General features: G+C 41.6%; 7 protein-coding genes and 1 long non-coding RNA gene across 28 annotated transcripts; 5 read left to right on the top strand and 3 right to left on the bottom strand.

Annotated features, from left to right (window-relative positions):
- The first annotated feature begins 38,892 nt into the window (after nucleotides 1-38,892).
- On the top strand, nucleotides 38,893-45,306 carry LOC124215519 (uncharacterized). The gene is made up of 3 exons (XR_006882373.2): nucleotides 38,893-39,309; nucleotides 44,451-44,600; nucleotides 45,040-45,306. It is a non-coding gene; the product is annotated as an uncharacterized lncRNA (long non-coding RNA).
- A 5,764-nt stretch (nucleotides 45,307-51,070) lies between these two features.
- lolal (lola like) lies at nucleotides 51,071-56,501 on the top strand. Of its 5 annotated transcripts, XM_046619000.2 has the most exons (5): nucleotides 51,071-51,196; nucleotides 51,296-51,380; nucleotides 52,582-52,863; nucleotides 53,066-53,280; nucleotides 53,404-56,501. In XM_046619000.2, exons 3-4 carry the CDS (start codon nucleotides 52,675-52,677, stop codon nucleotides 53,258-53,260), a joined length of 384 nt encoding a protein of 127 aa, XP_046474956.1. In that variant the 5' UTR covers nucleotides 51,071-51,196; nucleotides 51,296-51,380; nucleotides 52,582-52,674; the 3' UTR covers nucleotides 53,261-53,280; nucleotides 53,404-56,501. The 5 variants fall into 5 exon arrangements, with proteins under 5 accessions (XP_046474956.1, XP_046474958.1, XP_046474955.1 ...); XM_046619002.1 differs by lacking the exon at nucleotides 51,071-51,196 and having other exon boundaries at nucleotides 51,216-51,380; nucleotides 54,238-56,501; XM_046618999.1 differs by lacking the exon at nucleotides 51,071-51,196 and having other exon boundaries at nucleotides 51,217-51,380.
- Nucleotides 56,314-71,931, bottom strand: LOC124215514 (apoptosis-resistant E3 ubiquitin protein ligase 1). Of its 16 annotated transcripts, none has more exons than XM_046618983.2 (16): nucleotides 71,192-71,931; nucleotides 70,342-70,559; nucleotides 62,559-62,715; nucleotides 62,262-62,467; nucleotides 61,742-61,941; nucleotides 61,347-61,584; nucleotides 61,048-61,217; nucleotides 60,755-60,935; nucleotides 60,424-60,635; nucleotides 60,055-60,321; nucleotides 59,818-59,893; nucleotides 59,437-59,726; nucleotides 59,229-59,354; nucleotides 58,951-59,139; nucleotides 58,534-58,796; nucleotides 56,314-58,419 (listed from the first exon to the last, which is right to left on the bottom strand). In XM_046618983.2, the coding sequence occupies exons 2-16, from the start codon at nucleotides 70,517-70,519 to the stop codon at nucleotides 58,317-58,319; spliced, it is 2,856 nt and encodes a 951-aa protein (XP_046474939.1). In that variant the 5' UTR covers nucleotides 70,520-70,559; nucleotides 71,192-71,931; the 3' UTR covers nucleotides 56,314-58,316. The 16 variants fall into 16 exon arrangements, with proteins under 16 accessions (XP_046474939.1, XP_046474940.1, XP_046474938.1 ...); XM_046618984.2 differs by having other exon boundaries at nucleotides 71,327-71,931; XM_046618982.2 differs by having other exon boundaries at nucleotides 71,505-71,931.
- LOC124215515 (leucine-rich repeat-containing protein 15) lies at nucleotides 63,003-64,771 on the top strand. Its single transcript, XM_046618997.2, has 3 exons — nucleotides 63,003-63,152; nucleotides 63,373-63,857; nucleotides 64,131-64,771. The coding sequence occupies exons 1-3, from the start codon at nucleotides 63,068-63,070 to the stop codon at nucleotides 64,464-64,466; spliced, it is 906 nt and encodes a 301-aa protein (XP_046474953.1). The 5' UTR covers nucleotides 63,003-63,067; the 3' UTR covers nucleotides 64,467-64,771.
- Nucleotides 71,932-72,066: 135 nt separating the features above from the next.
- On the bottom strand, nucleotides 72,067-74,776 carry Prx5 (Peroxiredoxin 5). The gene is made up of 4 exons (XM_046618998.2): nucleotides 74,512-74,776; nucleotides 74,294-74,428; nucleotides 73,360-73,491; nucleotides 72,067-72,886 (listed from the first exon to the last, which is right to left on the bottom strand). Exons 1-4 carry the CDS (start codon nucleotides 74,620-74,622, stop codon nucleotides 72,695-72,697), a joined length of 570 nt encoding a protein of 189 aa, XP_046474954.1. The 5' UTR covers nucleotides 74,623-74,776; the 3' UTR covers nucleotides 72,067-72,694.
- Nucleotides 74,777-82,238: 7,462 nt separating this feature from the next.
- Nucleotides 82,239-94,776, top strand: LOC124214243 (uncharacterized). Of its 2 annotated transcripts, none has more exons than XM_046616455.2 (4): nucleotides 82,239-82,366; nucleotides 92,640-93,438; nucleotides 93,562-93,864; nucleotides 94,027-94,776. In XM_046616455.2, exons 2-4 carry the CDS (start codon nucleotides 92,914-92,916, stop codon nucleotides 94,423-94,425), a joined length of 1,227 nt encoding a protein of 408 aa, XP_046472411.1. In that variant the 5' UTR covers nucleotides 82,239-82,366; nucleotides 92,640-92,913; the 3' UTR covers nucleotides 94,426-94,776. The 2 variants fall into 2 exon arrangements, with proteins under 2 accessions (XP_046472411.1, XP_046472412.1); XM_046616456.2 differs by having other exon boundaries at nucleotides 82,241-82,366; nucleotides 92,652-93,438.
- Nucleotides 84,278-91,264, bottom strand: LOC124214241 (uncharacterized). The gene is made up of 5 exons (XM_046616454.2): nucleotides 91,075-91,264; nucleotides 89,326-89,596; nucleotides 88,238-88,495; nucleotides 87,841-88,143; nucleotides 84,278-86,073 (listed from the first exon to the last, which is right to left on the bottom strand). The coding sequence occupies exons 1-5, from the start codon at nucleotides 91,113-91,115 to the stop codon at nucleotides 85,678-85,680; spliced, it is 1,269 nt and encodes a 422-aa protein (XP_046472410.1). The 5' UTR covers nucleotides 91,116-91,264; the 3' UTR covers nucleotides 84,278-85,677.
- Nucleotides 94,777-125,586: 30,810 nt separating the features above from the next.
- On the top strand, nucleotides 125,587-128,555 carry LOC124214240 (forkhead box protein fkh-2). The gene has a single exon (XM_046616452.1). The coding sequence runs from the start codon at nucleotides 126,090-126,092 to the stop codon at nucleotides 127,416-127,418; it is 1,329 nt and encodes a 442-aa protein (XP_046472408.1). The 5' UTR covers nucleotides 125,587-126,089; the 3' UTR covers nucleotides 127,419-128,555.
- Nucleotides 128,556-137,481: the final 8,926 nt, after the last annotated feature.

The following is a 137,481-nucleotide window of genomic DNA, read 5'->3' as shown; positions in this document are numbered from 1 at the left end:
CGAGGTACGTGCTCCGGGCCGTTGAATGGAAGCCGGGGCATCGAGCTTGCGAACGTTCGAGCTTCAGCCACCGGCGACTTGAGGTCTGATTCCTGAAAGCGTAAACCTCTACTTCCTTTCGATGCAGCAGCTCGCGCAGTATCTCGGAACGACAAAGACACCGACGCGACTTCCGGATACCGCCTTCGCCCGATGCTATACGTGCGTCCGTGGATCGGACGATCTTTATATAGAACGGATCGCGTGACATCATTCAGTGAAAATGCGGTTGATCTCGATCACATTGTACGTATACGTATATTGTTGAGGAGGAAAATGCTTTCGATCACACTCTCTGTTAATTTCTGGTCAGTTAGCCTCTTGGACAAACAATTACGCAGGCGACAATCAGACACTTTGAAAAACTGAATTGGTTATTGACCACAAATACGTGAAATATAACTAATCAACAACTGACAAACGAATAGAGTATAAATTCACTCGAGTAAAAACACGACAGTAGATATATGCTAACGGCAAATTTTGTCTATACCGCGCATTCGGTTTACTCGTCATCAGAATTTAATAATATCTGCACACGAAGTTTACCATTTTTTAAAAAAGTTACCTGGTTCCTCGAAAGGTTCGAGTTGATCGCAGGTTCGGTTTCAAATGTTGGAATATTCAATTTTTAGAAAAAGAACCTTGCTGTACTGTTACAAAGAATATAATACGGGCTCATTACGGCCACTCACCCCTTCGATCCATAGAATTCTGAGCAGCCGTGTCTATACTAATAGTGTCGATCAATAGTTATACTTGGATTTGTCATCTAAATCTCTCGCCCTGTTCAGCAGTAACGATTATAGCGGACGAACCGCATCCACAAACACCCTGCGGTTTCAACCGCGTTGCAGATAATAGAATATTTCTGCGTACTGTCGCATGCACACCTATGTGTAAATCTAATTATGGACCGAAAAGCGGACAAGGATCTACCTTCTTACCGTCTGAAATATGTATACGATAGGATTAAAGTAGGCCCAACACAAATGTAGCGAGATTAAGCGATATGGGGGGGAACGAGAGGAAGGGGCGGGGAGGGGGGAGGGGGCGATGAAGAAAAGAAAACGCAATGAGCGGTCTATTATTTAATGGTTTTAGTGAAACGTTAGCGGCGTTATACAATTGGCCTAGATCCTGAGTCACGGAGCGTCACGGATCGTGAGCTCAACCAGGCAAGCCAGCAGGCAGACAGTCGCCGCAATTGCTTGTGCAGGCGACGCGCAAGGAGCGAGCAAGCCTTGCAGCTTTGCAGGGCTCCTTATTCTTCATATGGTACGTATAATACCCTAGCAGTGGTGCGAGTCGATGCAGCAATGCTTCGTTCATCTATTCAACATGTAAAAAAGTGAATCTCGAGTCCACGTGTAACGGTATAGAGCCTGAAGTTTAATCCCTTCAGTCGCAGCCCGATGCTCAGCGTCTCACCTCAAAAATTTCCAAGTCCTAGCCTTATCGCAATTTATTTACAACTTCAAATGATCTCTGTTAGTTCGTATAACCCGAAAAACTCCCGAGTAACAAGTTTAGGCCAGAATCATAGAATTTTGATGGTGTTCTCGCTTTTACATCCGTCATCTTGTATTTAGAAATTATCAAACTTTGACTTCAGATTCCGGATCAGTGACCCCAAAAACCCGCGAGTAACAAAATATTGACTTGTAAGACGTGTAACTGAAAAGGTTAAAATTTACCGCTGATGGATTCGAGGGTGAAAATTCTTTGTCTGCATCCGGTGATTCACGGCACGTTTGCATGCAGATAAGATCCACAACGGAGGGACGGAACGGCGAAACCGGGCCGAATCACGCCCGGCAAGGCAATTCTAAAAACGAAAGTCTCAATGTTACGAAACCTAAAGGTGTGGGAAAACTAACGTCAGAAAACTGTTTGTGCCGCTTGTCGTCTATTCTCTTTTTGTTTTTACGTATCTAATAGGTAGGTAAGTACTTCCTCAGCTTCTGCATCGTCTCTTTCGTTCACATTTATCGCCCAAGTCAAAATCACCCGGCGCATTACGTGGACTTGATGTCACGAGCTAGTCAGGACATCGGAAACAAGACCATAAAACCGGTATCATTGTGCAATCGTAACCTATCACAACCACTAAAATTATAAATTCAAGGAATCTTAACGAAGATCAGTGAATTCTCGGTACATGTTACCGTTCTGTGGATCATGATCTGAAGATAGCTGATGACAGTGATGGTGGCTGCATACTATTTATACAGTCACGCAGTTGACACACTGCTTCAAAGCACCATTTTGCTGTTGAATTGTAGTACGGTACCATAGTCTTCCTTACGGGCCGGCTCCGAGATTCGCTTCCAGCCCATGTCCTACATCCTATGTTCCTGTTCTGAAGAGGCAAGAACGCCTTTACGGTGCAGAAAGTCAGCGACAGAGAAGGGGCACGCGGAGGTGCGAGCTATCCTGCGCTGCAGCCTGCAGACTCCTCTGGCAAATCCTTCGCGGCGAAAAAGGGGGGAGGGGGCGCGTCGTATCGGCGAACGGAAGTCACGAGGACGCTTGGCCGTCGCCGGCGTCACGTGGTGGGGGAAGAGACGCCGGATCCCGCCGAAGAGAACGAAAGTGAATCTCGCGCGGCTGACGTAACGCAAGCGCGTTACGTTTCGCGACTCGAGTCGAGTCGAGTCCTACTGACACGCATCGAGGAAAAGAGAAAGAGAGAACAGCAGGGCTGGCATAACCGACCGCTTGTAACAACTCTTTACACTGTCCGAAGCATGCGCGTTTCTGTCTCGCACTCGGCGAACGGATTCCCCGCATGTTTAAACTCATCTTGTTATTGTTTCTCGACCTCCTGAACTCGGAAGCTTGCATTGCTGCTTCTGCTGTGTTACGATCCTCTCTCTGTTTCGCAGATATGTGGCAACAACATTCCGCCAGACTGCTTAGACCAGGAATCGGAAGTTCATCTTGTTTGGGTCAATTAATGCACATGGCAGGATCAAATTGTTACGCACATTGCAGGAAATATCCTGTAATGGTTATAGAACGGATTTTGCACTGGAATGGTTTCGTGAAAAAATATAAGAAACAGAAAAATATTTAATTCGGAACTTTGGATACTATGCGCCAAAACGAGATTTATCTCACAGGTAATATTATACAACTAGCTGAATCATTCCCTAGGACACGGTTTGGAGTGGCATTTTGTTTGTTTTTTTTTTTTAATTAAAAATCTTTTTTCTTTTACGCGATGCAAGCTGATTTCTTTTTAGAAGGAGAATGATTTTCACGATTGTCTCAAAACAAAACGAAACGAACTTCGTCGGGTACACATTTTTTCCTGAGTTTGCACTTTTTACATACAGTTAGTATTCTAGTTAGGATTGGTTTGGATATTTAATATCTGCATATTTTGTACAGAATGTCAATCTCGCGTTTCGTTAAAAATCGTCAACATAGGTGGATGAAAATTATTCGGTCAAATCCTTCCAGAAATCTGCATTAACATGTTTTTCTGTTATTCGAGAAATCTGTACGAAGGTTTGCGAATATTGACACATTAGCATGTACAACTCACGTGTCTCGATCCCAATACAGATACCATACTTGTCCGGAAAAGAAAATTCGCTCCTGTGGTGAATCGTTCAGATGTTTTGATTTCGGTGTCTGGAATGCGGTTTAATCTTCCATCCTTGGAGCGGTGGGTGCGCAGCGATTTCGGGCAGGGACGAAGAGTCCAAAGAAAGTTGGATTAGTACTGGTTATTTATAAATCAACACATCCGTCGGCATGCCGCAGGTATAGGTGTGAGGCTTGCATAGACACGTATGTATAACAGCTCGGCATTGAGTCGGCATTGAGCTAGAGGGAGACGCAGTTGGGGACGTCGTCGTATTATACTGACCACGCTGACACACTTACCTAAACTTCCCACGTTACGCAATATCTACTCTGGCTGAAAACATTCGACGATCGCATTTTATTTGCACTTAGTAGCCCGGTGACACACTTAGCTTCGGACCCGACTCGACTCAACAACCAGCTTTAAAGACTCCGCCTGCAGCGAAAGTGTCCGCCGCGCTCTCTTACGTATTCGACATGCCTACCTTATACCTCAATCTCCTGTTTCTCTTCTCTGTATTATGAATAAGCAAAGTATCGATCAACAAAACAAGTCGATTCATGCATCCAACCGTTCTATTATCCGAATGTCCCGCAGCGTCAGCAACGGCAAGCTCGTTATACTAGTTTCATCGGAATCGGATCATCTTGCAACTAATTTTGCTCGTAACGAGTTTCCGACATTTCTGTCACCCTATTTTCCTTCGATTTATATTCACCTTCCACGAAACGTCAACTGGGCTAAATCTTTGATACTTGTGAGAGACAGACCCTTCGGTAGGTACTTATTATACGATCAACCCATACGACGGTCAAGCATACTGTCAATACGCGTTGGAGGAGCGGCGAGAAAAAAAACGGTAAATAAAATACGAAACATGAAAATGACGGGTCCCATTCTTTCTTTGGCGTAAAAATCATTTTCCGACATGTTTGGGACGATAGTTGTGTTTCTCCAGAGGCACGGGACGCGCCGCGACTCGGTTCGGTAAGCGTACAAGTGTGTCAACGCGTCGCTAATATTATTCGTTACGTCCGTTCTTCGGTGGCAAAGTTTCACTTTCGTTTTCTCGTACCTACCTACCTGCCTACATGTGCATATACATGGCTAGCCGTGTATACACGACGCTATTTTATTTGCGTCCCCGTTCTCTAGAAAGACTGCGGCTGGGCCGCGTGATCGCGGTAGGTAGGTAGGTAGATAGGTAGGTAGGTAGGTAGGTAGGTACTTGCTTACCTCTACGCGCACGCTAGTCCAAATAGTAACGCGTGCAGCTCAGCTCAGCGCAGCTCAGCAAATCTCAAACGCAGCGACGCAGACGTGGCCCCGGCTGGTTCGGTCAGCGCGGCAAGCGACCGCGACCGACCTTAGCGAAGGTTAAAAAACGAAAGTCCCTCATCGAAACTCATCCAAAGTTTATTCTGGCCACGCGTACATACATGCAAAGGTATACGCCGGCGCTGCCGCAGCGAGCAAGTTTCACCCGGCGCAGCCACTCTTATTCCTACGTGTCAACGTTTTGCATTCTCCCCCTGGCGCTGTCACGCCTTATATTTACCTACTTTATCGCGGTCTACCTTCGCCGATCATCAATAGCATCGCCGCGCTTTCGGCTTACTGTTAGCTGTAATTTTATTGATGAGACGGGAGGCAAGAAGGCAAAGCAGTAAAATTATTAAATTAGTATTATTAGAATTAGTAGAATTACAGGAGTGTTCCTATTCATCGAGATTATCTGAATAGACGAGCATTTTTCACTTGTCAACCAATTATCATTGCATTAGAGTATTATTCGACTGAAAAAATGTCGCGCAAAAAATAGCAAAAGAAATGTAGTAAACGCTCTTATCGGTATAATGAATTATTATACGATTTACGAACACAATTCATCTCCGTATAACGTCAACCTGAATTCTAGAGAGCATTTTCGTAAAATGTGATTAGCTCGTATCACTCGTATGAGATATTAAATTCAAAAAGTCGATGAATCAGTTACTTTTAAATCTTAATCGAACACCCTTAATTCGTCACTTTCGCATTATCGTATCATCAAATCCGACTTAATCACTCTATATGCTTAACAGTTCAGCAAAATGTACGCATAAGTATCGGTAGATATCTGTGCGTATAATTAGCCAATTCCCTCCCGATGACGCGAAGCAATGTCGCGGCTGTAAAGTGACGCGAAACGACGCTGCATACGACGTCATTGAGCGTTGCAAAAAAAAGGGGGACAAAACGATAAAAAAGCAGTCTGACAAATATAAAAGGACGAAAGAAAGAGAAGAGAGAAAAACCACTCTGCACAAAAGCAAAAGTGTGACGGATCGTGCATGGCGCAACCTCTCATGCGCTGAAAACTCGACAATTCACAACGTCAGCTGTTATTATACAATGCGGCCAATAGACTGTGATATACGGTGCCCAAATCGTGTTTTTTTATCGCCTATGAAGGCAATTAAGTGAATTCGTAACGTAAGATTCATTTGTATTTGAATATATTAAGGTCAAAGTTTTCTGTAGTGTAGGAAAAAACATATAAAACTAGGAAAGCAGAAATTTCACGAAAAGAAACTGATCGAAACGAATTGGCCAAAACTAAGAAAGTGTACAACCTGTAATGCTTTAAGAAGTTGGAAAATTTATTCCGCAAAAATATTTTAATGTATTTTAATGTTTTAGATATTTTCTGCAGACGAGGATAAATTAAAGGAAGAAAACTGTTACACTAACGGAATAACTGTAACTGTGAGATGGCAGATGCTCGTTAGTGAAAAAAAATTACCCAAACAACAAAAAAATTGTTCGCAAATGATGTTAGAGGTGGAACTACCGAACAGTGATTCCGTTCTAAAGCCGATAGAAAGTCTCAATCCGGCCTTTGTGGCATACGGACCATTCGTGATTACGAATATGCGTAGAGGTATGAATCAGCGATATTGGAACGATGAAATTCTTATATTTCTTTTGCTTGTTTCTGCGATATTTGCGGTAAAAATCTCTCCGACAACGTCTAGAAGTATTACCGCATAGGTAAGTGTTTGACATGTTTATTTTACAGTACAAAAAATTTGCTGATCGTGAAATTGTGGTGAGTACAATACTGAAATGGTGGATGAAGCGCAAATGAGAGTCTTGATACTTTCGATTTTCTCGGACAATGATTGGATATAGTATGTTCAAGACTTTGGAAAAAATATGCCCAAGATTTATTTAGGTAGTTGCGAATTTTCACAATGATGATCTACTCTACTCGCGATTGCAGGTATCAGACGCACAGATATTTGCAATTCAATTATAATTTTTTGATCTCGTCTCTATTTCCGGTTTCTTCCCATAATTTTTTGTAAACTTTAAATATACTTATAAGTCATGATTATTTACAAAATTATGTATAGGATTATTATTAACAAAATTGTGTATAGGAGAAACGCAATAATACTGTACTTGAACATGGTAACAAAATATCGCGTATAAACTTCCACAGGTTTTAATCCCCACTTTCTTTGTGTCAGGTAAATGAATTAAATCAATCCTCAGCGGAATTGACACGTGCTTCTGATTTGTTCCGAAAGGGTAGAAAGTAGAAGTGAATAATTCATGGGTAAACTGCAGCAATTTGGTAAATATTTTGGATTTTTGTCGACCATTTAGAATGTATGATTAATTCGAAATTGTAAAACGTCAGAAAGTTATCCCTGAATAAATTTGAATGAAAACGCGAAAAGAACATATTACATTTCCGGCGTAAGCCTATTGCAATACCGGAACACGGTTGAAACCTAAAAGTTGTTTGTTGTAATCGCGCGTGGGGTCCAAACATCGTTCGAACCAGTTCCACAACTGTGGCTAAACAAATGTAGGATTTAAACCCATAAAGAGCGTAACGTGGAGTAGGAAGGACCGAGTTGGTTTTCAGTCGAAGCTTGCGCTCGAGCTGAGGGCACCGCGGAGGGCCGTGGAGGGCCGTGGAGGGCCGCCGGTCGAGGCCCCGCGTCGTTAGAAGCAGAATCAGCAGCGTGTGGCGGGCGACGAGCTGAAAAAGTGAAACTCGGAGCTGCGCGTGTAACCTAGAAATGAGAGAGTGGTGCTCAACTGGGCGCCAACGATGCGGTTGGCGCAGCGCTGGAGTTGGTCTTGCTTTAGGGGACACGTTTGTAACCGGCGGGGGGGATGTAACATTCCTAACCTTTGACTCGTCATTTTTGTTTTTTGTTCTTATACCTTCTCCCACTGTTGATTTTCCCGGTATCCGTCAATTTCTCGAGTATTGAGATACCGGAAGTACGTTACTTGTTATACCGTGGTTGTCGTCTTGTATTAGAACCGCTAAAAAATACCGAAGATAAATCGGCGGAGTAGAACTTAGTTAGAGCTCTAGAGAGTTGGGATGTCCTCGTTAATTTTGTATACAGCTCATTTCTTATTTCCATTCCATTGATCCGTTTTAAACTATCAGTTTAGCCAGGTTCCGCAAGGCATTATCTTAACATAAAAATAACTAGAGGATTTGTGTGTTTGGTTAACCTCAAGTTAAACAAATATCTCACATTTTTGCAAAGACTGAATACTTTCGTTTAATGAAGTCATTTAGTCTTAACGATATCAAACCAATGAGAAAGCTTTTGTACGTAAGTTAACGAGCGTTGAATAAGAAACAGTGGAATTGTGGTTCAGAACAATGTGCAGAAATTTAAATTCAGTGTGGCTACCGAGAAAATACGATTGCAGAGAGCGTATAAACTATGATTATTTTTCTAAACTTTGTCCGTTAATTAACTATTCTGTATATATGGGTGGAAATCCATAGTGTAAATGCCAATACGGCAGAAAACTGAACGTGCGTCGTCAAACAAACTTTTAAGGGGTGTCTTATGACCCGTTTCTCGACCTCGAAAAGACATCTTCAACGTCCGTTTGGGCATTCGCTGTTAAAAGTATAAGCGAGCGTGTCTAAGTACATGAATATTCACGTTTGAAAATCGAAATTTAACTGGTCGCAAAAAAAACTTTGGCGATCTTTTGGTCAAGTCTCTCCGAACATTACCCATGCCACTGATCTGTTGCTCGTAATAGGTAAAATCAATTTTTCGTGCAGTTCTTAGTACTTTTGGGTAGATTCAACTTATCGGAAGAGTGTACGGGGCACCTGTTTTTCAAGTCACACGTTACAGTTATGCAGTCATGTTGTAGATACGCAGATTACGTGAAGTTGAAGCCGGAGTCAGTGGGCAGGTAGGATAAATACAACCGCGTTGAACCTTTGACTGGTCGAATAGTCGACAAACACTCACGATCAGACAAGATAGGATTGCGCTTTTATCGTAGACTTTAGACCGGCAATAAGTTTGCGAGTTGCGAACGTCTGAGAGCCATTCATTGTATTTTCACATGGGACGCGGAGTGGTCATTTGAAGCAGCATTCAAAACCGCGCTACTAGTTGGACACATAAATTAGGTGCTCCGATTAAAAATTTTTTCTGAATTTGATTCGTGCAAAAAAAAAAAATTACGTTAAAAAATTTTTCGTGATGGAACGTGAACGGACAATCCGGCCTAATTTTCATTTTGAAGCTGCGAACCCATTGTGAGCTGCATGATTTCTTATTTATAAACGCCCTGTTGTTGCGAGAGTATATTAATCGTAATAAATTGATAACGCTGGACTACAAATTATCGTATAATTGCGGTAGAAATATGACAATTACTCTAAGAAGTGCGATGAAAGGTTATAACAGCACATCCAATGAAATGAAACCGGAAGTGATGGAGAACATTCTGTCAAATGTAAATAGAAAAATTCAGGTATGTATAAAAAAAATTCACGAACCTATACACGCAGCGTAAAAAATCGTCCTAGCAACAGATTCAAGTGACGTAAGCCGGGCTACGTGTATCCATGTATACATCTAGCTAGTCGTAGGGAAGCTAGCGATTCGGTGTAGTCGCGAAACGAATCTGTGTATGCTCAGTTATCGCAAGATTCTCACGAGTGACAGCGGTAATGAAATTGTGTAATATTATCGAATAAAATGATTTTACTACTCGTATATTTACAATGCGCCTCGTCCAGCTACGCGCAAGTCGCAGCCCCGCGAAGCGGGCAAATTTGAAAGTTGAGAACCGATCTGCGCTCGGTTCGGCCCGGCTCGGTTCGGCTCGCCATAGTTCGTGCGGGCTCGGATAAGCCCGGGTAAATTCGAGTTAAGACGTAAAGGCACTTATTCTTACAAGTGAAAGTAGCGAGCGTCTAGCCCGCACATGCACACATACATACCGGCATGTAAAGCATGCATACACACGCACGCGGCATCGAACGTGTGTAGATCTGGGAACGTTAGTACATGGGTATTACGACCGGCACCGGTAGGTAACAAACGCTAACCAATGCTAAGCAACGCTAACAAATAGGACCGGCGACTGCAGCGCCAAGCATCAAGGCCGGCCGCTTGTCGAACTAACGGAGGCGCATTCTCCCTGATCTATGAATGTAGCTAGATGCGAATATACTGTGAGGAACTAGCTAGCTGCGCTATCTCTGGGTATTATACGATTACGAACAGATGCATAGCCAGCTATGTCCCTTCATGTGTATAGCACCGACATTTGAGACTGTATTCAGTACATTGCTGCGCTCTAGCTTCCCCTCTCATGCCGTGTCCGCCGTGACGAACCGGACGAACTGCTATGTGCAGATCTACAGTACTTGCGCCCATATTCACTTTTTGATAGTTAGACATAAAAGCGAGGAATTCAGTGATGCAGTTTGGCAAAGACGTATAACCGTAGGACGGAACTAAAGACGCTTGGCTTTATTGGATAAGGTGAAGCATCCCGCTGACCGCTTCATTCCGGTTTGCTAAAAATCTATTCTGCAGTTATCCTAAGAAATAATATTTTCAATAACCTCCCTACATTTTAGCAGGTTTTATCCGGGTATTAAACACGTGCCAAAGTATCTCGAGTACAATACCAGCACACGATCCTAAATGTGCCTGAATAGTTTCACTGTATATTATATTCAATAGGTATGTAAGGTGGAACTTAGACATCGGTGTATATTCACTGTGCGTATCCATGTGTGCACAGTGTGTTTAACATGGGCTCTGCCCAAGAGGAAGGCCTTGGATCTCCATCTTGCCCGAGTCTTCGAGGCTGTTTGGCCGAGGGCCCGTATAGATAGGTATTGGTCATCTAGCGGCTAGCGGTTCGAGATATTTTTACAGCAAGACGCTTCGTAGAAGAATCTCGTTGCATGGCTACTTGTTTACTTTTACCCTCTCTCTCTAGCTTCACCGCCGCAAAATAACCTTGCCGGACAGATATCGCAGGTAGCTTCTAGTCCTCCGCTGCACTCCGGACTTGAACAGCGCTCCACCGCGTTGCAACCACAGTCCACACTTGATTTTTTCGATTGAAGTATGGATAACAAAAATTCTTCGAGTCATCAAAATGTACCTGATACATTATATTAGAGTCACTGCCCTGCAGGTTGATTCAGGTTCGTCACAAGAAACGGACGACTCTGCCTGGAAGCTCTATATTTTAGACCCTTTAGGAGTCAAGAAATTCACAATTCGAGAGTTTCATACATTACAAGAATATATTTTATTTCCGAATAAAAAATCGCTAGTTCTTAGTCAACATGTTGCAAAAATAAACTTCTTCACACTCTCTATTGACAAACTTTCATTGACGCTTAATTATAGGCTTTTACCGCGAATCATCGATGATCGTGTACATACATACTTATAAATGGTATTATAATAGATCTACATTTACAGATTCGTTTACAATAATATAATCCTTTGAGGTTTTTCTGACACTTATGAGGAAAATGATAATAATCAAAGAAAAAAAAAGTAAACCATGCGGATTGAGCTGGTGAATTTTTACCTTCTCGGGGACACATTGATCCTGCCAGATCCTGGAGGTTGAAGATGACCCGGCTCAGCCTCCCACGCATGAGGGAACTGGTAAGCCCATGCCGGGCTACACCGTAATATACCTACGCTCATAAAAAAATAACCGTACGTTAAGTCGACATGTTGCGACATACGTAGCGGTCCGCCTGGTCCACCGTGATACACCGGCGAGGTGGAAGAATATGGATACGTAGCGTAATCTGTACACTCTCTCGTCCTCGGGATCTGTATGCTGTACCCACACGCATGTGCACGACACGTATAGGTCAATGATCATCTGCATATCTTCTGCTCACTCACCTCAGCCTCGGGATGATGCAGTTGCTGCAGCCGGCTCGGAAACGGCATCGACTCTCGACGTCGCGGCAGGGCGGGTTCGAAAAAATCTCAGGTTTTCAACTCTGCAAAATCTACAGATATTTCAACATTCGTTCAACAATGTGGGGCGATTTCCTCCAATATGAAAACTTGTCAGATTTTAACATTTATCGGGATACCAGAGTGCTGGTATATTACGGTTCCTCGGTGAATCGATGCCGCCCGGAAATATAAACTAAATTGCTTTAAATTTAGGAAAACTTACTCCCGAAACCTCGCGGTAGAAGACCCACAGCTAAATAAGACTGCATAAGTGTAACAACGTGTCTCCCTAAATGAATGGATGTCCAACAGAGCTTCTTGTCAGTGTTAAGATCTACCCGCTTTTGAGCCGGTCGAACGCAGCCCTACAGTAACGTTCGACCTTTCTTGGATGGAAAATATCTAGGAAGCTGGAAGGCTTCGTGTTTGATTAATCTAGCGGGCACGCAAATGGCTGAATACGTAGATTTTCAGTTGTGCCATCCTGCTTCATAGTTTCATAAATTCGAGTGTTTAAATATCCATAGACCAAAGTTTGGCAGCCAGCTTCAAATGTAGCCAATTGAACATCCAAATCCTTACGTTTGATTGATTTGGAGTGTATTTGAAGAAGCTGCAAGTGAGCTACTCTTTAGTTTTTATGAGATACTTCTGAATTTACATTTTACCAATTCCGGCGTGTAACCTACCACCCACCTTAATTCTGTAGCACAATAAAATGCCGTCAAATGTAAGGAGGGAAAAATTTTCACTTTTCAACTAACTGTAAATCTGCCATGGATATGGCCTGGTATGTCACCTTCTTGTGCGGTGATTGGATCGCATGATGTTGTCGGTCTGCCAACTTACTTTGCCCGCCAACTAGCAGACCCGGGCCTTCTCTTCGTAAGACAATTAAGCAGCCTTTACTATCAGTTATCATCAGTGCATATTCCCCTAATCCTATTATGCCGTTTCCTATCACCTGAAACTCGTGTAGCCGTGAGAAATAAGTGTGAGGGGGTTGACAGTGGAAAATTTTAAACAGAATAAAATCTGCAACTGCTGTTTCAATTGCCACTCGAATTGTAAATTTCTCCAACGAGCTTGCCAAGGTTTTAATCGATAGTAGAATCAATCTAAGATTGTCTGCCTGAGTGCATATTGGCAAAGAGCCAAAATATTCAAGTTCGCCTCGCCTTATCGAGTCACAGTCTTATAGACGTCTACATGACGTCACGGTGTATAAGGGGCGTTCGTCTTACGTCTCCCATCATTGAACTGTCGAAGATAAGAATTGCAAATAATTATTGTTTCAACGCATATCACGGTTCTTATCATGAAATTTCCGAAAATAAGTTGTAAACGTCAAACCACATTTAGCTCGGTATCGAAACGATGGGGATTTAAAAAAACTTTTAACTCGATCTTGGATGCATGTAACACGTGCCTAATATGGTCGTTTGCAGCGCTGTTTTGAAATCTGTATCATACAAAGCACCGTGCACCGCTACGCATGCGCACTTTGTCGTGTAGAGTGCAATGCGCTACTGCGCACGCGCACTCAAAAGCACTATATACCGCTACACATGCGCACTCGAAGCGAACCGAGTGAGGCTAGGTCTGATACACAGTTGACGCTGCAGGTCATTTCAGACACATCGTATGGGTATCAAAACTCGTTTTCGACGCATTTATGATAAAGAAAATATTGTGTGCAAATATTGCGTCATTCCCTGGTTCTCCTTACTCGTTGCATAAAGTACTATTAAGTTGCATTCGACATGTTTATAACAAATCAAATATTATTCTTTTTCAACTAGTGATCCAGGTCGTCCCATGAACTCAAGTTGAGAGTGCTCAGTTGGTCTACCAGCGATTTAACGGACTTGTTCTTGAGGAATGTGAAAAAATTTTGTCGTCAGAGCCCCGGCGGAGGATGCGGTTCGATCACACGTCGACCTCGGACGAGCCCCGAGATAGGCATATTCAGCATAGGCATGAAGTTTATTGCAGGGAGTTACACTTGTCGGCGTCACGGTCGCTAACTCACCCGCGAGTTGCCAAATAGTGAAACTTTTGAAAGTTGCGTTTCTCCAAGCCGGGGGAGTCGAAATTAGGGAAAGATAATAAAATCCTTACCTCGGACCCCGCATAGCGTTGTAACGTAGCGCACGCATGGCAAAAAATTCTCCTCCGCTCTATAATGATATTATTCCACAACTATATCAACGCTGTATATTTATACATCTAGGTGGTACGTATGTACGTTTGTACTCGATTAATCAAAAACTGCCCAGTGTAAAATTGTCTGCCAATCGATTTCTCTAATTTTAACGCTTACGGCCCATCGAGAGGATAGAAGAGCAGATTGTCTAGAAAATTTCCTTTTTTTCTTCTCTCCACGCCGAATTCGGTCAATTCGATCATCTGTCTGGGCATAGATTACATGAATCATCACGCCGTCGTGTCAGATGAAAACACCGCAGCCGACTTCTTATCAGAAATCGATCATTCGACCATTCAACAACCACCCGCGCCCTGAGCCACTCAGATTTTACTGCGGCTTAAATCCCGAATTCGCGATAAGAAATCGTTTCGCCTATATTTTTCTCTCTTCATTGCCATCTTTCTTGTATAGAACTATTATTCCCTGCGGAAGTACCAAAGAATACCAATAAAGACTCTTCCGCTCCCAATCCAGGATAGCGGGATTTCTTTTTTTTTTCTCCACCCTTGCCTTCTCAATTCCCTTCTCGTCTATTATTTCAAGCCGAGCCGGAGGCTAAGGATGCGGCAAAATTGCGAAGCAATTAACGAGCGAGCGAGAGTGAAATATAATAGTAACTCGGACGGTTGATGGCTACGCAGCTGTTTCGCGAAGCCTTGACCTTGAGCGGGACGCTGGTCGCTTCGCGGCGAACGGGACGCCAGGCTTAAGCCAAACAAGCACTCTCGGGCACTCGGGCACTCGGGCAATTCGCGATACCTCCCCCCCTCCCCCCTCAACCCCTCCTCTTCCTTCTCCTCCTCCTCCTCCTCCTCTTCGGCACGAGTGCCGCGAGTCGATCCCCTTGCCTCCCGTTATTCTGCAGACATTCGCGTCACTGACCTACGCACTACTCTGACGCTGCCGTGCCTCTACAAACGACGACAAAAACCTAACGCAACCCAACGCAACGCAGCTATGACGGCGTCGACGCGGGCAACGCCCGCAATTTACATTCGTCCTTACGCTCCTGGCTATTACCGCGACACGTGCTCGTGCGTGCGCTTGCGATTTAAGCCTGAGAAACGGTTAAAGATTCACCGGGATAAGATGTAATATGCGTGCTGCAGGCATCGTTTACCTTTCTACTACATACTCGGAGAGTTCGGTTAGCTGCGCGCATTTGCGAAACAACGCGCAATTTGGCGCGCTGCAATTCGGCGTTCAACATGCGCCAGATTCACAACAAGGCATATTAATCGTACTTTTTGATAGTGCCGTTGCAACATGTAAACACAAATCACGGCGGTACATGTACGATTCGACAGAAACGATTTTGAATTTCTTTAATTTATAAAGCGTGAACGAGATTTCGTCTGACGATTGAATAATTCTGCGAGTTATTGCATAGGCAAAATTGTAGGTTGGATCGTTTCTGCGTGCAGTCTTTTTTATGGGCAATGAAGTTTCGCAAGTCTGACTGTGAAATTAATTGAATTAGTTATTTTAAACTGCTGATGGTAATAAAAAAATTCACTCAAGTTTTTCACCTGCAATTTTAATGATCGATAATAAAATGAAGTACCTAATCGTGGTAAAATGAACGCCATGGATCACGTAATCGGCCGGATTTGATAGTGAAATAAACTTTTCGAACGAATCGTTTTAACGATCGATTGAACGAAGAATAATTTTTCAAACGATCAAATTTTCCAGCGTAACGATACATGTTGTCGGAGCATCGTAGACTTGACTATAAACTGGAACGTGGTACGCAAACTTGGTAAGATTTCAAGAAACTCAGTCGCCCGGGTATAGCGAGCAAAGAACTATACCTATAAGAACGTTCGGTACGATTGCGCAAGACTTTTTTAGTGTCGTGGGATGTCGATATGTGGTGATAATTTCTCGCTGTCAAAGATAGACTGACAATGAGTAAATATATTAGAAAAACGAAAAGTAACGACACGTATAAATTGGGAACTCGTTACCACACGATGTTACGGCCATTATAGCTTAAACAAATGTAAAACACGTAAAAATAGACGTTGAAACAGTCGGATGCGTGTGTGTGTGTAAGTTTATCTTTAACCGAAGAGTCACGACTTTAAGGCAAACTTGAGATGCTTATCATCGTCACGACATAACTTGATGATTTAAGATTTTTATAACAATGAATATAATTCTAATATAACAATTGAATTCAAAGTTTAATATAATATTATCATATCGCAGCCTTCCTACTATTTCAAAAACAGGATCGTGAGAAACAGCTTAATTGTTACGACTAGAAATCTGAAACAGTTGATCCTAATACCGCGTAGAAAAAAATGGCCACCGCGAATAAAACGTTGTAACGCGACGTTGAGCTATAACTAGATATTTACCTAATCATGCAAGGGGATACGGTAGGTCAAAGTGAGGGCGACTACAGCGGACGAGCTTTGGACGTGGCAAAGAAATAGCAAAGAGTGGAAAGGGGAGGCGGAAAAGAGGAGAAAAAGGAAAGTAAAACCAGCGAAAAAGTTATGAGAGGGAGAGAGAGGGCGAGAGAGAGAGAGGAGAAAAGAAACATTGAAGGTAAATAAAACGAGACGATCTTTCAACCTCGCTTTGCCTCCGCCTTGCCAAGTTTAGACTCCCGGCGTTGGTGTTTATTTTTGCTCTTTTTTTCACGCGTAGCTCTCGCGAAACCTGGAGTCCCGGCACACGATCTTGAGTTGGCGTAGGTCAGGAGACGGCGCAAAAATAACCAATGTCAAACAATCTCGAAAAAATAGATTCGACCGCCGTTCGTGAAGCATGACGAGAGGCGGATTTTTACGTTCGACGCTAGCAAAATGATCGGATCTCATCGTGTTTAAATTAATGAGGCTATTCGCGTTGCCGAGAAATTTCAATTTCAAACCGTTCGATATATGTGAAAAAGCAACCGAAATGTTTGAATTGTAAACTTATACAAGAGGATCGAATGCAGAGAACGTGTCTGAAATTCCTTACACATTCCATATCGTTAACCATCGTTGCACTCGCGTATTCTGCAAAACATTTTGCAAACTTGCAACTCCCATGGCATTGGCATGTCTGTATTTTAGCCACCATTAGTATACCTTGTACCTATGGCACGTACACTCAAGTCTGCGAAGCAGATGCGCAAATTTTCTCATCGATGCGATTTGGTAAATGCAACGGTGCCCCGAATCAGCCCTGGGGAATAATCTAGGAGAGTGACGAGCTGATGACTGGTTAATCACGCTGAAAGCGATTGCGGCCAAGAGCTGCTGGGCTACAGGTTAAATGCGTGCGCCCACTACGTCCAGCATTAACAGATGTATCCTTAAGCCGATTCGTTTTGACGATAGTCTGTTGCTGGTAGTTGTCGATAAAATTAGTTGTCAGAAGAAACCGAGATCCTGCAATGACGTGTTACGGCAGGAATAATACACGTGGAGTACTACTCACGCCTGTAACATGAGCATGGATGAAAGATAGAAGAGCTTTGTAACTTGTACAACGAAGCAACCACTGGCTGGCTGGCTTGCTTGCTTGCTTGCTTGCTATATCTAATCTTTACTGCAAATGAGTTCCATCCTCGTGTCTTTTTCAGATAAATGAGTGTTTAAATTATATCGCCACGTGCGATAAAAAGAATTATATTTAATGAGCGAGGACTTAAGTGCTTGTGTTCATATAGTTCGAGAGTGAATTAGCTACAATGATGTTAAAACTCGAGTATGTGCCCATCACAAATCTGCATGTTTAACGTACATACGCAGGTATGGGAATGAGATCCATTCAATCTAGATAAAGCACGCGGATTTTTCAACAACACTTCATACTTCAGCCGGCGACATGTTTACTGGTTTTTAAAAAATGTGCTTGGGAATTATTAACGATCCATTCCTGAGATCGGCAAAACTAGTAAAAACGAAAAGGTGCCGCCTCCGACGCTATTTCAGGGATCGGGTATGCTGTTAATGGATATTTTCATACTACGGCCTTCGTAACCAATTATATTCACTTCCATAAATTTTTCACTACATAGTGTTTCTGAAAATGTTTGCATGGGAAAAGTGAAGTGCTGCGAGTACAATATATTCAAGGAATCGTCCCGAGTTACGTGGAAAACTGTTCAGAACCTTATCATTTATTGACAAAGTTCGACGCCGGGAAGAAAGGGTAGGCGAAGGATTGTGCAGATTGTGAAAGAGAAAAAAAAAAGCGAAAGAGAAGGAAAAGGAAAATGAATCGACGAGCGGTTCCCGATACCTGTGCGTCTCTCACCGCTCCTCTGTTTATCGTCTGAGTCAAGGTGTGCGCACATTCTTTATCAGGACCGGTATCGCCCATTATTATCGTCTGTATCGTATCTTCGCCTGCACACTCGTACAAATAACTCGCTTCCTCACCGTTTCAACGAGCTTGCGGTTATACACGAATCCAGGTATAATGCCACGCTTTGCGTAGGTGTACCTGTCCGGCATCGCATAGATTCAGCTATAAGCTTCCAGGCGTAGGTTCTCTCCAGGTACAACCATTACGCTCTCCCACGCCGTGGAGCTGAAGCGGCTGCAGATCATGAAAATTCACGGTAATGAACCCGGTAACCAATTATCAATTAGATGAACCAAAGTCCCACTATGCTGAATAATTTACGATCATTGAGCGTTGGCTGTTCAATGGCACGTGAATCATCATCGTCATTATCGTTATCTTAAACGTTATTGTTCTTTTTATTATCAAATTTACCGTCACTTGCAGCGTGGTTGTTATCAATAACATGAGGAAATTGAGAAGCCACTTGTTTTCCTTCTTCCTCACCGGGATCTACGCAGAGTGGCCGGAATCAGTGGTCTAGACCGATATATATATATATATCATAAAAAGAAAAATATATATATTTCGGTTTGAATTTCCTATATATTTGTATGATTGACTGCACGTTATAGTACAAATGGTGACGTTTTCAAACGATGACTAGTGTTGAACAATTCAAACTAAATAGAGCATGCGAATGTACGTCACACAGCAAAAGCAGTGAAAGAATCTAGATTGCTATTAAGTATTTTCCATGTCAACTGTCTTGCGTTTTTTTCAGTCGTATGCCTTCCTCGTTGAAACTTTAATTATATGAGTAGGATAAATATGAAAAAAGTAAGAGAATTATCTATGACGGATCGTAAATTAACGAGCGATGTTTAGGATGGTAAAAATGCGGATCCGTCTAGATATAATTAAGGACGATTGAAACCCTTGCGTGTACAACCAGATACACATATATGTGTAGAAAACTGTTACCGCAGGTAGAGTATATGAAACACGAGGTGATAGTGGCAACCTGGTGGCTCCTACTCACCGCACTCAGTCTCATCATGTCGTGCATACGTGTATTTGAAAGTCGAGAGCTTGACGACACCCGGGTATTACTACGCACGTGTATTTTATACGTGCGTGGGCGCGTATGTGGAACTCATCCCACCTTTATGTATTTTTATTCGCGGTTCACGACTGATAGCAGGATAAAAGACTCGATAAAAAAGCGGAAAGACAGAGAGGAGCGCAAGTCGGGGGGGGAAAGAGACAGAGAGAGAAAGTACTAAGGAAAAAACATGGAGCTGGTGTCCATATATGAGTTTATAAATAAGTTGCACTTTTTATCAGTTTTCTCGCTCGACCGCGGATTATCGCGTATTCTTCGAAGCATCATTGTCTCCGCCGAAGACAACGAAGAAAGAAATTACTCTCACTCTATTCCAGGAAAATTTTGCAGCAAATCGATATTTTTGAAAAGAAATAATTTCCCAAAAGTCCCGAGCTCTGTGCTTAACAGGAATCAGTGACGTATCCAATTAGAATCGAAATCCGAATGAGGCGATTCGTCGGTTCTTCGCAATACGTGCGTTATAGGTGCACGTCTTCGGTGTTATTTACGCGTACGTTGTACGTCGAGATGCATGGTGCGGTACAAGTTCGTGGTCGAACATGAAAGCAGAGCCCACCATGCCGCGGCGAGAGGAGTTAAATAGAAGAAGGACATCGTGGTCGGTTCGCTTCTCCCGGTCCCGAAGGGCGAGTTATCGTACAAACTGCAACTTTCGTTTGATCCTGCTAAAGGTTATACCTATGCAGGGAAGCAAAGAATATCGTCGGAAGGGAGTGTTGTACACGTCGGTAGAGAATATGGATACGTAGACGATGATGTTATACAGCAGAGATAAGATGTGAAAATATTTACGTTTACATATACCTTCGTCAACAATAATTTCTGTATATTTATATTCATCGGTACAAATTAAACGGCATATGCACGGCTCGTCGTATATTTATTGGCATGCGTATGTCAGGTAGTCAAATATTTTTGCTACCTGGACAAACAGACGTCTGTGCAAGCCTCGTGTGTGTATTTATAACTTCACCAATCTCGTCTCTGTATGCACTTATTATGTGCTGTACGCATGATGTCTTTTCCATGCTCCACGGTATAACGATCGGGAAGATCCTTTCCAATATGGGTATGTTTACAAAGTTTGCCATTTTTCTGTTTGCTATTTTCATTTTTACCCACTATGATAACATCGACGCGCGGTTAACTTAATTGTTCGTAACGCAAAAGCTTCGATTCGACTTCCACTTCGATATTGGGCCTTGACTTGTCTGATACGTATTTACGAAGAAAATTGATGCTAGCGATGCTTTTAACATCACCCACGACAGTTAACCGTATCTCCGGATTACACCCCATTATCGCTGTGCTTTTCAGTATCCGTTTATCGCAATGAAAGAACGACTTCTTTTTTTCAAGATTTGAAAGTTCCCCTTAACATTAATTACCGGGTATTCAATATTGTATCGGGCATCAGCGCGCCTTGAAATCGTAAAGACGAAGTCGGAAACAGTCATGATAATCACTTGGGGCAAGCATAGCTGGATCCGAGTTCTCCGGTACCGTGGCCTCTGGTACCTTAATATACTAGCGATGTTACTTGTAGGTGTTTGCCTGAAAACGTGATCGGACCAACTCGACGTACATAGCGTACGTACATACCTATATACCTACGTACGAAGATGAAAGAAGGTGAATGCACTCAGGAGCAAATAGGCGAGGGGAACGAGGAGGCTCGGGGGGGTGGGGGGGGGGAGAGGAGGGCAGGATGATACAAGAGAAAAGAGGTGGAAAAGAAGGTTTCGGGGAAGGGGGATGGCGGGGAACAGGGAGGGATTCAGGGAGGAGGGCGGTACCGTACAGGACCAGTCAAGGCAGAAGGTAGAGCCGGGCATCACCCGGGAATAAACCTGCGGCATCGAATTATTAGCATTAACTTAGGCCGAGCGAAGCTAAGAGAACGAAGAACGTCGAGTCACTCGATCCGTCGCATTGACGCGTTCCGTCCGAAACTCCCGGTCCGACTTTGTAAGGCCCAACCGCGCTCTCGATCTCGTCGACATGGAGGGGCCAGGAAACGACGTCTCTTGCCGTCGGACGTCGACCCTCGAGCGGGATTGAAAAAGTCCCTTTACCGATGCATCGCTGAAAAGTGACGATGAGAAACTCTGCGATTCCTCCACCTGAAAAATGTACCACTTGAAAAGTCCGTACTAGCTCGGCTTTGAAGCACTGCAATAGTTTGGGTTAATTTTTCCAATGTTGGCTCACTCCCGCGGTGTAGCTGGTAGTTGGTTGAATTGGAATTAGATGAGGTGAAGTATTGTCTATGCGGAAGTTGGAAACGGTATCTCATGTAGAGCGAATCAAATGAATTCCTACCTAGAGCTTTTATTGATTCGTCAGAAGAGTACGAACCACAACCATGTTCCATGTTCTTAAAGTGTATTATCAAAGTTTGAGAAATTTCGAGAACCGAGTGTCACGGACATTTTTTGTGACAGTTGAAATCCAATCGTAACAACAAGAGTCGGCCGCGACAATTACCGTGAGTGAAAAGTCATTTCGAACTAGATATCGTCGTTTTGTCCTTGATGCAGAGGAAGAGTAACGAGATGCGATATGAAAATCGCGATGATCGAAGGCGCACGTGTGGAAGTTGGACGTCTTCCGTAACGGTTCGCGTCCCTCGAGATGTGCAGAGCCCCTATAATCAGAGGCTGTAAAATTGAACCGATCTATCATGAGAGCGACGCGGAGCCCTGGGAATGGAGAAACCCGCGGGGTAACGATATCGGCGAGAAGCCCTGCGAGTCGCCGAAGTTTCCGGCGACCGCGGTCAGCCTCTCGGGGCACCCGGACGCCACGAAGGCTGGAGCTCTAGGATAAAACGGGAGGACGAAGGGCTCGCTGGCCGGGATTCGGGGTCCAGTGGGGAGACGCGGTTGCGGTTCCCGGGAGCCGCGGGCCGCAAGCGTCGCGCGGTCGTTGGCCCGGACGCGTCTCATCGTCAGCGCGGGTCCCAGCGGGCCACACCGGGCCTCACCTGCACCAAATTCCTAGCTGGCCAACTCGGGCCGTTGAACCCGCGCGTCCGACGACCACTGCACTGCACTCCTAGTGGAAGAAGGCATGGAAGTTTGGAGCATGGAACAGGAAGGCGAACGCCAGAACCGGAGGGCCTCCAACGCCGCATGCACGGGTATTAGTGCGCGCCGGTGAAAGAGTCAACAACAACTTGTTTAGATTGCCTTTTTCGTTTACGATTCTGGATACACACCACCAGCCTGCCTCCAAAGATGCGCCAGGAAACGTGACAGGCAGCTCCGTTCTACGGTCGCTAAAAATAAATTAATTTCTTTATACTTTTAAGTGGTGAATTCATTTTCGCACGGCAGATTCGTTTCGACTCTTTAATGGATACCATTGTCATCGGCTTCGCTAGAAATTTAATCACTGATCTTCGGTCTCAAGAAGAAACTAAATTGAAATGGCTCTTCAAGTTTGATGCGCCAGGCGAAACCTTGTTGTATACGAATTCGAAAATGCCTGAATCGCGTCGTGAATTCGACCGAATCTATCAACCTAGTCATGCTTCTTCGTCTCTCTTCAAAATGGTAGATAAATGTCCACGAAAAAATTCAATTTCGTTCTTAGCAGGTCAAGGTAGCCAGCAGCTATTACCGGGTAACCGATACACTTTCGGTGCACCGAGGAATGATCAGATCGCCACTCCAGTGTCTTTTGATGCTGGCAGAGACAAAGGGATAGTTACTGTGCCTGTGCCTGAGACCTGGATCAATTTTCCGAGAAGTTGGCGCCCAGGTTAACGTAACCAGGACACGAGTGGACACGATCTCTTTCTGCCGAACTCTGGGCAAGCCGATACCCTTTTCATTCCCGCGGACTCGTCCATTGCCACGGAGCTTCGCACGGTATCCGTTGAAAATAAATTAATCAATTGCGGAGTCTATAGCCTTCCCGGGCGGTGCGAAATGTCGAAGACTTCATACTTTTCCTTTCGCCTAGACTCCAAGCACTGTGAATGTGTAATTTGTGTAGCGTTATTACGAAGCCGGCGAGTGAATATCTGTAACAGCTTGGTACTGCGTCACAAAGCAGATGCTTCGTTGAACGGATCTTAAGGTTGCCCAGTTTAGCGCTGAAAAGAGAGGGAGATTTTCGAAGGTTCATCGTCCGGCAATTTTATTCCAAGAAATATCAGATAAACATCAGGATTCAAGATTGACGTGACTTCTTCTCAAGCCGAGTTTGCATACTGCTGTCTAGGAAGAATCCCGTTTCACCACTGCCCAGAGTTCTTCGAGAATCTTCTCTGTGCCTACGCGCTTATTCTGCTCGGTAGGTGGGATATAATTTAAACGACTCGGGGCGAATTCTTGCGAGTCTTGGCCTGACGAAAAAACAAATCTCGGACCGACGTACCTGAATATTTCTACTTTTTTTTATACCTATTAATTGCTCTATCACAAATAATCTTTCGCCTCATTACCTTATCAATGCCGCTCTCATTATCCGGCCAAATGAAGACCTAAGACTGAAACTTATAAGTTTTCGTGATACGAAAGAAGCGATAAGCCGTCAGCAAAGGCCTGAAATATCGCTGCTCCCCCAACGGCCCGGTTCCCCGGGAAAAACCGCATCCATATCTTGACTCGTGCCATGTTGGTGCATAGCTGACGCGGAAAGGGAAAGGAGGTTGATTTGCTCGCTGACAAACTCTTCCTACATCACCGTATCTTTTGTAGACCGAAACGGTGCTTTGAATACTTAAGCAGGCACTGAGAATACGCCGTACGTACGATGATTACACTAAAATGATGGATCCTTCAGGTATCGTTACTTTCGAATGGAAGCGCGCGTGGAATCTCATTATGTTTTGGACAATTCAGTTTGCGAAGAACCGTGTCTCTTATCAAACTCCAAAATGTCCAAATCTGTAGGCTCTGCATGCCCACGTGACATGTCGTCTAAGCAGTGTTTCTTGGTTCACGAGTACAAATAGTTGCGAATAGCGGCGATTCACTTCGGTGCAGTTCCTACAGCAAAGTGACGGCACGTACAAAACCGCGCCGCATACATAATCGGAGATAACCGTCTTTGGCGGCTCTGTAAGAATTTGAAAACCACTGCAGCAAACGACGGATGCTTCCCAAACAATACCTTATACCAGCCCGACTCACTTTCACTTCTCCCTACTTAGACGGAGCTGCTCGCGGAGCTGCAGAGAAGCCTGGCAAAGGAACAAAGCGAACAACACGCGTCTAGTCTACGCGTCTTTTGCGTCTTGCACGTTGTACATAATTATGATGAGCCCAATGTACCAAACCGAACTGAACCGAATTCAACGAGTATGCGAGAAGTGAAAATTATGCCAGAAATACAAACCCACTCAACGACACACTGCACAATCCGTATTCACGTCGTATATACTTGACGGTAATACTTAATGTTACGTAGTAATATACGCGCGCGCGCATCTGTCCACAGTAACTCGTGTGTGCATTTTTTTAATATCCATTATTCAGTACACGGGTACATTATAGCTATCTCGTACGAGCAACCATGCGACTTGGTACACGTTTTACTTGGTAGTACATTCGTACCTACACATGCCCGAGTCTCGAGTATCACATACGTGCTTCGCCAGAGGCGGGCGCATGGACCCGAAGTTGAATTACACACGTGTTCGTGGATCGGTGTAGTATCTTATTCAACTACCTACGTAGCGCGTCGTGCCCTGTTGAGTTGGAGTAAAGTGTGGTAGGAGAAGACGAGAGATAGAAGAAACAAAGAAACAAAGAAACAAAGAAACGTAGAAAGGAACAAAGGAACGTAGAGGAGGGAAGGAATGAAAAAAATAAGCTAAGCGGAAGAGCTGGTCCTTCGAACGACCTCGCCCGATCGCATGCCCGTGATCGTTGATTCACAATTCGGCCTGTGACCACGGGTAACGGTAACGGATTCTTACAGAGTAAGCATTCGAAGCACATAATGCAACCGTGCTCGCAATGCGTCGAAAGCTCGAAACGAGCGGGGATCAAAAGCTAGAATTGTTGATTGATAGAAGGAACGGAATATCGAATTTTCATGGACGTGAAAATATTATTCATAAAATTTAAAAATGTGAAAAAGCAAGTATAGAAAATTCCAAGTATAGAAAGATGAAATGCCGAATGACAAAATGTAGCAAGGTCAAAACATGGAACGGTAAAATCGAGAATCTGTATACGATTCTATATTATGGAGAGGAATTCTGACGATTCTACTTTCTATTCTTTTACTTCTCAATACTTTCAAGATATTTAAATTCTATAAATTAAGTTTTCGCATCATTAAAAATTCGATATTGTGGCCCTTAGATTTTTTGATCTTTCTATATTTTTACCCCCACCCTTCGTAACGAGGTTTAAGAAGATCATAAAGCTGACAGTAACTTTGTAATTATAGGTACATATACTCATACTACCGAGTGTATAATCATATCATACATCATACATCACACATCATACATAGTATTAAAGTTCGAAACCAAAGTTTGGATACTCGGATGTTCGGATGTTCAGAAAGTGACGTCACCCAAATTTTTTTTTCTCTTGACGTCATCGATCTATAGTAATCGTCGACGACGAAAATCAGCTAGTCGAATTCCTCAGTCTGGAAATAACCGCGTAGTAGAGTGGACGGATGAAAATCGCGCTCCGCAGATTTCGAGTACCGGGTTCTCTACCTCCTGGTTCCTGGTCCCGGTCCGCTTCCTCGTGTAACTCGAATTCCAGGACAAGCGCTCCGTGGTTCCTGCGCTCCAGGTCCGCTACCTGGTGAAACTCGACTTCCAGGACAAGCGCTTCGTAGTTTCTGTGTTCCAGGTCCGCTGCCTGGTGTTTAAAGCTAGTGTTTATTAAAATTTCAATTTTATTCACACCTCGTCATCATTTTTCGATATTCTGTTGATATTGCCGAATCAGTTGACTTGATTCTCGTGATTAAACAACAGGTGCCCTTTTCTATGGGAGGATTGCTTTTGTAATATTAGATTGAAGTTTTGTTTCAATCCTGTCTAAATCATACCGTAGCCACGGTATTAAATCATTAGTGGTTCCGAAGTATCGTAAAGTATGGAGTCGCCACGTTGACGCAGAGAGGAAAAGAGTAGCGGAATCCCGTAATGGTCAGACCGCGTCCGGCCTCCTGTACGATCCACAATATAACCGGGTAGCTGTTAACCTATTCATGGACACTTTATGCACGCGTAAACTAAAACCTACAAATTTCATTGGTAAACGATTTCGTAATACGGTTCCTTTTACTGAAATACTTACAGCAATATAATAAATAAATTCGACGATATGGTAATGCTACGAATCAAAGTAAAATCGTGCGACTTTCATGTCGATCACGCCAGGCGTGATCCATGCAGACTTCAACAACAGATGAAACAAGGTAGGTGCAATAATTGAAATCAAGAATTCACGCAAAATCGTTGTAATATTCAACTATAAACATGAATGCGTTTCAAGCAGTTCAATTACTTATTATTATTGAAGTAATTCATGATCGTAGTCGCACTGTAACTGTATGAAAGAAGTAGTCGCAGTATACCTTTGAACGCGTGAGATACATAAGTATTTCTGCATTATACTCGTTGAGGAATAACAAGAGCATAACAGGTAGCAATTTCAGTGATTCCAGTTTTACACTATATTAATTTTTTTTTTTTTTTCTACATCGGGATTCATTCGAAGATTTCTCCATTTCATGAAATCTATCCCCAAAAACGTAAATGCATGTTGAAGGATCCACAAGATTGTAATAATGTCTCAATACTACGCGCATTCGCAACCAGCAATAATACAAAAATCCATTCAATGGACAGTATGTTTCGACAATTTTGTGCACTAACGAGCAAAGAAGTGCTACGATATAGAAATCAATATCCAGAAAATTAACAAGTGGTGGATAACTATATGAATGTATTCTATATGAGGTAACAGCATTAACCTTTAGCGATGAATATTCATTGTCCATTACGATACGGGCGTTGGCAGGTGAGTGAACGGAGTCGTACCGGCAAGTAAAAATTTGAATGAAAAAATCTAAAGTAGACCAGCGTGAATGTGGTAACGCGGAAAACCGGAATTGCAAAATAGGAAAATGAAATTGTATTCGTCAATAAATGACGACCTCTGACCCAATTAACTTACCGTTCTTTATCGTTCTTATTCAACGAAATTCGTCAGATCTACGAGCAAACGAACAGAAGGATGCCTTTAGTATATTGCTTTCGTTTCTACCGATACGAAAAATACCCAAGACTTGATGATACAGGTGCTCATTTACTGAATATAGAACGGATTCTATTTAACGACTATCGAGTCGCGTGTAACGTATAAGATATAAATGCTCACAGAGATTAATCACCTCTCAATTTTTTGGTACATCATATATAAATTCTAGCAACGTTGATGTACATTTTCCGAATATCCGTATAGTTGTCTTATGTCGTAAAAGATGGTCATCCCTTTTTTTAAATTTATTACGGCGCCATTCGGACCGATGAGTTACGGTACGATGGTTTGTCGGCCTCCTATAGGCTCGATTGAAGTACAACTTCCCACAAATTTGGGGAATGAGTTATATCCCTTCCTCGGTCAACAGGTATAAATTTCTCTCCCGTATTGTGCGTAGCCTTTCTTTGTTACCCGTGTTTCAGTGGATATAACAGTTCCATTTACATCCTCACTTGCCAAGCGCCACATTAGAAAATGCCAATAGTGACTTTGACCAAAACGCTGAGCAAATATTTGTCGAATACACCCTATAATTTGATGCCAAAATACCACAACGTTTCGAGGAAACATTATAAAAAGATACAACATAATCGGGTCAGCTTGGCATCGAGTCACCACAAGAATGGTTCGTCTTTTTCACTGATGAATGGTGTACTGCTGAAACCAAGCTAATTACGGTATGAAAGAGTTTCTGAGATTGTGAGTTCCTATAACACACTACACGCGCGAAACAGAAAAGGAAATTCGGTTCGCCTGAATTTCAATTCAGCATGAAACAAATGAATATCAGAATCCAAGATGTGATGTAAGGATTGATCAGAAACAGGTTTCGAATGTATCATTGCTATGTAATACGACTTGCCTCAAATTTTTCACGCGACTGCATCATCTTCGCAAAAGCTTCTTCTTACTCCGTTACGTTCGCCTACCTATTTTATGCCGCAACTCGGTTGTACTGAAAAACATTCGAGTTCCACTTCATCGTCATTTAAACACAAGTTACACGCAATGTTTTACTTGGTTTCGTAGATCGGGAATGTTTTTCGTACAAACTTGTTAGTATCATTACAATATAGTAGGCACACGTAGGGCACAATGGTACATACGTATGTGCATTAGTTTTTGTCCCAGTTACTCTAACGGAATGGTGTCAATTACATAAGAGGCATAGCCGCGAATGAACGAACGGAAAGGCAACAGCATGGGAGAGACTTGTAGCTATTGGGTATAGTGTGCCTGTGATAGGTGCGACACGTTGATTGTGAGCCGTCGTGAATACGTGAGGCGCTGAACGCGCGGTACCTCCACCTATCAAATATACACACGCATATCTGCCGTACGTAGGTACATACAGGCATGTATAATGCGCATAAATAGCGAACGGTGGTATAGGCCTGTGACGTGTACGTATTTCATGTACGTGAAACCGCGAGTCGCAGAGAGAGAGAGACGGGCGAAGATGAAAAAAGTGAAAGTTTCAACGGGAGCGTTGGAGTCACTTATATTACACCGCGCTGCGTTCCATTTTAACGAATTTTAGTAAATTTTATCTCGCCGCGTAGACACAGCGGCCTGCTGTGTTTTCAAACAAATTCTACAGGTACGTCCTTTCTTGTGGTCTGACACACCCGAGATCACATGCGGGCGGATGACAAGAATTTCAAACACGAGAAAAATTGATTTGTTTGCTCCTCGATGTGCGGAATTATTTCAGTTACACAACGTACGAAGTACACGCATTCGATTTACAAAAAAGTCCAATGTACAGATTTACTTCGACTTGCGTGCAATCTTCTTCTTTCTTTCCACTTTCTCCGTCATCAGCATGCAGAACTCTAGAGATTTGGTTTGACGACCCAATCGATAGTGATTTACGATTTGCTGTGCGATTTTGCATGTAACCTATCAGAGTAAGAGGAGACGGAGATCCGCGGGTAGAAATGCAGATGGCTGGATGTGATCCGCGTCCACGGTTCTCGATCGGAACCGATCCTAGATATTTATCCCCTGCATGTCCTTTATTACTCATGTATATCTGTTCATTTATTCCCGCGCATTCTCATTCATTCGCCGTTTGTTTGATCTTAATAAGGTTCTACCGGCTTCGATAGACGTCCGTGCCTCCCGTGGTTCTAGTTGATCACAACGGCGATACGCCGTATATTACGACAATAAATTGAATCGCGCATTCGTGCCACAAATATCTTACGGAAGGCTATAAACTAAGATTGGTTATTATATAGACTAGCGGATTGATATACTAAATGGCCTCTTGTCAGGCTCTGCATAGTTATGCTCTATATATTCCTGAGCCGGCATGCATGTATTACGTCAACATTATTCAATAGAAACAATAGTCGTCAGGGTGAAATAATTCACTTATACATATCACCGGTCGATCGCCTATCGCCTCCTAGTCGATTATACTAAAAAATCGTTAATACGTACGTAATCCGATGAATTCTCTTTCTTCATTCAATCATATTCGTCATGTTTTTTTGTTTCAGGTTCGAAATTACACGGTTGTCGGGGAAAATCACAAAGCTAAGAGCAAGAAATCATAAACGATAGCAGCGGAAACTCAGACTCATTACTTCTACAAAGTGACAAATATTATTTATCATCCCTTCCCCTAATTTTTGACGAGTAGTACGTAGCAGTTGTATTAACGTTATCGATGCCCAATATTGACATTGTTATCGATACTATTATCTGTAAATACTACAGTATAGTAGTAGTAAACAACGTGTACAGGTACGGGTATCGTCCCGGCACTTTCGCTGTTAAAGTCGCAAATTCGGCGCGCGATGCACATATCGGACATCTTCGTCGTCAATGCCGAATGCATGTCTGTACGTTTATCTAATTTAAACTAAATTTACATCCATCCATAGCCAGTGGTTCATGCACGTTCCGGGGCTGGGTGAAATTGGTCTGGTAAACATGGAGCATCGTTTCACTCGCCAGGGCCACTTACGATGGTCCGCGTAGTTTCGATTCTTCCTTTCTATTTCAACGAGAAGTTTTCGTTCCTGTAAATTGGCAACTCTCCCGCGGTCCGCTGATACGCGAAGCGCGACTTGCCAAAAATCGTCTGCAGTAGTACGGGTCAGGCTGCGCTCATCCACGCAGAATACTTCGCGCGTCTTGCGAGGTGGGATTATAAACTGCACAGTGGCTGGATGGTGAAGCAATTTTTATCACACCGTTTTTACCGCTCCCCATTGTGCTGCGCAGAATTTACACTTTCATAGGTATGGGAATGCAAGCGCTACATCAAGCAGCAGATATCAAGCTCTGGGTGATATTAATATAATTGCCCATATATTTCACGAGAGACGAGATTCCGGGTAAGACGTATGTGTGTCACGGCGATAACGTTGAGATAATGAATCAACTGCAAGATAACTCAAGGAGGCCCTTAGCCCTGCATGCGCCCCGTGATACCGAAACTATGCCACGATAAAAATGTATGCGTAAACTCGGTTTTAACACCCAGCCTCGCTTCACTCGATACAACGCCGTCTGCAGCTTACAATCGCGATACGAGGAGGAATATTTTCAATGAACAGAAGCCCTTGAATGACAAGTTTTTAGCAAGGATATGCTAATTGAACTAGAATTGGAAATTTCTTATTTTACTAACGGGAGATCTTTTTGCTTATATATTTATTTTCGCTAGCTAATTGTAAGTTGAATAGAATATTTGCCATCTCAACAAACTCCTCGATATTTAGCTACAGCAACACTGCAAAATTTTTGCCATCTAGAAGAGAAACGAAAAAAATAACGCTGTCGCTGACAACTAACTTTCGTGAGAACTACATACAGGCAATTGCATAATTTGCTATGAAAATTAATATCTAACATTGTCTCTAGTTGTACTTCCGATTTCACGTGATACCCTAGGATAATCGTCAAATGTGATAATCGTTGAAGAATCGCTCACTGCACGGTTGGATAGAGAGAAAACTGCGAAGCTTTCCTCAGGAGGTACAATTTTATTCGTAAAATTTGTACTTGCAGTGACGGAAACTGTTGTAGCCATTAGATATCTACCAGAGATAAGGCGTTTCGATACCTTCACGATAAAGAAGGCACTCCATCCCTTTGACCAAGATTGTGAATCACTCGGTACACTACCAAGAACGGGTCCAAAACGCGTTTACTAATTTTTATGCCAGATGTACAAAAACTTGAGCTAAAATCAAAGAAACAAGATACTTGTCATTCTGTACATTTATTCATAGAGATTATCGATGAACCCTCAAATTCTCTAGGCGAATGTTCGCGATCCGAGAAGATAGCCGGAGGGATAAAAGGATCGAGCGAGAGGCGGATAACCTTGACCTTCAATTGCCGAGGAATTATGCGTAATACATTGCTGCAAGGCATACGGTGAACAAGATACTCCGGCCGATGCTTCCTGGAGACTGCACTGTTTCACAATCATCCTTGAAGCACAACCGTCCGCGACATTCGGAGCTAGGCACATACTGTGCAGGTCGTACCATGGCATCTTCGCAGGATCCTGCTGTTTTACAGTCGAAAACAACTAGCGATATCGTGATCACCGAACGCCTGTACAAGACATTTGGGATTTTTTTTTACGAATTCAGTGCCAGAAACTAGCGATGATAATTACAAGTTTCAGAACAGTTTCATCTATAAGTGTAAACGCAAACGGATTTTGAACACATTTAGGAAATAGTGGCATGGATTATTTCCAGCTAACTCCAATTATCGACTATATATGATTTTATTTGACCCAAATATCGCATTGTCGGAACAAAGACGAATGTTTAACTAAATTTTACGGCATAAAATTGCTCCACCATTGGTATTATGTTAGTTTGTACTACAACAGATTGGAATATTTCCAGGAGTTTTAAGTGCTGCCGAGTCGAAATATAGCGCCTACGTTTCACCGTACCAAGGTTCGTATAAACCTACTTCGAAGGAAACTCAACCTAGAAATCCTACCCTCTGACTCTTTAACTCCTAAAAATTTCAAAACAAACCCTACTTTAACGCTGTCAGTAAACGATAGAACCTATTTCGACGCTATTCGATCTACGGCTCCTATAATGGACCTGTAACTCTTCCTCTATAGATATATTACTACAGCGAGGTTCAAGTGTTCGCAATGAATAATCAAAGGGCTATTTGGACATGATTTGGATGAGTTTCAGTAACATTTGAACATCAAGTGTTGCATTTCAACAATATTTATTCAACGTTCTTAGGAATACAACAACCTATTAACGAGAGGAGCTCTAAATTAATATAAATGCAGAATTCAAGAATTTATTAATACTTTGAACTGGAATTAAATGATAGTTATAAACTATAAATTTAAAGTAATCAATTATCAAATATCTACAATAAATACAATTATTGCATCAGAATCGATCGACCTTTATCAGCGGGGTAGAGTTTTAAGCGTTGAAAGTGAGTGTCAAGCAAGCAGGTTTAATCGTACCTCCGTAGGGTTAAAGGAGGTTCCAAACAGACCACTCGTTTGAGCTTGAAATTGATAAATCGGTAAATGTCCAAAATTTTTGGCGTCAAAGTAAGGTCTGTTACTGCGTTGAAATACAACCTACTTCACTATTTCTAAAACCTACGTAGGGTTTAAAGTAGGCGCTAAATCTTGACTCGGGCTAGTCGGACGTAACGGTAGGTGCAGGTATATAACAAGTTATAGTTACTTGTCCACTTTTTCCCACCTTTTCCTTCAGACAGGATGCATCCGCGCGTAGCACGGCCGGCGTGGAGCCTGGATATCGAACCGCAAAGACGATTCATCAAGTAACAGCTAAACTATTACCGGGAGTGTAAGCGAGAGTACTCGAAGCCGTAGCTCGACGACCTAGATGCGCGATCGAGCTTGGCGCGATTAAGTCACTCGCCGCGCTCCAATCGACACTCTTTACTCTTACAACCGACTGCAGTCCCATACCTATATAGACCCGATGCCCGCTTCGTGCCCGCATAGCGTGTACGAGTATTAACAAAGTACTTGGGTTCCCTTCCGCTATACGTACATTAAATAACAAGATACTCGTTACAGATGGGAAGCCATAATTTATTCTTTCAAATCTCATGCTCTTTCCGCCGATCGGTTATTCCGATGCTAATTACTTCACACGTTTCTGTGCGGTTGTGATATCGGTATTACGTGCATAACCTGTTAGCACTTTCGCAAAATGACGGCGTTCCCTCTTCTTCTTGTTTTCACACAAAAATCACTTTTATATTTCTTTTCTCTCTCTCTCTCTCTCTCTCTCTCACTCGCTCTCTCTCTCTCTCTCTGAATGGAATCGTTCGATGCATTGTATGACGTATGATTTATGTGGAACATGCTGCTCTCTGTGTGTGTGTATGTTTTTTTGTACTTACGCCTCTTTGTCTGAGGCCAGTAGTGCGAATCTGGCTTAACCGTGGCGCTATAATTTGACTGTGCTAGTACAGTCTTAATCCTATTGCTTCGGTTCAGCGACCTCTTTCTTTATTTTATACATATCTACAGTCGCTAGGAGGTATCACCCCGCGATCAAATAAATATCCTTCCACCTATTTATCTGTCTATTTATCTATCTCTCTCCCTCCCTCTTTGCCTCATTGTCGACCACCGTTTTCATTTCTGTCAGTATAATCTTGCAACTAGGGCAAAAAAATTAGACTCAATCTATCAAATAGACGTACCAAAAATAGTCGTCTTTTTAAACATGTAACACCACATGTCGTACGTGTGTATACGTATGCAAATCACGTTACAGCAGTTTCACAATCGTCGTACATAACATAAGTTGTATACGTTATCATTATTCATACGTGGGGCATTTTAATCGCTGTTTATTATACATTTAGTTCTATAGTTTTGCTGGTCAGCGGAATTTTAATGTATGCACTGATAAAGTGGTGCCAAAATAGAAACTCGGGTGATGTTGCACTCGCTTCTTTTTATTTTGCACAGCTTAAAATAAACGTAAATAAAAAGGAGAAAAGAAGATGCACGCGATAAAGAGTAACGCTTGAGCAAATTTTGCATCTCATAACTTGCTTCGCGAACAACCCTGAATTGATGCGGAAAAAAAACACGAGTACGACAACGGTATACTGCACACAGCGTGAAAGATACATAGTTATAATCAGCTGATAATTTAGCAGACGATCCGTATTTGTTCGGGGGTTTATTTTCCTGCAGTAGGACTGATAATGGATGAGAAGTGACCCGAGTCGAAATTTAACGCCTAATTTAAACCTCACGCAGGGTTTAAAGATGGTAAAGTATGTTTTATTTCAATGCAATATTAGACCCTGCTTTGACGATAAAAATGTCCGAAAAAAGGTTAAGCCTGCTCGCTTCAAACCCTCCTTTGACGCTCAAAACCCTACCCCGATGATAAAGATCCATCGATTTTGATGTAATAATTGTATTTATTGTAGATATTTAATAATTGATTACTCTAAATCACACTTCTATGTTTATTGTTAATGATAAAAATTTATAGTTTATAACCATCATTTAATTGCAGTTCAATGTATTAATAAATATAGGAATTTTGTATTTATATTAACGTGGAGCTCCTCTCATTAGAAGGGTTTTTGTATTCCTAAGAAGGTTGAATAAATACCGTTTAAATGCAGCACCTAATTTTCCAATGTCATTGAAACTTATCAAAATCATGTCTTAATAGCCCTTGGATTATTCATTCCGAAAACTTGAGTGTCGCTGTAACAATATGTCTATAGAGGAGGAGTTACGGTTCCAATGGAGGAGCTGTAGATTGAGCAGCGTCAAAATAGAGTGTGGTAACTAATGGCACCGCTGCAGTATAAGTATAAGTACCTATACTGTGTTTCCTTGCTGTAATATTAGCAACTCTCCTGAATCAGTGAAAATTCACTGATTTCCAGTTATTAGTACCTATACCACTGAAAAAACCAGTGCATATCTAAAACTAAAAAAAATTCACATTTAGAGAGTACATTCAATCCAAATCCTTTTCAGATCGGTCGAAGTGTTAAGTAGAACCCGCTATTCGATCCGAAGAATGGTCCGGATTCTAAACCCTATTGTGGGGGTCTTACGAGTTCGCTCCGCAGATTACTGTGCAAAAGTGCGAAACGACCCGCACGCGCGCGACTTGCTGCACACTAATAATAGTGCAGCAGCGCTTGGCTCGCTCGGCTTATTATAATGTTGTATGTGTCCTTGGTGCTGCCAGCTGCAGAGTCACGGAAACTAGAGTCAAGGTCGCCTCTTCGATACCTCCGAATAGCCTCTTTGGCCTTTCTTGACCTTTCCATACCCACATCCTTCTGATACGAGAAGCGAGGCTCGAGGTGGAGGTACAGGACTGTGAGTACATCCGAAAGGCGACAAGGCGGGATAAACCGTATTGTCTTAACAAACTTAACAACGAGTGCGTTCCACAGATCGGAATATGCCGATCCACGTCGTGAACGAATCCTCAGAGTTCGTGTACATCAGAAGTCGAAACAGTTGCAAAAACAGCGTGCTAAGCAATTCGATTTCAATAATAGAAAACGGAATAAGAATAAGAAGAAGAATAAAAATCAATCTTGCAATAGCGAATCGTCGCATAACTGAGTATCGAGAAGTTTATTCAACACAATATCATTAACACGTGTTCGTATAACGCACATATGACAATCAGAGAGTAACACTGAACGGTATAAGCTTCAAACAATATACGCGAAGCAATAAACAACCGCCATGTAATGGAAATATCGTAACTGTGATATAATAACGCGATTAATCTGCGGCGTTGACCTCTCTGCTTGGGGTAGTCAACAAAATGTAAAGAAAAAACCGAAGGAATGGAATCGTTTACCGAGCATAGGTCAGCTAGAAGCTGGCCAATCGAGCCAAAGTGCAGACGGGGGTCAAACACGAGGCGTTTTGCCTCGCAATGATACCTCCGTTGCTTGTGTTTATCAATTTATTTTTGACCGCCCTTCTCGACAGTCACGGACAACCAACGTAATATTCCACAGTCGTATCGGTTTGACAATTTGTCCTCAAGTTATCGTCGATTATTCAAAGTTTCCCCCCCTTTATTTTTCTTGTCTCGCCGTGCAATATCAAATAATTTCGAGGCAAGACGTTCTTTGTACCTTAATATCATGAATAATTTACCGTCAAACTCGAAGCTCTGCATTCTATCTGACGGTTGGAAAATTTTCTTGCCAAGTCGCAATATCAACGCAAAATGACTTCGAAGTTTTTATACGTTTCAAATATTACTATCAGCTATACCTTGTATGCAGCGGTCTGAAAATTCTTGCAACATTTTTTTGGGTGGGGGTTAAAACTTGGAATGGCCGATATACCGAAATTTCAAACATGCGAAAAAAAAATAACGACAGATGAATTGTTTGAAATCTTGATTGATGGAAAACCAAGGTCGGCAAGTTGTATGTGATATGTAATATGGGTATATCGAGTATAACTAATTAACTCTGACTGTCAAGTTATCAATCATTTTCCTGCAATTTTTCCGTCACTGGGAATTATTGACGCTCTTCGCGCAGATATCAATTGAACTCTTTGGGAATAATCAATTCGAATCGAACGATTATAGATAATTCATCGTCGCGATAATAATTGCGGCAAGTTTCAATACATGAATTGTGCGGAGTTACAGAGTCCAAGAACGAATTTACGGACTCTCTTACCGAGACTTTATACCCATGAGTGTGTAAATGAGAATGTAGGCATGTGTCACATGTGAAACGGATTTTTCTTCACATTGGATCGAACATTTGAACCCTCATTATTGAAAACAGAAAAATAATCGAGCTTCGTATAATGTCTTTAATGTCTAACAAACTTTTTGGTTAACAATCTACAAACCGCGACTAATATAAATCGTATACGTGATCCAATTACAAACAAAAACTGCATCATTTTAACCATACTTACTGCAGTTTCCTAAATACAACGGATATTACCTATTATATTGAAGAATTAAATTATTGTCATTTTGTGAATTTTCGTCTAGTAACATTTAGTGTAGCGAATTAAGATTTTACTGCAATCATCAATCATACGATGATAAATGACTGAGACTCTCTTTGAGGGGTGACCCTTGTAACAAGCGTCGAAACCGGATAATTTTCAGTAATTACTTTTGGAAAAAGTACTGATGCAATATTAATAATTTTTTGATGTCGACTCATTTACATGTTAAGGAGAGTGTTAAAAAAAAATACGATTCGGTAAAGATATGTCTCTTCGGGCCTTTCGATGGTTTCGTGAGCGGTCAGTCGGTGTAAATGATATTGTAATGATCTGTGGTCTGACGCAAAAAAATGTGCTCATCGACTCTATTATATTAACTTTCATCCGACGGATCTTTTTTTCCTGTTTGGTGATGACAAAAAAATTCATAAAACTTTTTCTTCCCTTTCGGATCAAAAATACGCTATACTATTATTAATACCTATTGAACAAAGAATGAAAAAAAAAACTGTCCATCAAATGGAATGAATATTCCTTTGAATATTTTTACTACAGCTCAAGATATCGTGTACCTACACCGCGCGTTTTGAGAAAAACGTGTTTAAAGTTTGAGCACTAGTTTTTTGAGTAAAAAAATTTAATTATCCATCTTACCGTTAACTTTCAATTCCCGTCTCGCATTGTATATTTATCTTAACCGTTCATTCAGCAGTAAGTGTAAGGTGATTTGCTAGCACCAGAGGCACCAATCCTGGTGTTTTTCGACGTCTTAGATCTCAATGGCCATTTTCCAAATCAGCATAGTTTCGTGTGGCTACGGCATGAGTTTTGGCTGATCATTGGCAGCTTCGGATATAACGTATTGTACGATACATGCATAACGATGTACGTAGGTATAATCCCGGTATGATGCTCTGTTTTTCACTATAAATGATCATAACCACAGATTTGAGAATCGATTATACGGATCATCGTTGATGCTTTCTACGTCTTCAAGACTTTTGCGTGTACAGTCGTGGCTCGAAAAAATGATGCTGTTGTGTACTGACGCAATTTGGAGCAGTTCAACATAATACTCGTGCAATCCCCGAGACATCGTGTCCGCATTTGTTGTTCAGTGCTTCGGTCTCACGGGAAGTAACAGTCAGCACATTTTGTTAAATACACCGAAGGTGAAACACGGCTCGTTCGTTCATTCTCCATTATGGATATACGTACCGGTATACCTACGTCAAGACTCTTGCAAATAATTCCGCCTGTCCGTTGGCAACCGTATCAGCCTTCTCTTGTCGATGTTTGTCTTGGGACCCATGAAGCTGGTCTCCATGATTTGGCTCAGAATTTTCGAAAGAAAGAAACTACGTGGTCAATGAAACGTTATCACCACTGACGGAGAATTGGATATTTTAATAATTTATCAAAGTGTAAGTGCGAGGCTTCCAAATGCAGACTTCGTTTCCAGGAATAACCGATTGAGTCCTACATGCGCAAGTCTCCGTGTGTAAACAAGGTACATGTATAATACACAATGCCCGTAAATCATATTTAAAGTGACAAATACAAGAGGGTTATAATATCGCAAGGAGGGCCGACAGATAAGAGACCCGATGAACATATAAATTCACTATTCACGCGACTGACCTACTGTAAGGTTATCGTAACGGAGTTGTGGAGCAGTCAATTTATTGCTGTTTCATTAACATTATCGATTTAGGTATCCGCAAATTTATTATACACACATATAACAGTATCAAAATTTGCTCATTTAACGGGATTATATACCTAAATTTCTGCAACGAATGTCAAATCCGACGATTCATAACGAGAAATGTCATACGTGACGATAATTTTTACACGTTGAGAGGTAAGATCCTACGAGTTGCATAATATATTCCTATTCCGAAAGCCGCAACGTTATGCGAGAATATTCGAGTTTGTGAATCGAATAATTCAGAACTAGACCCTCATAATTTTTATAGGTACGGAAAATACACATTACGTTGTACAAACAAGTTTTGTATTAATATCCGCGTTCTGACTTTTGAACCCTGGTTACAAGTGTCCGATTTACGTAATACGGGTAATTCCGTTTGACACGAGAATGATTTCCATGGTACACCGATATACGTATGCGGACACTCACACTATGGCGAAAAAGCTGCGCACGCTGAAAGGCATAAAAAATAGCGTATCTAGGCAGTATCTGGCGGTGGGCAAACGATATAAATGATACCTGTATAAATATTGAACTCTTTTTACATGTAATCACACCATTTTTCATCGTTTTTTTCACGCTTCTTCTGGTTATTGTAATCTTGGGTTTTAAAAAAAATCTTGACGGCATGCACATGGCAGGAAATTTTGTACGCGTTTCAAAACGTAATCTATACGCTTACGAATTTTCAAATGTTTACACCAGTTCAAGCGTAATGACGAAACTTGGTTTCTGTCAGCCTAAGGGACAGCATGATTATGAGTAACTTCTTCTTAATTTACATTTTTCAAAAGGGTACGATATTGGATCTGAAATAGAAGTAGAGAAAAACAAATCCCCAGTACAAAAATCACCAATAATTAATTTGACAATGCCCTGCAATCTCCCCGTGTAATAGGTGTATAAATATTGTATAAAACATATATTGTATAACCCAACTATCTATAAAAAATGCACTAATAAATCAGCCGCAGAGGTTTAAAAAAGGTATTCAACTAAGGAAGAAAAAATTAGGAAAAACAAATGACTCCCTCCCTTCCTTCCGTTGGTATTTGTGATGACACAGAAATTCCAAAGAAATCCCCCCTCTCTCCAACCCCCCTTCTGCCTCTTTCCTTTATGCACGGGCGTCGCTCGGAAATTATCCTGAATCACGAGTCACGGTATAATAAGTAGGTTACCTATCGCGTATCCCATAATGACGAATAAGCAAGAATTTTCACAACACGTGTTGAAAGGGGTTTTGGAGGCTGGCTACCTTACTTCCACTCAACTTTTTCAATCAAAGCCTTTTGAATGGGCGCACCGATAACATAAGTCTGCAAAAAAAATTATTTTTTTTTTGTGCAGCATGGGATGTTTGTGGTGCATATTAAGTTTTCAAGTGTGCTGAATCCAAAAGTGACTTCCATTTCCTTCCGTCACGTACGGTATTCTTGTAAAATACAAGGCGTTTGCATGAAAAAAGCATAACAATAATGAAAAAACCACCATTTTACCACATTAAACTAATCAATATTTCTTATAAAATTAAACAAGTAATTTCTCTATGAAATGTGTTTAACATTCCGTGTCCATTCTTTTCGCCTATGAAACGTTTTCTTCTTCTCTTTGGTACACCTCCGAACAGGTTTCCGCTTTCCATTGTCGGTTTCCCTGTTTCTACTTATTCGCGAGTCTCACTCTAATACACATTAAATGGAAGCAAGAAAACACGTTTGCATAGGATTTTTAGAATCAAGAATATGATACCAGTTTTCGAATTAAACGGGAGCTTCACTCCAAATGAAACTACAATCACGAGTTGAAGAAGAAACCAGACGTGATGGAAATTTTTCAGTATTTCCCTCAGTTTCAGTGATTGAAAATCTATAAGAAACGGCATAAAAAAACCCGTGTAGTTTTTGGTTGCAAACCTGCGTTATAAAAATTCTCACGTTCAATAATTAATTCGTCGCCGAAAATGAATTTCTGATGTCTCAGAATGCGCAGGTCAGTTATATGATATCAGCGTGAGTAGAGCACCTGTCCGTCTGCTGGTATGAAGTTTAACTTGAAGATACGTACGAAGTCGACGCAATGGTGATTTCGACACGCGCCTTCTTCCACGATCCATTGTCATATCAGTCTCTTTCGTCGTACGTTCGTTCGCTCATTCATTTCCAGATATAGACAATCGCACGCCTTACGGGACTTATCGATGCGGTTTTTCCAGACATTGCGGCTATTTTTAAAGATGAAAATGTAAAGCGGAATCGAAGAGGATGGAGAAAGTATCCCGCCTACCATTAATTAATAAGAAACTTGTCCAACTATATCCATTTCTCACGATTCAATTTGCAATTTCCTCGAGGGAAAAAGTATTTCACAATTTAAGGCTATATTTGTAACTCAAGTGTATTCCAGACGCGTATTATAATTACATTCAACTCAAGTATAACTGTATTTTGTCGCAGGAATCGACTGATCGCGTCATGGAATAGTATAAAATAATAAACTATTCATCATCTTCCATTTCGTTATCGTTACAGATAAATTAGCGCTCCCCAATCTGAAATGTTCCCATACGCCAGCAGTTTGTTTAGACTAATGTCGAGGCCTAGATTTGACCTCGCTGGAGCTTCCAGGGTGCACGCGGTGTCAGAAAAATAAACCCTTGTTATTCGGTATAGAAGAAGCAAAATACGTTTGTTTCAACAGGTGAATCCTACAAACCTTGATGTTCGAAAGAGGAAAGGTAACATTATGATATGTGAGAGCTATATGCGTACCCATATAGACTCTCTTTCTATACTCACTTGGTTGTTTTGTCAACCTGCATTTTATACAGGCACGTATGTACGTATGTCGAATGAAATTAGCATCAGGTACGATCAATTCATGCAGCCAATGTGGAAAGCGAGAGTCACTCGCCGTCCTAATCCCTGTAATGCAAACTCCAGAAAAGCCTTAAAAAAAAAAGGTAATAATCTACATTCTACAATTTTTACTTCATTTTTAGAGCGTTATGCGAATCACGTTGTATCACGCATGATACACGAGGTAGCTTTTCACTTCCGGGTCTCTTGAGCATTTTCTTTTTTAGTCTTACGATTAGAATCTCTCGACTCGACAATTTGCGGGGAATGACCCGATATCGGTGTAATATTGCGTCATCCTATTCCGTCCAGCGTCAACGCGGACCGATCTAAGATCTTGACCAGCCATGGCTGTGTACGCATCTAAGTATAAGTACAATAATATCGGAACTGCGCAAATGCCATGTTTCGAGCTGTAAGCTTGCAAGAATATCATACAGATTAATCGATGAAATAATGATGTACATTTTTTCAATATCTCTTAATCTCATACAGTTTCAACCGAGTGTGAATCCTTGGAAAGTATTTTTGTTTTAATACGATGAAATATCTGTGGAGGAAAAATGAAGTCAAGAGTCAATCTGCGAATCTTTCGAAATTGAAAACTGGGAAGTGGCTAAATTGGTGTTCCCCGAATTGCCTATCTCTGGTTAGATTGTATTTTTCTCGCTTTTTTTCGACACACAAATAACCCGATATGCGATACGTTAGAGTCTGCATTGAAGTAGAAATTCGAACCGAGATATAATAATGAAATTAAGAACTCGACCTCAAATAAACATCGCCAACTTTTCGTATCGAAATTGATAAATATTCGTTTCATTAAATGATAGCCACAAGGCGAACTTCTGTGCAATTCGGCGCACCATCGTGACGCTGCATTGGGTAAATCAGAGTCCGGTTTGGTAGAAAAGCGTTCTATCGCAGCATTCCAGCGCATAACGAAGGTTCTAAATTACTGCATCACGATATGCGTCAATCACGGAGTTGGACCAGTGCCCCGTTAAGGATATATATTAACACGCGTACACATATATTTCTGTGCATAAGTAGGGGGCACAGGGGAGTAAAGGTTCGGCACGCGTGACCCTAAACTGTGATAACTCGGGCCGGGGTCGTAATCGATGATCAAGCACTTATCGTCTTACAGTCCATCAAATTTTTCCTGACTAGCATCGTCAGGCTCTTCGTTACGCGCGAGCGTTATAAAATGCCGGAAATCCATGCCACGAGCTGAATATATTACTACTCCATGAACTGATAATATTCGACTATTATATTTATCGAGCTTTTCGTTCGACCATACGTAATTCCGTTTAACGCGATCTGGTAATTGGTGAAATGTAGTTGCGGCTGTGCGATTTGACGCAACTATGCATGCTTCGAAATGCAACTCTACGTGTGCGAGAATTTATACAATTGTTGTAAACCCAGGCAATGTTTACTGAATCTGATTATCTTTGCACCTGACGCAACCTGGTGCTGCGAATCGTCACGTGAGGCTCGTCAAACTTCCATGTATCTCAGATTGACGCAATATTCAACAGTATTTCGCAGTGATGGTGAAAAAATCGTAATCGCGGGCTCATTGATAGGGACCCCACTGAAAGTTGTTGTCTTACCGTACTCACGCCCGTATAAGATAAATTTGTATATGTATAGCATGGAGTTGAATATGCACATCACACGTTCGGAATGAGGAGTAAAAATAAATTTTTTCCTCTCCTTTTCTTATTTCCTTATATTTCTTCTTGGAGGTTGAAATGTGATCCGCAACGCCACCACGTGAGCCAGCCGTCGAGTTTGACGTAGTATCTTTTAAACTTCCCCATTTGTTTCTACAATCCTCATACGATCCGGAATCTGGAAACAAACAATTCTCTTACAGATTTTCCGCCACGCGTTGATCATCCGATCCTATTTTATCGTCCGACAAATTTCTTACACATCCGCAAGTATAAATTTAAATATAACATTTCTTTTCCTGCTTTTTTCTATACCCCTCATCATCTAGCCTTATTTGCATGATATCTTATGTACCTCTAGTTTCTTGATTTTACTTTTTACTTTCCATTTCAGTCCAGACAGAATACACAATCGATGAATAACGGTAAGATGTGTCACGATTAAAACGGCTTCGTCAACTCAACAATAAGTTTACGATCAGTGGATATGACTCTTGGCTCTGCATATGACGTCTTCCGAGTTCTGACCGATAACCGGAAAGCAGTAATTATAAACAATGAATATACGCATTATTCGCTTCGCATGTTCGTCCTTCGAATCGATGCAGCTGTCGGGCAAAAGGGAGCAGATTGGAATTATACGCAGCGCGTTTTCCCAACCATTTCCCACATTACTTATACGTATATGCCCGTCTTGGTTGTTACCAATAATTGTTACGGCGATTCCTAGCATGGATATTCTATAAATAACCTTGGCGCAAGATATACGAATGTTAGCTCTTTCCATGCGTGTCTTTCGATCAGACGCTTATCTCGAACAGACATCGAGCGATACGCCGAACTGATAATTGCCGGAAGTTTCTAGCCACACGGTTTATCCCTGCTTCTTTCATTTTACGGTACATTATACTCCCCATGATCCGGTATGCGGTAGGTGCACCCAAGTTTCACAGTCAACAAGTAACAAACATTTTTCCTTACAGATTGTTTCAATAAAAATTGAGTCGAACTTCGGTGGCGAGTCGAGCGGTCTTTTAAGGATAAGCATAGATCTAATTAGCCTATTATTCATCGCTCCAGATCCGAGAATCGACAAAATGTGAAATAAAATTTATGAATGTCAAATGTTAGATGAACAGCGCTGATTGATCGAACATTTTTACTGGATTACCCCTTTTGCGAGTAGTAAAATTTATCTACATTACTTTTTTCATCGTCAAAGATTCGTTGTGAGATCATCTGTAATGATTTCTATAAACTTCTTTTTATAAAATGGTGTATTGGAATGGACAAAGTTCAAGTTTACGTATACATATAGTTATGTAAATTTGAGGGGAACTCAACATCGTCAACCTTGACAGTTGCAATCTAATTGATAATTCTTTAGCACTAACTTCGTGATAGTTATTTATTATTATTATTATTATTATTTTGTTTTCCAAATTCTGTTTCATCATTTGACATAACTTTGTTCCCGAACATTTCAACGTTTCAAATTACGTCCCAGGTTCATCCTGTGTTGTGGGTGCATGAATATCACTCGACATCATTGCATGCTCGTCTTCGAGCTCCTCTTCCATCCAGAGTTAGCGTATTTATAAATGACTAGAAAAATATTTCGTCTATGTATAATGCCTGTGCGAATAAGTGAATGTGAAATCGATCTAAAAGTACGTGTGCTAATGTTTAAATAATCATAAACGGTTATAAATAAGGAGGGGAATCAAGATTAAATCGAGCACATATGTATCACAGCGAACATATAATACGTCAATGGAGAACGTTATGTATCGCGTTATGTATACGCACCCCGGAGAATATGACGGTAGCTACCGAGTTATCAAAATATAACTTCTACCACCACAATCGCAACTAACCGTGGCACCGCTGACCTCGCGACCTGCGATAACGATACCGGTCAACGTATATTTGTGTGTGTATATTATACTCATAAACGGACGAAGACAAAGATTATCGAATTTACATCGAGTATTTTTAGGATGTCAGACCAGCAAGAGTTACAGAAGAATAAATAAATCACAAACGGACAAACAAGCCGAGCGCAATCGATACGTATAATATATAGTGTATACCTATATAAGATGCGGGTATACCGGGCATTCCAACCTGTCAGCATGCATCCATTAGGTACTGATCTCGCCGTCAGCGACTTGTTTTTTTAATTGGCACCATGTAGATCACCTTAGAAAGGTAAAGTGTGAAAAATTCTCGAATTCATCCCAACACCGCAGCTCCTTGATAAACGCGATAGTCTTTTACAGTCCACACTGCAGTTTGGCAAGTTTTTTTATTCTAAATATCTTTTCACACCTAAGCTGTAACGAGATTTGGAATTTATAAGTGCGGAAGACCAGGATGCAATCGATATTTTAAATTATCGAGTCAAAGGTTAACAATTGGCCGCAATTGTCGGAAAAATGTGCAAATTTTCTCGTCTTATTTTTTCAGACACTTCACCTCGTACGACATATTGTATTTATTCGGCGAGAAAATCTAAGGTGGCGATGGTAATATAGTATACATGAAGCAGGCTAAGTTGACACGGAATGTACTATGTGTGTTTTCAACGTGAAACGTTTGAACTCGGTTCAGAGCTTTCATATCTTGGAGCAGAGGTTCGGACTTTTATAATATCATTTCGTCGTGGATTGTTTTAATTTCGCTTTGTTGTTTATCTCGCAAATAATAACCGACGCAAGATCTGACGCGCCAAAACTTCTTTCAACAAACAAATATCTTCCCTCCCATTCTCCTTCGCCGATGTTTTATTTCAGCCTGAAAACGACAACCTCGGTATAATCGCATTTTTAACGAATTGACGACCATGGGATTCTGATTTTCCTTGTTTTCAAAATTAGACAACCATTCAAGCAGTTTGACGGTACGTACGTATGTACAATTATAGTACCGGAGGTCAGATCTCTGCGGCAGATCTATACAAAACAGGTACAACATGTGCAAAAAAATAAAACATGTACACTGCCACTTGTCATAACTCGGGTGATATTTGTTGCCGTGCAAATAGATATTGTTTGGATGAAAATTGCTTGATTCAAACGAGGTCATGCTACTAGCTGCGACGTGAAAATATTTTTAAAAAAAATTTCTCCATCCTGCTGCAGCTATTTTCTTTCTCGCCTTTTTTCTTACCTCGACCCCATACGTTTTCCTTCTCGTATAGGTACGTGCATATGTGCTACGTATGCAAATATCTTTATGCAAATTCAATCGCATAAATGTTTACACTCTGATAAAGTAAAGACTGTATGAATTTTGCGTTCGGGACATTGAGTCAGGCGATAATTACCGGCGAATACCAGCTGAAAAATTAAGAATCATCAATAAAAGTGTGAATAATATATTACGTTCAACATAAGTGCACAATGAGAAAAGAGTTTATTTACCGTTAACAAACGTATATTCGGATATGGTGGAATAAATTTTTTGTTATTATTATCAAATTTCAGTCGAGCTCAGTAATGATCTGTAAAATTTTTTTAACAATAAACAAATCGTATTTGACTCAATTAAAATTTATATCCCCATATCCAAATATACGTTCTTCAACAGTAAATGAACTCTGGTAGAAAAAAATATGGTACAGAAGCCAGTTGATTGTATGATTAAGGCAACGATGGGAAGTGCTAACGAGCAATAAACGTAGACATGTTTGACACTTTTATTTGGCGTTACACACAAAATAAACAATAAAATAAGCTGATGTTTCTTTTTTTTTTTTTTTGATTTTCTTTTTCGTCTCTTCGTTTCGCACCTCGTGAATCCTGCGTGAGAGTTCAACTCCGTGCCTGTCAGATTGTCGCCGACCAATGGCAGAGCTCGTCTTGGCGCCGGACCCCCCGGCACGTGACCCATTCATGACGTATCGTCACTGACCCCACGCTGGGAGGCGTGCTGTGGAATATTGTTGTGTAGCGAATATAACCGCGTGTTCAATAACAACCGCCTCTAACGACATAAGTAATATCTTTTCACCCCTCCGTGCCTTCGGATTCGAAACGTGACGTACGTTCGCGCTGGCCGTACAACATCTCGGTCTTCCCTATCTCTCGTACGCGTTACATACCTATATGTGTAATTGATGAATATGGTACAGTGTGTATGAAGTATTATTATTGTTTCGTCAATCGTTAATATACACATATTGCATGTTTTTCACTTTTATGGGTGATGTACACAATGAGACTCTTCGCTGCTTCGTGCGCGTCACACACCCTATATTCGCTGTGCACAGCCAGTGTGTTATCGATAATTTTTGTTCTATCGCGTGTGTGCAAACTGAAAAAAAATCATTTATTATGATTACCAGAAGATTCTTGTGTCGTAATGAGTATCGTTGGAACAGCGGTTTGAATATCGTGGAAATTACGCTAACGTGGTATATTGCAGCATTGAACCCGTCCGTTTAAATACCTACTACTAATTAAATTTTTCACTCAGCCAAACCCTTAACGTCGATTTATTATTGTGCCATCGTCAAATTATCACAATAGTTACAAGGGAATGTGTTCCCAGCGACTGTAATTCAACTGAATGGTACAATAGATTTTCTGGCTAATTAACTGCGAAGCTTATTGCAATTTCGTACCCAGAACTAAATTTCTCGATTGTAGTGAGAATTGAAAATAATAATTAATAAATGTGTGCTATCGACAATTAGAAATTTTCCTCGGTACACGTATAACAAATTTGTCAAAGATAGTATTTCTTGTACACCTTCAACGGACTATGTATGAAATATGTTCTGTATCCGTACATTTTCAGTTGAACGGTTAAGTCACGCATACGAATTCGAATATACTCAGGAACATATTATTTGTATATTATACGTACGTGAATTAAACCTTCTCATGTTCATAAAACTGCGTTAAGTGTACAAGTAATATGTACGTATTGTACATGCAGTATACGGTATTGGTATTGAATTTGAACACATAAATGTAATTATGGCGATTCAAATCTGATTTTTATTTCGATTGGAAACGGGGAATTTTTAGAGAAGTGAACCAAATTTGAAACTGTTATCGCACAGTTCCGGAAATAAAAGAAAACAATGCAATTCTCAAATGAAAAATGGAAAACATTGAAAATCGTGATGGGTTTCTCGGCGAAATATATAGTGAACCTTCATCTTCATACCGATGCTTCCAGGCTGTAGCAAAATGTCGAAAAACTCTCGCATCACACATCTAACCGATGTTCAAATTCTATTCTGAAACAATGATCGTTGCAAGAATACAAAGTCGTATAATCCACAGTCCATAATAACGAACTATTGGTATCCTCAAGAGGATGCCATAGCAGGCCATAGTCAGTCTTTACTGTCCGAGTAAAATGTCACTCTTTCTTGCTATTATCATTACCTATAAAGCACTAGTGTGAAAATGCCGCGTTCAGTGTAATTCTAAACGCAATAATAAACCCTATTCCCTCAATAAATGGTCATTCAATTGCAGTAGTACATTTTTTTTGCTATTCGTATTCGGCGTTGCATGCAGAATTGCGCTGACTACGGCATTTTGACAACACTTGTTCGTAGTCAAAATAAACGACATTTGACGCGGTCGGTAAGGACTGACTATAGCATCCTCTTAATAATGTAAACATGTGAAATATCCGTTTTATCAAAATCTGACAAACTAGAGGGCGCCACTCATCAACCATTGGATCATCGAATTCGAATAAAATTAAAGTGGCCCTCGCGCGGTAACCGAGTATAAGGTCGTTACACAACCAGCATTCGGGTAAGAAGGAACCACGTGAAAATCATTCGATATACAAATTTTGTTTCCCCCGGTTTAATCGGTCATGACATGCTAGAATGTTCTGTTATCTGCAACAATCTATATGCCACCAATGAAATTCCCAGCAACTAAACATATTTTATTCAGCACTAACGAAAGATCACGCAAGATATGAGTAATAAAATCTCCTACCGAATATATACTGGTGTTCATCAGTTTCATATTGAATGGATTTTATCGTACTTGAGCTCAAAATAGAATAAATACCGATGCAAAAACAGTCCTGTCCCACAGCCCAAGCCAACTTTTGACATCTTCGATTTATCGCATACATGCCAACTCACAGCCTATTTCGATAACTTAGTTATCTTTTGGAAATTTCTACAATATTGCCTGTGATTACTGTATTTATTGATCAAAAACTTGAGACTTACTGATACGTCAATGCTAATCTTTTTTCATTGCACTATTTAAAGTGTTATCCCTACCGAATTACAAAACTCTACAATTCTAAATTCTGGAATCAGGCAGATGCTCGCTGATACCAAGACACTTCAATCTGCTAAATAGAGCCTGAAATGACATCGGAACATCGTTAGAACAGCTAGGAAAATTATCGTCAGACTTTTTCGATTTTTGGCTGTGGTTTTCAATCATACATGGCGCTGACTTGAAATTATGGTCAAGCATTTTCTGTTACAAAAATCAATCAAACAGCGTCTGATGGAATTGAGAATAGCGTTTTTCAAAACTGGCCCAATTTTAACAAGACGTATACAAAACTGAGGCTATCTTTCCGTCTTTACGATTTTCAAAACTGAAAACTTTTCATCTCAGAATCGATTTGCAGAACTGTCAGGAATGTAAAAAAAACATCTAGAGCATCGTAAAACCAACAGTTGAGAAAATACGAGGAATTTGTACAAAAAACGCCCTCCGTGATTGAATTACATCAATTATTTGTTCTACTTCCATACGATAGAAAATATATTAGAAGAATCCAAATAATTGTCTCCATCCATCTCTACCGTACCACCAGCGCCCTCTGCTGCCGACTCCAGACTACAACTCCTGATTCAGTAAAAAACCAAATGATGATATAGTAATTTGAGCTATTTGCGTCGATAAAAAAGGAATGCAACACCGTTGTAATCGTTGGCTACTCGTGGCTATTCGTTTCTGAAAGGACTCTTTCTTACCGTCGAGTCAGCAGCCCAACGGAATAGCCCGATGATGGTCGGTGGTGACCGAAGACGACCGAATTTCACCATCGTGTAGTCACACAAAAAAAATTGGTACCATTGGTGAAAAGTTCTTGCCAATATAGATGTATACATCTATACCCATACTGTAGTATGTACGTATATGTATATATACATATATATATATATGTTATAATTAAATAATCGTTCCGCTGCTCGTTTTTAATCGCAACAATATTTTCGACTGTTCAAAGGTGAAACCCATAAAACAAAGTGTGATTAAACCCGGATCGACTTTTCCCGAGTTATTTCATCTTATTCCGAAGGCTCATTTTGACGGTATGAGAAAGAAACGCACGCATTAAAAATTCCAACGTAATGCGAATAATGGATCGCATCCATTACGGAATACCTTAAAATAACAAACCACCGTGGCAACGGGAATTCTGATAATACTTGTCAGTCTCAGTTTTATCAAACACTCTGATGCGTTAGCACTCTGTTATATCCAGTTCATAAACTTATCTCAGTTAACCTATAAATTACCCTATGTTTGGCAACTCTGCGCTCTCTTCCTTGTCTCCAAAACAAAATCATTTCTCTCCGTTCGCTTACTGCTTCAAGCTTCAACCGTATACACGTGTCAACTTAATTATACATTGTCCAAATTTTTCAACTATCATATGTTAATATTTTTTAATGTTATTATCACGTATTTCTGAATCATTATTCTTAGTTTCACCACAATTGTACATTTCTTAATCTACCTCCAGCAAAGAATTTTTAACAATCTGCTGTCATCATATCCTAACACAGAGCCATGTACTACCATAATCCTTGTAAAGTTGCTTATCACCAAAATTCAGGTCACACCACATATATTACTCGTCTCCAAGTGAAAATTTACACAGTTTATTATTTTCCTAGAACAAACCTTGTATGTTGTTTCTAATCGGTGGTTTGTTTTCTTCCAAGATTACATGTATATAACACATATATAATATAAATTGACATATTAACAACCTTCTCTCGATCATGAATTTCTTGTCGCTCGTTACATTTTGTTAATTAATCTCAATTGATCGTTGAACAATGTGAATAAAGTTTCTAGACTTTAAATAGAATTTATATGATGCAAAAGAAAACCTGGGTGACGAAAACTGAATGAAACTTAGGAAACCCAAAACATAGTGCAACCTTTTTTATAGCAGTTCACTTTTATGGATAAAATTATCAACAAGATCAAGTTCTTTTTACACAATCAATCTGGCGGATAAATCAACCAACCTTCGTCATCAACATAACAGAACAAGTTTTCTTTTCACAAATTGAGAAACATGCACTATTTTATGTGAAAGAATAGATTGTGTCGTTCAAAACTGAAAATATGTTAATGTATATATGATCTGAACAAAGTACAAAAGCATTTCTGTATATCCAGTGACCTAGCATCACAAATTAATATCTGTATAACTAATGACACCGATAAATGTATTGAAAATAATAAATTATTTGAGCAGGTGAAACTTTTTCATTCCAGAGTTGAAGCAGCGGAGTTGGCAGTGTTGCTGTTAGATCATTTTCACAGCTAAGCTACTGTTGCGTCAATATATTTGAACTCAAATATAAAAAAATGGCTGGAGAACAGCAACAGTTTTTCCTTAAATGGAACGACTTCCAATCTAACATGGTATCGTCATTCAAACACCTCAGGGATGAAAAAAGCTTCACGGACGTCACCCTTGCGTGTGAAGGTCAAACTTGCAAAGCGCATAAAATGGTCCTCTCGGCGTGCAGCCCTTACTTTAAATCATTGCTAGAGGTGAGTTTAATTAATATCTATTAGTATACTATGCAACAATAAGTTAGTTATTCTTAGTCATTTTTAAATATCATGCACTTGTCTTTGATAGATACATTTAATTGCAATTGCATTGTGACCATGTGTACTTCTCCTTTGCTGAATTATGACACTCGAGTCACCACTCAATTTCAATCAATAAAAGTTGAAATCTTTGGCGCAGGAAAACCCATCAAAGCATCCGATAATAATTCTTAAGGATGTAGCATACAGCCACCTTCAGGCTATCCTAGAGTTCATGTATGCAGGTGAAGTAAACGTATCGCAGGACCAATTGCCGGCGTTTCTGAAAACTGCTGACAGACTAAAAGTCAAAGGCTTAGCCGAAGCTCCTGGCGCCATCAAAAGAGAAGGTTAAATCTCCTCGAATTAGTCACAGTAAGTGCTTACTTGTTTTTTTGTTTTTTTGTGTTTTTGTCTCACTTATAACTCGTCACAGACCAATAGTCACCGCAGCTGAAAGATATTCAAATTGCACATGACTATTGAATTTTCTTCCAGGTGTTTTTCGGAAGCATGCGGACTGAAAAAATTGTAATGTTACAAAGTGATTCGTAAGCACATACACAAGCATTATTGAAGTGTGTCTGGTTCATGACTAGAATCAACTTTACTTGTATATTGAAGTTTATTCATATTTTTGTTTTCCTTATTTTTAATTGCATTTACCTAGACAATTAATTATGGAGTACAAGTGAAATCGATGAAAGTTGTTCCGCCCTGAACCAGTGTGCTGCAGACTACCAAACTGATTATTTTTTTAAAATCGGAGTGCTACAGAGATACAAAGAAAACACAAATAATACTTAAATAACAGAGAAAAAATATTAAAAGAGAATAACAAATCACGATAGTTTAATATATTGTTGTCTGCGGCTATTTTGCAGATTAATTGAAAGATTAATTTTTTTTCTAAGATTATCTCACCATGTGTCGAAATAATTTATTTTCTGCTCTTGTCATCTGCATTCTTACCGCCTCTTCAGCATAAATTAAATTCTTCTTGTTCAATGAATACTTTACTCACAAATTCCACTATGAACTACGAAATTCGATATAAAATTATCGAATCCAATTAGGTAATCTTCTTATACTAATCTTCTAATAACAAGTTCAATAAGATAACCGGTGGCGGTTACAATACCATTCCTTTTAAAAGTATCTTCGACCTTTTTTGCTGTTAGTATCAGAATTTATCATACCTCAATATGATAGCAATCCGCGAATATGGAATGAGATTACTATCAATAAATTTGCAAAAAAGCCGAACTGTGTATAACACTAAGCTTACCATGGGAAACAACATTACTTCTGATACTGGTCCACTTTTTGTAGCGGATTGTTCACAGTGTGTTCCGTCAACACGGAGGTGGAAAACAAGGGCAGTCAAACGTGGCTCTTGTGACCTTGAGTGATTCATCTCATGGCTTGGCTACACTATCGTTTTTACTAAATTCAATTGTAAAGGTGTGAAACACCTACGTCAAACAAACCATACATTGAAGTAAACGATGGTGAAGAATCTGCCTCATATTAACGCTGCTTTGTTCATAAACGAATTAATAATATACCTTGAGTATAACCCTTTAGTTTTAGACGAAATGGCAGGTGAATCTGTACCGCAATAGTTTGGCTGCCCCTGAATTGAACTAACAATAAGCGAAGAAAGTGGCAGTGTCACTACTCTTGCTAACCTTGGTAATCCACTCAACCAAATGCCGCCAGTATTCTTGTGGCGTTTTTCACACTATTACTGGTAGACACCAAACTTATTTATGATAATAATATATTGTAGAATGGTTATTTCCAAGAACTGAAAAAAGTTAACTGTAACGTACACTTTTTACGAGCATAAAAAGGGGCATGAAAAGTAATGCAAGGACAAAGAAATGGTAGGACAATTTCGAAAAGAGTAACCCTCGTTATTTTGACCAAGTAGAATTGATGAGTAGAATTACAAATTGTAGAATTTTCATGGCACTCCTGCAGTAAAAAGTCTATCGTATATTATTTACATCATCACCCCGGTCTTCGTAGAAAAGACAGTAAATAGAACAGCGCTTTCTTTCCATCAGTATATTCTTAATACACCAAGAATATTTGATTAAAATTGTCCTTCACCGTCAAGGAAGGGGATTCTACAGTTGTAGCCCATAAAGTTACCTTGTAAGGCTTGGTGGCCACTTTTACAAAATATTCCGTACAACTAAAGCAGTTCTACATTATCCAATTGCGGAATATTTTATTCACTTTTACTACTCTCGGAATCCACGTAGATCTACTGAAAATTAACTACAGTATTACTTCAAATTCTTACCGTTGTTTTTTTAGAAAAATTTTTTACCGCACACACAGTGCTAATCATTAATACGTTAGGCCTCAAGATATCAAAAATCTCGCAAACAATCTGAAAGTAACTCTGTTTTAAACTTCCTTCCATCAACGAACTTTTTTCTCCTAATTTCACAAAGACGTAAGGTCAATGTCGAATTGATATCGATCCTATATGTCACTTGATGAATTTTGAATTTGCATAGAAGTTTAATTTCGTCAGCCTTGGTTACTTTGGAGTTTAAACGAATTTTCATAGAAGATTTCGCTCTTGGAGTAAGTATCAATATAAAGGCTTTGGTAATAATTACAAGTGAATGAAAGATATACCACAGTTCGTTAAAAAGACAAAACGTAGGAAATTATAATTTTTTGATTGATAATTTTAATGTCAATAAGAATAATTTTCGTTAACGCTGTACATAAATGGAAGGTCAAAAGACCAGTCTCTCAGTTGCTAGAAATTACATTACGTTTTTAATCGGGGTTTGTACGCTTTTTGGAACCCTGAATACCTGAAAATTTCCTGAATTTTTCGGGTTTACTAGGTTTTTCCTGTGCGTACGAACCCTGTTAATCTACTGCTTCTCTGCCACATTATGTAAAGAAACTCCAACAAATAACATTTTCTAATCAATACTTATGAATTACATATCTATACAATTTAATTTTAGTTAATTGTAATGAAATTTGTTTAGTTCCTACTTCCTACAGATACTGGGCATTTGGTGGTTTAACGTTAATCCAACGAGCAAGCATACATAATAATAATAATAAACAAATAATTGTAGATTAATCACTAGTGATGGAAAAGCATTTTGTACAATAGATCATTTTTTTACAAAGTATATCATATTACAATGATTTTTCTCATCAATTTTATCTGAAATTTAAAATACAAAAATTTTTCTCAATTCCCCCCCCCCCCCCCGCCCTTCCCGGTGTTTTGTAATAATTTTCCATTGCTTTTCAGCTGTTAAACAATTACCATCCTGAAATCCAGAAGTTTAAAAAAACGACCAATTCAACAGTTGACTTGGGAGTGGGTTAGTTGTTAAGGTATTAGGATAAAATTCAACAATCAATTGACTTTTTTTATTACTCATCTGTAAGTTTACACTCGTGTATTTTGATCTGTTTTCTTACCGTAATAATCCCCTTTCCCTTATTATTATTATTATTATTGTAGCGTTACTTTTGCCGTCTTTGTGACTCGATGAGTACGATTATAATATGATGTTGATATAAAATAAATTGTGTAAATATAATATCACCGTTTCTATTTCAGTCCCCATATCTCTGATAATTGTCCCAACGAAAACGAAGATGCGTTTTCATACACTGCGGATAAACGTTTCATCAAAAGAATTTGATGATATTCGTTAAAAAGAAAGAAAATCTTTATTCATTATTATTAACATCACAATGCTGGTACATAATTGATTGAAAATAACGAGATGAAAGCAGTATTACGTGAACTGAATACACTTGCTTATCGTTAAAATTCAAAGATAAAAAAGATACGTATAAATATGTCAAATAATCCCGTAATTAATTATACTTAATTAAAAATACTGTTCTGGCAAACCACCACATACAGAATAGTAATAATAATAATAATACGATTACTTAATACGATTCTGGAAAGTCACAAAACCAGTCCATTGGGTTAAGAAAAATAGGTAAAGAATCAATGTTGAAAATAGAGGTGAGTGAGTGTATGATACTATTTATCAATTAAATACACACTACAACATACCTAGTAGGTATTGATTTATACCCTTGAGCTACGATTGTTCAGCCATTACTATCAAATACTATTCATATTATTATGTATATACATACCTATGTATACGTCTGTATATTATGTATAATAATTTGTTGAAAAAGTGAAAGTTTTGAATTTTCATATGGTGAACTTTGCTATAGTTGAGTAATTGAAATGGTACACACTAGCCAACAAATGACTAACGATGTCGCAATATTTTATAATTCTACACTGTATATTGTGTATATATATAATATTATATGCATATTTTTTAAACTCACTATTTTCATACTGTTTTGATTATTGAGCTATGAGCATGAAAATTATAACAAGTGATATGAACTCAAATAACAATATTAGGTCTTGTGCATTTCCGGGACACAATAAATTTACATCTATACATACTCGGTATGTGTTATTATACATCTTGCACTGTACATGGTACTTAATAGGACACGCGGAATTTTTCTCTGCCTTATATAATATCTATGTTTGGAGATGTGGACATCAGCGTCGTTTTGTCTCTAATACCGAGTCATCCAACTGTGCTTTATTTACTATACATCAGCAGGCGAAGTAGATTATCGAATTTGAGAATTAAACAATTTTCAAATGCTGAAAAGTGATGGTGATTGATGCCCAGCCGTCAGATTACCTACGTGAGTTTCCATTACTCAGAATATCGAAACGAATATCTTTCGGTTCACGGATGAAGGTATTAAATAGCGATCACTATTAATCTCAAATCTTATACCAACGTATAACAATGCCAGTTGACTCCAAAACAATGAATACGCCAGATGATTCTACCAGTAAAATGAAGTGATATACGTGTTTAAAACATCTGTTCTCAATATGCATATGATTCGCGTCCGAATGAAATACCCAAATGATTTGTTCATCAATTTTTTGTACCATCGCCCTACTCGTGTATAGCTTCTATATTCTAAAACTACGTATTATCCTTCGCGGAATGGATCACAGAGGCATTTTTTAATGATGGAATGTAGATTACTTATTAAAGCGAATACTTTGCTTTATCTATAGTCTACCTTCAGACAAACTGGACCATCATAGTTCGTCAAGAAGGTATAACAGAGGATAACAGGCTTGAACCTGTGCTGGACAATGGGAAACTTGCCTTTCGCTTATAGTTAGAATAGTGAAAAAAATGTGCGTCCCCTGTCTGCATTGAGTATTTATCTAATTTCTATCATCTACAGAGACGTGTCGCGAGGTACAAAATACGTATTTCGTTATCGACCTCTACCATTCGAACTAGAAATGGACTAGAAATTGTACGATTTTGCGCCCCCTATATCATACCAAACCCTTCGGTACCTTCGCTAATCGCTAAAAGCAGCGCCTTCTCAAAGTGATCGTAACACTCGTAGTCAGGTAGGCACAGCTGATTGAAACTGCAAAAAGTACAAGGCATATATGAACCCATAACGGAATTAATCACAACTCAAGTTCTTTGAATTTGTAATTTACGATTAAGGAAGATGATTTGTGAAAAGCCGGTGCCTTACCATGTATGCGCAGTAGGTAGATTGGCAAATGTCGGTGCTGCTGTGATCTGAAATCTTGGACTAAGCTGTTGAAATCCACCAGGCGGTAATTGAGAACATCCGGTAGTAAACTGCAAAAGCCTGGCCATTTCTTCGCGTGTGAAATTGCTCACCGCTGTCCAAAACCAATCGAGAACTCTCAAGAATTCTGGTGAGCCACCATTAGCTATATGATGTGCTCGTAAGTCTGCTATATTGTATTCACCAGTTCCACAAAGAAGAAGCTAAAAGTGTATGGATCAGCGTTAGCTGCGATTGTACTTTACTGTGTCGGAACACAAGAAGAATAAACATTCATAAATTATTCACAAAAAGTTTGATCATATACCCATTGCAAAAACTCAAGTGTTAGATTACTTACTACATTTTAGGGCTTACCTCGAGTTCGTTTTCGTCAAATATGCCGAGGAGATTGTCGGGAATGAGTTCATTAAGACCGCGAAGAAAGTGGTCAACTTCTTCACGTATAGAACTGGCCAAACGATGCTGCGCCAACGCGTCTAGGTATCGAAGTTTCGTTTCGTTTGTGACACGCGTCTTGCTTCCATTCGAGATCAGTTCGGCCACCTAGAAATAAAAATTATTGAAAATGATTATACTAGGCCTACTTATAAAATTCAGTGCTATGAAAATGTGGTAAGCTTGTTACAGGATACCTTCAATAATTGACCACTTTTGTCATATTCTTCTTCTACAAAATACAACTCCATCTCTTCAACATCATTCTCTAAGATGTACTTGACTTTGCTGAGATACAGGTCTGGATCATCCTGTTCGAAATACTGAAAACAATATGAAAATTGGTGAGAAACGACGCTGCTATACATTCCATTACTCATACCATGTTAGAAAAGTCATGATTACTTTATAGTGAACTCGAAGGCCGATTATTTGTGCTAAGAAGGATCGTGTGAACCTTGCCCTCACTAGTTGTCGGTAAGATCCCCCGAGTGCTGACTCATACAGACACTTTCCGACGACTCGACCCGCAAATTCAAAGTGTTTTAGCTTGAGATGGGGCGGCCTTTTATTGTTTGGATGTACGAGTGCTTGTTGCGATTCGCCGAATGACGAAAATAATCCATTTCCGCTATCAAACAACGCTGCGCAAATCAGCTCAAACCACTCTCGTCGAACTCCTCCCCAATCCACACCTATGTTGAGAAGTAAACAATACAGATATTGTTATCATAAAAAATGTATTATAAATCTCAGTATTGCGCAAACAAATGTTTAAACTTGCACCTTGTTCGCCCTGAAATGTGATTTCAAAATTTCTGCACCAGTCACTAACAGAAAATCCTTTAGTAGCTTTCATAGACTGTAAAAAATGAATATATTTTCATCAAAATTTATGAGACAAAACAAGCCGATTCAAAAAATTATCATTAAAGTGATTGAAGCTACACAATAATTACTCATTCAATGAAGCAGAATAAATGATAGTGTGATGTTTCTTCGAGTTACAAACTATGTACTTACAGACTCGAGTAGTTTATCTCGTTGCACTTTCATTGATAATTTTTCATGATAATGTTTCTGATGATGTTTACGAACTTCATGGTAAAAGAAATCTTGTTTGTCTTTAAACGTTTCACTGCCACCAATATTCTTTAGTAAAAATTGCGTAAACGTTGCAGCGATTACATTACGACAGCGAGATATCAATTCTACCGGTGGTTGACAACCATCGTCAATAGAGAAAGCGTCGTATCCCAAATACTGATTATTTGACGTTTCAAAATGAAACTGAAATTATTTTTTAAATACATTAATGAAAGAACGAACATATCTCATCAGCACATTCACACAATCTGCATATTATTCATGTAATTAACACATTAAAATTACCTTAGTCGACGGGCAAAGCCTGAAGGTAACGAGGCGCTTTGGAATAAATTTCAGGAGATACTCTTTAATGGTCAACTGTTTGGGAGAAACATAGCAGAAAACTTTTCTGGGCTTCGAGTAATGTTCTCCTTGCATCCCCATCAACTTTGCCTCATAGCAAATGTGTGGATTTTTTGAGGCGACATTTTTATGAACTAACGTTGCATCGCTGCCTGTTGGAAAAAAGTGACACATCGAGTTGATTTGTCTTCAAATGCCACTCCTCTACTATTTTCATACTTGTATAAGTTTGAAAAAATTTAATGTTTTATACTAGAAGCAACTCACGTACTGCTTAGAACTATAATGTCAAAGTCTCCGTTGTGGAGTTGTAGGCCAGCTAAGCTGACAGTGGCGTGATAACATCCTTCCTTAGGAAAACTAACACGCAAACAAATCCGCTGATTGGGACAATCGTACTCGAGTTGGACGTTGCAATCGACAACGGACCCCTCCTCAACTACACTACCAATCTAAATACACGAGGAATAAAAAATTATCAATTGAACATATTTTTCCTGATCAGATTGATGGTTACTTTTGGTATTTGATTAGCCACCATCGACAAACCAATATTTTACGTGCCTGACTAATTGCGACGTGATATCCAACCGTAGGATTATCTGTATTACTAAATATGCAAAGATTATCGTATTCGTCACGAGGTTCAATTGCCATTGAATGAGCCACGCCAGAAGTGCAGACAACTGTCGAGCTTTGACGAACAAAAACAGTTTTATTGGCGTCAGGTGGCCCTGAAAAAAGGTGAATGAAATTAGAAAATAGTTTCATCTTTTCTCGAGATACAACAAATGAAATTTGAATTGCAGCCAATTAGCAATGAATAGGTAGAAAGTTATGGCGAAACGTTTGTGATATTGTACCTGGAAGAAAATTTTTAACAAAGGGACTGCCGTGCACGTGACAAGAGCCGATAAGCACTGCTATACGATATTGGCCAGCATGTCGCACTGTGAATTTTACCACTGCAGCATTGGCAGCTTGCGGATCAGTTCCACCCAATTCTATCAGTGTTGCCACTCTTCGTGCACCCTCCGTAACCTCCACAATCAAATTATCTTTGTCGCATATTGGATATGGCTGTCCATTACGCTGATAAAACTGTAAAATATGAGTAGAAGGTGAGTCATTCTCAGGTAGTTTCCAAATACCCTAACTCACTTAGTAACGATTTCATTGTGAACAATTTAAATTATTTAGATAATTGAGCTTTCGCAGTAATAATTGTGAAATTCAACGAACGAACAATAAAACTCACTTTGACTGTGAACGTCATGGTCTCTCCGACGAGCTGTGGTTCCTCCCATTGAAAATGGACACGGCAATTGCTGGGGAGGAGGTATTTCCCAGTAACATATTGCAAGAGGGAATGTTTTGCTTCTGGAGCTAAAGCAGGCTGCGTCATAGCTGCTAATGTTACTAAGCCTGCGACTGAGACGGAAACCACCAGCATACCGCCTATTTTTGTAAAGTAAATAAACAGGGAAAATAGACGAAAATATGTTATAGATGGGGGAAACAAGTTTCTACATATGTAATGCAGCGAACGGTTAGTTCAAATGTTATTACTTCAGTTTACTCTATTGCTATTGCCATTGACAATTTTTAAGGAGTAGAGTGTTGGTTGACGATGGTGAATGTGTAAAACTAGATTCAATGGACAGTGAGATATCAACTTGATACAGAAATAACTTTAACGTGAGCGAATTTGCATTTTCTCAATTTTTCCTCTAACTGGTTTTCTTACATCATATGAGTTATAAATTTTTCTACAATACCCCAAGTCCAGGCATCTTGATGTTGACTATTTTTTACTACAGAACTCCAAAGATCTGCCTTCAAAACTGCCAAGTCTTCCTTAGAAGTTGGAAGTTCTTGACGAGCCTGAGTCCATTTCGATAGTTCTTTACCAAGCACGGCTTGTGCGGCATGATCTTCAACCCAGTATACGTCTTCCAAGGAAATAACTTCCATCTGAACTAATCTGTGACAGATATTGCGTACAGCATCATTGCACTGTATGCTAAAATCTTGAGTTACAGATTTCCAGTGCTGATAAAAGCACAAGTTCTTACTTCTGATAATGATTATGAAGTCCATGCTCTGTCAGCCACTGGTGCAAGACGAGACGTTGTTGCAAAAGACGCGCTGCACGCTGAAGACGCTCCCAATCATGGTGGGGTAGCTCCGGCAGTGCCTCAACTTCTGCGCAATTCGCGAGACTTGAGATACCTGTGAGAAATTTCAAGTCTTTATTATTACGACTTGTACTTGTTGAACAATATAAGTTTTATTCTCACTAAATGATAATACGGGCAGAAAATGAGCCTCCCCTTTTGAAATAAAAAAAACAAAGAGATTAGGGACTTATTACATATATGTGATTTAGTTGTGTTTCAACGCTGTCTACATAGTTGTAGTGGTATGGTATTTCAGGAATAGCTGTTATCTCAAACAGCAGAAGGATATCGTGTAGATTAAATTCTTTTCCTGTCTCGTAACTTCCTGTTGTGGAGCATATATACATACTTCCTCCTACCAAACAATTCGTCAAGTCTGCTTCAGTTGCCTGACATAATTCAAGATGCACGGTCTTCTGGGATTACTTGCTTTTGCGTGCTATATAATAATTGCAGCAACAGAGTGCTCAACATCCAAATATAGAGAAGGTGAGACCTACATCAAGATAATGTGCGATGAAAGTATTTTCAAGTATTTACAGTTCAGTGCTTATAATTAATAGTTGGATTCTAAATTTGTCTGAGCGTTTGAAGGCAAGAATCAATTGAGATAACATTGATGAGTAAAGTGCATGGTATTTCATATTGAAAGTTTCTGAAATATGTAAAAAAAATTATCATTAAAAATGTATTTTGCCTATTATTGCAGGGCCAAGAGATTGGTTAAGATGCAGTAATGCCAGTATCGAAGAGGTAAAATCTAAGCTGCAATGGAATCTGATGAAAATCGCAATTTCGGAATCTATGATATCTGAGATCCCTGATCGCTCTTTTGCCGTGAACTCAACGACTCTGGAGATGCTGAATTTTCACTCTTGTGGCATACATCGTATTGGAAATGAAGCCTTCCTGGGTTTAGGATCATTGAAAGAATTGAGCCTGTCCTACAACAAAATTACCCAATTAAGCGCTGCTTGGCTTAGCCATCTGACATCCCTGGAAAGACTAGATCTATCTTTTAACATGATAACGTACATCGATCCGCAGAGTTATCTCAATCTATGGAACCTTCAGAGACTGGACATCAATGATAATCAATTGAAACAGATACCGATGCTAAACTTTGAGCGTATGCAGCGGCTCAAGATAATACGTATTCAAGAAAATCCACTGACGTACTTGAACCGAGCTAAGGTAGACATTTCCATACTACATAACGTGAAAATTAGGCCAAATCAATACTAAATCCTTTCTAATTATAATAGATTCTTTTGCTGCATAGATAAAAATGATAAGTAAATCAGCATAGGTATGCCCCTTTTTCGAAGAAAAGCTAAAAGATTCTCTTTCCACCCATCCATCTCCTCAATTGAAAACACTCTTTTTACAATCAAAGACATTTTTCACAGCATATAATCGTGTGATGACTTATCTGCATTTCTACAGACCTGACGTACTTTGTTCTAGCTAACGCTTTGGCTGAACGATCATAAAGTCAATTACGCAACACGAGATGACGATTTTATATGGTTCGACAGTGTTCTACACAGTTGCTTGATCGATCTACCACAAACCGGAGAGCTGGATAGAAAAATGAACACTTGCGTTACGATGAACATGTTTGAACAGCTAACTTCTATTCTAGCGACTTCCCCTTCAATTCGTGATTCTACCCAAGTATGTTATGGACAAACGAGAAATCTGATAGATTGCTTCAAGAAGATAAACATTCGAACCAATGGTAACATATTGTTGAATTTACTCTCCACTATAAATGATGTGGCAAAAATAGGAACAGCTTAGGTAAAATGGATGATTTTTGAGGCATGTGAAGGACAAGATAGGATAACGAAAAGACATAAATGTTAAACTTATCACGTTGCATGCGTGAAATATTGTAATCTATGGACTGTACTTAATTATGTGCAGGTAAAATTAAGGTTATTACTTATAATGATGTGAATCATTACTAATGCAATAGTCGATTGTACATTATACATATTACTGACAAGAATATCCCTAGTTCATATAACGTTTATCCAGAAGCTTATAATACACCTTAAATTCATAAATCATAAATAATAAAATTGCGAAGAATATGCATATCACATTGTTGGTAATTGATTCATTTGAGTTCAGCCCGCTTATACTCACCGGATGTTGCACTACCACTTGGACGTAACGACATACCGATGGACGATATTTCTTGGTCGAAATAATCGTTGTTTAGTTTTTCAGTATCCTTGCTTTCCACGCTCTTGTCCGGCATGATAAGAACTAATTTTCAAATTTCTACTTGTTTACGAATCACCTATACCAGCATGCAAGTCCTGCATCTTTCATCGGAGGAAGAGAAAGTAGTGAAAGTAAAAATTTGTAGACCGAAGGAATTTTTCGTGGCAGAGAAATTTGTTTGTTTTTGAAATTTGAATCAAGCACAGCATAAAAATCGGATATCAGTAGAACCGAGATGAACTAACTGTAATGTAAGATATGTTTTAAAAGTAAGGGGTGAAAAAAATTTCGAAAATTATTGATCTCAGTTAGCAGAGTTTTTTTGTCTTCAAGTTGAAGTTTATACTCCGGATTTAAATGGCTTAACGTATATTTTGAACAATTAAGGGATTTATTTACGAGATGACTTTTAACTGAAAGCAACAAAAGCTCACCTCAATCAATAGTTTGGATCGATTCGTACTTGACTTGCATGACATACAATTGAATATAATTAATTCATTTGAATCATGAATTTATATTTCATTCAATTGAATATCCCGTACTGAGCTAGAGAAACATATTGGCTTTCGAATAAATTCCGTTATCTAAATTGACAACATTTTTCACGATCCCAATTAAATAAACTCGTTTGGATTTAAAAACACGCTTGAATTTATGGACGGATGCTCAAATAACTATATATTTTATTGGGCAGAACTTTTAGTCTGGTGAATGAAGAGCTGATTGTTTCTAAATAAATTCGATTAATACCTCGAATTAAACGAGAAAACAGCCGAACAGCATCGCTTATAACTAGTGCGATTTGTTTTAATCATCTGATCAGCGTGTGTGTGTCATTGAATTTGCCAACTATTTTGAGGAATTCAAAGGAAAGCGCGGCAAGTAGAAAATTCGAACACTATTTTACCAAATAATCATCTACGTCATAAATTTCTATTACTATAAAAGTAGTTGGGGTGACTCAGCAACGTTGTTTCAAATCAACGAATCCGACGCGGTTAACGTTTGAATCTGAACAAATATATAATTATAAAATATCTGAGAATTGAGTCAATGGAAAGTGTGAATTTGTGGTAACGTCATGTGACTCGGTCCAATCATTAGTCTATGGATTTCAAATATCGACTAGATAATCGATGTCGACCAGATATGGCTACCAAGCTAAAAATAATCGATGCATCGATTAATCGAGTCGAAGAAAATAATCGGACTCGACTCGATTGAATCGGTAAAAATTAATCAATTAATCGATTATTTCTTATTTTTTTGAGACGGTGAATTTGAAACCAAAATTTCGTAAATTTAAGTATGTAGTCTTAATAGCGGAAAATTTTTGTGATGATATATAGTTTCATTGGAAATATTTAATTTTGAAATTAAAGTGAAAATATTCATTTATCTTTCACTTGTCATATCAAATATAGGTACTTAGTAAGTAAGACAATGTTAATAATTGATACTTTAATCACATAAATTGAAGTTTTATTGCGTCGTTCATGGGAATGAGAAGCAAAAACCGATTGTGAGGAAAAATAATCTGTCGAGTCGGTCTACTGATTGAGTTTGAAAAATAATCGATTGTACTCGATTAATCGGGAAAAAATAATCGATTTAATCGAACAATCGAAAATTGATTATTTTTGGTTATTCTTACTGTAGAATTCTTTGACCGCGACGAATTCGTTTCCTCGACGGGAAACTGCAGGCAGATATGCCTTGCGTGGCGCAAGTGACGCATTATTATACGGATGGCACGTATGCACGCGTGATTATTATGCATACGATTGAAAATGCAAATTTGGTAAATCGCGTGTACGTATGCGCATATTCATGTGGTTTAAATCGACCTTCGGCGAATTTCCACCCCACATACCCACCCCTCCTTGACTCGCCAACCCTCGACCTCTTTTGCTTGCAAGTTTGAATTAACGATCTGACTCGACGTATATTCGTGTGGGATAAGTACGTGAGCGCGTGTATAATTATCCATACATATAGGTGTGCACCCTGTCCATGTAACACACCACACGTATATAAAATAAAGTTGCGTTATCAAGTCGTTATATCGGTTATATCGATCTAGTTTTTTCCCCGACAACAAAGTGTACGATGTATACAGCTATTTCTTTGCGTGTTGGTAATTTTCTCTTATCACGAATGAAAAACATCCTCCGCATCTTATGTACATTAAATCGACACGCGAAAGTCGTAAATTCAGATTTCCGGTTTATGATGCAGGGAAAAAGATATCAATCTCTCGATATAACCCTATTCAACTTCCTGCCAACGGTTTCTTTTTCAAATACCGTTCGCTTCGAATGAGTTCGAAATTGAAACGCGAGCGCGATGTATACACAATTACAAATAAAGTAGGTCATGCACAAATATCACATACAAAATTACGGAACGAAAAGTTCTGGGATATTGAAGAAGCAAAGGTTATTACTTCGCGTATATTACGTTGCGTATCGAAATCAAAACCATAAACGTTATAGACAATAATGTAAAACTGAATGTGAGAGAAATAAAAACTGAGCTCTCTTAAAACAATTTTGCTCTCGCGAGGCAGCGTCGGTAGTAAATAAAAATGTGATTGTTCTTTCGGCGCAAGTGGGAAGTTTTTTCTTTTTTTTTCCTGTGCCCTACCTACTCGTTTAATTTCTCTACCGACGACATAGAGAGAGGTGGGGGTTGATTGGACGAAACGGCAGGGATGAATTGAACCGGGGATGATCAGCAGGGCAGCATTTTAATTTCCTCTCCCGCTGTTTTACCAGCTACGGGAATGGAAATAACGATAAAAAAGACTTGCCGTTTAAATATAATAAAGATAGGTATACGGCTCAATTGTACAACCGGAAACTTTGCAGTTGTACCTAGTAGATCTCAAATAATGCTCAAGTTTCATTCAAAGTAAACTGAAGAACAGGGGGAAAAAAATATCGTTTAAAACTAGATGTAGAAACCGGATGTTGGATAATTTACAAATGTTTCGGGGTTTGTTTCGAAGAAATGATAAATCGAAAAGAACAAATATTTCACCGTATTAATACTTTCGATAACTTATGTACGTACACATTTGCGAAGTACAGCTTTGAATGAATAAATAAATAAATGCTTTTAAAAAGTTTTATTTACGACGAATGGAATATGGCATGGTAAGATATAAACCTCGTTGAGACATCGTCAAAAATTATTTGACCGCGTTTTCTTTTCGATAAGCGATGTTAACGGTTTGACAAAAATCTCATTAACACAGCGAAAATTATCAACTTCCGCACGATAATTAATGTCTAATTTGTAAGCTTTGAGGGGCATAATGTAATCTACGACGTGATTGCGGAGATTGAGATTGATTCTACTGTCGTATCAGGCGCGGAGAACTAATACAAAACGCGGGTAGCGCGAAGAGCAACGAGCGGACTGAAGAGCAGGAACACGACTATCGACTACCACCGACTAACGGCGACTGAGACTGAGACCGAGGGCCTGCAGGTGCTCAGGGTGCTCTGGATAGGCGAATAACACGCCGCCGTGCAATAACGCTATGGTAACGGCCCTCGAGGAGTACACTCGTCGAACACCGCGCAGTGACATTGCCGCATAACCACGCAGAACAGCACACCTTAGGCAGGCTGCCCAGCCGACCCGAGGCGACCCCGTCCGACCTCGGCCGACCTTTACACTCTGCCAAAGGCTGCCAAGGCGCAGGGACAACTTTTCGGCTATAATTATGCGGGTTGACCTCGCCGATTACATCCGATTAAACGCGAATTATGCGCACCCAATTTTGGTCTCCTCGTCGGCTGTTCGAAATGGAAATAAAATAGATGAAACGCTTGCGCGCTTGCAAGTGCAAATACCTATAGTCAGTCATTGTTTGTAATAGATGAAAATGCGTTTTGGAATGCCGGTCGAATATGAACGGGAATTTTCATCTTCCCAATATGCGCGGATATTTGTTTACGCTTGAACGCGGCCCGGATTAACGATTGTGAAGAAAGAATCGACGATGGACGTACAACTCGGTGCACAGAGAGGCGTTCTCAGATATAGATTGGAAATTGGATACTAGCCAAATTGGAGTACGGACAAGTTCGATGTACACAATAATACACATCTATACGTGCTATGATCGTATCGAATAATGAGTTGATTAGCTTTGCGATAATAGAAACCTCGAGAACCCCCGAACCGCTAATAAATCACCTGTAGATGAAGCCGTCACTAACCGAACGATATTGCATTATGACTTATGCAATATCTAATCACTATGATCGTTTAATTACTGTACCATTAAGAACCGCTTAGGACATGGGCCGCTGATAGGGCGGACCAGGCCGAGTCATGCATTATATAACGTGTAATAAGCCTCCCATATATGTGGATCGAATAGTTCGTATTTTTTGAGCGAAAAATTTTCCAAATGCTTCGAGTTCCGGGAAAGATCAATAATTATACACGGTTAGAAAAAAATATCCCAGCAGGTCCACTAAAATTTTTGGGTTGATTTAACCTTTTGTTAATGTATTAATAAGTGAAAAAAAAAGTAAAAAATACAAATGTAAATTTTTTTTTTTATATTTTGTCATATTCACTAACAGAAATGTAAGAAATAACACATATATAAAGTGGACTTGCTGGGACATTATGTTTGGTTAAATTTTTTTAACAGTGCGTCTGTTTGTAGTATAAGACGGTTGCTTCTGTGTGGCAAATTTCAACCACAGTTTTTCGAAATAACGGGAAATAAGTCTTGTCAATTATTATATGTAACCGCCTTCAATTCCCGAAATCCACGGGTTATACTCGGTAATCTTTGGAGTTGTCTCTGCGTTTATTTTGAATGAATCAACTTGTGTTTTTCCGACAATGGGCAGACCGTATAGGGATGGGTATTTTTGTTTTCGCTATTTAGATAGATCGGAGACTTTACGATCTGTATGGGTAGCGAAAACCATCTGTCCGTCTCTCGGAAAAACAAGCTGCTGGTATGAATAGATAATTTGTCATATCAAGAAGTGTAAGCTGCTATTTTTCACGCAATACAGATCAGAATGGCAAAATGAAAGCAGCGCGCGAGTCTTTATTTATCCTTTGAAGGCCGCTTATGTTTCGAACGCTTTGCAGTTTCGCCTAAAAAGAACGTTACAGCTAGTAAATCAAGACATAGAATTAAATCATACCTATTTCGTTATTTCTATAAAGGTTAATCGTGAGCTTTTGCGGTAAATGAAATCCTTTGTGAGTTGATTATTTGACGAACGATTGCTGCATTTTATCCTCGAATCATTTATCTAATGCTACATTTAATTGATTAGAAAATAAACTATAGACATCGTGAATAATCAGATTATTATCGATCAAAAATTAAATTATATCAAAAAAGACAAAAATCTGCACAGATTCATAATCTTGTTCGCGCACTCAGTCAAGTTACCTTTTTTTTTGAAGAGCGATCTGTACTGCTTGAGCCCAATGTCTGCCAGCCATTGATCCGCCTCAGTAATTTCGCCATTATTGCTAGTTCCCGCCGCCAGCAAGAGTAGCTTACCAAGAGAAAGAATCATCGACAATGCCAGGAATACTCCTGACAATACCGTCGACCAGCGAGCCATCTTCACACCCGATAGCCGCCAGTGTGTCCTAAAGTGTTTTCTGCATATGCGAAGAACACGAACTCAGTACAATGCAATGATCCTCACAAGCAAAAAATGTTTAAAATACTTTTACTTTCATGGGATCGATGTAAAAAATTTTAATAGATTGGCATAACGATCTTAACCAACTAATTTTTATGTGAAATAAGCAGCTAAGCTAAATCTATTTTAGAAAATTCGTAGAGCTAAAAATTACCAGAGATGAAGGGCAGAAAAGCAAAGTTTTCGCAAAGCAGAAGATGAGTATTGAAAATTCTTAGTTCGATGCCTTTTAGCTTTATTGTTGTCTGCAGTGTTTATTTACCAAAACATAAGCCATAATTTATAAAATTGACGTGCAAAATCCATGACTGGAAATAAAAAAAAATTTTACGATAACTTGATTTTTTCCTCTTTCATGTTGTTGATAATTTAGCCTTTTAAATTATTTATAATTATAATTTTTGCAGTTAAATTCAAATTTAGTTACAATGTTCAAATTGCTTTACTTACACAATTCTTTAGTTTGACACTTTATCAAATAAATTGTACATAAAATACCTTCTCAAGAATAAGAAACAAGGAAATAAGGCTCATATTATGAAAAATAAGTGAGGGTAAAATCAAATAAAATTCGAAAGTTCAGCATACCGACGATTGTTTATTGCTGTTCTCGGGATTTCTGTTATTCTTGTTAGTTTTAGCTACGGCAGGCTTAGGTTGGGTGATTTTGAGGTTATGACGATGACAGACAGGTAAGAGGCGTGCATGATAAAATATACATACATATCAGATAGAAACAACGTGCAGGTGAGATGAAATGTGACTGTTTGTGTTGATGGCGTTGTTGCTCAATGTTTATTGCGTAAACCAATATCAGTTTGACAGGTTAAGAAGTAGTGTTTGTAAACAAATCAATAAGCAATGATGCTCATACACAGAGGTATAGGACTGATTATATTACTTCGTACGGAGACAGACTGACCACATTTTATTTATCTGAAATGGTATTTATTATATTCGGGAAAACGCGGCATGCCGACATTCTTTGTACATCCTGATCTCGGCCCTCTCCCCAAGTCTACCTCACAATTATTACACGAATACACCGGGCTACGTAAAGTGATTTTTAATCATCACGATTGGTTACAGCATAGCGGTATAAGAATAGAGGGCTGAAGGGGGTTCGGCAAGTGTTCCCTAACTAGAAAGAAACAGAGAATGAAAGCTGTCTAACCTTCTCTCTTTACTGGCGCATGCGCAGTCGTCCGCTTTCCGCCAGCCTCTTGTCGAAGCATGCATGCTTTATTATTTTAAATTATTTCCGAAACATAATCTTCTAAACTTTTGTCTGCGAACTAGCTGTACAAACTAATCTGCTGCTGCCGCTCACCGAGTCAAATGTTTGTAATCGTCGTGCGCATACGCCAGCTTTCATCTTTCTACTCTTTCATTCGAATTCAGCGCGTGAATTTACGGTTAATTAAAAGTGGCTGATTCAGAAGGATTCAGAAAGTACGGTACACTTAGATAACGTAAAATATGTATTCATTTCACAAATTATAACAATATGAGAGAAAAAACCATGGCAAAATGGCATCTCAAATTACAGATATCATTACATTTATTGTATGCTTGTTATTAGTTTGCCAAATCACGTATTGTTTTTTACTGCAGTTTGATTTTTTACTATACATACATACTACACATAAAACTTATCGAGACTGGTGTTCTCTGTTAGGAATGACTAATTAAACTTGAAAATTTGCCAACTATCGAATATAACTCTCAAATGCTCCAACATCAGCATTGATAATATGCATCAATGAAAATTATGTGCAATAATCAATGGCTATAAAATAATTAGTCTCTTAAGATAACTGTACGAGGGTTCAAAACTAATTGTAAACTGGATAATTACTCAATGAGACTTGTATGGATATATTAATGAAAGGGAAAAACACTTCAGCACTGTGTCGCTTTCTATACCTAGAAGAATGCCATAGAAGTCGAGTAGGCGGGTGAGCTGAAAAAAAGTTGGGATCAAGGGATCCCCAATAGTGGTACTTGTGTTTTCTATTTTCATTCCAACAGAATAATATGTTGATCGATAGATAGCGCTGTAGATTTGAGGCCGCATTTTTAGCGACTTCTTTACGAGTGTAGTCGGTCTGCCAGAGAACAGGAGAGACCAGTGTTGTCTGGCTCGACATTGAGTTCCTTGACAACACCATCTTCAACTACCATAGAATAACGCTTGCTGCGTTTGCCTCCTAATACTGGGAGTTCTATGGAGAGCTCTAGGGCGTCGGTAAATGCTCCAGTTGGATCAGCCAGCATCCGCACCTGAAAATGACCGATTCTTTAATTGAAAGGAATTATTGATCGGTCTTATTTTGAATATTCCAACTTTAGGAGGCCTTGGTGGTTAAAAAATATTTGATTGCTGTGATTGCAGGTTGATGGAAATCTTAGTTATAGATAGGAGTTTAAGTTTTTACGATTATTAAGTGATGTGGAAAATTAATCAATCCCAGACGTTATAGAAAAACATAAGATAATCGTTCAATCAGAATGTGGACAAAGTTCAGTTTTGAACATTACAAGAAAAAAAAAACAGTCATGCAGGAATCTCAGGATATGAGGAACAAGTATTTGGTTTCAAGTGATTTTAGTTTGCCCTTCGGTTGTTAATCTAATCTCTTCGAAGGTGACCTTGTAGTGTTGCTTGTTATTGATCAGGTTGGTAAGATTCTATCATACAAGTACCGTGATTATTGTGCAACTGATTTCAACTGTTTACTTGTAAACTACTATACCTTGCCTGAAGCACCCTGTTCTTTACCCCAAGCAGCCATAACGAAAGGATCGTTAACACCGATGCAGAATACATCATGAAAACCCTTGGTTTTCAGCTCCGGAGCTTTTTGAATGTACCCTGGAAGATGAGTCTGAAACAAAAAGAGCCAAATCATTGTAAAATAAATAATGACAAATAAAAATTTCCTTTAGCAATCACAACAGAATACGGGAACCTGCTTTATAAAGCGAGTCAATTAACGAGATTGAATCATTTTTAAACAGATTATGGCTTTGAGTAATACAGTAATATGTTCTATTCACGAACTATGAGATATTAAAAATATCTCATTTACATTGACCTTTGAAACTTTGCGGATTTCTTTACCACGGGAAAAGTTATCTATGTATAGTCCAGAAGGTGCAGTTCAATTTTTAAAATCACAAGTATACTCATTAGAAAACCAAATTAGAAATAGTATGAAATATGAAGCAAAAATATGTAGTTTAAGCTAGCCCATATATACCGTGTTTTTGATTAAAAATTGGCCAGAAATCGAAAGATTTTTGTCCACAATACTTTTCATTTTATTCAGCTTACAAAGCTTAGTACAAACTGTTAGTACTTATCAAAAACACTCAAAACAACAAGCAATAATACGATTGATAAAGACGGAATACTGTTACGGACTTGGTGTTAAAGAAATCGGTTATCCAGTGCTTATGTACAATTCAAAGTACACACTCCTGCTGATGCAGAATTGATTTGTAGTATAGTTTGTAAGCATTCAATATAGTTAGGTATCATAAAAAATGTAAACATATGCGCATGTGTGATACGAACCAGAGTGGAAATGGAATCTAGCATGAGTAAATCACGAAACAGAAAACGTCTAACGCGTAATAAACAATGAAGACAGTAGAATTAAGCAATTATTGTTTCTTTCATATTACCTTCGAGCATCCCGGAGTAAAGGCGCCGGGAACGGCGAAGATGACGATTTTCTTCCCGGCGGCATACTCGGCCAAATTGATTTTGTTAGCCGGCGTGTCCTCAAAGAGGTCAACCGACGGAAGTTTGTTACCTACCTGTAAAGAGATTTATTAAAGTCAGTCAAGGGATGAGGGAGAAAAGATGTCGAGACTTGGGAGAGGGTTTGAACCGTACTCACAGCGATAACCATGTTTTTCAGGGAGACGTGAAACGGACGAGTGAATCCGGTTGCAGGCGAAACGCGAATGGCGTGTGCCAGGAACTTGGTGATGCTCACGAGCTGCGTCATGGAGGCGGTATTGTTGCCTGAGCGAGTGGTTGGATGATTTCGATTATCTCCGAGGTGACCACTGTCGTTTTACCGATAATATCTACTAGCAGAATCTGACTCTTTTTTACTAACGCCTTGTCCAAACCCCCTATTGCGCAATAATTAGACTTTATTACATAAACACGCGCAATGGTGAAAAATACTTTAGTAGTATTTCTGCCAACTTCATAATATCCCTGCAGCCAGAACCTAGGCGCTTCGTTTGAATTTTTGGACCTTATGCATTCGGCAAATATAATTCGGTATTGTGTTGTCAATAGTATTGGAAATCTGACAGCACGGCAAATTGTTTGTACATTTGAAAAGCAGTAGGTCGGTATTTTCAGTGTTACAGAAGTTCAAGGAAAGTAAATGGTCCTTCAAATTTTTGGCAAAATCTTTTAATTTTGGCCGATGAAAAAATAAACCGATTCTAATTCATCACCCGCAAATCGCAAAAAGTTATTAATTATTTCTCAAAAGTGCGTCGAGTCCGTATTGGCTGTAACATGGGCTGCATAATTTCTTATGTCGTACTCGGTGAATCGAGCTTTTAATTTCAGCTGCATGTACTTAACGATAGACGGTAATGCAGAATTCGTGTATCTTCATCCGAAGCGGAAGATTCATGTTGGCGGTGCTTGGTCGGTTCTGTCGGTACTGCAGAATGCATACTTACCCAATGTTCCTGTAAGTGTAGAAATCGTCATTCTTATTCATCAGTGGTACAGCTAGTTACAACCACTTATTATTAAACATTCCGATAGATGTCAGAAAAGTGATGCACCGAATGTTAAATACTGCTTCGTACAAAATTCAAATTCCTCAAGTGATAATGTTGTCACATTTTAATATATCTCATTCACGTTTCACCGATACTCCGTTAGAATCCATCAATCTGGTAATCGGGCACAAAATACGTATAACAAAATGATTGATCGATCAAAACAAATGTGAATTCTACAGGAGAAATATTTGTTTAATCTTTAAAACTTCTTATAAATTCAGATTTCACCCTCAGATTGAAACGTGGTGAATATTAATTTTTTTTTTTTTAATCTTTCAGTCTCGCTGATATGTTTTGGCTTGAGAGGTCATTTTTCAGATGGTAAATTCTATAATATACGCCTCTTCGTCTTTGTTTTGACGAATAAGTTCGAATTCGGTGAATCGATTGTTATTCATTATACTTACGTACAGGTGAAATGCAACCGAACACGTTTGGCTTGGATGACTTATTGACTGTACGTCACTGTAGATACCGCTCTGCTAGCAATGACCTTGCAGAGATAAGAATGTACCAAATTTAAACCTCCATTCGCACACGGTAGGCTATTTGTTGTTTATCTTGACGAGGTGGATTATATTAATTATAGCTGGAGTGTGATTGTCCAAGGTGGCAAATGAAAGTCGAAGTATAAACGTTATTCTAGGTATGCACAGGCACATCGTAAGTAGCACCAAACGCCGATAAGATGTACTAGCGCCGACGAATGCGCATTTAATATTAACACGCGGTTATGAAAGAAGACCGGAATATGGCGCAGCGACGCATCGAGCTCGCATCGGCGAGGCCAAGGGTTAGGAATGACCGTAGAATTGCTAAGGGGGTAGTGTGAAATTCCATCCGACACCAGTACCAGACGAGCCACAACCCATATCCGGGCTATTAAAAGCGGTCCCTCAGAACTCAGGGCATTATAATACAGGCTGTAGGTACTGGAGCTGCAATGGGAATCATATCTCTATTTACGAATTAAAATATCAGATTTCAAAATATTCCGCGTTGTATTTTATCAATATTGGCTCCTCCCACCAGTTTCTACTTCGTAGGAGGAACGCGTTTAAGTAGGAGCCTCTTGTCATCCGCCCAATTCGTTCAATCGGTTCGCGCGCTTTTGTTCGCTCTATGAAAGCGCCGCAAAGAAAGCTTTTTGAAATCGGGTTAATTCCTTTGCCTATTTCCTGCGCCACTATTCAAGGTCGTAAAAATTGACGCGCGAATTGTTAAGCCTTGCACCGTGGATTGAACGTACACACCGCATGCGTGATACACTATAAGTGAGATATCAGACTGGGACTATTGTCAATATTTCTTAATTAACTCGGTACGCGAGCACAGCAATAATTGGAAAAACAATAACAGAATTGTATTGTAATTTTTTGTATAAATATTGTGGTTAATAATTTTCCTCACCATAATTTATTCCGATCGTGCCTTATATCAGTTCCTCCTTCTTTTAATCAATCATAAGACGCCTACGTCCTTTTTTTTCTGCCAATCAGAATCAATATACAAAAGTTTTTTAACGGTGCTCGGGGTTACGGATTACGATTAAAGCTGCGGTTCGTGTAAACATTTTATAGATACACAGCTGGTTAGTTCGCGTACTGTACGACACGCGTGGTATCTTGTTGAGCAAAAATACACGTGCAGCGGCTTTTTAATTTAATTTGAAATAGTCGGAGCGAAGCAATTCCTAGCCGCAGTGTGCATCTAAAGATTTAGACATTGTATAAGAATTAACAAAGGCAGTCGCAGGAGGCACGAAGCTCAATCTACAGCGTGGAACATGCACCGGTACAACGTTGCGCGTACAATATTAATGCATGGATTTGTGAATGGCTTCAGCCGCGCCGGGCGTTCGAATTAAATCGTGTCCCCGCAGCATTCGTTGCAGATACGCGGCTTCCCTTGCATCTGTTTACGTAACCGGTTGTCACGGTGTACCGTACCTGTAATCCATAATCGCTCGGTTATGTGTTTCAGAGAAAATATCTAACTTGATTAGTACGTACTCACCTCCTCCTCCGCATATCAGAGAGCCCCGATCACCGCGCCATGTTGCGCTCATACGGTATCCGTCGAATTACCCCGTGTATAATATCAATATGCGTCACCTCCTTGTGACAGAAAATTCTAACGAGCTCATTCGTCCGTCTTGTTGTGCTTCTAAGCTTGATTACGTTACTCCGCCCTCCGGATTTTCGTTATTTCAAAATTGCGTTCACCCGTCATACTCCTTGTACGTATTTTTCTCTCCAGTTTGTGTCTGTATTCGAACATTTCGAATATTATACTTGTTGTGTTATTTTTTTTTCTCCGTTGGTGATGACACAGACCTCGCTTACCCCAGGGATTTAAGCACCGTGTTCGGTCCCGCAGGACGTTGACGAGGACCCGTCGTCCTGGCGGAGCTGTCAATTAAGAATTCAATTCGGCGCACCGAACTGCTGAATCGGCTTTTCCCGCATTACCGTTTCGCATGAAGTGGCATCGCTCGTCGTCTGGGCGCGTCGCACCGTTCCTGCCAAAATACCTCTGAGGACTTCGTAGAGGATATAAACTCTATGCGGTCACGGCATAGTATACGTACAAATTTAAAAATTATATATATGCAGGAAAATAAGTTTCGAACGGTTCCTCAAAACAAAAGCCAAATTAGCCGCAGTAGGTGAAGGCAAATAAGATAGTTATTTACAAAGTAACAAACATGTTACAGGTATACGTTGTACGCGGTATATATGTATACAGAATATATCAACAGTTGTAATTAATCGACTTCCCGCGTCGCGGCAAACACGAGGATTGTTTAGAGAGAAAAACAAAATCGTTCGAAAACGTGAGGCGCAGGTAGAGACAAAAAATTGCCGTGCTGTGTCTGCCTCAGGGCTGAAGTAATAGTCGCGGCTAAGTAAGCGGTAACACGATCGCCGAGCGAGCGTCAGGCAACAGCGTTTAATCTCTTAATTACGGAAACCCGCGACGGCGCGGCGTGCCGGTTACAGTATAGGATCGCGTGCGAGAACGACCCGTAACCCTAGCTCACCTGCATCTTAACCTAAGCCTCCCATCCGGCTTGTTCGTTAAACATAATATCATCGCTGTCCCGAAGCTGGATTATTTACTCTCATACAGTGCAGAGTGAATTCCTAAAGACCGCACGTTCCGCCGTATGCTGGAATGCAATGCGCAAGCGATACAATTCGAGAGCGGTTGTTTGCGGGATGACCAACCGTTATAAATTTCGAAGGTAATTCGCTGCGATCTACGAAACCTCAAAAATTTTATGCCGCATGCGCGTTCAATTTGAGCAGTCGACGGAACGTGTGGTCGTTAGAAGTTCACTCTGTGTAGGAGTATTGGAAATGTCCTCATGACGTAAGAGCCGGGTTGTTGGCGCCATTTTATCACATATTTATCATAAATTAATTAAAGATAATCAATAGTAAACCTGTTCTATTATCAACACGCGAAAAAAGACCGTCAACGGTCAGCTGTCAGCCTGGTTGCACTAGTTTGATTTTTTTCCACCAGGGTTGAGAGTCTGTAATTTCAATTTTCACATTTCCCACCATCCAAGCATTCTGATTGGTATGCAAAATTGCGTCAACCGATCAGAATGCGCAGATGGTGGGAAATGTGAAAAATGAAATTACAGAAACTCAACCCAAATGACACATTGCAAAGTGACAATTCCAATAGCATTAATGAAAATGCATTAGACCTCCGGTCGAACGGAACGTGTGATTAAAAAACTCGAAATAAAAAAAATTTATATTTTTAGATCATTTTCGTTGAACTACATTGGAACCAACAGAGCTGAAGTCTGAAATAGGTCGATGTTGTCGTGCAACCGATATTCAAAACTCACCTGTTCAATGGAAGTCGACTGTTAATGAATTTGCCTTTGCACGCGCAGTGCAACGACATCGTGCACCTTGGACTCCCTGCAGATGTTTCCATATATCGCGCACCTTCCCCGGGACTGCAAAGGATCGCGAATGCCAGATTCCGCGCCTCGTTACAGGGGTCGGTCTCAGGCTGCCTGCCGGCGTTCGCGGTAAAGAGGGCGCCTTGCCACCCTCCAAGGGCGCGGAGCCCGAGCTTCGCGTGTTTTTCACCGATTGAATCAATTAAAGAGTCGACCCAGCCAACGTCGCCCGCTCAGCGATGCCCCGGCAAAAATATACCTATGTGTATAGATATAGAATGTTACGCTTCAGCCATGCATGTACGTTTGTTATACGCGACACATTGTTACGTGAATCGTGTACACACCATGTATACATGGATTTATAGGTATATAATACATGGACACGAGAATTCAAGCTGTTTGGAAATAAACTTTTATATAGCGCGAGCGTGTTTAACGCCGTTTTCATGCGTGTTTTCCCTACACGAAATACCCGTTTCTGTGACGGCAGAGTGACTCTGCGAATGCGCATGCGCGTAGGAGTTAAAAATGGTCTTTTCCGTACTGCGCGAATGCGCTGTCGCGAACATGACATTACGCGACCCTAGCCTCAATTTCGTGTTTTGTGAAAAACTTGTAACATTATACTCTTGTTATGTAAAGAATCGCGTGCAAGAAGAATTCGTCTCCGGCTCAGTTACGACTCATATTGCAAACATAGACACCCGGCCCGAAAAGACTGAGTTTGCCTCCTTGTTACACAATATACCGTTGAATGTACACACTCATCATTGACAAGTTTTTCCCGCCCTTCCCTCTCACTTCTCTGCACGTAAGGTACACAACGCGTGACTAATTCATAACGTTATATTTATTTCACTTCAAATTGAATTTCACTTAGTTTCACTCGAGGGTTTTTGTCTTTCTGCCTCCTCGTTAGATGTGAACGCATGTTGAAATTGTAATACCTACAGTGGTAATGCTACAGCGGGCAGCCTCGATGGTCGAACGTTTTTCTAAACTGAAATTTACTACCGTTATACCGAGGTGTCTCGTTTTAGGAGCGTGCGGTAAAACTCGCGTTTTCAAAAAAGGGTTCTTCTATTTTGTATATACGTGTTCAGAAAAACGTTACGGGGCCCGTTTTTTGTTTCTCTGAAACAGTCGAGGGTGACAAAAACTGTGCTGAGAAAAAACAGTTAAGCAGGAAACCGTGAAAGGAAAACGGAACTCCAAGCCGATGTAGGAGGTATAATACAATATTTCGTGGAAACTGCAGCGGGTAAGCGTCGAAATGTCAAGTTACTTTGTCAAGTCGGTTTTTTACCCCGTTACTCGAAAATAAATACCCAACTCACCTCTATCCAATATAGCTGCAGGCTCTTATTTTTTTGAAACCTTGTAAAGTCGTAGGAAAAAATTGGAAAAAGAACTCCGTTACTTAAAAAGGTTACCTGACATGTTTTCAGTCGCTGCGTGATATTCGAACGTGACTCTCGAACCTTTACACAGCGCATGAAGCATTGTAATTTAGAAAGAAAAAAATTAAAAGGAGAATGCGTAGCCTCTCACAGATTTTCACGTTCATCGACGCGGCTCGTTGCCGAGTGTAGTTAATCTACAAAGTGCAGACTTATCATTACTCTCCTTCGAGTAATTGTGTAATCGCCATGTGGGTTTGTTATTTTTCATTTTACCACGTAGAATAGCTCACAGAATTATTCAGTTAATTTTTCGATCCTGTTCAAAGTCCAAACAGAGAGTCCTGATATCGGGTGACTCAAGAATGTATTTACTGTGATAAAGCACGGCACTGTTACGAGGTTTGCACGAGTGAGGCGGTGTTTCTCTAATAAATGAAATGCCGGTAGCGGTTACGACTGAGTAAATACGATAAATTTTTATGACGCAATCGATCAGTATCAGTCAAAGCAATTACCTCGAAACAAAATATGTCAAATCTCTCTCGTCTAATTGAACTCGGTGATAAAAAGCATCTCCTTTCGAGATAACGTCAGCACGTGGTGTAGGTATACATATAGTTGTAGTAGGTACAGATGTTATCAGAAACATCAATGATCCACTTTTGCATTAAAAGATATCTGTATTACTCGGGTAGCTAAAATTTGCTTTCATCCTGACGACATTCTATTATAAAAATGTTTTTTACTTGTACTGAAAGTTTAAATCGTGCTGGTAGAAAAAGCTCGGAAATGTTTCAGCACTCTTAAGCACTAAAAAACTTTCAATGTGACAAGCAATTTGTTGATTGACGATAATTCAATCCCATTTGCCAAACGAGTAAAAATTGTATCAATTTTGATCTCTTGGGGTAGATTGTACGCGTTCAAAGGCACCGTCAGCTGTAGAAAGTTGAGGGAGCCGATGGACGATAAATAGTAACATTTCACATCTTTCGTCGATTCCTATCGCTATTTCGACGCCGTACTATTGCGGTAAAACATGAGTCGTAGAAAAGAAAGATTCACCTACTACAGAATAATGACAACGCTACCTAAACTAGCCTAGAGTGTTCACGCGTTTGCAGGGTGTTGCAAAGGTGATAACACTATTTGTCATCATAATTCTGCGACTGTTATCACGCCTAAGTAGTGCCTAAGTGCTTTTATGTATTGAGCAAAAATACGGAAACAGAACTGAAGAGTAAATATTTTCCATTTACCGTTTTCTGCGCTGTAGGAAAGAAGCCTGTTCAAACAGAGAATTGGGGCACGGCCAGAATAGAATTCGTAACAAGATAAGAAATTCTTGGAAAAAAAAAAAATCATGAACGCCAACCCTATAAGCGCGAGATAAGAGGTTGTAATTCATTCCTATTTGTGTTTCATATTTCTGCGAATCTTTCATATTCCGGATTCAACTCCAGTAGAGCTCTGTCTGTGTCAGTCAAGAAGGAACAGGCTTGGACTACGGCAACGAATTGTCTCAACTCTAAGAAGCAAGTAAATCGTAACTGGTGCAGTGAAAGAAGTACAGTTCGGGTTTCGATCGACCATAAACTATAGGTAGGTATACAGTAAAAACAGAAATTGGTCGTCCGCGAAAATTTAGCTTAAACGCCCATTTCAGCATGGAAGTTTCGTGTAAAAATACTCTTATTCGATACCCCAATATACTGACTCATTGTCAGTGATTATTTGCCTATCGTAAAATCATGGGAAGATGACTTGATTCTCGATTGGCAAGACTGATTGTTAAACGTAAGTAGCTTTGACCTCGTATTTCCAACGTGGGAAAAACGGACGGCCGCAGATGGTGGATATACAAGAATACTCAATATTACCGGAACCCCACCGACCCTGGACGAACGCCTGGCGCATGTCTAAACCTATCGGCCATTTCTTCATCGTTTGTTACCGCAGCCTCGATTTCTTTGGGGGCGTAACGCGCCAGCGCCTAGAGCTGACTTCCAAGGGGTGCGTCGCGACGCCGACGTCGCTGTCGCTCCGAGAACGTTGTGCACAATGCGAGGAGATACGAAGGCTCATTTTTATATTTGCCCAAGGATAATTAAATGAGATTGGAATTTATTGCAGGATCCGAATTGAGTGACGTTCAATTCTATGATTAACGCGATTCAGCGGTCGCAGATACCTACCAATAAACGTGAAATCGTATGATGTGAGCGGTGACTGATTTTTTTTTTTTTTTCTACTCTAAACTTATTTGTTCGATTGCTTTGGCTAGCTAACTTAACTTGACAATCCGTCATCGTATAGAGACGGTTACCTATAAAGGTCACTAAGATTGAATGAATACTGTACCCAGTTTGTTCTGAAAGATTCGCACAATTTCAATCACGAAGTGGAATTTATAATGCGTGATAAAGAGTTTACGTTTTTAAGCGTGGATGTGCAAGAGAAAAAGATTCTCATGCCAAGTGTGTAAATTACAAGCTTTCAGGAATCGTGCAACAAGTGCATGTCTGCATACGTGTTGGTATTTTATAGAAGACAATTTTTGATAGTTTATATATCGTAGATAGTTCATTCTTATGTGTGTACTTGACAAGAATTATTACACATACCTGTTATTACATACGGTAAGATGGATATGGTTTACTGTTGGTGCCAATATAGCCGAAGCGTAAGATGTGGAACGGAGGAAAACTCGTGCCGGATGTTAAAACCGACTGTGGATAATAATAAAATTTTATAACTACCGCTGCGGTGAACCAAAATTCGTTTCACAAAATACCACAATGAAACTATCTCAAGGATGTTCCTATACTATACAGCTTCTGGAAATAAGGGATCAGCTTCCAGTTTAGCTTTTGCCCTACGGCTTAAGTTTCACCGTTCGACCGTCCTGTAAATTGTATAGGTATACCGACGTGCAAAGTTTTTATTTTTATTGCTTTATCCGATTTTGACAACATTGCCGTTGTGCTTTGTGCGTTGTTTCTGTGGTCCCGAAACTGCAGGTATTTCTTCTTGCTGCCGGTTTAGTAGGTGTGCTTTTTTTCTTTTTCCAGTCAGCCAAAGTGATTTCTAAATTTTCCTTTTCGTGGCCATAAAAAGTGCGAGTTTTGGTACTGTTGGGTAATTGGGAAAAAAAAAAAAAAAATGTATTCTAGCATCGATTCTTTGCCTGCGTGATGAAATTCTTGGTACGCGTGATAACGTTACGAAAAATCAGCAGCCTCAAATGGTGGGTCGTGAATGTCTGCGATGCTTAACAACGTGATACGGTATTTCAATAATTATGCTTCGACTTATACCGGTAATTAAATACGCGTATCCGTGTTGTTTGATACAACTCGCGCGCGCGTATAGCGCGTTCCTAAATACCTGTACTTACATTATCATTCGTGGATACAAAATGAAATGCAATAGAACAAACATATTTATCTCAAATTAATTAATTTCCGATCAGTGTATAATTAATTGTGTCAGAATGCTAGACCGTTTATTACGCGTTGAAGATGTTTTTATTTTCGTTATTTTCAAACGTACCATTTGTATTATTGAAAACAACCGATAGAGAAATTTTTTATTGAATGGATATCTGCCGTTTATTTTACGAATACATGTGTTCATCGATTTATTATTATATTTAATTTAATGTAAGAACAAAAAAATTTTCAATCAATATATAATCTTTAATTGAACTAGCAGATTATAACGGAAATCTGAAAATATACGATTTTATCGGCAGAACATAATAACCTAGAATCGTTACGGTGATAGATGATATTATGTACAATGCGAGTTACCCTAACGTCTAAGTAAATGATATTGAATCGTAATCTGAGCAAGCCAGAATCGATCTCAATGACTGGCGATTAGATACGATTGCCAATTTAACGCGTCATGAAATTGTACGAAACATTTATTTGGGTTTGAGTTTCCGAATTCTCGAAACTAATACGAGATAGCTTCAATTACATATTACAAAACGTACAGATTTAATCATGCTATATGTATTTCTTGTACCAAAAAAACCTCGCGTGCTTGAGACCCACAAGACAAATCAATGATTTAACGAGTTTCGGGCTAACTGATTACTGAAACAAGATCCAGTTCATTAGTAAAAAGCAATCGACGACCGTCACAGAGAATTGAACAAGTTCCTATATTCCGGTAACGAGAGTCTCTTGCTGTGTCAAGTTTCCAAACTTGATAACGCTTCAGAAAGCTTGCCATTCTATTATTTTTTTTTTGATTTTTTGAACTAATGGAAGTAAATAAATTTTTCCAGAAAATCAAACATAACCTGACTGAATCTGTATTTTCCCTGATAGAATATTTAATAAAAAGAAAAAAAAAAGAAAAAAACAGCCGAGGTTGTGGTAAGTGTTAGAAATGTAACGATGTCAAATAATAATCCTTTTCACATACGTTGGATCACTTGATGCGTTTCCGTTGTAGATGCTAACAACTCGTAACAGACGAGCTTGTCACAGCGGACATTATCATAAAAAGATCAGAGTCGGTAATAAGTAATTATTCTTAATTATGCGCTTGAAGAATTGCCTCATTACATTATGTACGATGTTACATAGCGATGACGGTGCATGTCCTGCACGATAAGGCAGCGTTTCTCCGGAATACGGTATTAAATAGATACCGATCAGTCACACTCGTATAGTGCCAATACTCAGTTTCCTGTTATTTTTCCTCCTTCAACCGATTATTCAATCTCCGAGTCACATTGAAACGAAAACCGTCATTTTTTCAACCGACACGTTTTTTCCGCACAAGAAAATGCGCATGGCTCGCTGAATTGCACTTTCACTGATTCACCTTTGACAAGCGAGTGTCTTGTATCACCCGTTGTGATTTCCCAAGACCATCGAAAAGGGCCGAATCTTGGGTTATTCAAGGTGTCCCCTACTGTCGAAAATCTGGAGCAGCCTCTTGAGGGATATTTTGAACTGTTCGTTAGCGTACATTTTGCGTTTTTCACTCACTATGTGAGGGTCAGTGAGTATATCGGTGCTGGTCGAACCCTCGGCGGTGATAATTGGCAGCAGGGTGAACGCGACCAAAACACTGTAGGCGCCACGCTCCTCCATTTCCTCCATCAGTTCTTCCTTCGTCGGCGGCTTCGTTTTTACTTTGAGTTTCTCAAGGTTTAAAACCAACTCGCGGTGATAATGCTGTATCAGCCTGTTGACATTGTGCAAACGAACCTCGTCTGTGGGCGTTGAGAATAGAAAATGTTGTAGATCGATCACTGGCGAGGCGAACACGGAGTTGGCAAAGTCCACCTGGAATTCGGAATGCTTTGATCAGTTTATAATCGTGGGGGATCAAGACTTGGAACAAAACATTACGGAAGCAACGAGGTTCCAGTACGTTGCGTGATAAAATATTAAAAGTAAATAATTCCGCAATCACTGTATTGATCTGTCGTGCGATAAATTATACGAATTTTATCAATTTCGACATTGAGAGGCAGTGGCTTCATAACTATATCAAGAAATTGTCATATTATTGGGCACTTGCAGCTTTATCTTGATACCGATTGATTTGAAGACGTTGTTGTACGAGGTATATATGTAATTCCCACGTAGGCGTTCGGTATGTGAAAAGTTTAAAGAATGTTAATAGTTTAAAAGGTCATTTGTTCGAAAGTAAAGTAAGAAAGAAAAATCAGAGTCTGATTCAGCGGTGAACGAGTTGCCTGAAAATTTTTACCGAGCTGAAATATTTGGCTCGAAATCGTTGACCAGAAATTATTTTTCAATCAACATTGTTATTACGTAGAGCAAGTGTTGACAAATTACAGCCACATGAAGACACATGACGTAAGCAGGTTAAAGCTCCGGTAATCAACTTCATTGATAAATAGTTGGCTGATGGATTGAACTCAGATTAAGACGCAAATACAAAATTTATTATCGAAACTGGGTTCAAGTAATGCGAGAGAATTTAGTTTGGGCAGTTTATCGAATATCTACGTATAATTAATCTATTTTTAATGAGTTGTTTTATCACTTGAAGTTTCTCGGTAATAAAAATCGTTGAGCTTTTCATTTATGCCGAAGGAGGAACCGATCACTCAGGATTGAGGAGATTATTGGAGTTGATTTAGTGAAAAAAAATGCCTTTCTGTATTAACGAAAAGTTTTATCATTATTTTCTTTTTATTTGCCCCCAGCTTATTTTTCTATCGATCATCGGTTTTTGCAACGGTACGATACGCACGTCGTAATATATGACCGGGTGTAAGCTGTATCATCGCAATCTCTATCAGTGATGGGAAGGTGTATCTTTGACAGATCTAAATTTAATCGGCGTAGATTTCCTAACAAAGCCGAATCAAGATTCCTCCTTTGCTTTTGTTGGAAAGGCTTGCAAAAATCTTAAAAATAATAAAGATAACTCCCATTTTTACTCCGTATCGAGCTGTTATAGACAGAATCTGGACCGTTTGAACCCAAACGCGAATATGTGATGCATACAATCACGTCAAGAGCTTACATGTAATTCAAATCTGTAACTACTATGAGGATAAACTGCAAAAGTGCTGAGGAATTGGGAACGCACCCCGTCAATATTTTTCTCGATAACTTGAGATCGCGCCTAACCAACCAAACGGCAAAACAACCAAATAGCCAAAACGCTATTCCAGTTTCTTCTCGCGATTGCTGGATAATTTAGGTTACGGTAAACAGGTTTCGACAGATTGCCAAGCATGATTCAAAATTGGAGTTACGTTTGAGGTACCGATAACAGAAGTGGAGTAATAAGTGTCGTTCTGATTTTCCCCTCTCGAAATCAACGTTTCGTTATCGAATCAATTTAGCGTGATAAATATAGCAGCAAACCTTCCAAAGATTCAATCGTTATTAATACGACAAAGTATCGCTATTGACTACACAACTTCAGAGAATAACGATGAGCGGGATAAATTTTTTTCTTTTTAAATCGAACTTGGAGTTGTCGCTCGTTTGCTTTTCACATTAATCGACGGACTCGGGATTGGTAAGAATAAGCTTCCTGCACTCAAAGAAGATGAAATTGAAACTTACAAGCAAAGCTTCCTCGACGCGACTGGTCTTACTATTGTACCGGAACATGAGGTTGTTGTACCAGCAGCCGCCGTGATTAAGAACATTGAACTTAGACCCCTCTCGCGAAATAGCAGCATTGACTCGGGGTAACAGAGTATCTCTCAGGGCTCGTATTCTGTCCGCATACTTGTCACCGAAATTCGACCAAGTCGCTACTTCGTCAGCAAGGTCGGATACCGTGCTGGACACCAAATCTTTGGTCATTGAATTACCTTCCTTGCACCATCTGTTATGATCGAATGGATTCATCGACGATTTGTCCTGTAAACCGAGAATTGAGTCGATAAGAGCATCGTTAGAATTCAATCGGTGGACTGACGACATTCGAACTAAATACTGCACGAAGACAATGTACCTTTTCGTAAAGCGCTACTGAGCCGGCGTGAAGAGCGGCCATCGACTGCATAACCAGCATGCAATGATTGAAGTCCAGTCCTCGTTGACGGTCCATTTTCCCCCTGACAAAGTCACTCTTCGTAAGATCGTCCATTACTATCAGAGCCCGTGGTGATTTCTCGGAGTAAAAGCACTGCGCGGTCAGTGCGAACAAGCCCAAAATTTTCGTGATGGCAGGCAGGGTAACCGAAAGTGCTGTTACCTCTTTGTCAACCTCCTTCGTATAAGCGTGACAAAAGTTTACTCAGCGTCACCGAGCTAGTTAGTTTTTACACACTTTATGCACACTAGGGTGGTCCTTGAAAAGGTCATTCTTGAATTTCGTTCAGCGTGCCTGCCAAATCGGCTCAACATCATTCAAAAATAATTCCTTAATTTTTTTAGATTTCTATCTCAACTCTAACCCGTGCCTCAAGAGGGTGGATTTCCCAATTCGACCCTTTCGGGGGCATATCAAATCCACCGAACAGATTTAGATGAAATTTAGTACAGGGGGATTTTTGGGTCGCTGATTACGAATCTGAACTCAAAATTTGAAAATTCAATGTGGCGGATCCAATATGGTGGACCCAAACTCCGAAAGTCACTTGATATTGCCATATCGGATCCACCAATGTGAATTTTGTACTTTCTAGTTTAGATTCATAATCAGCGACCTCGAAAACACCCGAGTACCGCGTTTTATCGAAATCAAATGACTTTATGGATTTCGCTTTACCGTATTGAATCCGCCACTTTGAATTTTCAAATTTCGAGTTCAGATTTGTAACCAGTGACCCAACAAACCCCCATCTACCAAATTTTTTCTAAATCCGTTGGGTAGATCTGATGTGCCCCTGAAAGGATTGAATGGAATCCACCCTCTTTGGGGTACGAGTTAGAGGCGTGATAAAAGTCAGAAAAAATGAGAGAGTTATTTTTGAATTACGTGAAGCCAATTGGGGGGGGGGGGGGGGTACGGTGATCAAAATTCAAAAATGACCCTTTAAAGGACCACCACAATGCACACAATGCATAGTAGTGAGCTTTATTTAACTTCGTCCAAACCTGGTGCAGTTCTGTGAATTCAGTCGGTTTCGGCAGCAGTTTGATGATCAAGGATCGGGTCTCCTGTGGCTTGAAGTCCAGGATGTTTCTGCTCCGTGGACGTCGCTTGAACTCGACGGAGACGCGGTACATGACGGTACTGTGGGCAGAGCTGGGAAGCCTCATCAACGTCACATCGTGTTTCATTACTCTGATTGTGGGGTCGCCCTCCCCGCTCTGCATACATAGCTGGAGGAAATCTTCGTCCAGCCATTCCGGGATGTCAGAGTGCCTGCGGGGAGAAAAACATTAGACATCAATGAGGGACAATCTTATGTACACTCCGTACTAGACTTGGAACTTGGAAACGGATACAATTTTTTTACCGTCAATTTGGATGACGCGTTCGAAGCACTGTCGCTTTACGTAACCGACTTCCTAAACTTTATTTCGGGAAGATGCAACTTTTTTTCGGTTACTTGGCTGTAAAGTACCTACACCGCTAACTACCTGAATTTGCACACCCCAATTCTCTTGGAAACCGTTTGTCGTGAGCATCTGCTTCTGTTTTCATACGCATAAATGTAGTTCTTATCGTGTATCATCTTTTACCGAAAGCTGAAGTAAGATTATTCAATGCTGATCGGTGATTTTTACAAGTGTAAATAACTGTATGTAGACCTTGAGCATCGGTTTCTCCCAGTTTTCCTGAAGCTATTATGCTTACTACAAGTAAAGTTTGAAAATTCTAGAAGATAATTCTTACACCTCACACAAATAAAGCAGATTCAATGGCTTTATCTTGAGAGTCGAGATTTACCTTGCCATGACAAAAATATTATAACCTACCCCGCACATTTGAAATTATTCTTCCCTAACCTAACTGTATATAAACGTAATTCTAGACAACATGGGTGCGATTTCCATCTTTGAATATTTTTGCATGACATGTGTTTTGCAATTTTTGATCATCGTGTAGACATGTGGTTTTTTTCTGAAGAATTCGTGTAAATAAAATTCCAACCCAAAATTGGCAAACAATTATGCTTTCGAGCTATTTTCTTTCGAGCACATCCGGGGAATCTGCCACCAAATTTCAAGACTGTCTCACTCCTCAAAAATCTGTACTAGGTGTTGAAAAATTAAATATTCAGTTGAACCAGTATTAAAATATTATTTTCACATATTAATTCTTCCTCTTTCATTTTATTCTCATTGCAAAATGTACAAGTCACATGATTTCCGGGCATGTTACGTATTATTACTATTTATGTCTGAGCAAATATTAATCGAAGAATAAATATAACCGTAGAGTTTTTCAGTTAACCGCAGAAATATCTTGAATATCTTACATACCTACAATCATAGCTCGCATCCAAACAGAGGGAACAAATTAACGCTCGGTACCTATACCTACTCACGGCTATTGTCGGTGGTGGTTTTGAAAAAACATGTAATTCTTCGAAAGTTATAAAATCTACTTTTTCACTCTAAAAAACTTTACATCCAGCTGAACTTGCAATTAAAATCGTACGGGCTGCTAAGCTTTGCAATATGATAGAAAAATTTCCAGAGATATAATTTATGTGCATATTTCAAAGTGGCAATCTCCTGCCGCAGCATCATCCTCGTGCTTGGAATCGCAGAATATACATTGCGTGGGATTAATTCCGTGGCTATTTGTGGACGGGTAATTTTTCACCACCCCTTGAGACTGCACATGAATAACATAGTGAACTGATTTACGTGTTTAAAAACGCGCGCACTCACTTAGATCCACCGTTGGCGTGTATTCGTAGCTCAACCTGCATGCTTTCTCCTTGAATGCGTTAATTCGTTTCGCGTTGGTCCCTGACGCCGACTCTCTTTAATTTTCACAGCCTCTCGCAGGGATTTTTTAAACGCCGCACCACTCCGCACCTCCGTGTTCTGATCACTGAAGCGACCGAGTAGTTCAGGGATCGACGATCTCTGCGCTATTAAGACTCGGCCATGTCCTGTCGCCCCTCGGGCCCAAATTCCATTTACGATAAGCCAAGGTATACCGGCGGTCAGTACATCGCCCGATTAGATAAAACCCTCTCTCTCGTTCCCGCGCTGGCGATCACCAATCGATTATCCCATTGTCAAAAGGGTTCCCATCACCGCGGCGAGTCATCATTAGTGAAGAATTTGGATGAGTTAGTTGAGCGATCAAGTTTCGCGGGAATTAGAAATTCATGCTAAGGAAACGATGCGGGCCGTTATGCTGAGCGGAGAGATGGTAATCCTTTGCCCGATGATGCCATCACGGTTTAACGTGATCGGTGATAATCGATCCAAGATAAGTTAAATCGACGACATATTTTCCGGTGCTTCAAAGCACGCTCGGCCTCTGCACGGTCAAAGAATAGCTATGTAGTAATAACAGCATTTCTCGTTGTGCGTAAAACGAGAAGTCTCGCTTTCTTCAATGTTTACGATCACGTAATGTCATCTTTCAAAACCCGCGCGCTTAGCAATATCTAGGATATTGGGTGTGCGCCGGCTTCCTCATTATCGTTAATTCAAATTGTCGACTTCGTTTTGGGGGCCCATTTTGACCCAAATCATAATATCGTTGCCACGATATTCTATAGTGGTTGAGCTTAACACATGATGACTGATAAGACGAGGAAAACAACAAAAAAGTATAACGCCAAACAAGTAAAACTACTCTGTACAGTGTGTAAAGTGTACAGTCAGAGTTACGAGGCTTCTTTAGGTGCACCGACAGAAAGATTAGATTTCAATAACGGCCAACTTCGCAGGTGCGATTATGTTCAGCTGTTACAAGATTTATCACCATCGAAGATTTCTTCTCGAGAACTACCTAGGGTCTTCGAACAATCGTCTCTTCGGCCTTTCAATTCATTATCCTACAAAACCTACTAGAGTTTATTGTAAAGAAAGAATAAAATACGAATTACAGATTTCATGTTGCGATTAAGATCGAAATTGACGAAAGTTCATTGAGCTGAGATATCGAATTGTTCAAGGATAGTAATAATACGCAGGGAAAGGTCGATCAATATCAGCGGTTTGCTAATATTTACCAGAGACTGAGATATGGGAAATTCCCGATATTGAACGAGCGTACTCCTTGTTGTTTCTCTCTTGAATAATTCGCTCAAGATACATGGCAAAGTCGTGAGAGGCTGTAGATAAGAAGCATAAGAAAGCTAGCTAAAACAATAATACTTTATTATTCTGGATATTATCGCGGTAAAGATGTGCAAGAAGTCTGTGTGTACACAACTATGGCACCGTAAACAGTGACTCCATTCTTGAGATTGTGTCATGCAGGCCTGCAATAGTTTTGTGTTCAGGTGTACCAGTGTGAGTTGATTCGCATGAACATCGTGAGTTTAAAACAGCGCCAGCGGCCTATATAAGCAAATCAGACTTGAGTGGAGCTTCATTGATTCAATTGGTCGGTCGTCGAGTCCCATGGATGACAGTTACTATTGTTTTACTTGTCAGTTGTAATCCCAGAGGGGTGACGCGTCTCGATCGAACTTTCGTTGTGGTGAAAAGTGTTGCCGAACCTTCCAAGTCGTTAAATACTTATAAGAGTGGTAACAGTGAACGATGATCCAAACGGAGCAGGACGAAGCTTTCTACGAAGAAGTGCTAAAGAACTACTTTGGGGATCCGACAACGAAAGTGCGGTCAGTGAAGCAAGAGCGAGCGACAGCGAAAGGTGAAAATTTCCTCAGCGACATGCTGCGCATCGGGGTTGAGCTCACGAGGAATTCATCAACTCAGGATGACGCCGGCTGCCGAATATGCGAGAGGCGAAGTTTCATCTCGAAGCATGAACCGGTGGGCGATTCCAGACTAGTGAAAATGGTCCAAGAACAGCAGCTCTTCACTGTCGAGCTCGGTATCCTCAAGAACGTCCTCCCACGGATCGAGACCGCACTCGGGATTCGACTTGGCCCAAAGCTGGTTTACGGAAGAGATGAGCCACCTAGGGTTATTATTATGGAGGATCTGACACCGGAGGGATTTCACGTTAAAGACAGACAGGAAGGACTATCGATGGCTCACGCTACTATGGCTATCAAGAATCTCGCCAGATTTCATGCTGGATCTGTAGCTCTGGCGGAGGAGGTACGTATCATTACGACACGTGACAAAAGTCACAGCGGTAAATTTCCGTCAATTAGTACCAAAATAGTTCGAAAGAGTCATGGAACCTGAAGAGGTCAGATAATTGTCTTTTGATCGTTCCAGAACCCCGCAGCAATCAGGCGTTTCAGGCAGGGAATTTTTGACTCAACAACACATCCAAACTTCTACACCCTGGCTATTAACAGTCTGATCCGTTTGCGCGAAAACGCGCAGACGTGGTTGGACGAGGACTGTATTTTAGCCGCGAAGAAGTTGAAGAATGTCATTGGATCGTTGAAGCAGAGGATTCAAGACGTTTACAAATACGATCCGGAGGAGTTCTGTGTTCTTAATCACGGCGACGCCTGGGTCAACAACATGCTCTTCGTTGAAGATAGATCGGGCAAACCGATTGAACAAGTTTTTGTACGCATACTTTTGGTAATACGGCAAAGATTAGCTAAAAAGGGTCTGACAATGGCACACTTCAAACTGCAGTATTTTGGGTTGTCATTCGAAACAGTTGCGCTGAGAACAAAAGTCATCCAAGTACCGTGAAAGGTCCTAATTTTGAAATTACGTTTCCAGGTCGATTACCAAATGGTTGGCTATTCCTCGCCAGCGATCGATCTCTTATACTTTCTCGGGATAAATCCGGCGCTCAAGATTCGCGGTCCGGGTGAAACGGAGCTTTTGGAAACTTACCTGGAGACGCTTACACTGAACATGAAGAGGTTAAGGTGCAGGACGGAATCGCCGACAATGGAGCATTTGAAGGAGGCCATGTATCGTCGACGAGTCTACGCTGTGGTGTCGGGACTCTTTCTTCTCCCACGGATGATGCTGGATAAAGAAGAGATTGAGAGTATGGATCAGCTCTTGAAGGACGGCACGTTTAGAACAAACGCGTATGCAAAGCCGAACACGATTCGAATGATGAAACGAATACTTCCGCTCATGAACGAAAGAGGATACCTCGATGCGTGAACTGCACTCTTACTTTCGATCTTCAATATTGTTACGTTGCGTTTTTTCGCTCGAAATGCGTCAGCCAAACCAAATCCATGGACCTGTCAATTGATTTATATGTAAGATTACGGAAATCTTTCCAAAAATTTAAAAAAATTTTACTAATATCAACGTACGAGAACGTTTAATCTTGAGTAAAAACTAATTTAAGTATTGTTATTTTTTCACTATCCTATTATGATTATTTTTTGTTTCTTAGGAAGAGAAAGAACTTTGTTGTAAATGAATCTATTGTTGTAAATGGTTTGGTCAATTGATTATTCTGAAATAAAGATTGGTCGTTTGGTCTGATATCTAGATCAAATAAATGGAACTAACAACCAACGTATAATAAGTTGTGCATGAAGGGAAAGCACACACAAGTTTGCTATATGAGTATTAGCAAAGCCATCTTATTGTTTTCATATTTCTGTACCTTGATGGGCGCGTAGCGATACAACCTCGTTAATGGATGATAAGGATCACAAGTGGTCCGATAAGAGTGGCTGACAGTTCTGGGCGTCATGGGTGCTTGTATAGTCCAAATTCCTCAATAGAGCGTGACTTTACTTGATGGTTGATACCCAATTGAAAACTTAGGTCAGTGCAGGCAGAGGGACTGGTACTCAGAGTAAAACTTCGAGAGTCCAAGTAGATAGCTTCAGTAGCTATTGTATAACGTTATAAACTACGATATTGCAAATCATCACAATATTCCTAGTTTCTGATAGAAGATTTCGGGGTGAATAAAATAATCTGCATCCCAGTGTCTTAGCAGTGCCTACACGGTGTTCTTAGCTAGATCTCTCCTTGGGAAGGCCTGATCCCAAAGTGACCGTAGAGAAACTGCAGAGCCAACGATAGGAACGATGATTTAGAACAGGGCAGTAAAGCAGTAAACCAGTGAAGCACCAAACCAGTAGGTCATTTTAAGGTGAGCTCGAGGGTTGCCTCAGTAACCTACATCATGAACGGAGAAATTGTTGTGGCAGGCTCTACCGATTGGTGGGGCAGATTTTTTCACCGAGAACGGATTACATTGTTCCTTCATTCTTCCCTCGCCCCTCTTCTTCTTCTGATTTCATCGTACTTTCCATAAGGTTCCTCTCTTGCCAATTCCTCTTCCTCTCTGTCTTCTTCTTTTTCATGAACGACGACAGGAGAAAGGTGATTTCTCCCGCTTTCATTTTCCAAGGATGTGATTTACAACTGAGAGAGTGAACTCTGACTCGCTTCTGCACCAGTCCTGCGGCTGCTACCGGTTCCACGACGTGTACAAGTCTGCATAGGGTGGCACAGTACATTGTTGAGAACAGTAGCAAACGTGCCTTGGTAAAGCGTGTAGAGTTGGAGGATTGAAGGCGAGGAGTACGCCTCTCAAAACAGTTGTAAATCAACCCCCGATCGTGGGATGGAAGTCATCGTCAATGGCCTTGATCAAGCTCGGTAGGAAAATTGGAATGGGTCTTCGGGTTCGGTTATACCGGTGAAAGTATCCTGCAGTGGGTTACTCGGTCACGGCGTGGTGAGCCGAAAATTCCGGTAGCCGTTTTCCTCTTCTTCATTAGTCACGACGTTTACCAGACGACAAAGCGGCTACGCTCAAGAAGATAATGCCTCACCGTCCCCTGCGCATTTTCTCTTCCTTATCCCTACCCTTTGCAGCATGGTACGAGAAACGCTGAGACTCCGAGACTCGGCGCCTCTTCTGCAGTCGATCGTAAACCGAAATGTTAGGAAAGAATCCGTGCAATCCCTAAATCTCGGAATTCATCTCGTTTATCCATAGCTCACAGTCACCGAGGATCGCAGGATCTTTGGACGAAGACAATTTTTCCAACTTAGATACGTCTGTCGTTTGTCTCCGCCTTGAAAAGCCTCGAGGGCGAAGACTTACCCCGGGCAGTTATTATTATTAATCAGCAGAGATCAGGCTTCGGTCGTTTCAGCCATAATATACCTAACCGGTGACAATGTGTGGAGAAATGTTATTCAACCAGGTGTCCTTAGAGGGGTGGCTAAGGGAGAACGAAAAGCCGGGGGTGGGGACGCCGCTGCGGAAAGGAGAGACGTTGACGGATTCGCCGAGGAAAATTGAATCGGACTGAAGAGTCGAGTGACAAATCGAGGATTAGTCTCTCTTGGTAAAAATCCGAGGCGGGGAGACGCGGAGTTTCAAGTCCAACCCCTGCGCACCTGTAGATCCTTTAGTCCTCGCTAAGGCGGGTTTATGAAAGGTGGAAATATGTCTTCTTTAATTGTCTCCTATGAACCCCGAATGAGCCACATTCAATCTTTTCATCCATGCAGTGCAGGCTTAAGCCAAGACATCCCTCTCTTCCATCAGGCGAGTGGCAGGAGAAGTGCACGTTCTCTCATCTTAAGAAAAATTCTTCACGTGAGAACAGTGAATTGTCGGAAGTCCGATTGTTTTCTGTTTTAAGGAAAGAAAAAATAAAGGAAAAAACATCGAGTGTTTGGAATCTGTAAGAAACATTATTTCGTAGACTAATTAAAATATACGAGAAATGTTATGCTGTTGAAATTGTTTTCATTTGTGGTCCCAACGTGCAAACGCATTGACAAAAATTGTATTCTAGTATTGCAGTACGCCTTCGATTAAGAATGTTTGATAATTCGAGATGTGAGAAAGCGTACAGCCTTACTTGTATGGTACGCTACTATCCATGCCTGCATTACCGATATATAGGGGTGTATTTACAGGGCAATAACTGGCAACATTTGTCGCCCCTTTGTGAGAAAGGTCGAGAGTGATCTGGCACCCTCAGTATTAATTGGATAACAATACACCCGTGGGACAAACTGACAAAGACAAAATAGAACAATGTTGGTACCCATCTACAGCTCAGCCGATGTGTTAGCGAATTATACCAGATTCAGAGGGAGACACATTTCACAATTTCAGTTATTCCTCTCTCGGTTCAGTATTACGGGATACGGAATAATAGTGCATGTACACCCCTCTCATACGACGTTCTTGCGAACAACCAAATTGTCTTTGAATTCTTGCCAAACGTTTGTCACGTGCGTTTAGAGCCAGCTTTAATCGTAACCATCTCGTTAACGTCATGCGGGCTAAGCTATAACTTACTCAGCAATAAGAGCGAAATATTTGTTCAGAAATGGTTTCGGATCTTTCCTCGCAGGTTAATGATCTTGCTCGATTAGATCGGCGTCTGTCGCGAGTGATTTAATTTGATGGTGTATTCCTGTCAGCTTTTCGTTTTATTTTATAGATTGTATGTATATTGCTCGAAAAAATACCGTCCCACCATTGATGAGTACCTTTGCGATTTTTAAACGTAAAAAACGTTACCAGATTGATGGATCAATAGATGTTCGACAATTGTAACTGCTTTTCCGCCAGCTTTCTACTTTTATTTTTACTCCAAGATTTACAATAATTTGATAAACCACTTAAAAAGTAATTTTAAGCAAAACAATCAATATCGTGGGCTCTTCTGCGGGTTTTGCAACTTGTCCATTAGAATTACACGGATTTAGAGGATATCAGGCTGCAGTTGCAAAATTGTTATTTCCATGGTCACCACCCGATTACCTACGGTATTGTATTATACGGTTTGTTTGCCATTTGTGGAAATAAAGTTTATAACATGATTCTGACCAAGTTGTGCTCCAGAGTTATTATCACACGCTACCTGACTGTGAAAATACGTCTACCTTGTATCCGTCCCTGGAATAAACATTGCGTGGAATGTTGTGTAAGAGGAGAATTTATGGCTCGGTACGAGAAATTTTGAACCTCCGATAAACTTTCTCCGCACTTTCGCCCCACGCGTCACCACGCAGGCTAAACCGGAGAACAAACGGAATTGGTAATAAAAATGTAGGATGTTTTGGCCCTTTGCGGCGGCCATCGATTCAACAGCGGAGGAGTTTTCGGTCGCTATTCTTCTGGCTCCAAGCTGGTCCGCACTAAATCATAATACTATGAATTTACGGGTCAATTATACAGACCCCGGTTTCACCGTCTCGGTTCCGCTGGTTCCACGTTGCAGGTCAATCGTAGAAGTTCGGTAAACCAAAACTTGCGGCCCCGAGAATGAAACCGCGGGCTTTTACCTCTCGGCCAAGGGTTGTTAAGCTGTAAAAATTTTCAGATACTGCCCGTAAAGTTTGTCAAGGTTTTCAAATAGGTAGGTACTGCAAATATCCAACAGCTCGGGTATACACATGCCATTGCAGGTTCGTTACCGGATCCTGCAATCGTTGGTTACTTCGTTTCTCGTGCATGTTTAATGTGGCTCTTTCATTACCTCTGCACTATCCAACGAAATTAGGGGGGAAGGTGGGGCTACATCTTGAGCGGTCTAAAATCATATTTTTTGCTAGGCTTTTTTTTTAAGACAATGAAAACACTTGGGGCACCCTTAAATATTCGACTCTTCTTTGCAGTGAAATAACACTGCACCGTGAAGCGTCAAAGACAGAACAGTGATCTTGGAGCCTGTTCGAAATTGAGAAAGTTTATCAGGGAAACAGTTTGAGTGTTTGCCAAATGGTGATCATCAATTGCTGACAGTTAGTAGACTCAGTTCCGAAAATCTTGACTACATCGCATGAGTTTTGAGTCTCGAAAGCCGAGGAATGACGGAAAACAGAATCACTCCGCAAAAGCCGAAACCGCACTAAAATTGCATAATGCGGCTCTACGCCAGATTGTTACCGGACCGACCCAACCACACGAAACATACACACTGCTACGTTTGCCTAATATAAAACACTTGCTGTCGTAAATAATACAAGATTTATGACACCGACCACGGCAGACGCAAGTAGACGTCGTTTTGGACCCCGAAGTTGGGTGTAGCTCGGGCTTTTACCCGTGTCCGCAGTTTATATCTTAGGTCGTTCGTTTTACCTTAATTTTTGCCAGGAACGCATTTTTCAGATCTCCTTTGGTTATTCATCTGCACATGTCTTGTCTTGGCGATTGTTTGAGACATTGGACCGCGTTTGCGGTGAGTCTGCCTTATACTTTACAAACATTCAATGGAAAAGTTGTACAAAATGATACGAATTTCGGACTGCTGCTAGGGATGATTCAAGCAGCTTTATTTTGAACTGCACGTTGTTTCTCTCACTCGTTTCTTTGCAGAGAGGTTGTGCAACTAGGGACAGGCTAGGTTTAGCAAACTAGGCCACAACTATGGCGCGTGTTCGACGTTGCATTCATCGTCGGTTGACACGACTCCGCGGGCGCCACGCGGTCTCCGGGGTCCGAGATGGATCTCCGGTCTCTACGGTCTCTACGGGGGGTCACTGCGGGGTCACCGAAAGACGACCCAGGGGTGAGCGGCTTCTCGCTCTGACAAACGCGTGAAAAACCTTATGGGAACTGCACAACCACTGCCCCACTACCAATCGCACCGAGAGGCTCGATTTCTGTAGGCCGATTCTCGGAACAATCCGAACATGAAAAACGGAAGAAATAATTTTTGCGAAGGTAATTCGAGTAGGTAGTTTGCTTGTATTTCAGGTCCATTCATCACCGCTGGACGAGAATTATATAATCTGCAGATGTTGAAAAAAGTAAAAAAATAAAAATGCGATTGTTGTACATACGTATAATGCTATGCTATGCCCGTACATGCATACGTGCATCGTGCATACGTGATACGGGAACACGCGCGAAAACGTGGCGCGAGGTCGACACAGCGGGAATTCAATTTGTCCACCTTCGATTCGCCGGCCCTTGTTTGTTTCGGAGGGAAGGTTATTTGCAGAATGCAAGGGTCCTGTAACGACGCTTCGGTGACGCCCCGACGTCGGCGTCTCGTTTCAACTCCGCGGACGACGACGTGGCTAACAACTCAACCTCGTTTCATCCCCACCCCTTCACTAGGGTGGTTCATTTTTTAACCTTTTTTTTTAAGGTAAATATTTTTCTACTTACTCCAGGTTTTCCGACAGTTTTTTAAAAAAACTTAGCTTAAAAAAACAAAGTTAACAAACGAGCCACCCTAACCTACACAATTGTAGCCTTCGCGGACTACGGCTAGACAGGCTTCCAACTATTTCTCTAATATTTTTTCCCAACTTCTTATCACACTATTATGAACTCACCCTACCACGGGAATGAAAACGGCGATCCTTACCAACATAAACAGGACGACGATGTGTGCGGCATTATACGTGCCTACCTACAAAGGATACTTCGTGACGTGTAATAAAGAGATATAGTCCGGGGTTTGGATAGGCTGCTGGCTGTGCAACGACTGCGGCCCACATGCATCGAGGATCTACAGCGCTAGTATTTACGCTGGTGATATCAAATTATCATCCACGTTTGTCGAGGGCGATCCCCTCTCGCTATTATAATAGGCCAAACACGGCTTCACGTCGAGAGGCCACGTGGCGACGCTCGGTATCACTTCTCACGAGGCACGTGGCTCTGCCAACCCCTAGATTTCCTCCGTTCTTCCTCCGGCACTCTTGCGGGATCCAGCGCAGTAGATCATGAATTTGTTACAGTTCGTCCCGGGAATCGGGGGTCGGGGGTCGGGGGCGCGCTGATCTGTGTTACGTGGGGATTCTACGAGGCTCCGTCGACACCCTCCACTCCCGTTCTCGGAGGCCGAATCATTTCGACATCACGCTCGAATCTCTGGATTTTCACTCGCCGTTCGTTATCCAGCCGGGACCATATCAAATATCGAATATCGGTGCGAAGTAACGTAGATACAAGCTTCCTCGGATGGTCGGATAAGTTTATAAGTAGTTCGTCAGGGATTTGTATTTCGGGAGGATGAAAACTTTTTTTCGATATTTTTTACCGATTAACACCCGCGTTCTGCTTTGCCAGCGAATATCTTATTATTCTCGTGTCCTTTGGAGCAAGGTGCGCCTGATCCGCGGGCAGGTAAAAGGCACAATGCGCTGAGGTTTACGGTACAGATCGTTAATTGATCAACGACAATGGTCCGATACGGAGGTTTTCAGGAAATCTCAATCGAGGCTGTATAACGCGTTCAGCATCCGCTTTATTTAAAAGCCCACGTAATGTAATAGGAGTGGGAAATGGGAAGGAACAACAATGAACGCCTTCGCTTCCAAACTCTGACTATACACGCACGTTCGAATACCTCGAGTATCCGACGAACGGCGAAATCGATCGAATCCCTGAATATCTAACAAGACTACACCCTACTGTTTGTCTCGTGAGTCGTGGTAATAAAGTCTTATAAGGTGCATGTACCAGTTATCGACCCTGTCCCAATTATTGACCTCTTTTGGCCTTGTCTGTTTGATCCTTAGCTCTAAAGTAACCAAAAAATAAATTCGTGGCGTCTAACCCTCTAGCGATTGGTTTTAGTCATCCAGAAATTCAGAATTCGTGCATTAAATTTATAATTGTGGAAAACAAAAGGGTCAATAATTGGGTCTAAACGTGTACACTTGCCTCGTTGCCTATCCAGAGAACTCCGCAATCGCAAGTGACCCTTGCACTCGTCACTGGATCTCCTTCGAAAAAGTCCGCTGTCCTGTAGTCTTCCTTCTCCAATTTGCACCGTTTTCGGGGTGTGACGTGTCGAACCGGCTGGCTGCACTGACCTCGATACATCCCGCCACGTAGGATCGTTCCGTGTCGTGAACAACCCAGCCGTTTGTCGGGACGCACGGATTTGTAATGTAACCAATCAGGGTGTGCAGCTGGTGGTCCTGCCATGGCTTCGCCGGGTTTATCCCGATAACGAGGAGTTTAATGACAGCGCGCGGTGTGCGCGTCTACGTCGTGGCCGACACGTGGACACCCGGCTGGCTGCACCCTTGTCCCTCCACCTTGTTAAACGGAATGACGTTTTTTGTCTTTCGCCCCACAATTATTCATTCCCTCCCCGGTTACCTTCCTCGATCTTTTTCGGACTGGCGTGCATCGTTTACGTCATGCAGCCGATCGCTTGTCACCTCGTCCTCATTCCTTGGGATATTCTTCAGGACATAGACCGCATAATTTTACGCACGAATACAACGGGAGCGAATCTTGGAGTTTTGTGCGTACTTATTGAAGAGCAATTTTTGCTGTTGTCTATTTTTCTTTCGATGGTGAACCAAAGTCGATTTTTTAGTTTTACGCTTTTCGGTGACGGTAGACCATGGAAACGCGTTGGAGCGCGGGTAATAGAATTTTAAAGGATCCCTGGCAACATTATTGTAATAAAGATCCGGTAAAGCTGCAGTAAAATAAGATTAAAGGACCGTGAAACGAGCTTTTTAACTCGCTCGGGCGCACCAGAGTTTACGAGAACAAACGAAGCACTGTGGACTTCTGGCTCTCCTCACAATGAGTACAGCCTGACCAAGACCGTAAGAAAGAACATCAAGCCCCTCACTGAATGCCAGAAATACGAAAACGAACAGACCCGAATGAATCAATCTGTTGGCAAAATCGTTTGTTACCGTTTGTACTATTTGCGATATTATTGGTCCTGAGAGAATCGATGAGTATACTTGGGTCGTATATATAATTTAGTTTGAGAGGTGAAAATAATAGGGTAGAATTCCCTGACATGGGGCCTTGACGGCTGTTACGCTCCTGAGGCCGGCTCCTTTACCTTTCTTAACTATTTCTCGTCTCTCATCGGATCCAGCATCAGGCTCATTTTGGAAGACGTTGCACACAACTTCCCGCCGACGTTTACGGCTCTTTTCGAATGACTTGTTTCCACGGTTTTACCCTCGTCCAAAAGCCATAATACAGGTCAACTTCCTTTTTTCTGATTCAATAAATTGTAAATCACCACTGTCGATAACTCGTACGGTTTTTCGTCATTTGACTTTTACTGGCTGTTCGTGCGAGACTCTGTGTTTACTATTTTCTACATTTCTGTATTTCTTTGTATCAAAAAACCCCGCGTGAGGATATTCGGTCGTAAAAATTTATCCGATACGTGGAAAGAAGCAACATGCTTCTCGTTTTAGAGAGCATACAATGGTATGGCACATCCAAAAACCCTACCTCAGGGAAAGAAACGTCCGATTTTTAAACCAAATAGCCTAGAGAATCGGTTTGATGAAATCGTTTCAGCGCAAGATCTAAGATTACGAATTTTTATACCTAGTCCAATCAATTGGTTTAACTTTTTTCTAGAGGAAAATCAGGTCTTTGATCAAATTCACACGGGTTATACCCAATCAAGACCACAGAATTATAAAAATAATTTCTTGCACGAAGCATAAGGCATTGAACTCTATTTTTTGCGGTTAGGGGGGAGGGGGGACGGTCTTGGAAGTTCTAAGATCATTCCTATTTTTAGGAGTTTTTTTTTTTTCTAAGAAAATGAACACACTTGGACTTATTTGAATTTAAAGGCTTTATTATTCATAGTTTCTAGAACATTTCGGAATTATTTCATTGAAGTTAACAACAAAATGACGGCATGGCACGTACAGGTAGCGAACGACTCCGAATTCGAAAGCTTTTGCTGTGGCGCTTCTCCTTACATCACTACCTAACTGGTAACAGAGAAAAAAATTTGTTCCAAGTGTTTTCATTGAAAAAAAAAAAAAAAAAACTCCTAAAAATAGATATGATCCTCGCCACTCTCCCGGATCCTCGCGCGTGACTCGTGAAAAATTGAAGGACCCCTTCTGCCCGCCCCCGCGGCATGGCTGCAGGTACTTCGGAAGCGCGCGTCGCTTTAACGCGGCTTTGGGTCCTGGAGCTCGGGGCCATTGTGCAGCGACTTTTGAGAACCTGCGGAACTTGGAGCGAGGCTCGCCTCACCTTGCCTTCTGTGGCTCAAAGCCGCGCGAAGCTCTGTCTGCACGTGTACGCCGGCACTCAAACTTCGCAGGTAATGGAATTCGGACGAAAACCTGCGGGGCCTTGCGTATTGCGTTGCGCTTACCTCACCCCCGGTGCTAATTTTGGTGCGTGCCACCTTTCCTCCGGCTACCTTTTTATTGAGAAGCTCTTCCGGTTACTTCGGTCGCCAAGTAGGGCGACCAAGATCTGCAGCTGGGCTTTTCGGCTCATCCTTATTTCCTGCATAATACATAACTATTTCATTAACGACCGTGCGATTCGTAGGCCGGAGAGATTTTGCTGATCTAATTAACAATATCGGAGATGAAATATTGGATGTTTTTCTCCAGGTTTTTGAGATTGGTGCCGATGGATCATTGGTATTATTTTCTTTCAATTTTTGCAATGCTTGCGGTCATTTACTAAAATTTCAATTCTCATTTCTTTGATCTTCAATTTTCGAAATATGCAGGACTGCGCAGTTAAGGACAAATTGTCAGTGGTGAATTAAGAAGTACGAAGTTTCAGGTTTATTTTTTCCGGATCGTGGAAACCACGGTCCCTTCTTTCTTGTTGAGAAGTATTTACGATGTGATTGATACACACTTGTTGTAATAAAAGTCTACCAAAGTATAAAAATCGTATAATGACGAGGGATTTCAAATCGCCCGTTACATAAGCCTTCACGACCGCTTGCCCCACATGGGATCATTAATTTTTTTTCTCCGAATTTCAGTCGCCACCCCTGTCTGATAGTCGCAATTAGTAAGAAAAAAAACACCAGACGGAAAAACTCAATCGGATAAACAGAGATAAAACGGGTCGAAACAAGAATGGAAAAATAAAAAACGAGAGTAAAATCGATTCCATTGTTAAAATAATTGCTGGATTTCCGAAGTGCAGTAACAGCGTTCTCCAAGTCTGCCTAAGCCGATGTACATGCAGCGTACACATAAGTATGTACCCACATACGTCGGAACGTATCTTTCACAACAATATAAAATACTGTAGGTACGGTAAAAACCCTTTAGTTACACGCGGGGCGCATACCGTCCTACAACTCTATCGGCACACCGTTATTTTCTATCAATATACAAAGAGTAAAAACACGTGCCTAGCACGCATACGTATACCTACGCGTCGAAGGTATAGAAATCGAAATCCACACCGGAGGATCAGGGACACCTTTGCACAAAGCGTAAAACATCCGTCGGCATTATACATGTATTGTACATACACAAGGTACGGGTCGAATTGGATTGTCAGAGGAAAAACACGAGTGTGAGGCAGCGCGCGCCTCCGCGCACCAGGGGTGGTTTTCGTTTTGGTATTTGGTTATTTGGACGAGGGTTTCACGTGGTGAGACATCTGTCGGACAACTTAACAACGACCTCCCCCCCCCCCCCCCCACACACACACTTTCCGAACCCGACTCGCCTTGTCGGCTCCTATGTAACTGCTTGTTCGCCGTTCGCAGGTTCGCGCGGAGAGAAGAGTGGAAAAGGAGAGCAAACTACTCGCAGCATCCCTGCGGACTTGGACTCTCCCCCGAGGCAACCGGAGAGACACCCCGCAGACCGACAACAAGCTACAACTTCTCTATTTAGCGCTTGTTAGCACCGACAATGTGCCGCAGCTGATCCCCTTAACGAGACGCGTTAGCGGACTTTATACGTACGCCTCGCTCTTTCTATGGACACCCCCGCCTTTGGGTGGAGGAGAGGAGAGGAGAGGAGAGGAGAGGGGAGACCCTGTTCGACGGATAAATAACAATCGGGTGTGTAAGAAACGTCAGGATTCATTCGACAACCCATTGAAATCTTGAGTCAATCGGTAGCGAGGGAGGGGATATGGCATGCACACTTACAAGGAAGGTATCCCAGGTCGATATCTCCGATTTGATTTCGTTTGTAATATGTCATAGTCGAGTGAAAACTGAACGATACCTTTATTTTTTATCTGCCCTTAAACACTTTAAGGGAGTGAAACCACTCTCCAAAGCAAGGTATGTCAAGGAGCGATTTGACAGTTTCACCCACAAGAACATAATATTTTTTAACCGATCCAACCGGAGAAGTTTTCTTATAACGAGAAATGAAAAATGTAATTTTCTCAAATGAAAAAAAAAAAATGTCAAATCACCCGTTGACATGCCTTGCTTGAAAAGGTGGTTTCACCCCCTTAAAGTGTTGAGTGGCGGATGAAAAGAAATACGTGTCGCTTAGTTTTTGGCCTATTATAACATATTGCAAAAGAAATGAAATCGGAGATATCGTCTTGGGATACCTTCCTTCTGAGTGCAGAGTAGATATATCCCTTCGAACGGAAACTCTGCTGGGAGTTGAGTGTCCCGTACAGTTTTCCGTACACGCAGTCTTTGATAAGTTACACACACTTGCCATTGAGTTTCGAACTGACAAATGACTGACAGATTGCTAAAAGGCGAAGAAAAAATAAATCATTGTATTTCCGGTTTTGATGTTTATACCCGCGTTCAGCTGATGTTTAATGATCGATATGACGCAACGTCGATACCCCGAGTACCCTGAGTTTCGTGCGTTTCGAAAAACGTTGGCCGGCCGGTGCTTTCTGGGTAATTCATGGGCGGAGAATTCGAATCAGAGGTTCAAGAAACTTCAAAGCTAACCTCAAAAGGCGAGAGTGACGGAACGGCATTGATAATATAATCATGTAATTTCGATCGTAGCACTCGGGTTAGGTTAATATACACAGTATACGTCCGCATATACATATAGGAGTAATGTAACTAAGGCGTATACTTATACTCAGGAATAATCCCTACTCGTTCAACTTTCATGGGTTGGAGTAGGTTCCGCGAAGTGCCGGCTGGGGCCGGAACCGATATATCTGCAGTCACCGAGTGTGTTTTACATTTTGTCGACGGTAAAGCAAATCCCCGAATCCCTAAATCCCCGGACGACGACACGAACCACCTTGTAGACCGTATTTACAAATAGGCGTTACTAGTGCGCAGGGGCTAGTCGCTAAGGCAGTAGAGAAATAAAAAGAAGAAGAAGAAGAAGAAGAAGAAGAAGGAAGGAAGGAAGGACATGGGGTGGGAAGCGATGCTGGCTGGCCCGCGTGCACCTAACTGGTAAGAAGAAGAGGGAGAAGACGAAGAACAAGAAGGAGGCCATAAGTTACCAAGGATATATTATATCGCGGCTCTCTAAGCTGGCACACATGCTGGTGCTTCGGCAAAACGTCTTCCGAGGAGCATCGCCTGGTTTATTCCACGCATTTCGAAGCGTTTTCCACCCCAGTCAGTTTCTTACACGATCACCTCACTCGCGACACGCGGGGTGGGTGTTGAGCTGCCTGTAACCGCTTGTAAATTGTCTGAAAACAAGTTGCCTAATATACTCGAAAATACACACGTAGAGACGCGTTCCGGAAAGCCAGCTCAAAGAGCGCGCAAGCTTGATTCCAAGATTAATTCGCCGGTTTATTAACGCCGCTGGTTGTCTGCGCAGCCATGCTGAATTTTGACGCTGAAATATGAGGATTTTTTTCATCTCTAAAACAACCTCGTAGCCCCGATATTCACTCGACTCGCACCGACCTATACACGCGAAAGCTTTACCGGCTTCTAAAGAATCTGGCTCAGCTTCGTTTAGATTGAATCTATAAGCAGACGTTATGAAAAATTTTGCCTAAATGTGAGCTGTCATTCAGGCTGTGGTTACCCAGTTTTCTGACGGATCTGTTGCTCGAGTCAAAGAAACTTGTAATTGTAGGCCTTTGTTAATGTAGAGGAAGCTTACGGCAGTTCGTTTGTGAAACACATGCGAGGAATTAAAGGCGCACGACACAATTTGGGGAAACGGAAAGAGCGATACTGTGAATGTACACTGTGCACATCTACACACCCACAGCGTGGATGATGACCGATCTCCTTTCACCCACAACAGCATGGATTGTCTCTAAATATACTGGCGCTATTTTCGTTGAAATACAAAATCATCCGTTGTGCCCGCACCTCTAATTAGTTTGTACAACACGAGGAAACGCGTCCGCCTCGTCGTCCAACTGTCAGATTCTTTCCGTAAACATTCCCATTTCCCATTCATAATTGACGCACCAGCTGTGACGTATATACACGTTGTACATCTTCGCGATGTGCGCTATTTCACCTTCATTATGACAGTTTCAATAATCACTGTGTATAAACTGCTGCACAGGCTGCTGCAGTATCTTGTTTAGCGCAAATTTCATCAACTTCACGACAAAAACTTTCTTCCTTCAGCAGTGTACATAAACCCTTGTGAATAAACCATTCGGCTCTCTGCCACGTTTTGTTCGTTTGATTACCTGTTTCCGGTCGACATTCTGAAACAAGAAACTTGTTCCGAAGAATACTCACGTGGCGTTTGTTCATGTTTTGTCGATGTGCCTGACGTGAGCCAGAGAGCACACGCACGCGTGTTCGCGATGAAATCAATACGCGTGTACGTAATGTCTGTGAGCAAAGATGGGATACCCAATTGAACGTCTCGTTCATGAACTGTTTGATAATTGAACAGAAAAATCGGTCGTTTCTCTGCGAAGTACACCTACAGCCTGACCGTTAATCTATTCGCCTGTTCCGGTTGAATCAAGTACCATTCTTTTGGGTCGACGATCCTTCTTTCTCATTGTCAGTTATACACGAAGGAAAGTTCTTTCTGCAATGCGACCATCTCATCGATCATCAAACGGGCTCCTTGTCACGCTCTACCGACTTCGGAAACCTGGGTGGATCTTATAATCCAGTCGCAGTCGATTTCTTCCTGCACTACGTCACGGTGTGTCCTATAATTTCCGCTTTGCATACCCCACGAGGCCCAGATCAGACGAGAGCAGCGACTGTTGACTATACCCGCCCTTGTGGAACCAGGGCCATCGTGTTTGAGGTTGGCTCAACAGCCGATCGAAGCTTCCGCAGGAGAAGAGTCCGGGTGTGGTTCGAGTGATCGACGGAACTCGCGTGGCGTGCGCCGAGTAACGAATTGCGGATGAAAAGTGGCAAGCGAGCGAGGGCCACCCGGGGAATTTATTGGCGCTGTAAAGACATCAGTATCTGCGGGAGTGCGGGCGAGGTCCTTCCGTCACGGTGACCGTCCCTCTTAACTCGCAATTCCGTAGATCCTCGGGTCAGCCGAGTCCAGGACTTCTGTCTCGAGGCACAAGGGGATGACGACGGGAGTCGGAGCCCCGTGGTGTCGTCGACCCGTTCGAGATCCTCGCAGAGCCAAGTGCAAGAAGCGAAAAGCAAGTCGCAGTCTTCGAACGCGTCCATGAGAACAACGGGGGAGAAGCGATTATGGGCTGCGAATGAGACTGTGTAGCCTCTCGCCTGCAGCTAGAAACGCGCGTGTAAAGAAACAGAAAGGAGAGAATGGGAGAGGAGAAAGAGAGGGCGCGTGTCCCGGACCGGCCCGAAGACGACGCTGGGTTCCGGACTCCGGGCACAGAATGTCCCAGCGTGAGGCGACCCCAGCTGCCAGCTGAGCTACGTCGTTTACCGGCGAATCTTTCTCGGTTCTTGATTAACGTCGCTTTAGTTACGGTTCTTATCCCGCGTCCTCTTCTCTCCCTGCACTTCTCTTGATTCACCTTTTTTCCCTGCGCGAGCTTCGTAGTCCTCACTTTCCAGGACCTACGGCACGCAACATCGAGAGAAACGCATTGCACACGCATTGCACATATGGCCGTACCGCGTCGTGGTGTATATTACTCTTTCTTTGTACTTCGTGGCTGTGTTTCGTTAAGTGTATAGTGAAATGATCCGTCTGTCTTTCCGTTCTCTGATATTATCTGGCTTTCTTTTCGTAGCAGCTCGATGCGCGCCTCTTTAATATACAGGAGGACAAAGAAAGTCTGAATTGGTGCGGAGCGCCCTTACAGAAGCGTAATGTTTGTCGTCAAGTTCGAAGATCCTGTATAATCGAAGACGCCAAAAGTCCGAAAATGCGATAAAAGTAGAGAGAGAGAGAGAGAGAGAGAGAGAAGTTGAAGTATAACTGTGCAAAGACGTCACCTGGTGGATTCGGAATGATCGGTGACTTTTGATCCAGTTGCGAAGCGGACGACACCGGAGCCGGCCAAAGAAGAAACGAGGGCGTGAATGGCGAGATGATTGGATAAAGAAGTAGCACGCCCTTGTCCATCTTCCCGCTTGTGTCCGTTTGTTCGCTTCCGCTGCCTCCTGTGGCCCGGGACACGAATGCACGATCAATGAGGGCCCACAATGGAATCGCGAGTCTTTCGACTTTTCAACTTAAAAGTCAATGATTCGCCGCTAACTCGAAGCTTTCGCCACCGAGTGTCAAAAGGCGGAGAGCTGAAAAATGACCGCGAGAGGAAAAACACCCCGCGGAGCGATCCGTATAATTCTCCGGAGGGATAAATTCCGATACAGTATGTCTTTGTGCGAAATCTGCAAAAGTATTACAAAAAAATCACAGTCTTCGTCCGCACGTAAATTTTCACGCATATAGATACACGCTGCACGTACCGGTGAAATCTATTTCTATTTTCTCGTTTATCGATTCATTCATGAACTATGAGTCTTCAATGAACTACCAGGTATACCACTGAATGGGACATGATTGTTCGAGCGGTTGTTGAAACTCTGCCAACTCTGTTTAGATACGTCAGCTACATCCGGATCATCGGATTGAATTCTTTGGCAGTTAAAAATCGCGACAGAGCTCTCGATATGGGTTGAAATTACCCTGATTTAGCCAAAAAGCGTAAACTTATGACGTGAAGACTGATCCGCAGAGAGATCTATGTCGAACGAACAGGATAGTCTATCAAGTGTACATCGTTTCTTCGAATCAGAGATAACGTATTTCGCAAATGAGCGATGAGCTCGCGGCGTTGATTCGGTAGCGTTTAATTGCCGGTCATATACGCGTCGAGCAATCACTCGACGTGACAGGTAATATGTACGTTGACGTCTCGTCGTCGGCACGGATTCGCATCGCGGAAAGCCCGACTCGCGTCTTGCGTATCGACGCCGAGCGACGGAGGCGTCGGCGTCAGCGTCAGCGTTGGCGTCGGTATCCGGATCAAAGCAGCCGCCAGGGTTTGGCGAACGCTTTTAAAACAAAGTGTAAACTAACTAGCTGTCCAAGTGGTTAGGGGCGCCCCACGCGGCCCATGCTCTACGCCCCATGTATACATACATATGTGTGTACACTATATGCGTGTGTATATACGTTTAGTTTATTTAACGCTCCTGTTACACTTGCCTGCCAAGCATCCACGGCTAGGGAATCGTAGGAAATACAAGGGCGGCGGGGGCGCCTCTCTCTTCTCACTTTCGTCTTTCGTATAACCTTATCCGTTGGCAGAGAAAGCGGGGCAGGGGGAGGGGGGGGGGGTGGGGTGGGAGAGGACAGGGCTGTCTCACGTCACGTGGATATACTGATTAGTCCGTTCGTAGAGTTTTCCGAGAAAATCTCGGTACGTCAAGTTCTGCGACAGATCAACACCTACTCTTCCATTCGTCTCACACTTTATCTTCCGTCAACCTCTTTCCTGGATTTTCCTCTCCTTCTTCGTCGGATCATAATCATAGCCTGAGTTTGGCTATGTCGTATTCACTTTTATGTTCTACTATCTCATCATTTTTGGGAACTTTCGTTTTTACAATTCATCGTCGGCTGTGGAAAATGATTCGTGGAATCGATCGTGATATATCGTCTCTCGATCAGATGATTCTACAAGATACGACAAAATGAATGTTTTGGATATCCTGAAATTTTATTGGTATATATTTCGAAGGTATGGTATGAGTATGCAGCCGCTTACCTGGATGATGAATCGTTTATTAAATCAAGACGAGTGATATCTGTATAATGAATTAGAAAAATAAGTTCAAAATAAGTTGGAAATAAAACATGACACGTTATATATGCTCAAAATCATCAAACCTGGGATTTAGTTGAAGAACCTGTTCCAGTGGTGCAAGAGATTCCCCAAATAGAAAAACAATCAACGCGGAGCAGTGGAAGGAAGTAGAAAAAGTGAAATATACAAAATAAAAGTTGTTGTGAGATCTTAGAATTCGCGGTCCATCGATCATCACCTCGAAGAATACAATTCTGAAAAATTCGGCAAACTAAGCAGAAATACGTCCATACGTTTATATGTACAACGACCCGAAGTGCAGAGTGATGCGTATTAGCCGCAACGTTATATTGCAGCGTGAGGTTGCCGATCGAAAAGGAAGAGAAAAAAGCGAGGGAGGGTTACGTCTCGCCAACGAGAAACGATAAACAAACATTTTGTGGGTTCGGCTCTTTGATGGTTAGGCGTTGATTAATCCCGGCGCTAGAAACGGGGTAAAAGATCCGTGTCGCTCTTTTCCATGGAGCAAGTCAGTCACTCGGCGGTTCGGCGATGCGGAGTTTTCCCTGATGGTAACGACTTGTTTGGTGTGCGACTGCGGCGCGTAGATATTGTAGCGATAAGTCGCGGAAAGGTGCGTCGTTGAAATACCGAGTTTGAAATTTTTTTTCAAAATTCAAAAAGTGCAAAGTTGCGAAAAAACTAAGTGCTGAAAGTGCGAAAATGAAAAAATTAAAAAAATTAGACCCACTGAAATTCCGAATGATCCAGGATTTTTAGTTCTGTAAATTTCTGAATTGGTGAAATTTCACCACTTGGATCATTTTTTGATTTAGTTATTGATATTTTTACGTTCGGAATCCTGGTCATTCTGATTTTTGATATTTCTGATTTTTTACACCGAATCATTCAGTAAACTACGCTATGTGCATATATTTTAATTTTCAGAATTTCACTTTATCGTAACGTTATTTTTCGGAATTTTGCTTTATCGGGAGTTTACTTTCCGGAACTTTGCTCCATCGTAACTTGAATTTTCTGAATTTTGCATTTCTGAACATTGTGCCGTCGGGCTTGTGACCATTCGAAACTTTGTTTTTCTCTAAGGTTTGATTTCTTTACTTCGTGTTTCGTCGTCAAATAATTCGGAATTAGGTGCTTTCGGAACTTCAACTTCGCCCCCGCGAGAGAGGAAGAGAGACGGCGTCTGATCCAGCCGAGAATCGACCTTAGAACTATCGGAGAAGCTTACGAGAACTCTTCCAGGGTGGAACACGATTCCGTGTAACGCGGCTTAGCCGATGACCGATTTCCGTCCTCCGTGGAATCCAGATTTTTTTGCTCAAGAACGCTCTCCTGGCCTCTCTCTCTCTCCGATCCTATCCTCTCGCTTTCCCTCTCTCGACTCCGACGGGACTCTCTGAACGCCTTGAGATCCGTGAAAAAATATACTTACTCCCGCGCATTTACCCGGAAAATTTATTTATTTAATCTTATCGCGTTAGGTTCTGTGGAGCCCGCACCGTTGAATAAACATCATAACACGGCCATCTTGTGCCAGCGTTCCTCTTCAATCCAAGATTAAATTACTTTACAATCATTTCGTTGCGTCTTCGTTCATGCCTGATCATCATCCGACTGTGGGAAAGATCATGGAATATAAAGCGAAGCGACTAAATATTTCCACAACCACTGCAGGATCAGATTTTCATACGCTGCGTTTCTCTGCGTCAGGGTTATGATTTCATTTGTTTATACTCGCTCTGTCAATTAATTTCTTGTTTTTATTTTTTTATTTCGCTGTTAACTAAAGATGTTAGGATAGCTCAGAATAGGGCAGTTTTGAAACAGATCAGCGGCAGCTTAACATTTGAAAATTTCTTCTTCCTTCAGTATGAAATGAATGTCATTAGTTAAGAATCTTTCATAATTATATACAGTTCATTTGTGATAAGATAACCCCCACTATCTACCATAAAAATCGTATTCGGTCAAATGTTTTCGTTACACATCGCCAGAATCGTCTTTTTTTGTATACTCTACGTGTTACAGTCTGAAGCAAATTGTGACAATTGCTTGCATCAGATCACACCCGATCACTCACTACCATCGTATATACATTCAAAATCTAGTTTTTCCCAGTTAATTTAGAGTGTAACCCTCGGAAGTATGTAACGTACCTTGTAATATACCAGAAATTTTAATGTGTGTACACTCTGCAGAGCGCACCCTTGCAACGAGAGTCGCTTACAGGATTTATTACCCAATCAAGATCTCGACTCCTTATATGTTTATACTCATTTATTCATGTATTTATTATCACTGGCTCAACTGCACCAATCTTATAAGTCCGTGTCTCGCCCAGGGAGCGCGGTGCACGGGGATCTTACAGGGCGTCACGTCATAAACGAGAATTAGATTGTTCCTAGCTGTTTTTCTTCCATCCGAAGTCTAGACGTCGTCCGTGTAAGACGATACAAGTGCAGCGGACGACCTCCTCCAACCACCAAGGATAATTATACAGTCTTCTGCTTAACGTCACGTCGATCTACGCGCCCCAAGTCCAGCCACAATGTACACATAAGGCCTCTTTGTTTCATGCGCCTACTACAGGGAGGAACGCTGTTTGTGCTTGTATACATATACTCACCAATTTCCCAGTTTAGCCCAACTCTTCGGGGAGTTCGTCGAAAGCATACATCGCCGTCACACCAGCTCTAGCCGCACGAACCCGAATAGAAATTTGGCGCCCACGTTACCTACCCTACCGAGGTTCGTACAGACCTACTTTGAAGGGAAGTGAACCTAGGAATTCTGCATTGACCCTCCGGCTCCTGAAAATTTCAGAACAAACCCTGTTTCAACGCTCTCGGTAGATGATTGAACCTATTTCGACGGCACTCGATCTACAACTCTTCTAATGGAACTGTAGCTCCTCCTCTATGTATAGATATATTAATACAGCGACGTTCAAGTGTTCGCAATGAATAAACAAAGGGCTATTTCGACATCATTTTGACAAGATTTTAACGAGCGACGCTTCAAGTTAATATAAATACAAAATTCCAAAATTCATCATTACATTGAACTGGAATTAGACAACAGTTATAAACCATGCATTTGTGTGACTGACCATAAACATAAAAATACGACTTAGAGTAATAAATTATTGAATATCTGGAATATAATTCTTAAATTAGAATCGTTAGACTTTTATTAGTGAGGTACGATTTTCAGCACTAAATGAGTGTATGAAGCAAGCAGGCTTAATCCTCCCTCTGGGGGGTTAAAGGAGGTTCCAAATCTAGCCCAAAGAGGCCGACACTTCGAATCTACGCTTTCGTCTAAAAATCGACACCAAGTTTTGCAGTGCGCTCTTATCGAGGGACTCGAAATGATTCCTGGTAAACACATACAGCAGTAGCTGGTAAATATTTCCCCAACTGCAATGAACGCAACTGTAACAGCAACGACGGCCGAGGTTCTGTAGCCGGAATTGTACTGCTGGGCGTTCGATTGGTTGAGTTTTTCAAGTTATATGAGGTGGTCAGAAATTTTAGTGTACCACCACCGTACCCTGCGGCCACACCGCGACCGCAAAGCTTTTAGCCACGACGCACATGCAGCCGCGTTACCGAATTTATGTGCAGGTTGTTCGGTTTTACCATGCTACCTGAAATTCCGTTTCCATTTTATGGTCAAAACTCGTAACCCTCAACCGTTCTTCTTCTTGGTTCCTCGGTAAATGCGAACTGCTTGCAGACCTCGGTGACAAGCCAAGGCAACAGATAAGGCAAAAAGGAGAAGAACGTCGTACCGACGAGAGTGGAGAACCGCCAGGGTGTACACGTAATCGGGCTCAGGTGGTTCACAACGATCCCGATGAACCCGGATCACGTACAGATGCGAAGTGAAACACGGTAACGAGTAACGACGTCGTGCAGATGCGTTGCTGTTGTATAACGAGGTCGTCGCGTTCCTGCCGCTGCTGCATCCAGACGAGCGAAATTGTTTCTTCGTTCCCAACCTCTGCCACTATAGTGACAGATTTCCACTGCAGACCCCGTGTCGAGGGTCGACGCTGTTCCACCGGCAATTCCTTACCTCGGCCAATGTTGCCAAATTCGTGAAACGCAAGAAGCGTCGTTTTTCGCATATCGGATGCGTAGGCACGTATAAACCGGAGGAAACTGACCCCGCAACTCTCGCGTTTCAGGAGTCCGTCACTACGCTGGTTCTTTGGGTGAAATCTGTGCGAGGTAGCTGCCAAGGGTCTCTTATAGGCTCGAATAATTGGCATTGGGTTACACCGATAAAAGGATACGAGCAGCAACACGATATCAGAGACATACGCCGCGGCCTCACGGGGGACTTCTTCGCGTCCTTTTTCCCGCCACGCAGGCCCCGATACCTCGTCTAGCGATCAGCCCCCTCCACCCCCGCAAGACCAGGTGGACGGAGACGTATCAATATTTATAGCAGCTCGTTAGGGACACACACAGACGGAAACGCCGTCCGGGACACGTGGTGCCATCTGCCCCCCACAACCGCGTCCCCAGCGAGCGATATAACCGCGATTTCCTAATCCAGCTTTCGACTTTTACGAGACTCGTTAGCCGCCCCTGATCTACTCACACTCTTCTTTGCTGGATGTGCGAGGGTAGGTACGTACACGTATGCCTTGTTGTAACTTTATAAGTGTCTCCCGCGATACTGTTACACGCAAATTAAATCTTCGGGGGCGGATATCGGCCTTACTTTTATTACCGAACCCCGATCGGTGATCCTCATAGGTATTCCGTTGCTCTCAATTCACCTGGGAAGGTCCGAAAGTTGGATATAAATCCATCTACAGTTCCGTTGACCGCTGATTTCTCCTCTAGCTCTCATCGTTCCGGGCTCAAAACCACAGATTATAACCGTGAGTAATGGAAACTCGAATTTCGGCCAATATGGCATCGGTCATAACATCGAATGCTGAATCATGAGTGTACAACGACGTGGAACCGCAGTACCGACTTAGTTTAGGACGATTTTTGTCAACTTGCAACCAATTTGCAGGAATTCACCGGAGTCTCTTCACGCAGCATCCTTTCAGCGAAATTGTCAGAGAACGGTTTCTCCGTGTACGCACGTCATTACGGCGAGCTAATCAGAGCCATCATCATCAGCTGCGACGGTGAAGGAGGTTGGCTAATCAAAGCAATGCCCTCGGTATCTACTCGGGACTATCAACCTTGATAGATTCTATTGAGGTATAAAGCTTTGGTTAAGTGCGTCTCGTTGACTGTTGACAAAGCGAATAACTACCGCATCAGGGATAGACAGCAACAGCAGCAGAAAAGCCTCCGCGTTGGACGGCTGGACGACATTTTGCGCGCACAAAAGACGCCCGCAGTCATGTATAACCACATCGCTATGAGGCTACACGAAATCAACTAGTCTGACGACTGGTTAATTCAATTCATCCGTCGGACCGGCAACTCTTACTTTATACAAGTTTATACACCCCGCTTTGACACGGTTTAATATAAGGCCCTTCACACGTTACGGTCATGTGAACGCGTTGCGCGTCGCGATTGCATCTAGCTCTGTAAGCTGCTACACGTTATGGCCGGATAGAACCTCTTCAGTGCTGCTGCCGCTGCTGCATGCCTACTTTTTACTTTACACCGTGAGTGGCGAATCCGTTTCCACGATACCTGCACGGAAATTTTCCACCTCTATGCGTAGAATAATATTTCCCTTATGGATTTGACAGAGGCCTTTATATATATATATATATATGTATATAACAGACTCTGCAGTGGAAACGGCGTTGCCCGGTTTTCCGCGAAATCTCGACATTCAAATGGACCGCAGGGAAACCTCTGCTTCCCACGCTACCTCGGTTATTCTACATATTCAATCCACAAACGTCGACTCAACGTGTTGCACGTCTATTCGACGAATTTTTTTTCTGGCGATTTGCCTCTTCCACGTGGACAATTTCTCGCCACGCGAGGCTTCGTTTTTGTATCACACGGAGGTGTGAGTATCAGGACTGTTCTTCTTGGCATTGTTTACCAATCATGCTGCAGAAATATACGAGTAGAAAAATTTGACGAAAAGTCAAGTCTACTGATTATATGCAGGTATACAAAGCGTTGAAGTAACGCAACCGAAGTGAGATAAAAGCGTGAAGTTTAATCTGTCGGCTTTCTGTCCAGTCCAAAGGAGGAGATCATCTCCGGTGCAGGTCTGAACGGGTTAGTGAAATGCCAGCACGAGATTCTTTGACGAAAAGTTGAAAAAACTCTCTAAGAGTGAAGTGCTGCTGGCTCGCAAGTGGCTGAATCGAGGGCGAGGAGACGGCAGGCTGCAGAGTAACGAAGGGTGAATTTCTACCGGGAACAAAATGTCAAAAATTTACCTACGTGAACCGTCAAAGCATAACTTCGGCCCTTGGCGAGCTCTCTACAGTTATTTCTAAACACCATGGAAGCCTCGACTCTGGTTCTTCATTCTTCTTCTCCAAATTCTAATGCGATTTGGTCAACTTAAAAAGTTAAGCACGGTAACCTGTCGACTAAAGCAGATAATCTGCGGAGATCTCGCGATCGCTAGGAGGCTGATTTATGCGCCTTCTAACCTACCGCAGCAACAAGAATTATAATAACGACAACAATCGTCACTCCGATATTTAATTCCAATTTCCTTTTGCGTGGAATGACAAACTTTTTCTTCTTCAAAGTCTAGGAAGTGTTAGAAAATTGACCCTAAATCGTTGACTTCGATTTCGTGAGAACCTTAACAGAAAGGTTTGTCAATTTTCAGCTGCTCTGGGTGTTGGACATGAAATTCAGTCGGAAATGGATTTAAATTTTGTGCAAATTCCTCCTCGCAGGGCGCGCGACGAACGGGTAATAACAATGTCTCAGAAAATGCCTTTGTTCACCGATTAGCCCGGGATAATCCGTTTCTCAGTTCCGGAGTTTCTTATAGCAGGCGACTTGGCTTGGACGGCAGGTAACGGTTTCACTCTTCGTTCACATTTAATCTGGATTTTGGATCCTCGGCATGCTTTTCTACCGCACTCTCAAAATATCATACTACACACTTACCGAAAGCCTGCCTGAAGTTCAACCTGCGAGCGATACCCCCGCAGTTCAAGGGGGCGATGGAAATTACCTGAAAAAGATTCGGGGAGGGAGGGTCAAAGTGCAGGGCGGTCAGTTGTTACTCACCCAAAGAGTTGCCCGTTAAACAAGGCGTTTCAGCCTTTGTGAGAATTAGAAAACCTTTACTCACTTTACCACCTCCCATTCCTCGTACACCCATAAACGTATACCCCCAGGGGCGACATTACCGACATTTGCGCCCGGGAAAAGAAGTCCTCGGGAAATGATTACCTTTAAATATAACGTCCGGGGCAATGTTCTCGGTAGATAATTACTGCATAAAATTTAAATGACAAATTTGAACGATTTATTTATTTTCAAATAATTTCTATAACTGCATATGCCGTTGATAAAATCTCACAGCTTTGAAAATTTAATTTTATCAAATTAAATTAAATCAAAATTTACGAAATTGACGATTAAGTGTGTGATTTTGACGGTTCGATAAAAATCTGGGTGAAAATATAAAATGCTACAGGGGGGATTTTAGCCGGGGAAATTCTTTCGCTAGCCGCAATTAATTATTCCGGACAAAATGATTCCTGACAATGAGTAATTTGATAATTTATCAATTTTCAAATATCGCGTTACGTAGAGAAAGAAATACTACGCAGTGCAATCCTACGAAGATAGTCGAGAAGTTGGCGATTTTCGAAGTCACCAACGATGATTTTTAAGTGTTCGTCGTAATCACTGTATTTCTTTCGTTTTCTCGATGGCTCTTTGCCGTAGTCAATGTACTCCAAGGTATTTTCAGTGAGTGATTCCTCTAACTTGATCAATAACGATGTCTGAAGTAATAATTACTGGAGATATTTAGACTACAGTAATTTTCTCCCGCGTAATTAAGTGCAGTAACCGAAAATTACTGGTTTCAACTGCAGTCACCTTGCCGATAATTATTATTGTGCCGTGCGACTATTGTTGAATTCCGCAACTACGACTAACTGCAATTAACCCGGATCGCAAAAAATTGTCTAGCTCATGCATCCAGGGAATCGTCAATCAATTCCAAGCCGATCGCGTGAACTGGAACAAGTCAGGGTGAACGTGGCACCACTACCAACACTTGGGGATATAATAGGGACACCTATCCAGTGCATGACAGTGTGGATCAAAAGTGAATCCCAGGGGTTCGACACGGGCCCTGCCAAGGGGCCCCCGCAACGGAATACCTACCCTGACAGGGTGCAGCGTGTTGTTGAGCAAATAACATCGTTTGTTGGTCCACCCTGGTCGACCAGCCTCCCCATTTCCGTACCAGTACCACGAGGGTGTCAAGACGTAGCTACACAATGGCGGCTGCACACCGTCGGGGAAAAGAAACTACCGGTAGAGTCGAAAATTTGGAGAAACCTGTAGAAGTCAGGCGGGAAAAACGGATCCCCTGTAAAGTAAAACGGGATTTAAAAAAATGTCGATAACGCTTGGAATCTATTTTCAGGCCAAGGACAAAAAAATTGCGTCGCCGAAACTAGTCTACCGTTATTTTTTCCTTAGCGGGCCCCATTTTGCCCGCCTCTCCCCTACCTGCATTCTGATGATACCGCAGGAAATTCATGGAAGAAAGGAACTCGCTCAAAGAAATTTACCAAACCAAAGACTTGTTATTGCGTACCGGAGTCCGAAGAAGAAACTGGAGACGGAGAAGAAGGGCCGAATGCAGATCAAGACGACGACGACGCCTTTTCCGTCAAAGAATATTGTACGAATGCCTGGGAGCACGTGCGTCTGTATTGTTTAAAACGAACACGGTTTTGTGCGTGCGTACGCGGACAGCGTTGCTTCCTCTGCGGGCTGAACAATGGGGTGCTCAGACGCTGAGCGGTGTGGCGAATCTGGCCCGCTCCGCCGATAATGACGTAATGAGCGCCCTGGGTCCGCGATTCGACACACCGAACCCCTACCAGATCTCCACCGGTCAGACATCTAGCGACGGATTGGAACGGGCGAACCGTTCGTTCAACTAAGGCCGAGGAAAGAAGTTTAGAAAACGAATAAAACAAATCATGATTATTAGGGATTTGTGTTGATTTTGGCGACCCTCTGATTTGAAGAATGTTATACAATGTTCTGTAATCGTGGAATTCATTTTTGAAATCAGATGACGGATAGAAATTCGTATTTTCTTGCAAAGACTATATTTTACAAGATTTTAGAGAGATTTATAGAAATTTGTCGAACATTGTGGTTTTAAAAGAAAAAGATTACGCGACTCTCGCAATGTTTCGGCAAAGTCAAGAAATGGTCATGAATTCTGAGAAATTATCACGAGCAGCGTTAAGTTTGTAATATTTGCATCACACTTTGATTCTCAAGTCTCATATGATGATAAATATCCGTACATCAGTACACCGATCTGTGAATAAAAATTTACAGATCGTGTGAATTATTCATCAACGTTTTCCCTCAATTCTGACCTCATTGTATTTGCTTTACGCGGTAAAAAAAAAAAAAAAAAATTCTTTACAAAGAAATTTTTTTGTTCAATCTTGCGCGGGGCTAGTTACCCTCGCTGCAGAGCCGACCGCTATAGCGTTACACGCGATGAGTATTTTCGGGGATGCGAGGAAAATCTATGGGTCTCCGCAGGGTGACGACGCTGCCGCGGTGGGGGGCCCGGGCGGGGGCAACCCGCATATAAAGATGTCAATCCGCGTTCGAAAGAGGATCTCTCTTTCCCTCTCTCGTGCCTTTTGGCTTTGCTCGTCTTTGCGGCACGGCCGACGGAAGGCATGCCAAACTGGACCCGAACCTTATGCCGATATGCAACCCCCTAATAGGTGCCTTTGAAATTAGGACGCTCCATTCTCCTCTGCCCCCGGATTCTTGGTCTTCCAGCAACTTCATCTTCCAGCCGCCGCCTATGTCCCCCTGAAATGTATCTTCTTCCAAAGATTACGCATATTTAGGTAATGTTAAACAAATTCAATCCGACAAATAATTATCATGAGAACAAGCAGTTAAACGCGGACATGGCAGTGCCAGTCTGCGTTTACAACTCTGCGCGAATTCACAGGCGAAAACGTTTGTATTACTATAGTGACCAATGTTCCAGGTAGTAATGATCGTGGAGTAAAGGTTTACCGTCCTTTTAATATCTGTCTGTTAGAAACGAGCTCGTGAAATATGGTGTAGGTATTTCAATATTTACTTACAATATGACTTAGGCTTCAATTGTCACCGACTAATCACAATCCATTGTCTCCAAAGGGTCCGGTCAATCGGCTTACAAGTTACAAACCTTGGGTACATACCGTACATACAGAACAGTATTGTACACAGCGTACAGCACCGCTTTCATGGCCAAAAATTTCCGCAAGGTAGTGTCGACAAAATTTTATTATAATATTCCAATTATATTTGTCGCTACAGGTGAAAACAAATTTTACCGTAATTTTGAACAAAAGTGGACCAATCGTGGCTGTCGTGTTCTTTTTGCGTCAATTAGCGTCTTCAAATTGACCATCTATAAGAAATGCTTATATAGAAAGTTATATATATATATATATATACATATGTATACCATGTGTCCATGAGGAAAGTACGCAACCTACGCGCGTGCATCAAATCGTCGGTCGAATTTTATTGGCTGACAGTTACCGGCTGATTGAGCTGCCGACACATTACCAATCGCGACTGTCAGGAACTCGGAAGCGGTTATGTTCGCAAGGGAAGCGCGAAGTTTTGGTAAAGTATTTTGTTAGATTGGTATTGCGTCGACTCCTCAATCAGGCGGTAACTGTCAGCAAACAAAATTCAAACGACTTGACGGATGCGCATAAGGCGAGCACTTTTTTCACGGAAACACGGTACACGAAGTATACCTATCACGGACTCACTTCTAGAGTATAGAGTGCAAATAAAGTAGTCATGGATCGATTACCTTACATGGTAATTGTTGGTACCTCCAATAAAGGTATCATATTATACCCAAGGTGGGTGTACTCTGTAGGCTAGCGCCTGTCTGATTGTTCTGCCCATAATCCAATTTGCAATAGGCAATACATTCGCATATAGACCAAGGCCTTATTATTGGGGTTTAACCCCGACACCTTGTGTACCCTGTACCTACCTTTACAAGCAGGTAGGTACGCCGATAAATGAAAGCGCAGGGCTGCTCGGATAATTGCGACAAGGATATTCACCATAATTGTAAGGTGCGTTTGACGCAGGGATATTCATTTCGTACTTGAAGATTTCACGTAATGCGTTACGAATTCTCGATTAATATTCATACACTTGATAATACTTAATGACTAGATGGCAGGAATTTCGGCTTGAAAAGTAGCTGTAAAGATGTTTATATACTCGAATCCTTCGCATTCCCTTAATCTAGATTCATACGAATCTGCCAACTATCTGCAGTGATGCGATACGTTGGGTTATGGTTTTGATCCATCCATGTTTTACAAAAACTATTTTGAAGCGACGCTGCTACACTTGTTTGGTGGCAGTCAGTAACAATGCATATCGTATTGAAAAAAAAAGTGAAAAAAAATATGGGACAGCCATATTTACACTACATTTATACACCCATAATACTCAAATACCAAAGGAATGATTGAATTATTTAAATACATTTTTAATCCAAATACGGGGTCAGTCGATGTGATTTTAGTTTTTTCAGTACAATGCCATAACTTCTTTGAGCGGAAGAATATGCCATTGATCCTTGTAAACATATTTGAGTGAAGGGACACTTTGTTTTACACGAAGCATACAGCGCTTGGATAAAAATATCAAACCGGAAGAGCAGCTCGCGGTGAGTTATGTCCCTCAATCTCTACTCAATTTATTTAAATTATTTTTTATTGGTCGTAAATACTGATTTTTTTAAATTAAGAACTGCGTAAATTGTCGCTTTGAATAAATATGCTCTCAGGACGATACAAATCCATGGATATATTATATTTGGATCACTTGATATCCAATAAAGCCAAGGACCTTCTTTTCTCAGTGTACAACCCCTGAAAAAGTTTCAAAAAAAATTAACAAATTTTCTTAATTACTCGTCTTTACCCTATGATTTTTTTTTTCAAATCACAGAAAAACATAAGCTGTGACGAATACAACACCGATTAACCGATAATAGATCCAACATTTAGCGCAGAAATGACGTAAAAGAAATCTATATGAACAACTGAAAATTCAATCGATAATAAAATAAACATTTTTCGTCACTTACTCCCGCAAATTGTACTGTCTTTAAAAAGCGTCTTGTAAAATAGGTGCAGTGATTAAGTTTATCAGTCAAATAGATCGGCAGGGTTAATTTCTAGCGGAAAAAATAATTCGAAAGCTTTGCTCAAACCGAAATGGGAATCGAACACTGCAACGTGTAGCCGCAGGACTCGTCGTTTCTGCGTACACGCTGCACGTCGAGTACCTGGTCAATAATATAAATCAATACGAAAAAGAGTGAAACGCTTACAATTATATTCTGCATGCTTCGCGTTTGTACCTAGGTAGGTACATTATACTCTCTGAATTAGAATGAGTTAATTTTCACTGATATTTCAACGATTTCCAATGTGTGGTATAAACCGATTTTCTCCAGCAGTATACTTGTGATTAATTCACATTTCGAGAGTAGACGATACCTACTGGCGTGCCACGACTTTAATCGGCGAACGAAACATCAACTGTGACTGCGATACGGACGAATTTTTTACCAAAGTCAAATCTTATAAAGCCGAATTTTGAAAAACATCGGGAGTCTGTTAACCATTAGGTATCGCTTACGATCTCGTTAGTGATCTTTCTTGAGTGGTATTATATCCAGACCAAAGTAATTCCTGCGAACCTTTCGTAAGCCTGACAATAAACTGCACGTGTACGTACAAGCGTGTACATCGTTGAACAAATATACGTACACGCAAGTCGCGCACGATAAAAGGAGACGAACGAAGGGTGTGTAAAGCCGAGGGTGGGAAAACGCTGTCGCGATTCAACAACGTCGAAAGGCTGATGATCTGTTTGTCTTCCTTGGACGCGTCTGCGCGCCTCGAGGTTGACGCTCAAAGGCCTGACACCCCCTCCCCCTGCAGGACCGAAGCGCTGGGCGCAGGACAGAAACGAATGAAGGGTCTGTAGGATCCCCACCACTGGCTGGCTGCTTTCCTCTCTTCTGTTTGCATTGTTTGATGTCAAACATTGGGCACAAACAAGCGAGGACGAAGAGGGCGTCGACTCGGAGTCCGTCGGCCTGAAGGATCCCTCAGTTGGTGCGGTTCGGCGCCTGGGCGGGCTCGAAACCCTAGGAGGCGGTCCAATCCAACGGTATATAACTCCCCACCATTCCCGGGGCGTCTGTAGAGTCGGGTTGACGCTTCTACCGTTGGCTCGTCGTCGGCAGTCTTCGTCCAACGTGCATGAGGTGAAAACGTCAAGAGTCGGATAGATTGCACCATACATATATATACATATATATGTATATATACGTACGTATGTATATAACGAGTTTGAAGGAAAAGTGAGAAGAACAGGAATCGGACACTGGTTGCACGGTACGTGATCCGGTCTCCGTGGATGTGGTTTTATTTGTCGTTGCGTTTTTGGAATGTCGCAGAGTGATAAATCGCCTACTGTTTCGTGTGATTCGATGAACGGGACGATATAACGATTCGGTTTGCCCCGAACAGTGTACCGGCAGCAGTGTTTTATGAACGGAAAATATAGGACCTATACGCGTATATAATACCGGACCGACGAAGTCACGTGTACCGGAAGGTGTGCGAGTGTCGATGCGGACTGTTTGAATCGGGCCCGGAGACCCTGCACGTCTTCAGTTGATAAAGTGCGCCGGAGGGACGAAGCACGAGGTTGAGGAGATGGTGAACATGGAAGGATCCGGGGAGCACACGGTGACCGTGTCGCTGCCGCCCCCCAGGGCCACCCTGAAATCTAACTTCAGTATACGCAGCATCCTCCCGGAGGCCTGTGCCGTGACCCCGGCGCCGCAGAGCCTCACGCCGACGAGCCAGTCCTCGAGCCCGGTGCAGGATGCTACCGCGGAGGACACGGACGAGGGTAGCGACCTGGACGTGACAGGGTACGACGACGGCGCCGACACGCCGCCGTTGGACTGTTCGAGAGGCAACGCGGGGGGTAGTCCGGGGAACGGTCCTGGGGCGAGGAAGGAGCAGGAGGCGCGAGAGGCGGAGGAGAAGAAGAAGTCGGAGAAGCCGCCGTACAGCTACAACGCTCTCATCATGATGGCGATACGGCAGAGTCCGGAGAAGCGGCTTACCCTGAACGGTATATACGAGTACATCATGCGGCACTTCCCCTACTACCGCGACAACAAGCAGGGCTGGCAGAACTCGATAAGGCACAACCTTTCCCTGAACAAGTGCTTCGTCAAGGTGCCGCGGCACTACGACGACCCCGGCAAAGGTAACTACTGGATGCTGGACCCGAGCAGCGAAGACGTATTCATAGGCGGGACGACCGGGAAACTCAGGCGACGAACGACCGCCGCGTCTCGTTCCAGACTCGCCGCCTTCAAGCGAAGCGTCGTCCTCGGGGGCCTTAACGGCCTCACCGGACTCAACGGCCTCTACCCTGCCCTCAACCACTCGCCCTACGTCGCCCCCGCCTGGCCTCCGTCGCTCTACGCGCTGCCCTACCTCCACCGGGCCGGGCCCTACTCCGTGCCATCTGGATACCCTGCGAGCCTTTTGCCGGGGGCGGCCGCCTCCGCGAATCTACCGTGCAAGCCGCAGCCTCTTCCAGCGGCCGCCGCGCCCCCGGCTCACGGCGCCTTCTCCATGGAACGACTGCTCCAGGCCCCGACGTCGGCTTACCACCCCGCGAGTATGCCGCCGGCTAGCGTCGCGACGTCCGCCGCCGCCGCGGCCGCCGCCGCCGGAGCTTACAACGACTTTTACTCGACGCTGAGGAGCCTCGCTGCTCATCAACAGCACCAGCAGCAACAGGCCGTTCTCCAGCAGCAGCAGCAGCAGCAGCAGCATCAGCAACAGCAACAGCAGCATCAGCAGCATCAGCAACAGCAACGCCGGTACCAGCAGCAGCAGCGGCATCATCTCCCTCAGCAAACGTCGACCCCTCTCAGCCAGACGCCTTCCACCACCGGCTCCCCCGACAGCAGCCCGGAACCTCATCCCCCGCACTCGCCCCCCTTGTTGCACCAACGCTAGCAGGCCCTGCGTCCTGGCATGCCATTCTTCCGATTCTTTGAAGCTACCGAGTGAGCCGATAACAGCTCTGACGGCGGGGCAGTGCTGAAATCGGTAATTTGGCTTCATGATTTTTTCGTTGGTGTTACGTACTGTAAAGGGGGGCGAGTTGCAATGCTTTGCGATATAACGACCGGTGATGTCGGTTGAAAGGGTCAGAAGGGGGCCGAAACCGTTTGCGGTATTAGCTGAAATCGCGATAACGGATGCGCTGACTTCAATAGAGTATTAATTCACGCGTAATTTGTGTAAATATATTATTTAGAACGTTGCACGTATAAAAAAGTTATATTACCTCGTTGTATATTTAAAAGTAAAATACTCGGTGATCTCCGGTTTAAATGTTATTATACATGTAAATATGGACAGAGAGAGATCTTGTAGATAGTCAAAAATCAACTTAATCTATTATTACTATTGTATCGACAATATTGTATACATATATGCCTGCGTATACGATGTGCATACACGTATCGTATACGCAAGACGAATGCAATGGGTATACATATATGTCTGTACAGATTCTTATAGACATGAATAATTATACCCCATATACAGCTTAGATTGGACCGCAGTACATACCTACTGAAAAATTGAATAAATATAATTTATACGTAGAACAAAGAAATGTTATAATACACGTTTATTATATATACATGGCACACATTATATATATGTATAATTGTATACTGACGTACAATGTCGCTTGAATCGCTAGGCTATAGGCGCCTCAATCTTCGTTATGCACGGTGCAGCTCTTTATACTGGCGTACTTATTAAACACACCATAGCAATTCTAACGCTGCGCGTTATACACGCGACGATATGATTCTCGGTATACGATAGGTCGTAGTAACACAGAGTCGAATCTCTAATTACTATACATTCGTAGTATACCTGTATACCTGTATACATGTATCGCTGATATATATATATATACACCTTGTTTGTACAAAACAGATTAATAATTTCGTTATAAATATGTACATATATGCAGTGATATTATATATTGAAGAATATAAGGACACAATGAGGATGCAGGAGTGAAGTACAGAGAAACTATGATTACGAAATAAACTTCGAAATCTTTTAATATAACCGTTGTAAATTTCGTCAACTTATTTTTCAAACACCTAAACCCTCCGCTCCGTTAATTATGACCATGTAAGCCGAGCGGTACCGTTAATCATAAACCTATAAATAGACCGATTCATGATTATAGTCAACCATAAATGAAATTCTTGAATACAGCTCGATAGCTGATTTCCAACCCATTCGTTTAATTTAACACGTGTACAAGTGTAAGGGACTGGATTTTTTCGCCAAGTTTTCCTTCCATCTGCATAACCTCGGAATCAGATACAGCTAATTGATACAAAGAGTAAAGTAGGTACGTGGGAGGTAGATATCACCACACTTCAAATTGCGTCGAGGAAAAGTTATGCGGGTTTCCGTAATAAAATTAACAAGCAGAACCCGCTGGCTGTCAAAACAAAATACTTCATAGGCGTTGGAATTTGGGACGTAAGTTTCAATGCTAATGGTTCCGGGCATTGCTGTTGTATACCTGGAAAAACTGTCCGCGAAAATAAAAACGCTGCCAGTGCGGCCTTGCCAATGTTTCTTGGGTGCACCGAAGACGCAATGACTTTTGTATCCCGAGCCAGTACGTTCCAGAAATATCGTTTTATTGCTTCCGACATAACCATAAACCATTCGAATACACATTACAGGTAGGTATTATATCTAGACGGAGCCTCAGCCATGGAGTCGCAACTCCAGTTGAGGCATAAATTCGTCCTTTGACCTTAAATTTACCCCCTCCAGCTGCGGCGGACGTTGAAGCTTTTCCTCTGAAACTCTCACTGTCGGCTGATTTGCGGCCAAACGACCCGGAAACCACCAGGGAACTCACCGATCCAAGGACTTTGGGAGGACCGTAAGTCCAAGTTGCGCGTGGGTCGATGTGACGTGGTGTGTTTTACCATACATCACGGAGAGAAGAAGAAGAACAAATTTTACTCAAAACTCCAGAAAAAGAGGGACGCATCAGGGTTTTTTATATAAAAAATACCCATGCGAACTATGTATATTTTTTACTACAAATGTAGCTGATTTTATTTCGAACACAGTGGTTTTCACTGACTCTACAGTAAATTCTGCATTTTACAAAGTATGTTTTACCAAAAAACCTGACGCGTCTCTCTTTTCCTGCAGTTTTGAGTAAAATCCGTTCTTTTATTACCTCCGTGTACACAATTACAATTCAGCGAATCGAAATTGTAGCTGGCGTAGCTGCGAATATACGCGCCCAAGTTTGCTATTTGATAAATGTTCAGAAACGTGACTGCTTAATTCATTCCACATAGGTATATCAGCAATTCTTGTGTTTCTATTTCTTTTTTTTTTTATCTTTGTCCGAAAAAGAGAATTTTCATCTACGACTGAACCCAAAACTCGGCATCTTCACTCGAGCCAGACACGGCAGTGACGCGCTTGTGCTTGTGGGCGTTTGAGCGCTCGAACGTTTAAGCGTTTAAGCATTTAAGGGGTGTGCAGATGGGATTGTGTGACCCGCTCGCGGGTCAGCGAGCCGCGGATCGACGCTGTTATTTACTGCCCTGTAACGTCCATCTGCATTAATGATCGTTAACGGGACTGAAACGTTCCAATGCTCTTTCGAATAAGGTAGTAAAGTCCGAAAATCAAAATTTTGTGCAACACCTCGAACCCCTAACACCTTTATCGTATTACGAGGATAAAGATAAACTGTTTTCTTTCGTTTCCAAAAATTCTGGCACGTTTGACAGCACAGACGCTGTCCTGTGCCTGATCGTTTTTCCTAAAATTCGTATGAAATGCAATTTTTCGGGCATTACCCGGATCGGTGAAAAATCGGGATGCGGCATGCACGAGTCACGTTGTCAGGGCTGTGACAGCTACATACGTACATGCGCGTGTGTGCGGTTATAATTAGGCGGGCGCATGTGCGCGCGGCATCCATATCCCTTGAGAAATTTCCTTCGTACCTTACAACGGTGGCACCACGACTGGAGCGACGCGAAGTAGGTACGTGATGCGACGGACGCGTGGACGCGGACACATGCTGGGGCCACTTGGACCAATTTATATTGTCAGGACAAGTGTTTATGCCGACTTTGCGACCGACCCCTCGCCGATGCGACGTCTACGTGACGGTATGCGGCGGCTATCGTTGAATTATAACCTGGCAACGATGTCGCGGTATCAAAGTAGGTACGCTAATGCAGTTGCATAATGTCTTATACACACATACCTATGTTACATGCATTGAAATATACGCCGAGGAACAAGTTATAGCTACGTATATACCGATTTAAGTCTTTTTTATGGCTCTTTACAGGAGATCAAGTCACCCGTTTTACCCCCCCTTTCTAATTATCTAGTAGTTGTCATAAATAACAGACGTATACAAGAGCTCTTATATGTTATGAAATGAATAAGGTTGCTACGTCAGCCAACATTATTGCAAAAACAGTCCTGTTTCAGACTTTAAGCCGATAACACGTATCGCTATTAAACGCATTTGTCCCATAATTTAATTTCCGCCTGTTTTGATCGCTTCTTCATCGCTCAACGAACCTGATTAATTTCCGAAACACCCAAAAGTTTGACAATATTCTTCTCCGAAGACAAGACAAAAAAAATTGCATGAAACTTGTTTAGTTACCTTATGCTTACTGTTAGTTTGTAGAAAAAAACAAATTGAGAGTATATATATATGTGTGTGCGTGTGCGTGTGCGTGTGCGCGTGTGTGTGTGTGTGTGTGTGTGTGTGTGTGTGTGTGTGTGTGTGTGTGTGTATGGCGAAACGTGGCATCGCCATTTGCGTTGGCATTGTCGTGCAGCAGCGGTAGAAACCGTGGTTATGGTTATTTTGACAGAAAGTAAAGTTCGCCATCTTTGAATGGCAGCGATTTATAAGGTGTTTATACAAACGAGGGGTAGAGGCACCGTAGCTAGAGAGGGAGAGAGAGAGAGGGAGAGAGGGACCGAGGGCTGAATCCGGCCGCACCACCAGTAGGTTTGGGGTTGGTTGGTTGACCCGTGAATAGATTCGGTGCGGCGGTGTGTCGTTACATTATTCCAAAGTTGGGGTTGCCCGGGGCCCAAACGCCACCCTGCAGGCATGTGTGCTAGGTTATAGGTATACGTCTGCAGGATCCGGGGCGCGAAAGCGTCGGAACAGCGAACTACACGGACGTAGGACTGGTTTCGTTAAAACGGGGCGCGTTTTAGGGGCGGCCTCTACCCTCGGCGCTCTCGGCCAGGGATGCGAATTTCAACGATCAGCCTAGGGGATGGATGGGTTTCGATATACTCTATACCGCATCCCCGGCTAGGGGGGATTTGCTCGGGCTATAATGTCCCACTATCCCGGCGATGATGGTGGTCGTCTTGCGGTTTAAACACGGTGTTGTGCCGCAACCCCGGCAAGTCAACATCGTGTGTGTAATGTATAAAATTTTGCGAATGCAAAATCTCGTATTCGTTTTCGATTATTTACACCCGAAAGCAGTGTGATTAATTGTATTGCCGTGAGTGATCGGAAGTGGATTTATAGTGAACTATAGGGTGGAACAAACATAGTTTCGCATCGTTGTGCGTTTTATACGCAGAAACTGCGATTCAAAATGCTAATTGCAAAATCGTAAACATGTTTTTTCAACCGTGTATACGAATATAAAAGGCATCGGGTACGTAACGTTGTTTTTACAACAGATTTTACCAAAGTCATCGTCGGATACCGTAACGCACATGATGTGGATCGCCTGGACATTATCTAATTCTAGAAACGAATCGCCCAAGGATCGATGAAACGATCGGTGCGAACGAAGATTCGTAACTTTGAATTTGATTTTTTCACATCAGACCTTGGCGCTTACGCGATCGAGGAGAATATCGAGTCTTGGGGTGTCACCGATGTACCGGGACCTCCGGGAGGCACGGAGGGCGAATCATGTCCGCGGCAATAGTGAATTCTCAGGAAACAATTAGACGCGTATACAGTAACCCGGGTTTGCCGCCTAACGAAGCTAATTGAGCCCATTCAAGATCTGCGTCGAGGCAAGTTGAAGACTCAAGTCACACTGCGGTGTCGCGGTGTGCGTATAGGGGGCCCCCCACACGTCCGCACACCTACTCGCACGTACGCGTAGGCAAGTAAATAGAGGAAAGACGTGTATGGTTGTAATATAAAACATACTCACGATCAGTCGTTGCGAGCCTATGCGTGTAGTTCGGTGTAGTGATACATGCTTCCGGTGGCCACCATTCGTTCGTTCGCCCATTCATCTCGACACTCGCTCGCCAGCTCGCCAGCTCGCTCCTTCGTTCGTTTAACACTTTTGTGTGACGCGGACATACGGGCGTTCTGTCGAGAGGCTGGGAACCTCTAACTGTTTTGTATAACACGATTAAGCCGCCTAATCGGTATAAATGTTATACGTATACCTACGTCTCTATAATGCGATATCCTTGTGCGTGTTGGGATATTGTGTACTTTTGTCGAGGGACTAATTCATCTGGACCTGGAAGGGGTCAATGGTGCACGATATATACCGGGAGAACACCCAAGTATCGCACGCCAAGTAAATCTGAACGGATTGCTCGTCGTTATTGTCGAGAATTTTTTTAATCAATTTCATTGTCATCTGCGGAGTCTAAGTGAGGAATCGAATTCATCACGGATTTTACAGATCCGTAAATACTGCAATGCGGGAGTTATTCTTTAGATTAGGATGGGACTATTCACTCGGAAATCAAGAAAAAATCTCAGTTCATTAAATTTGACTATGTAAACAACGTCGTGTAATTTTTATCATTTCCGTTAACATCCGAGTTTTCCTGCTGTCAACGCTCACGAATTGACCTGGCTCAATTAAGCATTCCAAGCGATTGAAGGCTCAGTTTTTCAGAGTAAATACATCAGTCCGATTTTACACAAACAAAGCGTAGGTAATAACCATTCTTCGATGTGGACAAAAGTCTGCCGTAATGTAACTATGGTATGTACACAGAATTTTATAAAAATTCTTTTGTAAATGTAAAAACGATGACATCAATGGTAAAATAAAACAAAGGAATGTGGGGAAATAATTTTTTCTTCTTTACTGCAGAAGAGAGAAGAATCTGCGGTATATTGAATTCGTGAATATTAAACGATTTATGAAGCGACGGAAGGATCGGTTCTTTTTCACAAAGTTCAACATACCTGGGAGAAGTTATAGACATCTGTATTCAACCTTTTTATGGCCTCACATAAAACCTGAAATTTTTTTTAGAACCGAGTAAATTTATTGAGGTTATTAATATGAGCGATTTTAATTAGTTTGGTTCATCCTTCGTATAACGAAGCACCAAACATACAGGTACCGGTGTCACAATACATTATAAATTGTACATTTTTATGGCGTATATTAACTTTTTTTCGAATATTTGGCAGACTCTTACGACTGTTTAAAAAGTTACCAACACGTGAGGTGAAGGGCATGGATTCAATGGTAGATCTCTGCTTTCGATGAAGATGGTCGATATAATTTAAAATTTTGTCGATTGATCCAACTTATGTGAGATAGGCCTGGAATAGATTGAAAAATAAAATCTGCGAATAATTACTCATAGATTCAAACGTCCGTAAATTGTTAAACGGCATCGAACAGCGTCGCTGGAATTCCAAATTACCCAAGCCATAGGAATAACTCATCGTACCTATAACTCTGTGAGCTACGCGGCTCGTGTTCTGACCCCAATCGAAGTCGAGTTACGCTTCGAAATGACTTTGTGCACCGTGGGCGAATACAGAGAATGCGAAAGTCAACCTCTGATTAGCGTCTCGCGGTACTCCAGTTCGCGGCGGTCAAAATCGCGAAGATTACGGCACCTCGTGTAGTTTGATGAAATCGTGGGTAGTGAATAGGATGGTTCATTTTTTAACTTTTGTATTAAGATGCCATTCGAAAAATTTATGACAAGTACTGAAAAAAATTATCTGTCAAAAAATGTCGAGTGGCACCTTAAAAGCAAAAAAGTTAAAAAATGAACTACCTAGTAGTTAATCGGTATTTGTTCACCGGATGAAAATATTTTTCCCATTCAAAATCTCTGTTCCATTGATGAATACCTGCGACAATTCAGCGGTGAATCGGTATAAGAAAAAGCGAAGGGACATAGTCACTAGAAAAGGGTCCAGCAGTTCCATGGTGTAAAGGAAGTCTTACGAGTTACGATGACGCTTTTTGGTACGCAAGCACGTTTGCTGTGTAAAGCTTCGTGTGTACACAGAACGAAAGAAATACCCTCAAGTTACACTAATTGTTTCGAGTTAATCACGACCGTCGACTCGGTAGTGTTTATGCTTCGAGGTTCATCGATATTATACGGTTGCCGCAAGGCTTCCCACAGGTCAAACACACCGGCTATGCAGCCACCCTCCGTATTCGTTATCACAACGTTCGTTTGCCGTCCACCCCGCGTGTCGTCGAAAGATTTGGTATTGTGGCTTCCAATAATTTAGAGCGTAAAAGCAGAGAGAGAGAGAGAGAGACAAATACCGAGTGAACACGGGAGGAAAAATAAAAAGTGAATCTCCACGATCCGCAGGGCCTGAGCGGCATGGTGCTGATATTATACATTGGAAAATTACAATTTACGTATTAACGAAGCATAATATCATGATACGGATGGTTCGGGGGCGACTCAAAGAACGAGCGTCTCGCGCTGCGACGTAACGAGCATGTAATCAATCAAGCCTGGGGTAATCAGGGATAATCAGGGTGTTTCAAGGGGGTTTGTTCGAAGGGCCGCGGGGGACACTTCCTACTTAGCGGAGCGAATTGTTTCTATTTGTCCGAATGAGATCGCAGACCGTGGTGAAGAACAAGCTGCGTGGAATTAACGCGAGGCAAAGAGGCTCGTGCTTACCCTCCCCCCTCCCCATCCTCATCCTCCTCCACCTCTTCCCCCTTTTGCCGGCGTTCCTCTCCAGTTCGCTCCTTCATCCTGCGACGCCACGCGAACGCGAGACGAACACTGCGCGTGCGCCGACGCTTCTCGCTCCTTCTCGTCGGCGAGAGAGAAAGCGCGAAGGAGACCAAATTACGAATGAGCCGTAGACAACACATTCACAAGGAGATATGCTGCAGCGGTAATAATGGTGTCTTTGGCGCGTGCCGCTCGCCATATAAATGCCGAGATACGCGCGCAATCAGATATGCGGATAATAATTTATTGCAGAAGCGAAGATTTTAGGAGAGGCGAAATTTTAATGACGATTATTAATTGCACAGATCTGAAAACAAAATACTGCACAGGTTTTCTTATGCTGTTTATTATAGATATTTACCAACTGAAATCGGAAAACATACTCAAAAAAGTTCCATCACGTCTGGTTTTTTCTTCAACTCCATTCAGAGTGAAACTCCCGTTTAATTCGAAATCTGGTGTCCTATATTTGATTATGAAAATCCTATGCAAATGTGATTTCTTACTTGCATTTAATATGCATTAGAGTGAGACTCGAGAATAAATACAAACAGGGAAACAGAAAATAAAATGCGGAAGCCTGTTCGGAGGTGTATCAAAGAAAAGAAGAAAAGGTTCCACAGCCGAAAAGAATTGGCACAAAATGTTGAATACATTTCATAAAGAAATTGTTTGTTCTATTTCATAAGAAATATTGTATAGTTCATTGTAATAAAATGGTGGTTTTTTCATTATTTTTATGTTTTTTTCATGCAGGCACCTTGGACTTTGGAAGGGTACTGTACGTGATAGTAGGAAATGGAAGTCATTTTTGGACAGGGATGCTCAGAGATCAAGATAAATGTAGCAAATTTTCTTATTCAGAGCACCACAATCCTCTATAGATTTACAATATCAACGATCACTGCGTGGCTTCGTTCTCCTTAGGTGTTCGATTATCGGCGTTCTTCATTAGTCTCAATATTGCACTAAACGTTGAAATCTTGTAATCTTGTACATACGTGTATTAAATACACATAAAAATAAAGTATTTTCACACATTCAATACTGTCGAGTTAATTTCCGATTGTTCTCGATCGATCTCATACACGACGGCAATAAATCAGTAAAAATAATACCGATGAACCGAATACCAGAATCCATCCATGGTACAATGCAAACTGTACCGCAGCATGCACGTGGTCCATGAAAACTGCGTCTCCAAGATACCCGCCAGGTTATCTGGAGGCATAGGTATACATGTATTTCTAATAGTAAGTACTCGTGGCTGAAAGTGGCCCGGGTGCGACAACAATGGGTTACGGAGTAATTATTTCTCGTAACGCGTTTAGGGCGTTGGAGAAATAATTACTCGTACATAAAGAGCTTGATGGCACTTCGTCCAAGCTCGTTCACCGGCGTCCACAGTGTATTATAAGGTACCAATGGCAGGCAGCTGTGCTCTCGGTTTCGGTCCACACGCTTTTCGAGTTCAATAAGTCCCTTGTATACGCGATTCCAAGCCCATTGTTCGGAGTACGAAGGGCGCACGTAGCACTGTTTGTTTTAAAAGGTAGCGAGTGCTGCCTAAATGGGCAACGGCCCAGGGTCGAACATGTGCCCTGCTGCAGTCGGACTCTGGCACGATGGAAATAAGATTGGTCCTCTTGAGAAGCTCTGCGCATAATACGCCTACAATGCGGGGTTGCTCGAAGCCGCGTATATTAAACGCATGCCTACCTACCCTCCTGGAATATCACGTGTTTCCATAATGCCAACTTCCTCGTAGCGATCGCCCTGCCACTTACCGCTAATTCCACTTGCGACGATGTAAGTGCATGTGGCTGTGTGTGTGTGTGTGTGTGGATTGTTGGAGAAACGAATTAAGGGTGAAAAAGAGCGAAGCTCGGTTTTTTGTTCGCTCCGATGCTTACAACCGCTGGTTCCTTGCGCTGCTCTTTCTTCCTTTGGCGTTATATTATATGCGTATAATAGTGACTCATGTTCGCAAAAAGATATATGA

Source organism: Neodiprion pinetum, chromosome 3 (assembly GCF_021155775.2).
Source record: "Neodiprion pinetum isolate iyNeoPine1 chromosome 3, iyNeoPine1.2, whole genome shotgun sequence".
Classification (NCBI taxonomy): domain Eukaryota; kingdom Metazoa; phylum Arthropoda; class Insecta; order Hymenoptera; family Diprionidae; genus Neodiprion; species Neodiprion pinetum.
Note: the sequence above shows the minus strand (reverse complement) of the source record. Positions and strands in the feature narration are given on the sequence as shown.

Excerpts from the sequence above, each read along its gene's own strand:
- lolal (XM_046619000.2), top strand. The coding sequence starts at position 52,675 with ATGGCTGGAGAACAGCAACAGTTTTTCCTTAAATGGAACGACTTCCAA. Across the intron at positions 52,864-53,065 it reads ACTTTAAATCATTGCTAGAG|GAAAACCCATCAAAGCATCC; the intron begins GTGAGTTTAATT and ends TCTTTGGCGCAG.
- LOC124215515 (XM_046618997.2), top strand. The coding sequence starts at position 63,068 with ATGCACGGTCTTCTGGGATTACTTGCTTTTGCGTGCTATATAATAATT. Across the intron at positions 63,153-63,372 it reads AACATCCAAATATAGAGAAG|GGCCAAGAGATTGGTTAAGA; the intron begins GTGAGACCTACA and ends CTATTATTGCAG. Across the intron at positions 63,858-64,130 it reads CGTACTTGAACCGAGCTAAG|CTAACGCTTTGGCTGAACGA; the intron begins GTAGACATTTCC and ends ACTTTGTTCTAG.
- LOC124215514 (XM_046618982.2), bottom strand. The coding sequence starts at position 71,530 with ATGTGGTCAGTCTGTCTCCGTACGAA. Across the intron at positions 60,936-61,047 it reads ATCACGTCGCAATTAGTCAG|ATTGGTAGTGTAGTTGAGGA; the intron begins GCACGTAAAATA and ends TCGTGTATTTAG. Across the intron at positions 59,894-60,054 it reads GAGATAAACTACTCGAGTCT|TCTATGAAAGCTACTAAAGG; the intron begins GTAAGTACATAG and ends CATTTTTTACAG.
- Prx5 (XM_046618998.2), bottom strand. The coding sequence starts at position 74,622 with ATGACGCAGCTCGTGAGCATCACCAAGTTCCTGGCACACGCCATTCGC. Across the intron at positions 74,429-74,511 it reads TGAAAAACATGGTTATCGCT|GTAGGTAACAAACTTCCGTC; the intron begins GTGAGTACGGTT and ends ATCTCTTTACAG. Across the intron at positions 72,887-73,359 it reads AACAGGGTGCTTCAGGCAAG|GTGCGGATGCTGGCTGATCC; the intron begins GTATAGTAGTTT and ends GGTCATTTTCAG.
- LOC124214241 (XM_046616454.2), bottom strand. The coding sequence starts at position 91,115 with ATGCAGGTTGAGCTACGAATACACGCCAACGGTGGATCTAA. Across the intron at positions 88,496-89,325 it reads AATTCACAGAACTGCACCAG|GAGGTTGACAAAGAGGTAAC; the intron begins GTTTGGACGAAG and ends GCTTATACGAAG. Across the intron at positions 88,144-88,237 it reads CAGTAGCGCTTTACGAAAAG|GACAAATCGTCGATGAATCC; the intron begins GTACATTGTCTT and ends CTCGGTTTACAG.
- LOC124214243 (XM_046616455.2), top strand. The coding sequence starts at position 92,914 with ATGATCCAAACGGAGCAGGACGAAGCTTTCTACGAAGAAGTGCTAAAG. Across the intron at positions 93,439-93,561 it reads CTGTAGCTCTGGCGGAGGAG|AACCCCGCAGCAATCAGGCG; the intron begins GTACGTATCATT and ends TGATCGTTCCAG. Across the intron at positions 93,865-94,026 it reads AACCGATTGAACAAGTTTTT|GTCGATTACCAAATGGTTGG; the intron begins GTACGCATACTT and ends TTACGTTTCCAG.
- LOC124214240 (XM_046616452.1), top strand. The coding sequence starts at position 126,090 with ATGGTGAACATGGAAGGATCCGGGGAGCACACGGTGACCGTGTCGCTG.